General features: G+C 35.6%; 11 protein-coding genes and 1 pseudogene across 21 annotated transcripts; 3 read left to right on the top strand and 9 right to left on the bottom strand.

Moving 5' to 3' along the window:
• Window positions 1–6,121: 6,121 nt before the first annotated feature.
• LOC145632281 (calcium-binding protein CBP-like) lies at window positions 6,122–10,108 on the bottom strand. Its single transcript, XM_081684614.1, has 5 exons — window positions 9,447–10,108; window positions 7,648–7,694; window positions 7,377–7,552; window positions 7,241–7,259; window positions 6,122–6,470 (listed from the first exon to the last, which is right to left on the bottom strand). Exons 1-5 carry the CDS (start codon window positions 10,009–10,011, stop codon window positions 6,366–6,368), a joined length of 912 nt encoding a protein of 303 aa, XP_081540740.1. The 5' UTR covers window positions 10,012–10,108; the 3' UTR covers window positions 6,122–6,365.
• Window positions 10,109–11,983: 1,875 nt separating this feature from the next.
• On the bottom strand, window positions 11,984–20,577 carry LOC145632277 (uncharacterized). Of its 2 annotated transcripts, none has more exons than XM_081684608.1 (5): window positions 20,296–20,577; window positions 18,782–18,897; window positions 13,871–18,678; window positions 13,186–13,302; window positions 11,984–12,182 (listed from the first exon to the last, which is right to left on the bottom strand). In XM_081684608.1, exon 3 carries the CDS (start codon window positions 18,637–18,639, stop codon window positions 13,909–13,911), a length of 4,731 nt encoding a protein of 1,576 aa, XP_081540734.1. In that variant the 5' UTR covers window positions 18,640–18,678; window positions 18,782–18,897; window positions 20,296–20,577; the 3' UTR covers window positions 11,984–12,182; window positions 13,186–13,302; window positions 13,871–13,908. The 2 variants fall into 2 exon arrangements, with proteins under 2 accessions (XP_081540734.1, XP_081540735.1); XM_081684609.1 differs by having other exon boundaries at window positions 13,186–13,279.
• Window positions 20,578–23,439: 2,862 nt separating this feature from the next.
• Window positions 23,440–38,883, top strand: LOC145632278 (chromatin-remodeling ATPase INO80-like). 2 transcript variants are annotated; one of them, XM_081684610.1, is made up of 23 exons: window positions 23,440–23,739; window positions 23,960–24,047; window positions 24,582–24,975; window positions 25,115–25,544; window positions 25,739–25,939; window positions 26,038–26,148; window positions 27,077–27,486; window positions 27,590–27,698; window positions 27,785–27,865; window positions 28,036–28,208; window positions 30,687–30,812; window positions 32,125–32,286; window positions 32,402–32,459; window positions 32,656–32,886; window positions 33,001–33,147; window positions 33,908–34,459; window positions 34,839–35,099; window positions 35,190–35,297; window positions 36,616–36,710; window positions 36,908–37,064; window positions 37,425–37,622; window positions 37,752–37,904; window positions 38,233–38,883. In XM_081684610.1, exons 1-23 carry the CDS (start codon window positions 23,692–23,694, stop codon window positions 38,545–38,547), a joined length of 4,608 nt encoding a protein of 1,535 aa, XP_081540736.1. In that variant the 5' UTR covers window positions 23,440–23,691; the 3' UTR covers window positions 38,548–38,883. The 2 variants fall into 2 exon arrangements, with proteins under 2 accessions (XP_081540736.1, XP_081540737.1); XM_081684611.1 differs by lacking the exons at window positions 23,440–23,739; window positions 23,960–24,047 and having other exon boundaries at window positions 24,758–24,869.
• A 1,154-nt stretch (window positions 38,884–40,037) lies between these two features.
• On the bottom strand, window positions 40,038–44,040 carry LOC145632280 (S-formylglutathione hydrolase-like). The gene is made up of 7 exons (XM_081684613.1): window positions 43,824–44,040; window positions 42,778–42,895; window positions 41,201–41,248; window positions 40,859–41,055; window positions 40,644–40,742; window positions 40,487–40,552; window positions 40,038–40,370 (listed from the first exon to the last, which is right to left on the bottom strand). The coding sequence occupies exons 1-7, from the start codon at window positions 43,968–43,970 to the stop codon at window positions 40,191–40,193; spliced, it is 855 nt and encodes a 284-aa protein (XP_081540739.1). The 5' UTR covers window positions 43,971–44,040; the 3' UTR covers window positions 40,038–40,190.
• Window positions 44,041–47,744: 3,704 nt separating this feature from the next.
• On the top strand, window positions 47,745–52,544 carry LOC145632279 (glycerol-3-phosphate dehydrogenase [NAD(+)] GPDHC1, cytosolic-like). Its single transcript, XM_081684612.1, has 5 exons — window positions 47,745–49,671; window positions 50,429–50,650; window positions 51,001–51,248; window positions 51,912–52,051; window positions 52,146–52,544. Exons 1-5 carry the CDS (start codon window positions 49,017–49,019, stop codon window positions 52,276–52,278), a joined length of 1,398 nt encoding a protein of 465 aa, XP_081540738.1. The 5' UTR covers window positions 47,745–49,016; the 3' UTR covers window positions 52,279–52,544.
• Window positions 52,545–56,709: 4,165 nt separating this feature from the next.
• LOC145631037 (threonine-tRNA ligase 2) lies at window positions 56,710–60,752 on the top strand. Its single transcript, XM_081683143.1, has 5 exons — window positions 56,710–56,929; window positions 57,328–57,376; window positions 57,472–57,572; window positions 57,676–57,783; window positions 60,354–60,752. The coding sequence occupies exons 1-4, from the start codon at window positions 56,852–56,854 to the stop codon at window positions 57,781–57,783; spliced, it is 336 nt and encodes a 111-aa protein (XP_081539269.1). The 5' UTR covers window positions 56,710–56,851; the 3' UTR covers window positions 60,354–60,752.
• Window positions 60,753–61,754: 1,002 nt separating this feature from the next.
• LOC145631036 (uncharacterized) lies at window positions 61,755–67,696 on the bottom strand. Of its 2 annotated transcripts, none has more exons than XM_081683142.1 (8): window positions 67,431–67,696; window positions 66,027–66,080; window positions 65,816–65,915; window positions 65,688–65,729; window positions 64,754–65,100; window positions 64,036–64,170; window positions 63,670–63,843; window positions 61,755–63,056 (listed from the first exon to the last, which is right to left on the bottom strand). In XM_081683142.1, the coding sequence occupies exons 3-8, from the start codon at window positions 65,859–65,861 to the stop codon at window positions 62,106–62,108; spliced, it is 1,695 nt and encodes a 564-aa protein (XP_081539268.1). In that variant the 5' UTR covers window positions 65,862–65,915; window positions 66,027–66,080; window positions 67,431–67,696; the 3' UTR covers window positions 61,755–62,105. The 2 variants fall into 2 exon arrangements, with proteins under 2 accessions (XP_081539268.1, XP_081539267.1); XM_081683141.1 differs by having other exon boundaries at window positions 65,816–65,897.
• A 1,917-nt stretch (window positions 67,697–69,613) lies between these two features.
• LOC145632276 (calcineurin B-like protein 4) lies at window positions 69,614–73,561 on the bottom strand. Of its 7 annotated transcripts, none has more exons than XR_014112544.1 (8): window positions 73,400–73,559; window positions 72,481–72,561; window positions 72,282–72,392; window positions 72,105–72,193; window positions 71,700–71,782; window positions 71,501–71,560; window positions 70,064–71,043; window positions 69,614–69,957 (listed from the first exon to the last, which is right to left on the bottom strand). XR_014112544.1 is itself a non-coding variant. In XM_081684607.1 (8 exons), coding segments are annotated over exons 3-8 (348 nt in total). In that variant the 5' UTR covers window positions 72,287–72,392; window positions 72,481–72,561; window positions 73,400–73,560; the 3' UTR covers window positions 69,614–70,193. The 7 variants fall into 7 exon arrangements, 4 of the variants coding, with proteins under 4 accessions (XP_081540733.1, XP_081540732.1, XP_081540731.1 ...); XR_014112545.1 differs by having other exon boundaries at window positions 70,418–71,043; XM_081684607.1 differs by having other exon boundaries at window positions 69,614–70,195; window positions 70,935–71,043; window positions 73,400–73,560.
• A 6,105-nt stretch (window positions 73,562–79,666) lies between these two features.
• On the bottom strand, window positions 79,667–80,935 carry LOC145633142 (F-box/kelch-repeat protein At3g23880-like). Its single transcript, XM_081685424.1, has one exon. The coding sequence runs from the start codon at window positions 80,933–80,935 to the stop codon at window positions 79,667–79,669; it is 1,269 nt and encodes a 422-aa protein (XP_081541550.1).
• A 16,767-nt stretch (window positions 80,936–97,702) lies between these two features.
• Window positions 97,703–99,142, bottom strand: LOC145633141 (F-box/kelch-repeat protein At3g23880-like). Its single transcript, XM_081685423.1, has one exon. The coding sequence runs from the start codon at window positions 99,140–99,142 to the stop codon at window positions 97,703–97,705; it is 1,440 nt and encodes a 479-aa protein (XP_081541549.1).
• A 1,644-nt stretch (window positions 99,143–100,786) lies between these two features.
• LOC145631035 (disease resistance protein RGA2-like) lies at window positions 100,787–104,350 on the bottom strand. The gene has a single exon (XM_081683140.1). It carries the CDS (start codon window positions 104,348–104,350, stop codon window positions 100,976–100,978), a length of 3,375 nt encoding a protein of 1,124 aa, XP_081539266.1. The 3' UTR covers window positions 100,787–100,975.
• A 2,379-nt stretch (window positions 104,351–106,729) lies between these two features.
• Window positions 106,730–108,863, bottom strand: LOC145631034 (NADPH-dependent aldehyde reductase-like protein, chloroplastic pseudogene; annotated as a pseudogene). Its single transcript, XR_014112324.1, has 2 exons — window positions 107,986–108,863; window positions 106,730–107,118 (listed from the first exon to the last, which is right to left on the bottom strand). The product of XR_014112324.1 is annotated as an NADPH-dependent aldehyde reductase-like protein, chloroplastic pseudogene (transcript).
• Window positions 108,864–116,963: the final 8,100 nt, after the last annotated feature.

Below are 116,963 nucleotides of genomic sequence, written 5' to 3'. Positions count from 1 at the left end.
CCATATCTCTACTCCACCCATTTTCTCTCTCCTCTTTTCTTAGCTTCTTCTTCAAGCCAAACCACACATCACTAACAACCATATCTCTACTATACCCATTTTCTCTCTCCTCTTTGCTAAATTGCTACAATTAAAGCCCGAAATTGTAGAAATTGGTTGTCAAATTGTTCATGAACAATATTTGAAGTAGTGAAATCGATGAGAACCAAAGAAATTTGAGCTCTTTCTTTGTGGAATCTCAAATCGAACATTCCACGTCAAAAATTGTAGGGTGTTACTAGTTTGGTCAGGGGTTACTTATAGGGTGTTACTGGATTGGTTAGGGGTTACATGTAGGGTGTTACTGGTTTGGTTAGGGGTTACTTATAGGGTGTTACTGGTTTTGGTCAGGGGATACTTGTAGCCTTGTAGGGTGTTACTGGTTTTGGTCAGGGGTTAAGTTACTTGTAGGGTGTTACTGGTATGGTCAGGGGTTACTTGTAGGGTGTTACTGTTTTTGGTCAAGGGTTACTGGTTTGGTCAGGGGTTACTTGTAGGGTGTTACTTGTTTTGGTCGGGGGTTACTTGTAGGGTGTTACTGGTTTTGGTCGGGGGTTACTTGTAGGGTGTTACTGGTTTGGTATGGGGCCTACAAACAACCCTTTTTTTTTTTGAAACAAACCTACAATCAACCCTTGAATAAGTAACAAGTAACCATTGAATAGGTAATTCATACAAGTAACCTTTGAAATAACTCATATAAGTAACCCTTGAATAAGTAACTCATACAAGTAACCTTTGAATTAACCCATAAAAGTAACCCCTAAAAAAATTATTAAAAAAAAAGTACCCTTGAAAAAAAAATATAAGTAACTCCTGAAAAAAAAAAAATACAAGTAACCCCTGAAAATACAAGTAACCCTTGAATAACTAATCCATACAATTAACCCCTGAAAAAAAAAATACAAGTAACTCCTGAAAAAAAAAAAATACAAGTAACTCTTGAAAAAAAAAATACAAGTAACTCCTGAAAAAAAAAAATTACAAGTAACTCTTGAAAAAAAAATACAAGTAACCCCTGAAAAATACAAGTAACCCTGACAAAACCAGTAACCCCGTTATACACGTGAATAGTAACCCCGTTATGTGCGCGTCAGAATCCGTTATTTTTACTAACTTGGCAGCAGGCCACACGGTGTGGCCTGCTGCACCAAAAAAGCTCTGAAAAAGAATTAGGAGAAATGAGGGTTGGAACATAGTTAGCCATAAATACAACTGTGTGACCAGGATGACCATTGCTAACATTAGGAGCAACATGAATGAAGTAAGGTTTAGGTTTGAGCTGACTCAAATCAAGTATTTGATAGGGCAATTTTCCATTTTGCATTTGAGAACTCTCCATAACCACGACCTTCCCATTACCCGTAATGCTTTGCAAATTTTGATCAACATTGTCCTTTCCCCATTTTCCTTGGTATCTATACTTCATCTTCCAATCTTGGTCCAACATAACGCGTACCTCTACAACTTCTCGCATTAACCTTGGCTTACGACCAAGGTCTTGATTGTAATACTCATTGTACAACTGATAAACACCAATTTTATTGTCCTCCGTCAAGCCTATTTCTGTTTGCATCAAGTGTAATTCATATGTTTTATTACCAATATTAGTATAATCCATCAATTCTTGGTTAATCATGATTTTCCTCAGATCAGCGGCCTTGTTGAAATACTCACTCACCATATCGAATCTAAGAATGAAGAAAACTGAATCCGCGTTATTATGATGATTACCTATAACCCAATGTAGTGCATCGTCTAATACAACTGGCTCCGAACGTATAGCCCACCAAGTAAAGTTGCCTCCATATTTTTGTGTGTATATATGGGGTATAGCCGAAGAGCAATAAGCATCATCTAATTCCTTCCACTGGCCACGACGCACTGAGTACACTATAATTGATCTATGACGACGTCTTTCGTACATATATTGAACCGCCAACACGATTTTGTAGTCATCAATAGAGGGAGCGTACCCAAATCCGGAAAATAAAATTCGATAATTGTACTTGTTAGGGAATGTGATGTACCGTGCTTCATCAATCGTGGGATTCCATAAACACAAATCATTAGCGTTGTTAAGAAGATGAATGCAAAGTATGCCGTTACATGATCCTACGAAATTGGAATTGTGCAAGTTGAGCTTGAAATATTTTGATGCCATTGGTACCAATTTATAATTATTTGTGTATAATTTATTCGTAAGATCAAGATGAAGGACCATTATGGGTCTATATTGGAACACAACATGCGATGATACAAGATCATATCGCTTTTTTGAAAAGGATGATTGGAGTTTGGTAAACTTAGGGTTTGTGATTATTAATTTCCAGTTTTTGCAGACTGATTTGAATCTTACAAGGGATTTCACGGGTAATCGTAACAGTATTTCAAAGATCAACTCTTCGGGCAACATGGTAGCTTAGCTTAGGATGAAAATAATAATACGGAGGGACTTTTATTTGATAAGAATAATAACTTTCTCTATGATTAGCTTAGGATGAAAATAATAATACAGAGGGACTTTTATTTGATAGAATAATAACTTTCTCTATGGTTAGCTTAAAGATGAAAATAATAATACGGAGGGACTTTTATTTGATAGAATAATAACTTTCTATATGGTTAGCTTAAGATGAAAATAATAATACGGAGGGACTTTTATTTGATAAGATTCATAAGAATAATAACTTTCTCTATGGTTATGGAGGTACAAATAAAATATATCTTATGATTCTAAATTTTATCTTATGGAAATATATGCAAATTAGTAAATTACGGAGTAAATAGATGAATGGGGGCTCCCTCGCCAAAAGGCATAGCAAACCATACAGTATCCCAACTTGTTTTGTAGTGTCAAATTTGTGCCAAACCTTAGCAAGTTCAGTATCACAGAATTTCGATATCAAATTATCCGCAGCAACTTCATGAACATTAAGCTCACAACTCTCATCATCATCCTCCTCTGCCATAATACAAGCTACAATGGATAGGTAGTATCTTTTTTCAATTGAATCCGCAACCAAAATTTCATGAAATAGTTTCTCAACTGAAAAGTGAATATTTAATTCATTGCAATCCCAATCATATATATTAAATTTCAAAATTCATCCAACAGTGTAAATCTCATTAAATTAATATTAACAGTATACAACAAACTCAATTATTCATAGTTTATACGTACTCAAGGACTCTAATAAATTATGACCTAGATTTCACAATTAAGGTACAGTAGAAATTATCATCGATCACAGATAACGAAACAGAGTAATTCATTGCAACCTACATTCTCAAGTAGCTAACATCTATGCAATTCTAGGAGCTATTTATGTAAATAATACAGCAATTATATACTACGTATGAAGTAAATACTACAGCAATTACGTATGAAGTAGTACCTAAAATAAGAAATTGAATCTCATAATCTACAATAAATTAAAGCTAATTCGTTCCTAATTTGATCCGAAATATATTAGGAGGTTTGTTATGACATATCAACTCTGCTACTTCTCCGATAAAAGCGATCGAATAAAAAATGTAGTCAAAATTTTTCAATCAAACAATTATTCAAATGATTCTAAGTGTTGTACATGCAATAACACTAGTAGAGATATGTGGTGAGATAAAATCAATATCAAATGTGATGATAATAGATGATTAATCAAGCTGATTAACTTATATTTTAGGTTAAACTCAATGAATAAGATAATTAAATGCAATGAATAAGCAATATGATCAAATGAATAGATTATAATTGATTCGAACAATTGATTTTACGTACCTCCAATTGTTTGTGGTTCTTCGTTATCTTTCTCTTCCATTTTGATCACTTTCTCTCACTAAAATTTTGTTGTTTTTGAATTTCACTAAGATTCTAGTGTTTTCAATTCCCTCTCTCTGCTTTTATAGGAGTAAAAAATTTGAATTTGAGCTGAATAAGACTTGTATATTTCCCGGTTTATTACGTATGAGGCTTGATTTTTTTTTTTTTTTTGGAATGATTAATATGATTAAATAAAATATATTTCCTCTATTGTTTTTAATAGCATCAATTTTTTTTTAAGGGAGATCAATTTTGGGTGGTTAAGTTCCAAACCCCTTCCAATTGTTGTTGTGGAGGATCGAACATGAGTGCTTCCTACCAAGTGCAGTCTCAATGACCACAACACCAACAACCAATTGGACAATTGGTACTAATTGTACTATTTTTTCATTTGAGTGATTTATTCACTTTTTACTTGTATTCATACATCAAAACTTCTTAACTATCCTTGTGAATACTCTATTTGTATTTTATGACTTGCTCCATTTCTCTAGATACAGAACTAGGAAGAATAATAGAAAATATTTTTTAATGATAGAAGTAGGCTTTGTTGATTTTTTTCAAAAAGAAAAAATCTAAAAAAGCAAAAATGAGTAAAGTGGAAAAGCTATAGAAAATGAAAAATATTAAAATGTAATATGAGAGATATATTGAGAAAACCACTAGTGAAAAAGAAAATAGCAAAATACTACGGAGCATTAAAAGTTTTCAAAAATGGAAATGGAGCAAGTAATGTTGTACAGCTACAAAACAAAAGTGAAACAAGTGAGTATTTAAATACAAAGGGAGTATTTGATCCGTGTTTTTTTTTAAAGTGTTACTCTTACCAAATGCAAATGTGTTTTATGTTTCACCAAAAAAAAAATGCAAATGTGTTTTATTAAGTGGTACACTTTCTCTTTTGGCAAAAACCTACTTCCTCTGTTTTTTTAATACGTGCAACACTTTCCTAAAATAGAATTGTCATATTACTTGAAACACATTATAAATGAAAAGTCAATTTGGGTAATTGGTATCCTTATCAAAACTCATGACCCACTAAATTATACTCTTTTCAATCTCTTACACTATTTAATTAATTTAAATTATATGAATTCTACTTTTCTTACTTTTCTTAAATACTGAGAAAAGTAGGGGTGTCAGTCCAAGGTTGTACCGGTCCAACCTGGACCAGACGGAAGACCGGAAATTAGAATTTCAAAAACCGAAGACCGGACCAATTAAGCTAGGACCGGACTCGAACTGGACCGAAAACTATAATGATAGCACATTTTCATTATAATTTATAAGCTACTCCTAAATCAATATATAAAATGTAGGAGATTACTATACATTTTCTACTGTATATTATTATACTAGTTTAAATCTCGTGCCACGCACGGTATTTACTAAATTATATTAATTCAATGATAACTTTTGTATCTATAAAAAACTTTTGTAAAATAATATTTTGGTGGTTGTTTTATGGTAAGATTATATTAATTTTCCCTATTGAATAAGATTTTATTGGTATGTTTATAGATGTAATCATGTAAAGCCTTAGTAGTTCCTCCCGCGAAAAGGATTTCTTATTGTTCCAATTTTTTCTTTTTCAAATTTTTTTTTTTTTTTTTTTTTTTTTTTTTTTTGTAGGTCTTAGAAAGTGAACCTCTTTGACGACTTGTAGCGAAAATAACACTACATACATCTTAGCAAATTTCATAGCCTAGCATGTTTTTCCAATCAAACAATGATTAAAATACTTGTGTTTAGGCTCCAGCATTGTGGAACTTATCGATGAAAAATCATTTGTTTGCACTGTAACTTATCAATGAAAAATCACTTCTTGTAAACAGCTAAATTTCGTACTTGTCAAAGACTATTTAAAGCGGTCTTAAATTTAATTTTGCACAAGGTAAGCATAAACTGTTACACAGTACAGCGAGTATTGACGTATTGAGCAATTTCAAAAACTTCATGTTGTGAATAAATGGTAAATTTGCCGCCAAAAAAAAAAAGGATCATATGACTTGTATACAGAAAACCGATGTTTTACCAAGTTATGACAAACTTAAATAATTTTTTTTGGTGGAACAAACTAAAATAATTAGTGTTGCAAATTTGCAAAACTTCTTATGGTTCCTGTCAATGGGTTTTAATATATTTTTTTAAAAAAAAATAAATAAAAAATAATAAAAATAAAAATAAAAATAAATCACAACTCATAGTGATTCAAAGCAAGACCAATGTACATCCTCGGCTTCTAGCAAAGCAGATCGATCAAGTAACCCAAATTATATAGATTATCCATCTGAATATCTGATTATAAAAGCACAAACACCAAACGCTCATAAGTGCTAATAGTTAAATCCATATCATACTACACATTTGCTACAAAAGAGAAAGTCAACAGAAAACAGTGAAAACATCAAGGCATTAGCTTAAAGGTTTTACACATGACAGATTACATATATCATGCTAACTATAGCCAGAAACAGAACCAGTTAACTTCTCGCCTTCTATATTAAGCAACAAGAAAGGGAAGAACGGTGAGCATGAAATCCTCATAAGTAAAAGTTGCTGAACCGCTGTAATTCTTGTCTTTCTCCTTGAACTTCTCTGTTAGACCCTGCAGCAAGCACAATATAGATAAACAACTTGATATTATAAAATTAACGTATCTGAAATTATATTTCTAGGGCTGTAAGAGTATTTTAAAACAGCAATAACAGCCCCATTGCCAAATTAGCATTCAGAAAATCTCCTGCAGTAACGTGGCTATTGTCTACATTCTCAAATTTATTGTCGGATTTCGATTTTTAAATATGCATATTTCCTACTTGCATTTACTCAAAAACTAGTTTTTTCAAGAAACAGAAAGAGACTAGTAGCAAGACTTGCAAATGGTACAAAAGGAGGGGATCTAAGGGGCATGGTATAAATTGAAGCCTGTGTGCATGATAACTACAAATCCAGGGACGTTTCCAGAAGAAAATTAGTTTCTTAAAAAACCAATTACCAAGTAGGCTAGTACGCAATCCAGAAAATTAAATAAAATCCATACAAGCCAAATCAATCAGAAAAAAGAAGGATAACTAAAAGGAAAAATAGCATCTCATGCAAATGAATCTAAAACTATATTGAAAACAATCCATCTTCCGTAGTTCAAACATGGAACACTTGAACACAAAAACAAAATCCTGTGCGTAACCACCAAGAATGTGCCAAAATCAAGAATACAGGAGAGTAGAGAGCCTTGAGCAGAAGATTAGCCTCAAATTATTACTTGCATATGGCATGACACAAATGCATGAATTTGGTAAGTTGGGAATAAAAATTTAAGTTTTACAGTCAAAATACAAACTAGAAAAAGATGGAAAAGAAAGAACAAAAGGTTACCTTCACGGTGAGGCAGCATCTGCAGCACAGAAAACAGATAATTAGAATTGCTAACAAATAAAAATATTTAAATACTTTGTATGTAAAATATATATAATCTACAGTAATTCCAGTAAAATCAAAATCAGTAACATACTCGATGAAGTTATCATATTCGATGGCCTTGCTCTTTCCCCCAGTCTTATCAAACTTAGAGACAAGCAAGTCCAAGATTACAGGGGAGACAGAAAATCCAAGACCATATAACGCATCACGCAGCTCTGAAGCATCTACCTTGCCACTTCTGTCTCTATCATATCTCTCAAATATTTCCTGGAGAACAGTCAAACAAAAATTGATGCCACTAGTTAGTATTAATTTTCCATAAATAATCCATGGTACAGTAATATAATTTTTGAATAACATACCCTCCAAGACTGCAGACTGTAGAACAGGGTAATAAACTCCTTAGGACCTGCACAGATATGTGGATGTTAATGGGCAGTAATTAACTTCAATTTATGACAAATATCATTTTATTTTGTACATGTCCTGTACTCTCGTAGGTAGCAAGAATGGAACAATGTTTCGAGCAGTAGTGAAGTATCACTTTAATAAATAAAGCACCACAAATAAAGGAGTTACTATGAGATCAAATATGGGTGTGAACTATGAACACATCATCAACTTTTAAAAGATATTATAACTTCTTCAGCTAAGATAATTGGCTTCAAAGCAACCAAGAATTGATATTGGGCTCTAAGTCATATTTTAATATAACCTTTCTTTGGGATACTTTCATAGCATAACTTTAAACTTGTCCAATAGATATTTTAATATCACCTTTCTTCGGGATACTTTCATAGCATAACTATAAACTTGTCCAATAGAAAACTTAGGGCCCTTTTACAAAAAAGCTAAACTAGAGGTACAAAAAATAAAAATAGACATCTGGGTCCATAAAATCATATCCGTCTTTGCATTTGGAACAAAAAGAAACATTATTTGACATTAACCCCAAACAGTACTAATGCAACTGGCTATAACCCAAAGAGACTGCCAAGTGACACGATGATCAAAACAAAGCATCTTTTTATTAAAACTTAGTGTATTCACAGTTTACTTCAATGTAGCAGAACCCCTTCTCTTTCTATTGAGATAACATTTCCATCTACTGTAACACATTATCGTTCACCACCTAAATTTATAACAACCAACAACAAAAAAGATGCAAGTGCTAGCATTCTAGTTTTCCACAAAGATCAAACCATGAATGTTGTTAAAGAATGTAGACACTCAATTACTCACTTTTTTCAACAGAAAAAAGCAATAACACTAACCACGAATGAGAATTTTGCCACTAATATGGTCTAAATCCCAAAATTCACGAAATAAGCGTAAAGGCCTAAAGGGTGTGCCATCAAGTACTTCATTGACACCCATCCCTTATTTTTTTTCCTTATTACATAAAAAAGGTAGCCAAATGATAATATAGTATACCCATTATGAGCTCAAATTCCTAAGTCATCATTTCTAGAGTTAATTTACAGCAGTATTCAATTCTTACCACCTATATCTTCTACTTTAACTTCGTTAGAGTCCAAATACACTACCAACAAGCTTAATTTATTCAAACCAAATCCAATTACAGACTAATGTGGAGCCCGTTTACAGTCTTAGAATACAAAGACAGAAAGACTACTCTAATAATGGACTAATTCGTCATTTTTACACCTAATACAAGAACCCACCATTAATTTACACCAACCTACAAACGTGTAGCATTGATTAAGATCCAAAAAATCCCAATTTCTGCCACATTCTATTCAAGAATTATCGAATTTCTCACCCAGGATAAATAATTAAATAATTAATTCTATTACATGCAATCCGCTATATACAAACATCATTCTTACTCCGTATGATTTAACTATTATAAAGTCTCATTAGCATATTAAAGAAACATAATCTTGTTGAAAGGTCTCAATATGTATTTTCAAATTATTAACTGTTAATAACTATTTAACAATATACAAATAAAATACTCCTTGCATTCACTGTCAAAACAATTATTTTGAAATGGTGCCACAATTGTTCAAAAAGCCGTAATAAAATCACGAGTCGATTAGTGTAATTAATTTGAACAAGAACAAGGACATAAAACAATTCAATTTGAAATAAAGAAGAATGAACACCAAAATCAAAAAGTAGGAGAAAGAAAACATACCAATTTTGCGAGAATTGGAGCTAGTGAAGAGGTACATAAGAAGATGAACAGTACGAAGACTAAAACTCTGATTATAAGAAGACAAAGCCCTCTGAAGCTCCTTATCATCAATCAACCCACTACCATCTTGATCAGCAACCTGAAAACACGCCACCACATTCGGGTCAGTACCCGGAGGAAAAGTCGACGGTAGCAGCGACGCAAATGGGCTGGACCCATGACCCGGAGGAGGCGGATAAGCCGACCCATGACCCGGCGGCCCATATGAAGGTTGAGGAGGCCCGTAAGATGAAGGAGGAGGGGCCCCATAAGATGAAGGGTGGTTATCTTTAGGGGGCTTATCGGGTTTAGACCCATAAGAAGGTGGGGCCGAAGGGGTGGAGCCGTAGGAGGATGGTGCGGCGTAGGGATGAGCGGTTTGAGGAGGTGGGTGAGAATGGGTTGAGCCGTAGGGTTGGGGTTGGTTGGGTGGTGGTGCGCCGTAAGGTTGAGGTTGGTTAGGTGGTGGTGCACCGTAGGGTTGGCCGTAGCCGTAGTTGGGTGGGTTGTGGGGGTAGCCTGACATTGTTGATCGGTGTGATTGGAGGAGAGAGAAAATTGGGATTATCGGAATTTGAATGAAATGGGAGGTGTTGTACTTGCTATTTATTGGAGTAGTTACGACTTACGCGCTTGCGCCAGGATTTGGGTCAAAACTCAAAATAGGTTGATTATTTTACAAATCATAGTACTCTACTACTCTTAACGTCAAGTAGGGGTGAACATGGTTTGGTTTGGTTTGGTGTGGTTTGACTCCAAACCAAACCAAACCGCAAAATACGGTTTGGTAAATTTTTCAAACCAAACCAAACCATATTAGTATTGAAACCAAACCGTAATAATACGGTTTGGTGCGGTTTGGTTTGCGGTTTATGATGAGATGATTTTTTTTTTTCCAAAAATTGTCAAATAATACTTCATTAATTTATAATAATGTTTAAATAAGTAGCCCAAACGGATTAAATTGTACTACAAAGTTACAATAAAAATATCAAGTGCTAACACATAATAAAAATAATACATAACAATAAAAGATATTCATATGAGTACTACATTATAGTCATTAATTATAGAGTATTGACGGTATAGTTTTTATCTATTTTTCATGGTTTTTTATTTATTCTTTAATTTTTTTTATATAATATAAAAAAAAAATTATTGAAAAATTATATAAATATTAAAATACGGTTTATTGGTTTACGGTTTGGTTTGGTTTATAATTTTTGCAAAACCAAACCAAACCATAAACCATATTTACAAAAAAATCGAGACCAAACCGTACTTTTATAAACCGTAAACCAAACCAAACCGCTAAAATACGGTTTGGTCTGGTTTGGTTACGGTCCAGACCAAACTGTGTACAGCCCTACTTGTAAGTTATAAAAGCGATTTAATCACAAGTTGTTTGCGCGTCAGTATGTTTTGTCCATGGAGAGCCTATCATGTACATCCGGTTATATGGTACACTCTGGATCATATACTCATTCAATCAATAAATGAATAAAAATATTATTTGATTAAATGAACAAATGATCGCGGGTGACGGGTGTACGGTACACTTGAATGTATATAACAATTTCTAGTATTGAGGGACCATGGGTGTGTTTGGTTATTATTTAATCGGGAAAAAGTATGAAATATTTTATACATACTCGGGTATATTGTGCACCCTATTAATTTAAAGTTAGTTTTTGTTGTTCACTTGATGATTAAATAAAATTCAATATCAAAATGAGAACAAAATGTTCATTGATTTACCATACACCCGAATGTATAAAACAACTTTTAGAAAGCATAAAATACAATAAGTGAAATTTGACATGAAGGAGTGTATTGTACTATTGTACTCCCTAAAGTAAATGTTTGGGTTGTCATTTCAAGTTATTATGGGTTGGGTTGAGGCTATAGCCATTTCTTAGCTCACATGCACCACACAGGGCACAACTCAATCAGTCAATGCCATCTTAGTATCTTACCCATTGGTTTCTTTGTTAAGTACTCCGTAATTTATTTTATTTTTTCGCTTGTGTAGGGAAGAGGTATAAAATACCAATTGAGAGTTCCTATTTATTATTTTATATAGTTTATAATTTTATATCTTAAATAATAAATATTGATATTTAAAGAAAACATGGTGCATCGCTCTGACCACACACTAGTCATTAGTCATGATATTAAAAGAACGGAAGAAGTATTATTTCTAACCTTACATAGAGAAAACTTGCTCAGGTGTACATTACAGTGCCTTAGCATGGAGGAGAAGCAATAAATGATGTGTTATCCCGTGTTTTCACTCCCTATTAGTTGGCCACCTAACTAGGCAAATAAACTTTTTTTTTCAAATTAGAAACCATCATAATACAGCTTCTAAATTTCTAGTCAAGATTAGCCCCCATCTGTCATGGAAACCACCCAGATATGTGTAATTGTATTTTGCATTCGTAATATCTTTGTGTCAAAATCAAGATGCTCCTTCACTTCAACCTCAGAAGAGCGAGTAATTTAACTTCAAGACAAATTTAGATTGAACGAGAAAATAAGATCAAGTTACATAAAGTACTACTATACAACAGTTACCATCAGCTCAACCAAATCTATCCTATTATCATGTTCATGACTGGGTGCCTCGCTCATCTGGACATCTTCACGCAGAATTGCTTGTTAGGTTCATAACTCCCAAGTACAGTTTACTCAATTCTGCATAATAAGGGGGAGAAAATTATCTTAAATGATAGAAAATCAAACCATGTGCAATTCCTGAACAATATAAATGAAGGCAAATCAAACCATGTGAAATTACTGAACAAAACCATGATCATTAACTAATTTGTACTGGTTGCATATTTGAAAATTAAAATGTCATAATCAAGAAGAAAATTTGAATGGATTCATTTTATTTCACTTGGGAATTGGGAATTGTTCTGTTTCCTGAACAAGATGGCAAGGATATTCCGTTTATGGTAGCATAGAGCTATACCTTATTCAATTTAAGTGATTTTGATGCAGCATACACAACACATGCAGCTTTATTGATGTATTCACTTAGGATGAGCTATACCTTATTCAATTTAAGTGATTTTTATGCAGCATACACTAACATATACAGCTGAATTGATGTATTCAGCTAAGAGACTGCATGACAAGCCACCTCTACAAAATCACCATAAATGAAGGTAGCAGCCAGCGACTACTTTATTCATGTTTGGAAAGTTCAATGACATTCCTTGGTATAAATTAGCTTCATTGTATGGCTTAACTAAGTGAGATACTCCAGTTTTATACTTTATGATACAGGACAACAGGAGAATCATCCCCAAAAGCTAGCTCAAGGGGAGGAGAGCCCATTGTCCTATATAAACCCCACATCAGCCCTCCATATGACCAATGTGGGACTCAAGTCCCAGACCTTGCAATGGACCGTAAGGTCCGTAACACTTTATCCATGTCGGAAATTTTCATGACATCATCAGACTAGCAGAATATAGCTACACCATCTTAAAACAGAGTCAGTAATTCACATCTTACATGTGAGTAGTATATTGAGTAAGTTACTTCACCATGACAATGAGACAGAATCTATATGTACCAAAAACCAGAAGCAGGTAATATATCCAAGAAAATCATGCAAACTTATTCCGGGAAAAGATGGTAGAGAAATTGAATGAACTTTGAACTTTGTAATATAAGTTTAATAAACTACCTGTTGAACTCCATCCAAGGTCAAATGCGATGCTCCTCCTCAATCAGGAACACCTAAAGCATAGTGCTTATTTTACAATTTGTTTCTCAACTTTCTGGTACAAAGCGATGTTTGGTTCTGTTAGTCAAGGAAAACAATACATTCATATCCTTGGAAAACAAAAATAGAAAACTTGCAAATCATAGATCATTAAACAAAGAATTTTATCTAACGAATCAATTATTCATGTCAAATCAAATAGCCAAAGAACCTAAAAGTGAGAAGCATCAAGAAGAGAGGAAAAAGGGACTTATACAATCAAATGCAAGCATGCATGATAATAATGAGCCGATTTACAGTAATTAACTAAATAAATGGCAATGCATATGAAGAAAAAAAAAAACAAAAAACACTCACACACACACATGCAAGACACTAGATAAAATTATGGTTTGAAAATCTTGATCAAATAATTGATAGGTGATGAGTACCAAGTATTATATAGATATTCTAAAAAAAAAAAAAAAGTATTATATAGATATGAATCCTTCACTCAACGAGTCAACGGTATTAAATGGACAGCGATTGTATTTATTCCTATTTGCTAGAGAATCAGATGACCAGACAAAATTTGGTCACATCAACAGTAATTCATTTTCTTATTGAGTAGTGTGGAAGCCAAAGCCCAGAGGATCAAAGCTCATACCTGAAACTCTTCCTGGTGGAACAAAGTTTTAAATGACATCAAGTTGCATCATTTTTTGCATCAGTCAGTGTAAGGGATGAATTCCTGAAGGAAGCAGGTGTATAGTTAAGCTGATAATTGACTAGTGTTGACCCAAAAATGTTAAACATTGCAGCACTACTATAAGCAACTTCAGCATCTGAACGCTTCTTAAAAACCACTCTAGCACGACTGCTTTGTGGATCTACTTCTGTCTCAGATTCCTTTAGAGGCCCAAAACGCCTGAACATTTTGTTCAAATTCACCTCTGAAAGAGCAGAACTCATCTCACCAAAGTTCAGCATGAGCTCTGTAGGCAGGTCCAGCTTCTTCTCATCCCTAGTTGGCATCTCAGGGGCTGATTCATGATTGTCATGATGATATTGTTTCCTGGAATACTTCCTACGATTTTGTCGAAGAGGCTTCTCAGGATCACCAGAGACAAGCTGTTCATCCTTTTTCTTACGAGCACGTCGCACCGGTTTAGCTTCACCGCTATCTTGTATAACCATGTCGGGCCAATAGGAATCGTTTCTATCATCAAATTCAAAAGTTTCTGGGGACCCAACAACAGGAGCAGAAGACTTTCGTTTTCTGCCAGACCCTTTGCGCATCTTTTGTCGCTGAGTTGTGACGGCTAAATTTCTAAATTCAGAGAAAAAGCTGATTATGTTACCCAAGAAGCTGTATCCTTTCATCGGATCTCGAGCACATAAGTGAAGCTGTGAGAGCATATCATCCAAAGAAGACTCCTTTGATGGTGTTGGTACGCTTTCAGTTAAAGCATCATCAGGAGATTCTGATACTTCATCAGCATCATCTCCTGAATGCTTGTTGCTTCCTTCACTGCAGCCTTTGATGATTGCAGCTGATCCAGTCAGCTGGCTTGCAACTCTACGAATACATTCACCAACTTTAAAGGATTGCTGCGGATTTGGAGATGCTGTATGTGAAACCTTAGCTAGAGAGATAGTTTTTATGCTCTTCTGAGCTTTAGAATCATCTGTGAGAAAACCTGAACCTTTTCGCTTTGCACCAGCAAACACAGCAGTTGGAGAAGTCAAATTTATATCATCTTCCTCATGTGAATCAAATTCACCATCAAGGTAATACTCACCCATTAATTCTGTCATGCTTTTTTCTTTTCTCCTTTGGTACACAATATCTTTCAAATCGTGTTTACGTTTATGAGGGCCTTTCTTGGCATCTGCTTCGGTCACTAAATCTGAATGCTCATTCTCACTTGACATCTTCTGATCCCCAAAAAGTGTATTATCGTACTCCACCAACCCTTCACAATACTGGAACTCGGGTAATGCATCACAACCTTTCTGTCGATTAAAAGCTAATAACTGTGATTTTGCTATCGTAAGCTCAAGCCGGTCAGCTCCACTGGTTGGAAAAAGTGCAAGTCTCCTTACATACTCTGCGAGTTTATCAGGTTGAAAAGAATCCAAGTCGGTAGATCTATCTACTCCCTCCCTTTTCCTTGACCCTTCCCTTATCCCAGTGTTTTCAACTATTTGATATCTGATATTGTCATAGGCTTCTTCAGAAAAACAAGAACAGGCTAGCCCCAATTCCACCCTTCTAGCAACTTCTTCCAAAGCACAACTCACTGCATTTTGGAATGCTTCTGAATTGTTTTGCCTCTCTGCCTGGGGGAAATGATTCCTGAATGGCTTTAACACTGATGCTTCATTCCACGCAAATGTCCGATCTCCAAAATATGCCACCAAATAGCAATCCTTTCGATAATATTTCATAGCCTTCTCAGAGGAATCAGATGGATGAAATATTTGCCCAGGCCACCAAGGATGGCTCTTCACCTTACCCCATACCAAGTCAAAGACTTCAAAATCACCTTCAACTTCTGGGGGTAGCTGATAGCTAACACGGCAATCTTTTGTCAAGCTTCCAGATTTTAAAGATGAACGTTTACCATTCTTTTCTTCTTTGCGCCGAAGCTTTGCTGAATGAGAAATCAGCTCCTGATCTTCTTGTTCCTCAGATGACTCGTCTGCTTCATTACTGGCAGCTTGTTCTTGCACTTCCTGTACATCCTCTACGTTTGTTTCGACCTCAAGAACATCACCTGTTGCCATATGTTCCAGGTGGTCAGTCACTGATGAGTCTGGTTCATATTCCAGTCCTTGATCTACACCTTTAACAAATGACTTGACAGGCAAAGGTGGTTGTTCAGAAGCAGCATCGTCTCCATACTCTGTATCTCCAACTTGTATAGGACTAGAATGTTCACAAGAAACATCATCTTCATATTCTCTATCTCCAATTTGTATAGGACCATAATCCAAATCTACCCCTGGGCTACCTCCAACACAAACGTCAGGAACTTCTGGTTCCTCAAGAGCTACATTAGTTTCCATATTTTCAGAAACCAAATCCTGATCTAATTCTTGTTCTTCAGGCAACTCAATTGCTTCAGCATTGGCAGCTTGCTCTTGCACCTCCTGTACATAATGTGTGTTTGTGTCAACCTCATGAACTTCGCCTAATGGTACATGCTCCATGTTCTCATCCAATAAGGAGTCTGCTTCATATTCCAGTCCGTTATCTCCACCTTCAACAAATGACTTGATAGGCAAAGATTGCTGTTCAACAAAAGCATGGTCTCCAAATTCTCCATCTCTAACTTGTCCGAGACCAGAATTGAAGTTTGTCGCTGGGCTGCCTCCAATGGAAACATTGGGAACTTCTGATTCCTTAATAGAAGCAATTTCTGCATCCATCTTTTTGCAAAGCACCTCACAATCTTCTTCTTGTTTGTCGGGCAATATTGCTTCCACACCAGCAATTTGTTGTCGTATTTCTTTAGCATTCTTCATGTTTATGTCAAGCTCAGGAATGTCACCTGTTGCTCTATGTTCCAGGAGTTCAGCCACTGGAGAGTCTGGAATTTGATTTACACCTTTACAAATTGAATTAACTTGCAAAGCTGGTTGTTCATAAGCAGTATTACCTTCACATTCTCTAACTTGCCTGACACTGGTATCCACGCCTGCCACTGAGCTGCCTCCATTGGATACGTTAGAAATATCTGGTTCCGAAATTGGAACTTTTACTTCCACGTTTTCACAAACCAGATCCTGGTTTACATTTTGTTGTTTAGGAGACTCGACTACTTCCATAACGGCAGCTTGTCCTTGCACATTCTTAATGTTTTCAACATCTGAGTCAACCTCGCCAATGTTACCTGTTGTTATATGTTCTAAGTGCCTGGCAATTGAAGAGCTTGATTCATGTTCCTGTCCATGATCTAAATCTTTATTAATTGAATTGATTGAAAAAGATGGTAGTTCTCCATTACTTCTATCTTCAGCTTGTCTGGGACCAGAATCCAAGTCCAGGTTGCCACTAATAGAAACATCTGGAACTTCTTTTTCCACAGCATGAACTACTTCTGCATCCCTATTACCAGAAACAAGTTCCCTGTCTACATCTTGTTCCTTTGGCAATGTGGTATTGGCAGCTTGTTCTTCCATTTCCTTAACATCCTCGATCACCGCGTCAACCTCACGTAAATCATCAGTCGCCCTATATTCCAGGTTCTCAGCCACTGAAGAGCCTGCTTCATCTTCTAGTCCATAATCTGCACCTTTATCAAATGAATTCACGGGTATAGGTGGTTGTTCAGGTGTAGGAAGGGCTCTGTTTTTTCTATCTCCAGCTTGACCAGGACAAGGATCCAAATACAGGCTGCCATCAAGAGAGACATCAGGAACTACTTCAACATTTTTTGCTTCCACCGTTTCAGATATCAGTATTCGATCTACTTCATGCTCTTTGGGCAACACAAATGCTTCAGTATCAGCAGCTTGTTTTTGCACTTTCTCCAAATCCACCATCTCTGAGTCAACTTCATGAAAATCAACTGTCGTTCTATATTCCTGGTGCTCAGCCACTAAGAGGCTAGATTCACATTCTGGTCCGTGATCTACAGCTTCATCAAATGATTTGACTGATGAATGTGGTTTTTCATCACCTGTATTGTCTCCATATTCTCTAACCCCAACTTGCTTGGCATCAGAATCTAAGTCCATGCTGCCTCCAATAGTATCATCAGGAACGTCTTTTTCCACAATAGGAGCTGCTTTTGCATCCATCATTTCAGAAAGCAGCTCCTTATTTACTTCTTGTTCTTTAGGCAACTCAACTGCTTCAGTATCTACAGCTTGTTCTAGCACTTCCTTTACATCTTCCATCTCTGAGTCAACCTTATGATGATCAACTGTGGCTCTATGTTCCAAGACCTCCATCACGGATGAATTAGGTTCATATTCTTGTCCGTGGACAGATGGCTTGACTATCAAAGACAGTTGTTCATTAACAGCATGGTCTCCAATAGAAACATCAGAAACTTCTGTTTTCGCAACGGAAACTACTTTTAAATCCATCATTTCAGGAATCGACTTATGATCTTTTTCGTGTTGTTCAGAAAACCCAACTACTTCAATTTTAGCAGCTTGTTCTTCTACTTCCTGCAAATCCTCTATATTTGCGTCGACCTCAAGAACATCATCACATGATCTATATTTCAGGAGGTCAGCCACAGGTTCAGATTCCAATCCTTGATCTATGCCTGCACTAAATGACTTGACTAGCAAAGGGGGTTGTTTACAAGCAACATTGTTTTCATATTCTCTCTCTCCAACTTGTTTGAAACTAGAGTTGCCTCCAACAGAAAAATCAGGAACTTCTGTTTCCACACTATGAACTATTTTTGCATCCATCTTTCAAAAGTATTCATCCGACAATGCTAAACTTCACTCCTATAATCACAAAATGTACACACATGTTGCAAACTATAAGCATGCTAGAATAAGATTTGAGATATTAAAGAGATTCAATTTAACAAAGATATCACACACGTACTTTATGTCCTTTGTAAGCTAAAATTTTATCAGCTTTGTCCATGAGGGATAAAAGCTCTAATAAGGAGAGTTGCATGCTCAGATGCTCAAAAGCCTTCTAGAACTGCTTTCAACACTCTGAAACAGTGTACATTGATGATCAAAATTAATTAGAAATTAAATTATAATTATTTGAGAATATATTGTCAAAATAGATAACTAGTCAAAAGAAACACATTTCCCACAGAACATATACTGTTAAGGATAATTACTCCTTCCATTTCAAAATATAAAGCACTCTAAAGCCTTGTAAGCAAACTGAAGTGGTTTAAATTGATGCATGACACATGGTAATGTCAATTGGAATAATTTATGCATTTGTATCAATATTAACCACGAACCATCCACATTGCCTATGTTAGCGGTTCCACCATCATGACTTCATCCCAATTATTATATTTTAAAATACAAAAATAAATTTAAAAATAAAAAAATACTCCCTTCGTTTTTAAATGCTTGCTCCATTTCTATTTTTTGCACTATTCATTTGTTCTACTTTGACTAATGTTTGTGATTTATACATAAGAAAAAATATAGTCGTGTGGCCGTTGTGGGTACTTGTTGGAATCTTCTCAATAAATAGATTATTAATTTTCAATTGTTAGAATTTATACTTATTGATAACTAAAGATATTAGTGATCAAAGATTAGCATCTGCATGCGTGTCCAAGAGAAATGGAGCAAGTATTTTAAAACGGAGGGAGTAATAAAGAGAGAAACAAAACCCACCAATGATAAAATCTAATCGAAATTGCCATCCTCTCCAAAGTTTATTTAGTAACCAAACAATCCATCAAAGAAACAAGTCCAGGGATAAAAATTTCACCAAACAGATTGTTAAAACAAAACATCAGGTCATGTCCTCAAAACACTCATTCAAGCATAAATGGGTTCAGATAAGCTCAAAATAAGTTTGAGAAGTTCCGATAAGGGCTACCCAAGATCAACTCGCAACTACAATAAGCTCAAACAAGTGAATTTAAGTGAAAATAACACAACTTGAGAAAGAGCGCGGGACAAGGCACAACACTGATCCTGCTACTCACTAGGTTTATTTTTAATATTTTAACTAACCAAATTAAAAGGGACAAGATCAGGCCAAAAAAAACAGCTCAAATTAAACAAAATTTTAATCAGCAAAAATAATCCTGCAAATCTGAAAAACAGCTTCAATCTAAACTTGAATTTTCTTTCTTTTCTTGAACCTAAACTTGTAAACAGCTTAAATCCAAACTAATTAGCATATAAAACAACTCTCAAAGAAAAACAACACCATTTTTACCCAATTAAGAACTATCACACAGTCGTATAGTAGCAATTCTATGCTCAATCGTTACACAAAAAGCTAACAGAAAATTAACGAACATTTCTTGAATCATCCCAAAATTTCCCTAAAATTAGCAACCCTTAATCTCAAATTACAGAAAAATCAACTAAATCAGTATAAATTAAACCGAATTGAAGAAGAAATCATACCTAATAAGCAGGCAGCAGTTCAAGATTAATGAATTCAACCAACTTAGGAGAGAGAAATTAGAGTATAAGAAAGAAGTAGAGCTAAATTTAGAGTGTTTCAGTGAGAAAATCTGGGGAAAAGATTGAAGAAAATTGAGAGAATTGATTGAGGAAGAAGTTGACAACAAACGTAACCTAAGCTTCCTGCTCTCGAAATCGAACCCAACCTAAGCTTCGTATTCTAATCAGACACTTTTTCTCTTTTTTTTTCTTTTTTTTTTTTTTTTCCTTTTTTATTATTGTCTTTTTGTAGAAGGGTAAGTCAAATGGTCAAACATTATTACAACTGTAGGAATAACTAAACTTGACTTCTTAAATTTAAAGGGCTTTTTTCATGAAAGTGTAAAAATTGTCTGAACTCTCTTTCGAAAAAGAAAAATGAATTAACTCTGTCATTTAAGGAGAAAATACTAATTAAAATGCTAATTTTTCTTCAAAAATAAAGTAATTTTATAGTGTACTAGTAAATCGTTAAGACCACTAGTAAATTCACCAAAAAAAATCACAATATTATCCAATTTTACTACCAAAAAATTACTAACAAGCAAGCTCACACTTAAGGCTTTTATAATGTAGTGGATCTTCGATAAAAAAAAAAACATATTCCGTATAACTAAAGTGTGACTATGGAGTGCAAAATATTTCAACACGAGAAATACATTATATGTGGAATATATACTACTTAGGTAGTTTTTTTTTTCTTTAATAGCAAAAATATTTCATTAATTAAAAGTCATACGACATCTACAATATAGATTCGACGTTAACAAATACATAAGACATTGAATCAAATAAAATTTTCCTTCATAAAAATTACGATCGTCGAGTAGATCTTGCACTGTGGAACATCTCCCGCTTATATCGCTGGAAAATAAAGCCTTATTGGAGAGACAATCTAACGATCTTTTGTAGCCGTGAGGATATTTTTCTTCTGATTCACATGTCTGAATTCGAAAACTTGATAACTTTTTCACCAACGAAATAATTTCACGACAATCCATTAGATTTAATATCATGGATTCAAAACTACGAAATTTCTCCCCCGAAAAAAAGAGATACATCTTGTCTTTCGAAGGAGGTCGAAAAACTCTTGTCTTTCGAAGGAGATCGGAAACCCTTTCTTTTGAGGGAGAAAAGTTCTTCCCAAAAGGAGGAAGCATTATTATAAAACCTAAAAACTTTAAAAAAAACTAGGATTGGGACTTTCCACCGGTTAAAATCGATGGAAGCCCCTTTAAAATTTAACAATGAAGGCTAGGGTTTTGGTGAGAGGAAGGAAGAGAGACGAGAGGTTTTTTGGATAAATTTAGTTAGAAAGCTTAAATACTGAAATTACTACTTAGATAGTTAGGTACTTAAATAAATAACTCAAAAAGAAAAAGACATCTAAAGATATTTAAAGGTAGATTACATGGCCACAACAGTTGGGCTGAAGTACCTATTTGCAATATAGTAAAAGTATGTGGTGTCACAAGTACCTACTTGCAATATAATAAAAGTATGTAGTGCCACAAGCTAGTAGGTGTGGAAAAATTAATTTATGGTTACCTGAAACTAATTTCAACAAGTCATTTCTCATTGGACAATAAATAAAATTTTGATGTTCACCAAAAAAAAAAAAAAAATCATTCAATAACCATGCTATAATAAGAGTCATGTAGCTTTAAACATATGTGAAAGTTAGGAGAGGAAAAAAAAAAAAAAAAACCATGCATAGGAAATTTAGTCAAGTAAAGCCTTAGTTAAGCCCACTAGTTTGCAAGACACAACACATAATAAATAAAAGGAGTAAAAGAGAAAAAACAACAATAAAATGGGAACAATTGTCTTACATGCACATAAATGATCTAAAGTACACATTTGGTCAATTATTTAACTACCAAGCGCTTTTACAACCCACATACAAAATTGTTTCATATAAAATCAAGGGGGTGCCCATGACCTATCCCAATCCCCTTGAATGGTAACACGATAAGCTTTTAGATTAGTTGTAAAACGCATCACAACTTATACGAGATGTAAAGGTGAATAATATGTGTTTTTTCATAAACATTATGAAGTGTTTTTTTTTTCATGATTACATCAATAATATTTTACATGTGTTAACTTTACCTTTGGTAGAGCAAAATACATTTAGGGTATGTTCACTTCAGCTTAATTTCAGTTTAGTTTAGGTTCAATCAGTTCAGCTCCTAATTTTCTTCACTCATAAAATATTTATTTAAGCTCTATTTAGTTTAGTTCAGCCTAATTTCCTTCTCTCATAAAATATTCATTTCAACTCAGTTCAGTTAATATGAAACAGGCCCTTACTCATAGTAAAAATCAATGTTACATGAAAATGATTAAGGCTTTACTCATTTTTTTTTTCTCTATTTGAAACAATATCATATTTTCATCTCCAAAGCTCCTTACCTATGAACCCATTGTCTCATGAACCCAAAAAATAACAAAACAAAATATCCAAATAAAAAGGAAATTTTTTAAATTACCACAAAAAAATGTAATCATTTTCGAACTAACCACCCGTTTAATTTTTTATTTTAAATTACCACCCCTTACATTAAATAAATGCTCAGATTACCACCAATTTTAAAAATCCGGTGGATTTTCCATCTGTAGGCCCCACCTAACGCTTATTTTGACCTTTTTGACTGGTTTTTTTCCCCGATTTTTCTCTTTAAAAACGCTCTCCTAACTTCAATTCACATTTTTCTCTTTGAAATTTTGTAGAATTTGTTGAAGGAAATGTGAATTAAAGTTTAAAAAGAGCGTTCTTAAAGAGAAAAATCGGGGGAAAAAATCAGTCAAAAGGGTCAAAGAAAGTGTTAGGTGGGGCCTACAAACGGAAAATTTACCGGATTTTTGAAATGGGTGGTAATTTGAGCATTTATTTAATTTAAGGGGTGGTAATTTAAAATAAAAAATTAAACGGATGGTTAGTTCAAAAATGGTTACATTTTTGGGTGGTAATTTAAAAATTAACCAAATAAAAACCCAAAATTCAAATTTGAAAAAAAAAATAAAAAAAAAATTGAATGGCGCACGTTAGCAAGAATGTCACTGGTAAAGCGTAAGTTAGCAAACTGGGGAGGGAAGATGCTTTCCTCATCCACCGTCTTCCTCCAACTCCAATCCTTCAACTTTCTCTCTCCTCTTCCTTATCCTGCGCCTTCACCACACACAACTACAGGAGAACCCAAAGTCTTTTTTCTCTCTCTTCTCCTTCTTCTTCATTTTCTAGGGTTTTCTGCAATTCCATGTTTTCGCCTCTTTCTCCTTAATTCTTCTCCAATGGCGTCTCTTTGATTCTTCTTTGTGTTTCAATTCTTTCACCAGTCGTTTAAATCTTGCAATATGGAGCGTAATTCGCCGTTATCTTTCGCCAGTCTCTTCAACCTTGAGGTTTGTCGTTGTCTTTGTGATTTTCGATGTTTTGGTGATTTTGGTTTAATTTATTGGAAGTTTTGATTTTGTTAATTGGAGAATTTGATTGTTTGAGGGGGGAATTAGGGTTTTTGTCTGTTTCGTTGAATTTGTGCGTGTCATTGAATTGCATTGCTTTGGTTGTTTTGTAATTTTTAATGGTTTTTTTTTGGGTTGATTTTGTGTTTTTTTGGTGTAGTCTCTGGTGAATTTTCGAGTGCCGCATCCGGAAGATGATTCTGATTACTATGGGAGTAGCAGTCAGGATGAAAGCAGAGGTAGCCAAGGTGCATTTCTTGTGCTCTACTCTGTATTATACAATTACAATTCTGTTTAATTATTTTTGAAATGTGTTGTATGTGGTAGTGTCAATGTATACACTTGTTTGTTCGTGTTCTCGATGTCCTCGATGTCCATTAGACGCGGATTACAATGCCAGCGCCGGGCATTGTTGTTTTTCTCTGATTGAAATATATGGAAAATACATCATTGAAACTGAAAAAAGTTACCTTTCACTCCTTAAGTCTTTATTGATGTTTTGTTATGGAAACATTCACTCTCCAATGGAGTGGGATGGGAAGGGATGAATGCTATGTTGTTTTAAGGGGTTTTCTGTTTCAGTTTATTAATTGATCGAGGGTTTTTATGTTATGATGATACTCATTGGGGCTTCATTCACTTTTGCTTAACTCTATTTCTGTTATTTTGGGACATGTTTTTAATGTCTAGAATGGTTAGTTAGGGAACCGATGGGTAGCATTTACATATTCATAGAAATAAAATTGATGATGATCTAAACTTTTTTCTCTTCCTTTATATAGGTAGAGGGATAGGTGGTCATAGTAACGGAATCATGTCCGAGAGAGAAGCTAAAAAAAGGAAGAGGATTAGGAACAGTGATGATGAGTTAGAGAACGGCTACTATAGGACTCCTATTACGGAGGAGCACTATCGATCTATGCTAGGTGAACATCTTCAAAAGCATAAGAGGAGGCTCAAAGATTCTTCGTTGAGTCCAGCACCTGCACGGATCCCTACTCCTATTCCTAAAAGCAGCGCAACTGCACCCGTGGCTCTCAAAAGTCGGAAATATGTAAATGAGCACCGAGGTGGGTTACAAGTTGAGAAAACTCCAGATTATTTGAATCGTTTCGTTCCTCAAAATATGGGAAACCATTATGATGCAGGCTATGCACTTAAATATGCCAATGACAGGTATTGGTTATTAATGATTTTTGTATTTTCATATTGTTGGCATAGAGTATCAATATTTCAATTGTGCAGAAGGTTGTGGGCTAATATATTTGGTATTGCCATTCTGAAATATTATTACTTTGTGAATACTGCTTCACAGAATGACTCAGGAATCTGTATATTTGGACATTGGGGAGGGTATCACTTACCAAATTCCGCCAAGTTATGACAAGATGGCAGCAACTCTGAACTTGCCAAGCTTTTCAGATGTTAGAGTGGAGGAGTACTATTTAAAGAGTACCCTGGATTTGGGTTCCTTAGCTGCAATGATGGCAGCTGATAGGAGGTTTGGAGCCAGAGGTAGAACTTGCATGGGGGATGCACTTTCTCAATATGACTCACTTCAAGCAAAACTGAAATCTTTGGCTTCTAGTGATCAGGTTCAGATGTTCAATTTGAAAGTGACTGAGGAAGGGTTGAACTCAATTCCTGAAGGGGCAGCTGGAAGGATACAAAGGTCAATATTGTCAGAGAGTGGTCAACTGCAAGTTCACTATGTGAAGGTGTTGGAGAAAGGAGACACATATGAGGTAATTTCTTTTTTCAAGTAATGTGAGACTGTGATTATAGTATCTTTTTCTTGTTCCTTTTGTTGTCGTTGAGGTAGTCTGGGAAGTAGGAAGAGGCTGAAAGAACTATCGGGTTTCAAGTAATTTAGTTTCAAATTTTTAAAATAGAAGAGTATTGCGTTTTTATTAATTTAGTTTCATATTTTGAATGGCAGATTATTGAAAGGAGCTTACCGAAAAAGCAAAAGGTAAAGAAAGATCAATCTACTATCGAGAGGGAGGAAAAAGATAAAGTTGGGAAAGTTTGGGTCAATATTGCTCGAAGAGATCTACCAAAGCATCATCGAATTTTTACTAACAACCACCGCAAGCAAATTATGGAAGCAAAGAGGCTTGCAGAAACTTGTCAAAGAGAAGTATGATTTATCTGTTTCCTTTTAATTTCCCTATTTTATGATGCCATTAATGCTTATTGGCACATTTAGGAAGTAGTTGACATTTCGGTTGTTTCCAGGTGAAATTGAAGGTGAGTAGATCACACAGGTTGATGAGGGGTGCTGCAATTAGAACAAGGAAACTGGCTAGAGACATGGTGGTGTACTGGAAAAGATTGGAAAAGGAGATGGTAATTTTTTTCTTTCCTTCTAATTAATAAGGAGTATATGTTTTGGCAGATACTTTTAGCCTGAGTTCTAGGAGTTATCTTTGTCTTTTATTGTTATGCATGAGTTTTCCACCATGCATTCACGTCATCTGACAGGAGCATGAAACAGTAGAGTTTCTGATGAACGTCTTACTCTTGTCTTCCTTCGGTATTACTCCCTCCGTCCCTAAATTACATTTCTCTTTGGAAATTTACACGGGAATTAAGGAGGAAAGAATAAGACAAATAACAATAATTAGATAATGCAATGGGAAGTACAAAGATAGATTAGTTATTACTCATGACATGTCATCAATCCTTTGCAAAAAAAAAAAGGACCAATCACATGCTCCTAATTGAAAATTTTTAACCAATCATATTCATTGTAATTTGGCACAAGGATTATGAGTGAGATTAGGTAAGGATGAGTGAGAAAGCATTAAATATAAAACTGAAAAAGAGAGTTGATTTACTGAAAAAACTTACCAAAAATAGAAAGGAGAAATGTAATTTTGGAATACCAAAAATAGAAAGGAGGAATGTAATTTAGGGATGGAGGGAGTATATTCTAGAGTTTAATCAATAATGGGTTTTCATATTTATATTTTTATTTATGCTCTGCTAAATTTTCCTTGAGGCAGAGGATTTTTATATATCTGCATAGATATTCTTCTGTATATAGGGGATACTCTTGGTCTTTTAAATTTTAATACATGTCCTAGTTACCTTCATGACATGTCATTTTTTTGGGACCCACATCTTGCGAAAAAAGATTCAGCTGATTTATTTGTGTTTTCCACAGTCTGCTGTTTTCGTTCCATGACCTCAGTGATATAATTTATGTCTTTATGGTCAATTATAATAATCTGTTGCGCTTCTCTTGTGTTTATATCACTTTGTCCCATTTCAGGCTGAAGTGAGAAAGAGAGAAGAAAAAGAAGCTGCAGAAGCTTTAAAGCGTGAACGTGAGCAAGAAGAAGCAAGAAGACAGAAGAAGAGGCTTGATTTTCTGTTGTCACAGACAGAACTTTACAGTCATTTTATGCAAAATAAGCCAGTTGTACGTCCCTCCGAGGCGATTCCTGGTGATGAAAATATAAACAGTGAAGAATTTGAAGATGAAAAGGCTGAAGAAGATACGGAAGATGCTGAATTAAAGAAAGAAGCCCTAAGGGCTGCTCAAGATGCTGTCTCGAAGCAGAAAAAATTGACTAGTGCCTTTGATGACGAATGCATGAAGTTGCGGCAGATAGCCGATGATGAAGTTCTGGGTGAAGATGCCTCAGCCACTGGATCTAGCAATATTGATCTACTTCATCCGTGAGTGTTGTTTTATCAAGTCTTCTCTGAACTATAGAATTTGACTTTATTTTTTATTTCATTAATTAGTGTATGAATCCTCTAAATTTGGCTACTTCTTCAGATCAACAATGCCAGTTACTTCGACGGTACAGACACCAGAATTATTCAAAGGTTCTTTGAAAGAATATCAACTGAAAGGCCTTCAATGGCTTGTTAATTGCTATGAACAGGTGTCTTTCTCTGCTTTACATTTACCTCCTCTTCTCGTGTCTGCATACTGTGAATATTTAAATTTTATTCATTATTTGTTTTCCAGGGTTTAAATGGTATTCTTGCTGATGAGATGGGACTGGGAAAGACTATACAGGCCATGGCTTTCTTGGCTCATTTGGCTGAGGTAAATGCTTATACACTTATTTGCCCTACTATATGTGTTCACCTTGAACTTTTGCGTGTCATCTATCTCTAGGTGGGCGATCTTAGTGGGACGAAGGGAGTATCATACTAGTATATCTTGTTTATGGTATACTAAAACTCATGAACAACTCAACTATGTTTCATGTACAGGATAAAAATATATGGGGCCCATTTCTGGTTTGTGCTCCAGCGTCAGTCTTGAATAACTGGGCTGATGAAATTAAAAGATTTTGCCCTGATCTGAAAACTCTACCATACTGGGGTGGACTTTCAGAGCGACAGGTTCTCAGGAAAAATATTAACCCAAAACGACTTTATCGTAGGTAATGAACAAAACTTTGTTGAACTGTTGCATTAAGTTTGGTGTAAACGTGTAATACAGACATTATTGTTAATGTTTTATGTGGTTAGGCAGCATATTTTGGCTGCCACTATCTAGGAATATTGTCATTATCGTTAGCTAAATTTGGTATTATCTGATTTATTAGAGCATTCAAATAGTGAATTTATGTCTTCCTTTTTCCTGGTTAAAATTTTTAAACAACTATTCCTGTACTTTTTTAGCATTTTTTTTGTTTCTTTAGTTATTTTACTTAACAATCAGAATGTAGCCGCATCTAGGTTTCTGCAATTTTTGTTTGCTGTGGCTGATATGCATTTTTTGTTTGACATGACTTCCACTGAAACATGGCAGTTTGATATAACATTAGCTATATATATCATTTTTTTAAAAATTCATTTTCATATCATTGGTCTAGCATAGCATGAGGATGATGATGCCCCCATGCTACATCAATGTATAAAAAAGCTCAAGGCGCACTAAGGCGATAAGGGTTTTGTAGTGCCTAGGTGCGCCTCTTTGAAGTGAGGCGCACTGTATAAACAGTTAAAAAATTGGCAGATAATTGCTTCAAAAGCGCCTCAGGTGCGCCTCGTGCGCTTTTGGTGCGCCTCGGGCACTTCAGGTGCGCCTCGTGCGCTTTTGGTGCGCCTCGGGCAATTCAGGTGCGCCTAATTGAAAACGCCTCGCCCAGACCCAAAAAAGCTCTTACCCCCTATCACCTTGAGCCTCAGCGCCTAGGCGCGTCTTAGGCGCGCTTTTTCAAACACTGTGCTACATAGTGGAGGACTGCATCCTATTTCTGGCAACTAGGGGGATAGAGCACTGTGCTTATTGAAGCTCATAACTCCCTCCGTATTATAATAAAGTGTTGCACTTTGACCAAAAACGCATGTCGAGACACGAATTTGCCATTAATTTATCTAATTATATGTTAGTAAAATCATAGGAAACTTGATATTATGTTAGTATACATTATAACGAATCCAAAAATGTACTCCCTGCGTCCCATAATATAGTTCTTGTTTGTGTTTTTTCATGGTATTTAAGAAATTGGAGGAGAAGTGGATGAAGTACATTAATAAAAGTGAAAATTACAATTATAGACAAAGGTTAGAGAGAGAAAGTGGAGAAAAATACAAGGCATTTGCTTACAATTATAGCCACCAATATTAGAGCCAACAAACATAAAGCAGTGGGGCGAGAGTATGGGGGCGTGGGTGAAATTGTTGATGGTCTTTTCTACAGGTGTTCTTGCCCATTTTAATAAAGAATTGCCTTGTTTAGTCTTTAGCAAAGGATCTCCTTTTATCATTATTATTCCATTTTTTAACTTCTGCATATATATACAATTAAATACCCAAAATAAATAAAAGTAACTTTGAAGAAAATGTGTCTGCTGCTAACTAGTGATATCATTAATGAAGGGTTTTTTTTTTTTGGCTTTGTTCTTCCTAAAGAGATAGAGAGATGGTATGGGTCTTGTTGTAAGCTAGGGGCAGAGATGAGGAGGTTTGTTTGTAGCAGCCTTGCTAGAAAGGGGGAGGAAGGATGGTGACAGCCTGGCAGGAATGGGTGGGGAGCTGATGGTTACGAGGAAGAGTTGATGCCTGCCTGGTGGTTATGTTATGGAAGGTGGAGGTGGATGGTGGTCTTGGTGCAAGACAATTATTAGAGGAGAAAAAGGAGAGAAAAAGACATTAAATTATAAAAGGAACAGGAAAATTAATTTACCTCTCCAGTAGGTTATAAGTTACACGGGACTTATTTTGGTAGATACTCTCATTGTTGGGACCACTCTTAATTAATTGAAACTTGGAATTTTACCTAGGAAAGGCCATTGTTGAGACTTGAGACCAGTAATATCATTTTTTTTTCCACTGTTGAAGCCCAATTTGATGTGTCCAAATGTCATGTCCAATGTCTCTAATGCCTCATTAAACAATCTTTTTTTTTTTTGGTTTTGAGGGGTGGGGTGGGAGGAGAGATGAGATGGGGTGTGACATGAAAATTCCAAGTAACAAAGCCTGTGGCTTGCTTCCTGAGTTTCTTTTCATGTGCAGGCTTTCTATCCCACTTTCTTTCAGGCTCCCCATTGTAAACAGCTTATAAATTTGGAATCAATTCCTAGGAAACTGGTGTGCTTTCATGTGGTTAAATGAAGTATATTTGGTGTAAGAGACATGCCTTATTTTATGTACTCACATATAAATCATGTGTTCTTGGTCTTTATAATCTATATCATGTTCCTGTCATTCTTAAATTGCACTTATTGCAGTTAATTTGTATATTCTGTGCTGAACTACCGTTATTATTATCTAGTGCAGCATAATAATGTAATTCTAGATAAATGCTTTCATTGTCATTATGATAACATATTTCTGCTGCCAATATGCATGCATCTTGGGTTTGTGACACTTATGAGGCATTGTTGACTTTTTTTTGTTTGTTTGTTTGGCAGGGATGCTGGATTTCATATACTTGTCACTAGCTATCAATTATTGGTTACTGATGAGAAGTACTTAAAGCGTGTCAGATGGCAGTACATGGTATTAGATGAGGCTCAGGCAATTAAGAGTGCAAGCAGGTTTTTTTCTCCATTATTTGAATTAAAGAATTGCAACTATATGACAAAAGCACCAATTCCCCTCTAGAAGGAATAATATGTGAACATTACTGTTTATTTTCTTTCCCTTTTCTATTCAAATGATGGTTGTTGTTCCTTTTCAGTTTATACTTCATTTGAAGCACACATGATGAAGTAGTGATCTTGTAGTTTATTACTTCATTTCAAATAGTTGACTCATTTTTCATTTTGGGAAGTATCTTATAGCACACATGATGAAGTATTTTTCATTTTGACATATTTCTATTTTGGGCAGTTTTTATGTGGTAAAATGTCAATCCCTCACTTCCCTTCTCTTTCCTCCCTAACTTACTCTCTCTCACATAGCTGAACAACCCCAATTTCTCTTTCCTCCCTCAAAGCCGCGATCCCATTTTCTCTCTCTTCCCTCGCCGCAGGTATTTTCTCTCCTCTCCTTGCTGCCGCCAATAATTGCTCTTCTTTCCCTGATTTCTATCCTTAATCATCCACCTTGGACCAATATCTCCGAGACGGTTCTGAGACAAAGCAAAAACTATAGAAAGAGCAATTGAATCTTCATTTTGTCCTTTGATCCGGCCTCATCTTAAATCTCCCTCTCCCATATTTAATCTTACATTGGAGAGTTATTCGCAAGCAGTCAACAATGGTGAATAAAATTTCTTGCTCTTTGCTTCCTTCTCTAAACCTTAAATTTTGACTTATATCCCTGATTTTTTAATTCTACTCCAATCTCATTAACCAATTCCACTGATAAAGGGGTTTTTTTTTTCTTCTTAAACTCAAGATTTGAAAGCGATGTGAGTATCGATTATAGAGAAGAGAAGGTGAATTGTGACAAGTATAGTGTTTCGAATAGGGTACAAGGATTTTGATGTTGTAATAAGAATGAATAGAGGATGACGATGGATTTGTTAGTGACACACCGCACACGATGATGTTTGACGGTGGTGATGACTCGCAGGTTGAAGGGAGTTGAAGGTGGTTGGCTGTTAATTTTGAAGGCAAATAGGCAATGGTGGAGATATTTAAGAAGAGGAAGGTGGTGGTGGTGGGATGAAGAGGTTGTTGGTTTTGGAAGTGGTGTTAGGGTTGAGAATTTGGTGGTGGCTGGTTGATATGTCAACTTGTCAAGGAGAAGGGTAGGTGGATAAGTAGGTAGGGGTGAGAAACTATTTGTAATTGTTCAGTCTTTGTCTTGTGTCATTCTTCCTCACCCCTCCTTAATATGCGCACCTAAGCACTTGGATTTACATTTACAATGCTTTCTGACTCCATTTGCTTTTGGCTGCAGCTTAAGATGGAAGACGCTTCTTAGTTTTAATTGTCGAAATCGTTTGCTTTTGACGGGTACGCCTATTCAGAATAACATGGCAGAGTTATGGGCTCTTTTACATTTCATCATGCCTACTTTGTTTGACAGCCATGAGCAATTTAATGAGTGGTTCTCCAAAGGGTACAGATCTTTACTATGTAGTATAATTTTGACTTTTGTAAACAAAGTGAAAAAATTACCGTGATGTGTTCTTTGATGAATTATAAGCACACTTTTCGTTGCTGCACATGTGCAGGATAGAGAGTCATGCAGAGCATGGTGGCACCTTGAATGAACATCAGCTAAATAGATTGGTGAGTCTGCTTGTGTTGTCAGTATGTTCTGATTGTGGGTTATTAGAAATTTTAATTGTGAGATGCAGCTGATATAAAAATTCTAATCACTCAAATTTAAACAGCTTTTTGTCTAAAAATTCTGATCACTCAAATTTAAACAGCTTTTTGTCTTATTCTATTTCCTTGTATAACATTTTTTTCCCCTTAAAAATAGCATGCAGTGCTAAAACCTTTTATGTTGCGCCGGGTCAAAAAAGATGTGGTTACTGAGCTGACAGGAAAGACAGAGATAACTGTGCACTGCAAATTGAGTTCCCGACAGCAAGCCTTTTATCAAGCTATAAAGAATAAGATTTCGCTAACTGAGATAATTGATAACAGTCGTGGGCATCTTAATGAAAAGAAATTGATGAATTTGATGAATATTGTTATACAATTGAGAAAGGTACTTCATGTTTATATTCTTATTTTTCTGTCCAATTATGTTATTATACCTTTTGATTAGTTTCGGTGTTACAGCCTGGGAATCTGATAAATTTGATTTATTGTGAATTGACAGGTCTGCAATCATCCAGAATTGTTTGAAAGGAATGAGGGTAGCTCATACTTCTACTTTGGAGACATCTCAAATTCTCTTCTGCCTCCTCCATTCGGGGAACTGGAGGACATACTATATACTGGTGGTCGAAATCCTATAACATACCAGGTACTTCATGACAAATTTGTTTTGGTGGAGACTTACTTCAATGCTTTATTATATCCTCGGAGCTGAGCAATAGTTTATGCAATGCTTTGAATGTTTAAATGTTTTCGTTGATTCTTGATTGTTCATTCTGTTTGACATAGTATTACCCTTTGTATCTGTCCTATTTGATCGTATTGATATTGGTCTTGTGCTGTTTGTTATTGTAATTGTATAAGTAGCACTTCCTGCTGGTGCGTTTTATTCTTTCTCTGGATCCAACTGTTTTTGCATTTTATTTTTGGCAGTTCAGATTCTATTTGTATTTAGTTTTATCTATCTAGTTAACTGTATGAACTATTGTAATGGACTGATAATCTGACTTGTATTTCTGATTTAATAAGACTAATAAACAAAGATAAAAGCTTGAGACTTTGATTAATAATGGCAGAAATTTGAGTACACAAGTGATAGGAGGATAATTGCTTGAGGCTATTACTCTCTTGATACCTTTAGGTTATTACTCTCCTAGTAACTTTTGGTTACTACTCTCAACATATTTCCTCACAATTCACATCATGCCTACTGCATATACTCTCCCCTATTTATACTAAGGCTGAGGAGTAAGGACTATTAACCTAAAAAATACTAGACTTCCCAAATTACCCTTCCTAATGTTAGTCTATTATAACTATGAAGTAAGAAGACTAGAATTCTTTGTTAGTTTCCACTCCCTGCCATCCTGCTCAAGTTTTTATTGATTGAGGTTTGTTTTTCTTTTTAGATACCTAAATTAATCTATGAAGATATGTTTCGTTGCTCTCGGACACTCTGTTCTGCTGTTGGGCATGGTCTCAGTAGAGGATCTTTTGAGAAATATTTCAACATATTTACTCCAGATGTTATATATCGATCCATAATACCCCGAGAAGATGCCACTGATGTAGCATCTATTCGGAGTGGAGCATTTGGCTTTACCCATCTGATTGACTTATCACCTGCAGAGGTTGCTTTCTTGGCTAATAGCTCCTTTTTGGAGAGACTGATGTTCTCTGTGAAAACACAAGAGAGGCAGTACTTGGATGATATTGTAAACTTAGTGACAGAGGTTGAAGATGGTGACCTTCAAATTGAGATAGGAAAAGTCAGAGCTGTCACTAGAATGTTGTTAACACCAAGTAAATCAGGCAGTGGTATTCTGAGAAGAAAGCTCGCAACTGGTCCTAACCATGCTCCCTTTGAGGAACTGGTGGTTTCTCATGAGGATAGACTCATGTCAAATATTGCACTTCTTCATTCCGCATATACTTTCATCCCTCAAAGTAGAGCACCACCGGTAATTATTTTGTCTTTTCTATTATTATTACTTCCTCCGTCTCATATTAGTTGACACATTTCATTGGTGCGTTTGCCATTGCATAACTTCAAGTAATAATATCTTCAATTGTGTACAACCAAAATTTTTGTTAAAAATTGATTTTTGGGATATAAAAGTTGAGACGAATTAAACATGACCCCAGTCGACTATATTTTTTCATGAGAATAAATCACAAAGTGAAGTCAAAGTTACTTATGTGAATAGTGGTGAAAGTCAAAACTCAAAGTGTGAACAAAATGGAACGGAGGAAGTATTTTTATTATTATTATTTTAGTTTTTGTTTTTATTGTGCCTAATTTAACTCGGCGTTGATACAAGTCTTTTGTTGATTCTTTAGATTTGTGCTCACTGTCCGAATAGAAACTTCTCTTATCAAATGCTTGATGAACTTCATAATCCCTGGGTCAAGAGACTTTTTGTTGGGTTTGCTCGCACATCTGATTTTAGTGCACCTAGAAGGCCTGACGGACCACCTCATCAATTAATTGAAGAGATAGATTCTGAATTACCTGTTGTACAGCCAGCTCTTCAGCTGACATACAAGATATTTGGTTCATGCCCACCCATGCAAAGTTTTGATCCATCGAAGTTGCTCACTGTAAGATATGCTTTTTCCCATTGCTTTGGTCAATTGATTTTATTTTATTGCTGGCATTATAATTATGCTGGCATTACATGTGAATTTCAGGATTCTGGAAAGCTACAGACACTTGATATATTATTGAAGCGCTTAAGAGCAGGGAATCACCGTGTTCTTTTGTTTGCACAAATGACAAAAATGCTAAATATTCTTGAGGTATTTTTACTTAATCCAACAATGTAATACTCATGTCTTACTATAAAGTTCCTTATATTAAGAATTCTATTATACCATAAATCCATTTTGTTTATCTAGTTATTGTTACTATTAGAACAAGCATCTTAGTTTGCTATAGTTTTATTTTCTTATATATATATAATCAGTTACCTTTAATTTGTTGGTTCTACATTTTGTGGAGTAACTTGTTATTCAGTAGGATGCTTTTGAGCAATGTTTTAACATTTTTTTGAGGTGCATGTATGTACTCCGAGTACTACTTTTATCATGATTCATGTATGTGTTGAGTATGGTGTGAGATGTAATATATATATATATATATATATATATATATTTATATTTATATTTATATTTATATTTATATTTATATATCGTAACAGTTCATTTTTAAAAATATATTCTTGTGAAAATTTTGTTCAAATGTACAATCTTTATATATACAGCAAACAAAAATTATAAATTGGTTTGATTAACCAAAAAAAATTGTGTAAAGATTTTTATTTCTCCTGTCATTATTTTGTTACCTTAATAAATAGTTATGTATGAATATGAGTCTTTGGAAAATTTCTAGAAAAAAATGATGCCTGAATACGGAGTATATTTACTTGAAGAGAGGTGAGACCTGAGTTGTGTGATTATAGATTGTTAACTTCATTTTTTGCTGATAAGCTACTTAACAAAGTTGAGTATATATGTTCTGAAATTCATTATTATAGCCATTTCTCCTTTATTGATGATTTTGTTGTCATTAGTTGTGTCATTGTTTGTAGGTAATTTCCACCTTTTTTTTTTTTTATTACAAGGCTGTGGGTTCAAGCACTTCTGCAGTTCTGCCTACATTTGTCCCTTTTTGACAAGGGGACAAAATTAACGAATGTGTATGTATGGTATACAGGCAATAGAGCCGCATTATTACTTGGCAGAGTTTTGTGAAAGACTACTCTTAGAATGGATAGTATAAATTTGAATTGTTGTGCATATATCTTTTATTATTGGAGTTATCATTAGTGTGTGTAGCTTGTAATATGCAATGCTTGTTTAGCTTAGTTAGTGGCTGATACAATTCTCCAGTTGCAACACCTTGCAATTGAGCCTTATTCTAGCTTTTAGCTGCCAGCTTGTAGATTCTCATATCTTGAAATTGTATTGTAGTTATGAGTTGGTTATTGCTGCAGCAAGAAAAATATGTCTTGTAGTGCATTTTGACTGCTGTTTCTTCATTATGCTCTTATATCATTTTCCTTATCACCTCATCGTTGAGGGGTATATAACGGGTCTGAACTATTGTTTTCTTCAGGACTATATGAATTATCGAAAATACAAGTATCTTAGACTTGATGGATCATCAACCATCATGGACCGGCGGGACATGGTTCAAGATTTCCAACTTAGGTAAAGTTTTTATTTTCTTTTCAATCTGCGTGGTTATGGTGTTTCCTCTGTTTTCTCCTAGCAAAACAATCAGCCGGGGGTTGAGGGGGGTGGTTGGGAGTAAATGGACAGAGAACTTTTGTTAAGCTAGTTGATGGAACACTTGATTTAATGATTTGCAGGAGTGATATTTATTTATTTATTTATTTATTTTGCAGGAATGATATATTTGTATTCCTGCTTAGTACAAGGGCAGGTGGTCTGGGTATCAATCTAACAGCTGCAGATACTGTGATATTTTATGAAATCGACTGGAATCCAACCTTGGACTTGCAGGCAATGGACAGAGCTCATCGTTTGGGTCAGACCAAAGATGTGAGTCTTTTTGATCTGTTTGTTTCATAAGAAGACTTTTCGAACATAGATATTTCTTGTTTTGCTTTCTTGGATGAATGGCTATTTTGTTTTGCCTATTTAGTCAATCTTTTGTCAATCATACTACATAACTGTAGAACTGATGTGTAAGGGAATATTAAATGTTTTTGTACGTGGGGCTGTTAGATTTTTCTGTAATGTTTTTCTCTAATCCCCCACCCTATCCTCTAAGCGTAAAGGAAAAAGAAAGGGGGTGGGGTGGGATGCCCTCAAGGAAGGAAGGGATAAGAGTGGTTTTGGTTTGTAGTTCAAAGTAATTGCTGTTAGAAGTTTATAACATATGCATTTTTGACATTATAGGTTACCGTCTACCGTTTGATTTGCAAAGAGACTGTCGAGGAGAAAATTTTACAAAGAGCAGGTCAAAAGAGTACCGTTCAGCAGCTTGTTATGACTGGAGGCCATGTACAAGGTGATTTAATGGCGCCAGAAGATGTTGTCTCTTTACTCATTGATGATGCCCAATTGGAGCAGAAATTGAAAGAAATTCCTATACAGGTTAGTGTAGCAACAAATATACAACATGACTACTCCAGGCATGTATTATTTAAAAACTCTGGTCGTGTCCCTGTCTTCACTAACTCTCAAAAATCATTTTTAAAATGAATTTATCTTCCACTTTCCCAGGTCAAAGATAAACAAAAGAGGAAGCGAGCAAATAAAGGCATAAGGATAGATGCAGAAGGAGAGGCTACTTTGGAAGATCTTGATAAGATTGCAAATGAAGCTTCTGTTATTGAACTCTCTCCAGATTCAGAAAAGCCAAAGTCCAATAAAAAAGTAATGGGACTTAGTGAGAATTTTCTGATTCCTTTTGTTTATGCTTTTGTGATTTATTGTGAGTATGCTTGGAGGTTATTCCCATAAAAAAAATGATCATCGGCTTAGTATGGCTTGATTACTCTGTGTAATGAAGCTTGTGCATTTTTCTGTTTTCCTTTTCCTGTCTAATAACCGAAGTACAAACTTGGTACAATGCTCTTTTTCTGGGCTCTTCTCCAGTAGCTGTTGTAACTTTACTACCTTTTTGGTAGACTTGGTTTGCAGGTGCTTGTGAAATATATCAGCATTTTGTTCTGCAACTGATGTTTATCTTTTATTATTACAGAGAAAAACTGGTGATAAACGTCAGCCGAAGCAGAAAGCTGCAAAAGCCATTGATGCAGAAAAAAATGACGCTGGGCAAGGGAATGAGTTTGATGGCTTCATTAACAACCCTGATCAACAGCAAAGACCAAAGAGGCCAAAGAGGGAAAGGCCGACTAAGAGTGTGAATGAAAACATCGAACCTGCATTTACTGCTGCTCCTTTTGCAGTTCCTCAGCAGCCTCAAGCTCAAAACGTGCCTTCCGTTGATCAGAGTTTAGGAGGTATGGCAACATTGTCAGGAGAAAAACCCCCATCTCATCAAAGTAGCTTATAGCTTTATGGTTCAATATTTCCCAGTATTAGGAATTAGGAATCATCAGTACATGTTAGCTTTGTTTTTACCTAACTGGATTTCTTGCTTCCGTTTTTGCTGATCCCTACATTGGATTGTGGGAAGCAAGATGCCGGGTTGTAAGTGTTGTACAGGTTCTTCAATTAATGGTGCCTTTTTAAACTGGCAATTATAGTTTTAGCAAATAGTTAGCAGTGTATATAAGTAATATCAAATGATTAATCACAGGAAATATAAGCAGAGTACTGTCTTTGCTGTATATAAGTTATTCATTTAGAATGTAAATCAGAAGATACTGAAGAGGTTTCATGATCTTTAGTTTTTGGAGAAAAACATTGCATGATCTTTTGGAATGGTCATTTTAATGTTTATTGTCGATGTTTGTATGACTGATTAGTTCACATGGTTTCCAAACATTAATTTATATACTCTTGTTGTTTAGTAATCTTGGGCTTAATTTTATTTTAATTTTATTTTTTTCATGTAATTGACTAGATGCACAATGCACCCAAGAGTAGTCTTTTTAATCAGCGGATAATGTCATTGTAAAAATTTAAAATTACCTTTGGTGATGCGCTTATATGCATCTTAATGTAGAGGTTCTAGCTCAAATTTACGAGTTAATATTATTTTCCTCCTTTCTAGCCAAGTTTTTTCCATACTAAAGTTGTAAATCATCGCCATATTCGAGTTAATATTATTTTCCTCCTTTCTAGCCATTTTTTTTTCATACCAAAGTTGTAAATCATCGACTTAGAATATGGTCCATATTAGGTAAGATGTCCAAGGAAACTGATTAGCATTTGTCTTCAATCATGTCTTGTATTGCTAGCCAAATTAGTTGACGCTTGCATACTCCAAAAAGTCTAAATAAGCTGGAGTATCTTCTTTATGAATGATTCTAATGGCGGAGTTATTGTAAATCCACTTTGACGACGAACCATTCCAGTAGTTGTCTAATGCTTCTCCATCCTCAAATCAATTCAAGCACATAAATTCTCAAAATTTTACCCTCTGTTTAGTGTTTACATCCAAAAATGCAAAAAAATACAAATTACCGAGTAATAATGTCATATATTAGTCCATGGGGTAGCTTGGTGCAAGGGAACAATGTTACCCAAAGGGTACGAGAGCACTGCCTGAGACCAATTCACTTATAGAGTTGTTCAACAAACATTTGTAAGACAATAAAAATCGAATATAGTTTCATGAGTACAAACCTCATTTTTTTTTTTTCCCTAATAAGTAGAAACTAGGTGAACAAAATATTTCTTCAACAGGAATACTAGCGTGCAAATTTAGTGTGTTTCTAGGTCATCTGTCATCAAAGATACCCAGATACTGTTAGAACTGCAATTAGAAGCATACATCATGCTTTTCAGAAACTTGTAATTTTATAGGTTTTAGGGTTTAAAAGCATAGATTTTGGCACTTTCAAAAGTGGGCATGAATCCATAACAGACACAATCACATATGAAAACATACATGACATTTCTTATTGACATTCTATCCATGACACTTATCCTTCACCTTTCAGCTAAGGCAAAATTGATTCCAACATGATTTTAACAACAATACATAACGTAAGTAGTCACACACTCACACTAGATTCTCGAAATACAGAGTTATAACTTCAAGGCTTGAGCATGGTGGCTGATGTGATCATCAATGAAAGTAGCAATGAAGAAATAGGAATGGTCATATCCAGGCTGGAGTCGCAACAAAAGTGGTGCATTGACCTTCTCACAAGCCTCTTGAAATTTGTTCGGCAACAATTGATCATGCAAGAATTTGTCATCTGTCCCCTGTGGATGCAAATTCGTAAATTCAATTAAAAAACAGGGATGGAAGCCAAATTTTTATCATAATCGAGTTGACTGTGTACCAAATGAGATGATGATTTAACTGAAGCAAATCTTACCTGATCAATTAGTATGGATGCAGAAAGATCATGGAACTTTGAAATCAAGCAAGTAGCATCATATTCCTGCAAGATAGCGAAGATTACACCATGAAAGTGATGTAACAACTATGAATCTTCGTCATTATATCAACACACCAGAACAAAGTGCTAGTACCTCCCAGTCTGCCTTATTTCCTCCCAGATAGTTACTGAAAGCTTTCTGGCCCCAAGGGCAGTTAATTGGATTCACAATTGGTGCAAAGGCAGATGCCGTCTGCAGCGAACATGCTTCTATTAGATTTGATTTATAGAAGGGTGTTCAGTGTCGAAGCTCATAATTACTATGTACGGAATTGTGTGGGCATTTTCTTTTGTGATAAATAGATATACCTTATATTTGTCAAGGTTCTTCAGGTATATAGTCAACGCCCCATGCCCCCCCATTGAATGCCCTGATATTGATGCGCGTGTTGTGTCAAGTTGTGGGAAATTCTCTTTCAGGAGTTCAGGCAACTCCTTAACAACATAATCATACATACGCCAATTCTTCCATTTCTCTTGTGTAGCATTCAAATAGAACCCCGCGCCTATAACAGAGGAGAAAGATGAGGAGTCAGAAACATGGAATGGGGCAATCAGTATATAATTAAACTAATCATGATCTTACAGTGAACAAAAGTATCAAGCGATTACTATCGCATAACAAATAACAACTACAATTATAGTTCATACCTACACCAAAGTCATAGCTATCAGCCTCTCCTTCGACATTTAGCCCTCCTGGAATACAAATAAGAGGGACAGTCAATGTGAAGCTTTTAGAAAGCATGACTAGAAACAAAAACAAACAGAATGACAATAAATTTAGTAAGAGCACAGTAAAACAGGAACCGAAAATTTGGCATAGCTAGCTGGTTGATACTCTTGATAGTCCAAGAATGAAACAGACAACTTGTAGCATAGCCGCTTGTAGAATTTCTCAAATTTGAAGACAGGCAGTCCTTGGCCAGAATTTACAGACTATAACCCTCAATAGATAGAATGAAAGAAAATTTTCAAAAATTCAAATACATATGACAGCTCCTATTATAAGCAGCAGGACCTATCCAATCATTCAACATCATCTAATGACACCCTGAACGTACTAACAAGTGTAACAAACTTCTTCATAAGCTAAGCATGGTAAGGTGGGATGAGCCCTTCCCACCCCCAAACCTTTCCCCCTGCTGCCTCCCTCCCTAAAAGCTGTAGCTTCATAATTTAAGGATTTAAATCCCAGTCCTTTAAACAATAGATTATGTAAGGTTGGCCCCTCCTAAATTTATAAGATGATTAATCCCCAAGAATATTCAGAAGGTACAAAGGAAAACAAATGACTTGCCCCATCCTGATTTATCCATACAAATTTCAAAAAACATTTTTTTTTTTCCATGAATTATCCCTTTTTGATAACTATTACCAACCCCCACTTAATCATAGCCTAAATCTCTGAAACTCAATGCAGATCCAGGGCTGTTCACCACTCCAGAATTGGACTTGACACCGAAATTTTTGTAAAAGACCAAGAGACTGCACAGGCAAAAAGAGATCCTGGATTGGACCAGATCAATTAGGAAGAGTCTGAGAAAAAACCGTATTTTGTGCTCATATATAAGTTTATATTAATACACCTTTTTGTTGCAAAATCATATAAAGATATTGATATACACACAAATTTTGTTGATGTCAGATATTAGTGACACTCTTATCCATCTGGCTACAAATTAAAGATAAAAATACAATGTGGTTAGAGCTAGGAACTGGGTTCATCTTTTAATTTGATATGTTCCACACAACTAATTACTTGTATTTTTTTTATCAAGTAGATTTATTTTATCATCATATAATCCATGGTACAGAAAAACTAAGCCACTGCCATTCGCTCAAAAATTCAATAATTTCCAAAAATAAAATACATTTGATTGAATCACTCAGGTTCCTCCAAGAAACAAAAACATTTGAGGTGTATTGGAGTACTGGCAACTATGAACCAATGTATAAAAAAGCTCAAGGTGTGCTGAAGTGATAAGGGTTATGCAGCGCCTAGGTGCGCCTCTTTGAAGTGGCGCACTGTATAAAACTATAAACAGTAAAAAAAAATTGGCAGAAATTCAGGTGTGCCTAATCAAATACGCTTCGCCCAGGCCAAATGAAGCGCTTACCCCTATTGCCTTATTTCAAACACTGCTATGAACTGGCATCTAAAGCAACTACTAAAAGTTATTCGATTGACAGAGTCAAAAATAAGTTCTAGCAATCATGTGACATACTTGGAGATGTATCAGGGGCAATCAGAGCGATGCCCTCACTAGAAGCAGCACGTTGAGCTCCAGACTTAATGATGAAATTTTCATCTGTACATGTAAGACCAGATAACCAGTAAAGCACCTGTGGATTAATCAAGTTAATATCAATTATTGTTTCTAAGTGACACAAGGATGTCAAAAGTAGCAAAGATCTCTAAAAACAAAGTATAATCACAATGGTGCTAAAATAGCCCCAATAGAATACATTTTCTCCTATTCTTTATTTTTGGGGGCTTCTTATTCACGCCCTTTTCTCCCATATAATTTCTAACGCATTTTAAGGATGCACAAACCTCTTGGATTGCTCATATATCTCAAAATTTCCCATTATTTCAGACTATCAAACAAAATAAACTCAGCTTCTTCCTTTAGTTTTCTGTCTCAAATTCATAATTCACTACAATTGTGAGATATACAAGCATTTCAAGAGGCTTGTGCACCCTTAAAATGCGCTAGAAAGCTCATTTATGAGTTTTTATTCAATCGCTGTAAGAGTTATACCAAGTATTATACTCTTCGCCCGAATAATGTGACTTTTGTGGACTCTCATGATCATGATATTCACAAATGGATTTTTGGCAGCTCGTTTTCCGGATTTATTACCTCTATTTTGGATCATTTTATTCCCAATTCCCACACTAAATTAAATTTTGAGTTTTTTTTTTTTAATAATTTAATTGCTTCCCTGCATTTATTCTCTACTCAATTTCACAATTTTATTACATTTCTGCTATGCTAAATGCCATAAAAAATGTCTTTTACAATAATCTCCAACTATAATTCATAATATAATCATATAGAAATCCTAAAAATACAGATAAAATTAACATGCATCAGTAAAGAAATTCACACTCAAAAACAGTAATCAAGCACAAACCCTAACATTAATCAACAAAACAAATATCAATCGAACAAATTAATCATATTAGATACTTTAATAATGGATAAAAACAAGAACATAAATAAATAAATAAAAATCACAAAAAAAAAAGGGAAAATTGGAAACATACAGGGAATTTCTGGGAAGACGACGCAGAAGGAGGAAAGTAGATGTGAAAAGTCATGGAACAACCAAGAGTAGTGCTGAAATGCTTGAATCGTTTGTTGAAACCTCCATACATCTTAGAGCTGCTGATTTCTGTTGGTTTCGTCTCCATTTTTGTTGATTTTCTCTCTCCTAAAAATCTCACTGTAATTGATCGAACAAAGAACACTAGTACAAGTGTGTGTCACTCACTCTTATATCAGTGATGAAATGATGAATACTGTATTGTCTGGTAATGTGCTTTTGGGCTTTAGTTTAAACAACGGGCCTTTTGAGTTGGAGGTGCATATCCATAGGCCTTGTGTGGGTTAAGAAGCTACAAAAACCGTGGTGTTTAAATATGACAAAATGTATCTAACACTCGAGATCATAATGCGTATTTGTGAAGTTTATAATGAATTCATGATGTTAGAATGACAAATTGATCATAAAATCCTTCAAGATTTGCCTCTTAACAAAAAGAAGACGTTGAAATATATGATGTCTAAGGAAATTACATTTGATGCCCTCTCGTTAATCTAAGGCCCTCAATTGAAGTATATTCTAAGTAAACCCTTGATGAGCTTGAACCTACTAGACACAATACACTATAAGAGTTTGAAATGACAAATCTAAGAGTGTTATTATTGTTATTTACGAATTGTTTGGTGTGTAGGGTTGATGGTGAGATAACAATAGGAATTAGTTATGGGGAATCATAAAAATATACCCAATACCTTATTTAGTGGATGTTGGAAATATGTTACTCCTTAAGAATATAAAACTTGCAAAAATGCCCTTATTGTTGATTCAGTTTAGCTTCGTTCACTTTCATTAAAGATAAAAGTCATTTTAAATTTAATCTTATTCTCAACCCCTAATACCAATTACCAACCCCATCAATTAATATTAAATCCTTTGGCATATAAGGAAAATGTTCCCAAGTTCTTCAATCTCAATCCCCATGAACAATATATGAGATTTGAGCACTTGAGATTAAATTTTTCAATTTCCATTTTCCACCCTCAATCTCCCACAAAGAAGAATCTCATAGGAAATATAATATTAATAGTATAAATTGCTACTCCAAATAACAATTTTAATTTACAAAAAAAGAAAAATAAATTAAAAACATACCAGTCTTATTCGAACGTAAAGTTACAAAGGAGGTTTGATACAATTGTAGAATGAAAAATACTTATTGACTTGTACTAATTTCGTAAGTCGTTTACATTTAACATTTAGCAAAAGTAAAAACTCAAATTGCATTATCTATTAATGTTTTTACTCCATCTCCTTATCCACCTACTTCTTCAATTTAAATGATTTTTTTTTCCCTATCTACCTTTATCCAATTTCATTTATTGCTTTCAACTATTTGCATTCCTTTAATGTATTTCATTTACATGCAATGCTTTCAGTCATGCTTTGTTCTTTGTTTAAGTATGTTGTTAGTTTGATGCTCATCACCTTTTTTGTTCGTAATGTTCCTTATGTTTTTCAAATTGAATGTTTTATTGTCATTATTGATAAGTACTATTTTGTATTTTGTCAATTGAATTGTAGTTAATTGGTTACGTACTTTCTTGCAATATTTGTGAGTAGTTCTTTAAAAACAGGAGTTGATTGACCCCTAGCTTAGTGAGCCATGACTTCTTACTTTCACCTTGTATGCATGATGAATGTTCATGTAATTTGATACTTGAAGTAGTGAATTTTCATTTATCGAGATTGGCTAAAAGCCATAAATTACCCACTTTTAAATTCTCTCTTGAGCTTTGTCCTTCTCAACTTGATTAAAACCGTATATGGAAGTTTGTTGCATGCATTAGAGAAATTACAATAGTTATTCCAAATCAAGCTAAAATAAACATGTTGAATGAAGGAGTAAAGTGGTTAATATGTAAGTACTTAAGGCCGGTAATAAGGGGTCTTAATACCACTTATAATTGACTCAAGTCAGACTAACATTTCGAATTGAATTTGGGTTTGAGTGGAATTCCTTTTAATCAAACTATATCATATACAAGTAGATTGCAATGTTTGCATTCTTACTCGATTTATATCAATTATGTTGTTGTTATTAGGTCAATTGTTATTTGGATTCAATACACAATTGTTGTTATTGAGTCCACATCGGTTGTCTAATTTCTTTCAGTTGGTTGCGACAAATCTTAAATTCACATATTAATTCAAATGTATGATTAACATCACATCATTTTTGAGCTGGTGTTGATATATAGCCTTATTTCTCAGTTAAAATCAAGTATAAATGCTGCTGACTTTGTATCGATTTCTAAGGTCAAATCAATCTTTGAAAACTCTAATATTCCCATTATTATGGAAGCTAGTGGGCATGCCTAGAAACTTCCACATCTTCTAAACAACTGTAGTTGTAATGCCACAATTTGTTTTTTTGTTTAAAGATTTTGGTCCACTAAGAATCTAACATGTGAAATGTATTTGTGAACTACTGAAATTTCCAACCAAAATTACCATTAGATTTTAGTTCAATATGAAGAAGAGAAAGGGAAAAACAAGGAAAAAGTAAAATTAATGAAATACTTTAATCAAGCTTAGCATTGCTTCCGTTAAAAAAAAAAAGGATCTAAGCTATGTCTTTGGGTTATTGAATTTCTAAGCTATACCCATATTTTTTCGAAATTATAAGTTCGTGCCCTCCACAATATTTTATCAACAATACCCTATGACAGCCATATCCGTTAACGAAAGTTAAGTTATTTTATTGACAATGGTGTCGTGGCGTTATTAATTTGACACGTGTCCCATTCTAATTGGTTTAACACGTATAAAAAATTAATAAAACCAGAAAATAAAATAATAAAAAAGGTTATTATTAATGGTAAAGGTTATTGTTAATAAAAATTAGTGAGGTTAAGGACACAATTTAGACGTTGATACAACTTAGAAAACGAAGAAGTTTGGGGCATAACACATAACTTAGAAAAACACACAAAAAAAAAGGGGGGGCTTTGGATTGCTTACATTCTTAAGTTAGACTCCTTTTCTCATAATTTTTATTTTTTTTTATAAACTGAAATTATTTTGGGGGTGTTAAATACCGCCCTCCAAATTTATCAAAATCGCCATCATTTGAAGTAAAATGCCAATCCCGCCCTTACTAAATCCTAACCCACTTTCCTCCTTTTTTTTTCCTCTCTCCACAAACACCCACCACACATCTTTTTCCACACAACCACCACAACAACCTTTTTTTGGTTTATCGGGAAGCTCTTGGCAGCGCAAACTCAGGCAGCAGAGGCGGCAGCGCGACATTGTGACAACCACAGGCAGCGACGGCGGCATGTCCTCAGGCAGCAGCCACGACATAATGGGTGGGAAAAAGGTATGTTTTGCAATTTTTCATTTTTTTTTTAATTTTCAGTGGCTGGTAATCGGAGGTGAAAACCGGTTGCCAGCTAACGGTAATCGGCGACCAAATCTGGTTGACCGCAGCCAGTAACTGGTTTTTACCACTGATTACCAGCCACCATTTTTTTAAAAAAACAAAATTTTATTTTAATGTATGGTAACCAGAGGCCAAAACCGGCTACCGTACAAATAATTTTTTTACTCTGGTTAACCGTCATTGTTCAATATTTCGAATTTCAACCACCAAAAGTTGGTGTCCCCGGTTCATTTTCCGTCGAGCCACCTTTATCACCATCCATTTCTCCTTGACTTTCGCCTTCGTCATGTCTATCCGGTGTCGAAGGTAGTGGTTGTAATGGTTGTGGGTAATGGACTATTGTTAGAGAAAGAAAATAGGAAAAAAATGTTAATAAGGGTAAAATTATCCGTTTGCTTGAAATAATGGCGGTGGCGGAAATTATGAAAGGCGATATTTAGCATTTCACATTATTTTTACTAAACTCGAACATAATTCCTTAAAATCAAGTCAGTCTAATTATCACCATGAATCAAGAGCAAGTTATATGCCCCCAATGTTAGCTGTCATAGACCACAAGCTTGGGCTCAACATCAAAACAGTGCACGTTCAATTGCTCACCAAAGAGGCAATAACAGAAAGTTATCTTGGAAAAAGGCAATGGTATGGGGTTTGCAGAATTACAGACTACAGAGTACAAATTCAACAAAAATGGCAAAAAAAAACTGACAAAAAAAAGGAAAAAAAAAACCCAAAATCAAAGGTTAGCTCCAAAAATTGAATTGGGTAGGCATGGGCAATGTGAAAAAGACTGAAAACTGTGATTTTCTCTCTCCTCCTCATCCTTAACAACAACATTTTCCCATGATATTTAATGACCGTTGGGGGAGTTGGCACACTGTATTTTCTATTAATGCTTCTTCATTCCTACCCAATTAATCCTTAATTAATCTTTCTTCTAATTTTGAATTTCTCTCCTATATAATTCAACTACTATTTTATTATACATGTGCCAAAACCCACATTTTTTTAATGCACTTTTGAGCTGGGTTTAGATTTTGGGCACCTAATTTTCTCAACTATAATTGCATGATTTTTGATTAAATTAGTGGGGTTTTTGAGGGTTTTTCAAAAAAATTAATTTTTTTAATGTATAATTTTGCCGTTTTGACTAGGAAGGAAGAAGATGACAAGAAAAAGGTTTGAACTTTGAAATTTGATTTTGGTTATTGATTATTAAATTAGTTAGAGATTGTTTTTGTTTTAGTGTTTTGGAAGTATAGCTAAGTAGATGAACAAACTTGACGGAAAAACCAAGGGTATTGTTGGCAATATTTGTTGTTTATGTGCTGTTTTTTCAACTCTTTAATTGATTTGTTATTTTTCTTAGTGGTAATAAGATTTGGGGGCAAATTATTTTAGCAAGTATATTTTGATTAGTTATGATTTAGGTGAGAAAATCCACCTATCAAGATTATGTTTAATTAGACATCAAGATTTTGTTTTGAATGATTGGATTTCTAATTTGGGCTACATAGAGTTGAATTTTGGTGTAATAGGATTAGAATAGCAATACTGATTTCAGAATTCGAAGTGGGTATTGATAGAATTTTACAAGTGTTATTTAAGAAGCAAGCATTATTTAGTACAAGTGGGCTAGAAAATTGCAGACTGCCTGTTTTGTATAAATACAAGACTTTGGGGTTATTGTAGTGTTGATTTGAGGTGTGTTGTTGTATTTGGTGTTGATAATTGGTTTATATAGAAGATATGGTTGGAAGTGTTGAAGTCATGAATAATGGTTATAGTAATGGATCAATTCATAATCATAATGGTAATGAGGAAAAGCTCGATGAGCTTCGAAGGCTATTGGGAAAGGCCGATGGTGATCCTTTAAGAATTGCCGGTGTTGGGGCTGGTGCTTGGGGTAGTGTATTTCTAGCTTTGTTGCAAGATAGTTATGGTCGGTATCGTGATAAGATACAAATTAGGATATGGAGGAGGTGTGGAAGAGCAGTTGATAGACCAACTGCTGAGCATCTCTTTGAAGTGATTAATTCAAGAGAGGATGTATTAAGGAGATTGATTCGGCGTTGTGCATATTTGAAGTATGTTGAAGCGAGGTTGGGTGATCGAACACTTTATGCAGATGAGATATTGAGGGATGGATTCTGCCTAAACATGGTTGATACTCCACTTTGTCCCTTGAAGGTTGTGACCAACTTACAGGAAGCGGTTTGGGATGCAGACATTGTTGTGAATGGATTGCCTTCGACCGAGACTCGGGAAGTGTTTGAAGAGATCAGCAAGTATTGGAAGGAAAGGCTCACAGTTCCTATAATCATATCTTTATCTAAGGGAATTGAGGCTGCATTGCAACCTGTTCCCCACATAATCACTCCCACACGGATGATTCATCGAGCAAGTGAGAAAATCTCTTTCTCCCTCTTTGATTAGTATAATAAATCACTTGTTTCAGCCTGTTTCTTATTAATTTTTCCTTGCTAATTTGATACACTCCGTTTAAGTCAATTGTTAAAAAGTTGTGGCATTTCGAGTGAATACATGTTCTTGTTGAATTCTCCCAACAACACTAGTGAGGATTGAGGAAACAAGTTAGTAAAGGTGTGTCCTTGGGTGTATTAAATTATTTTACCATTTTCATAGTCCTTGCCTAAATATAATTCAGTAATTCACTGCAGATTACTTGGAATAACTAGCACTTAAGGTTGTCAGAACTTGTTCTGCTTAGAGTTTAGAAAATGGAAGGTGAGAAGAAATTGAGTGTTCTATGATCACGAATTCATGATTATCATGTTAAGTGGTGACTTACTTTTAAGAAAGGGAGCTTGTTGGCAGATGCTTCTCTTTGTGCCAACTGTTTGATAATTGTTTCCTGTTATCATCTTGCTTCCCTTGTTTATAAGGCAACTACATGTTTAAGGAAAGAAGGCAGAAACCTAAAGAAGTTGAAAGATGTGCTAATTAGAAAAGTTATGACCCTATTAATCAATGAATGTAATGTTCTGGCAAAATTGCTAGCTATACTGTATACCCCAGTAGACTTGTGATCTGTTGAACAATTCGCGTCTCATTTTCATCTAACAAACTCATAGAAATTAGTTTTATGTTTGCACGCCTTGTTCTATTTAATCTTAATCACAATTATTCGTGCATTGCAGCTGGGGTACCGATGGAAAATATCCTTTATCTAGGTGGACCAAACATTGCCTCTGAGATCTACAACAAAGAATACGCTAATGCACGTATATGTGGTGCGGAAAAGTGGAGGAAACATCTAGCAAAGTTTCTAAGGCAACCCCATTTCATCGTGTGGGATAACAGTGACCTTGTCACTCATGAAGTTATGGGTGGTTTGAAGAATGTCTATGCTATTGGAGCTGGTAAGTTTGACAACCTTTTGATTATTGGAGCTAACCCGTAGTTATATGTTCCTGATATTTATAATTACATTTTAGCGAAAACCTGGGACATTATTGACTAGTATTATAAAAATTAAAAAAAAAAAAAAAAGTAATTACATTTCAATGAGCTTAGTTACCTTGTTATTTCTGAGCAGTTGTTACAAGGTATCTTACAGTGAAGTTCATATAAAGAAGGTACCTGAATGTTATATTTTCTGACACTAGTGAAGTGTTCATATGTCAGCTTTAATAGGATGTATACAAAAACTGTCATCTAAAAATAAAAAATTGATGAATCCAAGTTCAACCTCCATTGCTTACATTTTCAGGAATGGTAGCTGCCCTCACTAATGAAAGTGCTACCAGCAAATCAGTTTATTTTGCTCATTGTACATCAGAGATGATATTCATTACTCATTTGCTGGCTGAGGATCCTGAGAAGCTTGCTGGGCCGTTGCTAGCTGACACGTATGTGACGTTATTGAAAGGACGGAATGCATGGTATGGACAAATGCTGGCAAAGGGTGGTTTGAACCTGGATATGGGTGATAGCATCAGTGGCAAGGGGATGATTCAGGTAATTTATTGCAAACCTTTCGATTTCTTTTTACGGTTAGTGACCTCATGAACTGTTAGGCTGTTAGTTTTCTGAAGGCAACTAAGGAGCAGCAAGGAAGCTGCATATTTTGGTCACCATCATTGATAAATACTATATGGGACCAGAGGCTTTCGGAAATCCGGAATCCCAACTATCCTTAAATACTTCTACAATCATAACAGTCTGGCTATCTTGTAAAGTGGTCCCTTTATTTACCTTCTAGAACTAATGTTCTTTAAAATCTTTAAATTCTGAAATAATTTTTTAGTCTAAAGACCTTAACTTTAAATGTCCATCCAATTAAACCTGTAATCAAAGGAGGACCACGAGCTCGGGGCTCAATAAATGAAAATTTTTTCCCAGAAAAAGTGGTGCTTTAGGTGGAGTTAGGACTTAGGACACCTAATTCAGTAATTCTTCAAGGTAGATCTGCCAAGCTGGACTATTTATGGTCATGTCATCAATGGGATTAACACCTGGTTGAAATTTTGTGTCTTGTATTGTTGGTATTGTGATTATGATTTTATAATCACTCTTATAGTTGATAAAGAAAAATAATGCAAACTCGATAACATTAGTTCTTTTCAATGGATAATTTTGTCTTATCAATTTGTATAATGACTTTGAGCTTGAATTTATCAGGGTGTCTCAGCAGTTGGAGCTTTCTATGAGCTCCTGAGTCAATCCTCTCTGAATGTGTCTCGGCATGGAGATCGCAAGCCAGTCGCTCCTGTTGAGTTGTGCCCGATCCTAAAGACACTATACAAGATACTCATAAAAAGGTGATTTATACTCCTGCCAGATTAACTAGCTAATTTTTCAAGATACATTTTACTGATGCTTAGTTTGTTGATTGCCTGCTGTGATAATTTACAGGGAACAATCTTCAGAAGACATTCTCCAAGCACTGAGGGATGAGAACATGAATGATCCCCGGGATCGAATCGAAATTGCTCAATCACATGCTTTCTACATGCCTTCACTCCTGGGGAAGCCCATAGATTCATGATATATCATTTTGAAATTATGCAGTGGATCAAAAGAATGAATAACACTTCCACATCATATATAATGATTTATGAAGTATATTCTTCTCGTCAAAAAAAAAAAAAAAAAAAAAAAGTATATTCTTATAATAAAGCTATTATACCAAAGGTCAAAAGATGCAGTTTACATACAAGTAGTACCATTCTTATTGTTTATTTTATTGAGAAGATGTAATTGGGAAGATACAATGTTAAATTTGTTTGAATCAAAAGTCAAGGTTATATTGTACATCCAATAATCCAAATGTATAGTGAAATTTGCCTCCAAATAAAACATCAATTCTTTGTAATTTTTCCATCAAAAAAAAAAAAAAAAAAAAAAATCTGTAATTTTTTTCTTATTAAAATTTTGTACAAGTGCCTTATCTTATTATATTCTCTTGAAAAAAAAAACACTCTTGAGATAGTAATGCATTGCAATGAGCCAATGATGCGTCACTTTGAGGGTGGCATTTGATTGTGTAAGGTGAAAATTCAAGTATACTACCTCCGTTTTATATTTTTTTTGCAACTTTAGAGTATTATTTGTAAGACATAAAATATTTCAAAATTGCAAAAATATAAAACGGAAGTAGTAAGTCAAATTTACAAAAATGCGTAAATTAGGGGTACTGAGGTCATCTAATACATTGAAGGTAGGGTATTATTATTATTATTATTATTATTTATTTCATATACTTTCTTCCCATTTTATTATTTTTTTTATATAAAAATGAAAAAAAAGAGGTTGATTTACATATTTTGTAAATCAGCATTAATATGGTCTATCACTTGCAAGGAAATCCCACCCACAAAAGGGCCCTAATAGAATGATAAATGATCTTTGGGTTAGTCAAAAGCCCAATAGAATGAATCTTATGAGGTCACCCATAAGGATATTCGGTTAACAATTAGTCTAAGGTGCACCCTTGTGCACCTTAAATAGGTGTAACAACGTAGGCCAAAAGCCTAATTACACACAACCCAATTAAAAAAAGTCCTAAAACTAAAAAACACGGAAAGTGCAATACACCCACCCAAACCCAATACATCCACCCACACCCAATAAATATAACGTCATTTCCAAACTCAAAAATCTTCTTCTTCTATTTGATTTTCTCTCTCCTCCTTTTCACTTTCTCTCTCCTCTATTGTAGGGAATTATAGGTACTACGCAGCGGAAATAAACATGAATCATATTCATACAGTACCTAATCCCAAGATCTAATGCATAACACATAAAGAACATATAATCGTACCTTTGAAGCGTGATTCCACGTGCGATCGAGCAAGAACGTTGGGAGATAAAGAACCTCAAGCGTGATTCTTCTACTTGGTCCACGGGCACAGATTAATACCTCCACTAATGCTAGTTAGTTGCAATTGAACCCTTCAATTGACCTTCTATGGAGAAGTGCGAGCAACGAACCACCATGAACCACCACGAACCACCACACGCGCCACCAAGGTGGCCGGCCGTGCGGACGAGGGGAGGAGAGAGAAAGCCGCGAGTTAGAGAGAGGAATTAGGGTCTTTGGGATTGGTTGCCTTGATGTCAAAATACACTGTGTGTGAATTATGACTACTTAATTGCAATCCTAGGCATGGATCTTATTTATAGATCTCATCTCTAAATAAGAGCCCATGTCAAAAGCCCAAAACTTATTTCCAATCTAACTATGCTAGCCCAATCCATTTCATGATTAGTTAATTGCTCATGAGGCCCATTAATGGGCCTCTAACTTGCTTAACCCAATACCCTTGTGTGTGACCTCATAGGATCCATTCTAGCGGGCTTTGGACCATTTGACTAGCCCAAAGATCATCTCTCATAGTCTAGCAACAGATGATGACGCCCCAAGAGAACGAACTTATTATCTCCATAATAGTGATCCTTAATATATCTAGTAATTGCACTTATCGAAGACACAACTCCTTCATTTATTTCATTCTTTCACTAAAAAATTGCAACAATTTCAATGGGCATTAGGAAAGAGATGCAAAATCAAAAGGATCCTCCCCAAAAAGGCAATTTTATATAAATTTCACTTAATTTTGTTTGAATTTATATGATTATCACTTAATTTTGTTTGAATATTGTTCGAAATTTATTATTGGAATTGTAAAAAAAATTAGTGAAATCAAACGGATATTTTATGTTCACATTTCGAAATGCATATGTTTATATTTTGAATTCTTATGTTCATATTTTGAATCCGTTTGTTAACTTTCTGAAATGCTTATATTCACTTTCTAAATTCATATGATCATATTTTTTATGTATGTGTTCACCTTCTGAAATGCTTAATTATGTACATACGCATTCAAAAATGAACCAATGCATATGCTCATATTTTGAATTCATATGTTCATATTTTTAATACTTATGAATTATGATGCATATGTTTCATAATCATATTATTTTTATTTCTTCAATTTTTTATGTTCATAATAAAATGCCTTAAATTCATAATAATATTTTATATGTTCATAATGTAAATATTCATAGTAAATATTTGTTGTTTTCATTAAGTCTATTTATGCATATCTTCTCTCTCTTAAATGCATATGATCATATTTTTTAAGCATATGTTCACCTTTTAATTTGTTATATTCACTTTAAGGAAACCAATGCTTACGTTCATATTTTGAATTGTTATGTTTACTTTCTGAAATGCATATGTTCATATGTTTTATGCTTATGTTCAGTTTCTGAAAAGATAATGTTCACATTTAAGGGAACCTATGCATATGTTCATATTTTGCATGATTATGTTCATTGATAAAAAAAATGCAGAAAATCAAATGAAATTCATACACAAATGAAATTGATCGAAGCCAAAAAAAAAAAAAATTCAATTCATATGAATTCAAAAAATCAAATAAACAACCAATTCCATATTGTAAGTAACATATTCAATCGTTAAATCGAAAAAACGAGAAAAATAGGAAAAATAATAAAGAGGATAAAGGAATTAAAGAAGGAAGGAGAAAAAATAGAGTATAATTTGTGAATTCAAAGATTCATATATACCTTAATCAATCAAAATTAAAGCACAAAATCGAAATTCAAACAAAAATTCATACTTAATAACTACTTTCATGTTGTAAGAAACAAATTCAATCAAAAAAGTGTAAAAAGGGGGAAAATTAAAAAAACAGAGGAGAGAAAAAATAAAAAATGAAGGAGAAAAATAAAGGAGAAGAAACCTAATGTTCACTTTATGAAAAACTAATGTTCATATTGTGCTGTTGTTACACCTATTTCTAGGTGCATGAGTGTGCACCTAAGAATATGTGTTCGGCTAAACAAGTGTGAGACTAGGAATTTGGGCTTAACATGGACCCAAAAGGTATTGGGCTAGAGTAGTTTAATTAGAGTTAGGAATTTGGACTTGACATGAACTCTTATTTCTAGATATGATCTATATATAAAGTCCATACATAGGGTTGAGTTAAGTCTTAATTCACCTATACAGTGAATTGTTTCAGTGGACCAAGTAGAGTAATCACGCTTAGGGTTCTTGTTCTCCTTATTGTTCTAGCTCGATCACACGTTGAATCATGCTTCAAAGGTACAATTACATGTTCTTTATGTGTTATACTTGTAGATCCTAATTAGGTGCTTATAAATATGATTCATGCAATTCCACTTATAATACCTAAAGTATATAGTTGCTAACGTCGTATTTCAGCTTGCTTTTTTTTTTTTAAAAAAAAAAAAATCATCTTCTCCAATCTTCCACTGGCACCACCACCATAGCCACCATCTAGTCCATCACCATCAAAGGCACCACCATCTAAAAACCATCACAGGCACCACCATCTCTCCTCCTTACACCAATCAAACTCACAAAAGCTTTCCTCACCCTCCTCTTTTTCTCGTCGTCGTCCTCCTCTTCGTCCTCAACAATGCCATTTCGCGGCGAAACAAAAATACATTCTATATGAAAAAAAGTGTAAATTAAGGCCATATCAACTCCTTAGGAAAAGCATTTCATTCGCGACAAACATTTTGAACCACTATAGGCAGTGGTGGCGTGGAGGAAGAAGTGGGTTCCTGCGTACCGGTTTACGGCGTTGAGGATGGTAACGACATTGACTATCCAGCATTATCCCAACGTTTGCCAAGTTATGTATGCGTTGACAAGAGTACCCTTACTATTATGACTGACAAGACAAAATTGACACCTGATTTGCGGTGTAAATCGGCGTGAGCAACATGTTCTACCTCAAATGTAAGTGTGATCGTACAAAAGATTAGTTCCACCCCAAGGCGTATGATTCATTATACGGCCGAGTGTATAATATAAAATATTAAAATCTGCACCCAAAAAAAAAAAAAAAAAAAAAAAAAAAAAAAAAAAAAAACATACCCGACCATTTTGCATTTCCGTCCTTGCGCACCACCACTGTTGACAGTTTGACACCGCTGGCGGCCATCGCAAACACACACAAAAAAAAAAAAACACCTAAATTTTCAATAATAGTACAGATAATTAATCGTTAGATTGAGAAGAAAAATCGAACATTTAGGGTTTTTGAGATATACCAAAAATGGCGAATAGTGCGATTCCAAACGAGGGTCTCAAAGATCTTCTCAAACCCTTCTACCAGAGAGCTTCTGAAGCCGAGGTTTTCTTTCTACTATAATTTTCCCCATTTTTTGCTCCATTTTACTTCTTCATATTCGAATAATTTACCAGTTTAGTGATTTTATGAGTGTATTAGTCTGATTATTGCTATTTTTTGTTTATTGTCTTCATAATTGCTTTTTTTTGAAATGGGTTTTTTCGCTTGTAATATATGGTATCTTATATATGTGAAATTCAATTATTGGGAAAATTCATGAATGATCTTTATGCTTTGCAATCGTCAATTTTTGTACTCTTGAGTTTGTGTTTATAGTGGGTATGCTGTGAATCAATGCACAATAAAGTAACTTCCTTTTTACTTTGGAAGTTTACAGCAGTTTCTATTTCCTCTGATCAAATTAGATGAATTTCTAATGTTATGTTTATTTGCTTTCAAAGGAACGCCTATCGAAACTCGAGCTTGATACCGTGGTTTCGAGTAAGAAGGGTATGGCACAAAGGCTTAACCTTGGTACTTCGCCAAAATTGTGCTTTGGTGTAATATTTCATTTAGTTTCTTAGCAGCATTTTCTTAATGAACAGAATTTCATGAGGCTGGCATTGAGGAAAGTTCGAAGAAGGCGAAAGAGTTGGAGTTGAAGCTGGAAGAAGTGACTGCAGAGTTAGCCGCAGAGAAAGAAAAGGTCCCTTATGCTTAAAAATTGTGTTCGTCTTTTCTTCTATGATTATCCTTAACTTAAAGAGATACGAAAGAAACTTTAAGATAATGTTATTGGTTTTGTGTAGGTTGCTAAGCTCACCGTTGAGAATGCTAAAAAGGACTACCGCATGATCCACCTTGTCCGATCACTGAAAGAGGCTGATCTCAAGTTGGAGCAATTGACTACCAAATAGGTGGGTTGGCTTCTTCAAATTAATTAAAGACTTACAAGTATACTAGATCATAATATTAATGTGAATCTAAAAGGCATAGTCATGCAGAATTGAAATCATTGGAGAGTTCACATGACACATTTTGTATGTTGTTTATTTGAAAGTATATCTATAATTGGAGTGCCTCTGTTTCCATGAGATATGTATCCAGGAAACTGCTTGTATAATCTCTAAAAGGAACCTTATTAATTTTTTTGCTAATTTGTTGCCCAAATTGGATCTTTCATAGGACACCATTGTGGCAATATATCCTTTCTATTTTTATCTGAAAGTGTCCTCAGCTGAAGCCTCTTCAAAATTTATTGATAAAAAAGTGTCTCATTGACATTTATTGAAGAATTGCTTAGAGTTTCTAATTGTGTGGTACTACACTTTACTATTTTGTTTCCTTCTAAGCTCTTACTAGGATAGTTGGATGAGTCTTCTTTTGACTGTCTAATTTTTTTACTTTCCATAGTCTGAATTGCTTACTGGAGCATGTAAGTTATCCCCCTCAGTCCTGTCTGGTATTAGCAGTTTCTGAAATATGACAACTTTTTGCCTGACATTATATATTAGTTTACATGATTCACTTTCGGATGGAGGGAATAACTTTTATATATTTTCCATGCATTACGTATTTACAACCACATTTAGAACTAGCTATTCTACAAGTCTCCATGGTATACATTTTGGCCATCCTAGATACACCGACTATTTGCATCTGCTGGTGATCGGTGTTATCAACTTATTATACTCCCTCTGTTTGTTATTTCTTGCAACAAAGGAAGGGTGCACGGTTCCCAAGTCAAAAGTTTTTAAGCATAATTATTATAAAGTAAGGGCATATAAATAATGTAATTAATGAGAGAGGGTGAATAATTATTTAAACAACTAAAAGTCCAGCACCACCACCGATGAACGGGGACGCCACCCAGAACCATCAGCAACGAAAAGCTACCACCTAGAACCACCAACAAAACCACCCAAAAACCACCCGAAACCACCCAGACTCACCCGAAACCACCAAGAACCACCTGAAATCGCCCAACGAAACCACTTCAACCCGAAACCACCCACAACCACCACCCAAACCCACAACACCAGAACCCCTCTTCCACCCCTGCGAAACCACCGACACCACCAGATCTAGACCCACCGACACCACCAACACTACCGAAAACGACCAGTTGCAAGACCCACGAAACCACCAAAACTACTCTTCCACCCTTGCGAAACCACCGACACCACCAACAATACCAGAGCTAGACCCACGGACACCACCAACACCACCGAAAACGACTAGTTCAAGACCCACGCCACCAACCCCACGACCCTCCTCCACCCCTGCCAAACCACAAACCACAAAAACCACCTTTACCACCGAATAAGCCACCAATTAACCAGATTTGAAACCACAAAAACCTGCCGACAACCCACCAGAACCACCCACGACACCAACAAAAGCATTGACGAACCACCAAACTCACCAATAACCAAATTTGAAACCCACTAAAAGGGTAGTTTGGAATTTGATTATGAGAGATGAAGATGATGAAATGATAGATGAAGGAGGAGAGAGAAAGATAATGGGTTTGATTAATTGGGTGTGATTTCATAGATAATCAATTTACTATAGATTAAGGTTATAATGGGTTGTAATTATGTGTACTATTATGTGTTAAAATATTTTAAGTAAGGGTATATTTGTCATTTTGACAGAAAAAAGTTTCCAAATAAGGAAAAAAAACATTTGTTGCAAGAAATATGAACCACCCCAAAATGGTAAATGTTGCAAGAAATAAGAAACGGAGGGAGTAGTTAGATCTAGGAGCTTCACAGAGTAAAATAGTGGCCTTGTTGATCATTACATTATTATTTAGATGTAGTTTAGCACTGATGCTGCTGGTTTTGAACTTGCATATGACTAGTTGTTGATCTATAATAGTGGAGTTGCTTTGTTGAATCTGTATGCCAACTATGATATTCCACATGGTGACTGAGATAGTGCAAAAGAAGTTCCATGTGTTTGCTGATATGTTATTGTCTTGCTTTTTTAACTCATAACTGAGGTCTTCCTTGCTATTTTTGCTTAATTGTTTCTGTTGGCTATATTGACTATACTGTGGAACAATAGGCTTACTAGGTGTGCTTGGTTTGTTGGATATACGTAGTATATGCTTTTCCTTATTACTATACCTTTGACCTCACCTATACTGAATATGATATTTGTGTATTCTGCAAAAGTTACATAAATAACATGATTACTGCTCTCATATGTCCGTGTGATATTGTTGGAAACATGGCACAAATTTTGAAGATAGACAGAAATAATGGAAAATTTATCATCAATAATTGTTCATAAAACAATAGAGTGTGTTGCAAAGGAAAGATCTATACCTAGTACTGATTACTGAAGACAAAGTTTCATTGAATTAAATTCCTTTAAGTTATGTTGAGATTTGCAAAATGTGCGTCTGTTCATTTCATAGACCAAATTATGTGCATGAAAGAAAGCTTCCTTGATGCTATGCTGGTTGCCTCTTTTGCAGGTTAGACACATTACAATCTCAAGTTACTTTGGTGCAACAAGCTTTCGAAGCGCATTCCATCTTTAGAACTGGATTGACTTCAGCGTGATTTTTCTAGGAGTCTTTAGAAAAAAGGGTAGGTAATTAAACTTGAAGTTAGGCTGCAGTTTGAAAAACTTTGAATTGATGAAATTGTGGATATAGGTGGGTTATTAATCTTCAAACTTAACAAAAAATGTGCAAATTTTCTTATGGTGTTGATGACTATGTATGCTAGCAATGCTGTTGTCCTCTGACTCCTCTCTCTTGGGGGTTTCATTGTAGCATTAAGGTTTTATTTAATGGTGTGATTAGACAACTCATTTTGAGACTGCTGGTAAGTATGCTAAGCAGCTAATATCTGGTGCACTTTTTTTCCCCCTTTTTTTTAGCAATTTTAAAATAAACCTTGCGGCTTTACCTTTCTAATGCGGAACAATGATTTTTACTACAAAGCATGCGTGCTAAAATCTGTTAAATTTTCTTATTACGATTTTGATAGCAATTTGATCGTGAAAAACTAATTCGAAGCTTGAAAATTATTATGTTGAATATGCATTGGGGCCAAAAGAAAATCAGACCCAATACTCATGCCTATACGTGTATAGGCCATACCCATTTTGATATTTTGGAAAGTGCAAGACATTCTCCTTAGGTTTGAGCATAATTTGCTTGAAAATTTACCAATTCATGTGAATTTGTTTGAATTGACTGAAAATTTTAGTGTGTGGCACTAGTTCAATCAACTGTATGGATACTACTTTATAGTTAAGTAAAAGGTGAGGAGGCGCAGGAAGGGTTTGGAAATAGAGCACCTACAGTAACATTGAAAAAGGGTGTTGTAATTGTCCATCCTTTTTAGCAGTTTTGGCGGGATAGACAGTGGTAGCAACCAGTCACTGCCCTATTGTATGTGAGAGCAAGTTAGCTGGATGGAGCAAGAATATTAAACAAACAATAGCAACGCAAGCTGTGGTAGAATGGTAGGTGGTTTCGATAGTGGCTTGGGCAAATGTGGTAGGTGGTTTTGATAATTGCTTGTGCAAATAAATCACGATACTTGTGCAGTGGCTACGCTCATTGTTCGTCTAGAAAAGTAGTTATTGTGTGAGCTCTCGGGTTAGGCTTTGGGTCAAAAATAAACCTCAAAGGACAGTAATCTTTCTTCTAGTATATTCTCGGATACAGAGTACACATTTATCACCCCCCAGAATATGCGAATTTTTGCTGCAAAAACACGGGTACTCAGTTATCTTAGTCAACTCAGTTAGGAGGTCAAGGATTAACCGATTAATTACACATTGTCTGGTTTGAATCTAGAACATTCTTGTTTGATCACGATGCAACTGCGGATGAAAAATGAAACAACCATGTAAAACAAAAAACTATAGAATGATCATTCTTCAATTTGCTGCACATAATTCCAGTTTCACTTATATGCTCTGTACATGAATCATCAGTGCCATTGTAGAACGAGGCGAACATTAAAATGAAACAAAAGAAATGACAGCATCAGAAGACCCTACATATTTTTACCCTAGCAACAATCTGCAATGTAAACTCTGTATTATGTATATTGTCATCAATGTATACCTACAGCCAACTTCTTACCGGGACTTGAAAAATAATCCCACAGCAAAGCCCTGACAAAATGAGCAAAACACTGCAGAGACAAAAAGCAGGTTAGAAGGAAAAAAAATGGATTGTTTTCCTGTACATTTCTTGCTTGTAGTTTTATGTGTTGCTTAGTACTTTGGTCAGTTCCTCAATCATGTTCTCTTTCTTGAGTTTAGAGAAACCGCGGACCTTGAAAAACTTCAAAATTCTTTTTAGTTCTGGTACTCTCATCTTGTTCAAGAAATCAGAATCTTGAGAAAGCTTTAATGTCAAGCTTTCTTTATCATAGGAGGCCAACTCTTTTGTTTCTACATCCTCTGCAATAGCACTCTTACTTTCAACAGTATGCACATGTTCTGGACTAGAATCAAGCAGTAGAGGTATCCCTTCTGCAGCTAGAGGTGATTCCAGGCCAAACACTAATTGCTTCTGCATCTTTGCAGCCAAATCACTCCTTGCACAAAGATCAGCCCCCTTTGAAACTATCACTTCATGGGACTGAATACTAGCATTTTTGCTGCTAACTTCCTGAGGTTCTAAGAGCCTAGGGAGATTTGTGTGAGCTATGTCTCCTGGTTTTCTCTGCTGAATCACTTCAGGAAGAGAGCTAGATCCCTCATTAACCAGAAGGGCAGGTGAATTAGATTGTCCAAAGTCAGCTGCTTTTGAAGGGTTTTCCCTCTTTCCACTCCTTTGTGGCATTAGCATCAGGCTCAGGTTAGATTGTCTGACAGCTTTGACATATTTCCTCTTTACTTTCTGCCCTGATGGTTTTAGAATTGAACTTAAACTGGATTTATTTCGTTGGGATTTATTTTTTTTACCCAATTGATGATGACCTTCATCAGGATCTTCGCTTTTAAGATCTTGCGTATTGCAAAGGAAATCAGCAGCAACAAGTTGAATGCTCATATCTGTATCATCATCTTTTTCAACTTTTACAATCACTTCTGTCTTTGAAGATACAGGAGAAGAGCTACTTCCACTGTTCTTTGATCCAGTCACATATTCCTCAATTTCTCCATGATGCAAAGCTCTTGATTTTGAGTTCACACTATCATTGTAAGCCTATTGAAAGAATGCAAAAATCCAGCGAAACAATTAGAAACTACCTTGTAAAAAAGAAATCAGACTATATCACTAGAATAGCAGGTCATCTGAGCATGTTTCCGACACTTAAACATTCTGAGTCCACAAACTAATAATGCTTATTGATACAGGAAAATTAAGCCCTAAGTTTGGATGGAAGGATAAATGCTAGAGCACAATATTAGGTGTTTGCTATAGGAGAAAACCTTAAGCTGGTTGATGTAGGAAGATTAAGCCCTGAAGTCCACATAGCTTTCTTAAGTTCTGGTCTAATGAGGTCATTTAGTACAGAACATCAAATACTAGATTAGTAAGTGTTTGCTAAAGGAGAAATCCAAAGCAGCATTCCTTCTGTCTCATTTCTCACAAGTATTTATGTTTGGGTTAAGGTTGACAATTCATGCCTAACATCTTGATTTATAGAAGGAAAGTAAATAATCAATGCAGGACTCTCAACTCCCAAATGTGGCAAACAGAAAGTTCAAAAGATGGAGTCACAGCTGAAAAACCTGAGGTTATCATTGCCAAAATTAAAGGACCTAAGACCTAAAAACTGGAGATATGATGCATTTAAAGTGAAGGACAAGTTTACCTGCACACAAGCTATGAATACATTTTCCCCTGCAGGTGTGCACTCGTAAACATCATCTTTCTTTTGCCCAATCACTTCAACATTAGTCTTATTGATATCTCTAGCCTCAATGGAGTCCCTTGTTACATATCGGGTAGCATCTGAACAAGATTCTTCAGAAACAGTGGCTGCAGGCTGTTCATCCAAAGAAAACAATAAATCACTCAGACAGAAGCATGGCCAGCTGATCAAAATATTTTGGTCCATGTTAATCATGCAGTAGAAAGTAGCAATCATTTCAACATACAGTCTAGAACCAGGATCACATTAGATAAGAGTTGAAAGTCTGATAAGGTGATAGACTTTAAATAGAGAAAGTTAAAGCACCTTGCATAGCCTTTCAAATTCTATCGACAGTTCCTTGGACTCTGCACATGACTCAAAAGCTGTTTCTTTTTCCATATCAGTGTCAATTGAGCCAGAATCTATAAGCAAATTCAATTCATTAGACCTGTCTTCCACCTGTCATGGCAAAGAAAAAGCTGGTTGGTGTGTCTTCAAGCTGACTGAGGCATAAAGACAAAATAGCTGTAACATGCGGACTTGATTAGAAATAGACCAACTATTTACTTAAAGTGCAGCAAGTGCACGAAAAAGTGTCACGATCTAGCAACCTAATCCAATACCTCTTCTGTTGGAACACCCAAATGAGATGTCAAAGGTATCTATCTCAGCCCTAAAGGCAAAGTATTGTAGCATAGATGGTAGAAATATATGTTATCAAATGATGGAAATTGGACGTTATAGACCAATTACCCAGGAAAAAAATAGCATCTACATAAGTTGTCATCCACACAACTGGACTTAGTTTGCTTCAATCTGTAGTTATTATGTTGGCTTCATACAAAGTTAATTGCATGGATATTTGCTCAATACTTGTCATTGACTTATTTAAAAAAATAACGAGTATTTAACAATGATTATGTATCTTCAACTAGTGGTAGATAATGTCATACACATAAAAATGCAAGAGTTTTGTGGATACTGAAAAACATACTAATACTAACAAGAATATAATTTGAAAAAAGACAACAATCAATCAGACCTGTTCATCGGGAGAGGACAAATTCTGCTCAATTAAAGCACTAATGATGTCATAGATTCTCTCAGTTGGCACTTGGATTTTTGTTGTGCCCTTGTCATGCTCATTAAGTATTTTTTTATCTCTCGCATCCTTAATTGATTTAGACAGCATATCTATCTTTCGCTTGAAAGTAGCACAGCAGACTTCATAGGGATCCCTCTGCCCATCCGATTTAGCCCACTTCAGTTGACATTGGAGGACAGCCAATTCATCTTCAAGATCATCAATTTCAGCATCTGCTTTAGCAATCAAATATCGCAGCGCTTGCACACAAGATTTTTCATTTGCTACATCTTCTTCAATGATATCTGAAGTAATATCAAAAGAGAATCATTACTCTTAAAGGATGACAAAATCAAAAGATAACAAATACACCCTCAGCTTTTATTGAGTTGCAATAGTTTACTTTAGCACTATTTACACACTTCATTTGACTCTCTTTTATGATTAGTACTTGAGGAAAAATTATAGTCATGTGGGGTCTTGTTAGAATTGTTTCAATTTATACTTTCATAATATCAAAATTTTAGAACTTTTACATATTGATGTTTAGATTTGGCATATGTGAGAAATTATAATTTGGCAAAATTGAAATGAGAAGCATTGCAACTAAAAAGACAGAGGAACTACATAGTGCATAAAAACTAATCTGTGTACAATGTGTATATGCAGCAGTTACACTACAAAATTTGTTCAGATTCAATATATTCATCACATGTATTATCAAATATAAGCTTGAATTTATGATGAAAGACTTCAACAGCATGCGGTAAGTGAAAGAATTAGATCAAAGGCTCAAAGCTGTTATGACTGCTAGATGGGATGATTCAGAGCCAACACATATGACTATATGAGAAAGAAGAGCTAACAAACAAGACTAGAATACATTATTTACCGTATCCGTTGCCAAAGTGAAAATTATAATGCCACCCATGTCCTGCAGGATAATGTATCATAGGTATCAGATGCAATTAGTTCACCAGAGCCACAACAGTACCAGAATAAAGAGATTCAAACTCTCACCGCCAGATAAAATTCTTGGATCGAAATCCATGAAGTCAAGTAACATATGTCACACCATGCAGACAACATTAGCACCATACTTCTGCATCATCTTAACACACTATATCATCAAAGAAATCAAGAAAGAATGTGCTTCCATTAAAAAAAAGTTGATTCATTCTGTACTCAAAAAGGGAAAGTGAATCTCAGAGACTAAAAGTTAAAATCTTACATGACATTTTAACTCAGAAAGCATCTTGTTTTCCTATGATGGAAAGCTGGAGAACTGCCAAAGTATAACCACTTGGTTTGTCACAAATAAATGCAAATGGAAGACAAATTACAAATTAAAATAAACAGATATTCAATCAATGCATCATATAATCTCAAAATTCTGAATAAACATCAATCCTCATTCCTTCCGACCATAGATTAAAAAACGAACAAGGGCAAGCGTTCAAAAGATCATCACCGTACATAAGCTCAATTTAACGTAGAGCAGTAAATCCTTCTAAATTTGGTTGTAAAAGTCATACTAGTAAAAAAGAGCATATGCTTCAGAGGGACTCCTGCAGTAGCACTTAATTAAAACCTGGTCATGAACGAATTCTAGGGTTCCAAGAGAATTGTTTTTATAAATTTTCAAGTTGCAAGCACTAAATAACACCTAAGGTTTTACTAGTCAAATTTAGCTAACCTTAATCATCACAAATTCTCCTTATTTCTCAAATCAAAGATCACATGGTTCACAAGAAGCACAACTACTCGTTTATTCATCCTTTTTCGCATAAGTTCGGCCTACCCTGAACCAGGTGTCTCCTCTGCACCCTAGCATCCCCTCCATTGCCCCTAATTCCCATTCTAGCCCGATTATTATTCCACATTATCCACCCAAATTCCTCATTTAATCCAATAAACATGACTTCTTTGGTTAATTTCTTAGAAGTAATATAACCACATAACTTAACTATATCGTCAATATTAAAGTTATAATTAATAGAATCAAAATTCAACACGTTTACATCTATTCTAGGGTAATTTAGGTTAAGCTTCTTACAATAAAGATTTACTCTTCCTTACGTAAAGCTCAAAAACTTTTTCTTTAATTCATCCCAATTAATGTACATCAATTTTAAACATTAGAACATCTTCAAACTACAACAGTAAATACAAAATTCTAATCCAAAAAAATGCAAAACTATTAGATAATTCATAAAGATTAACAATTTGATCAAAATCTACAAATGCAATTCCAGCAAACATTCAATTTCACTACTTAGAATTTCTGCATGAGTAAAATTAACTGCAAATCCATCACCAAATAACAAAATTAATAAATTAATCAAACTCAAAAAGATCGGAAAATGCAGCACCAAAAATTAAACCCACTGATTTTCAGAAATTCATCAAACTACCAGCATTTTCTTAATTTCACTTCTTATAATCAATTTCTTTACCATAAAAAAAAGAAAAGAAAAATTCAGCAGTTAGTTCAAAGCGTGAAGCAATCAGCAATGGAAATTCAACAACATTAATAAAAATACAAAATGAATTAAATCGGAAAAAAAAATGAAAATTGTAAAGTCAAAATTATCAAAAATTGTAAAGAATTGAAGAAGAAAAATAAAAAGATTACCTAGGGTTTCGTGAATTTGGGGAAGAAGAAAGAAAGAGAGTGAGAAAGAGCAAAGTGAGAGTAGAAGCTGCTTGGAACTACGACTAGTGAGTGAATTTGAGAAGAAGGGTTGGCGACGTCAGATTTATAAACTGTTTTTTTTTTATTATTTAAAAAATATGTTTGAGTTTGGGGTCATTTTCTGAACACGTGGAAATAAAGGTAGTATGATGTTGGACCCACTTTATTAAATTCTTCTTCTTTAATTTATCTCCTCCCACAAGTTATGCCTTTGGATTATTTAATGAGGTAGTTCATACTTTATTAGAGTCAAGTCCTTGGGAATTTCTTGTAAAATTAATAGATAATGATACAAGTTCATTTCCTCCGTAACAATTATAATTGGGCGGGTCGGATGCAGATGATAGTATATTTACTACCACCCATGGTTTAATACTACTAACACCCATGGTTTAATACAAATGGCTTGTTTGAGAAATGAAATTCACCAAAATTGATAAGTTAAATATTACGGAGAAATACTCTATATTAGTTGTTTGATTGACACACAAAAATAAAATTACAGGAAGAAATTTCAACTTCCCACAAAACATGGATTATAGTCATTTCGTTAATTAAAATCCATGAAAATTTAAAATTTTTATATTACCATCCAAACAAACTAATGAAATTCCTAAGCTTATAACCTCTCATGGAATGCAACTTCTAAGGAATTTATTTCCTATGTTAATCAAACAAGGCCAAAGTATGAAATATTGTACCTGAATCGACAAAACATGACCCTATTATCTAAAACGAGCATAAACATAACTAATTTAAAATTGTACTCCCACCATTTCTAAAAGAATGTTAAGTTTGCCATTTTAGATGCTCTCCTTTAATAGTTATTTGGTTATATTCAAATAATTTCTTATATTTAAATAAACTAGTCGTTGGAGCACACGCGTTGCGCGTGCTCCCTCGGCGGCAAGATAAGTATGATTCGTGAAATTGTTCCTTTTTTGAGGTCTTCGTGATTTTGTTTAGGTTAAGATTATAGAGGCGTTTTAATTTATAAGTTGTTAGAAGGGGTAGTGATAAAGCTTGTAAGATAAGTAAAATTCGATTGTAATATTCGTGGTTGTATTCGGGTGTTGTAATAGCAAGGATACAAGAATTTGTAAGTACTAACAAGGAATAATGATAAAGTTTCTATGGAGATATATGTATGGAAAAACATTTGATATAAGTGAAGTTATCTAGTATTTGTTAGAATTTAATGATTTTTAAAAAAGTATACTATTGTTTTAGATATTATTTCAGAACATAATATGGTTTATTGAGTACCTAAATAATTTCGAAGAGCTTTATTTTAAAATGATTGTGATTATAAGGATTAGTAATAAGGAAATGCAATCTTAGAGGTTAAAGTTATGTAAAATGGATTAAATATAAAATATATAAAAGAATTGTATACATATTTGTTAGACTATTTAAAGTAGAAAATTTTCGAGGGGTTCTTCTATTGAAAATTATAATTGTTAGAGTTTGTAACTGATACAGTACATTTAAAGGGCTGTTTAGTGAACTAAGCTGGTTCTTGCAAAAAACTTGTTCTTGATACCCCTCATGTACTGCTTTTCTTGGAGTACCGGAGGACCTTTCAATTGGTGGATAATCTAGGACCTCCAAATAAAAATAAATAAATAAATAAATATAAATACATAAAATATAAAAAAATTAGATGCTATGACTGGGTTGTGCAAAAGTGTGTTTTTTATACTTCTCTTTTTTTGGGTGTGGGAGGGGGGATGGGTCAAAAATCTGAAGGCTACTTTCTTCTTGTTATCTCTGTACACCATGCTCTTTAATGGAAGGAACAAAACAACATATAAGCATAGTTGCCTAAGCTCGTCCTGAAATGATTAAAACAGGACAACAATAAAATATGCAAAAACCCGAGATCAAGTAAAAAATGACTGATAATGAAGTACAAAACCTGAACCAGTAGCAACAAAAAAATTATAAATTTTGTCCTCAATTGTTCAATAAAAAATTACTAAGCTCTTCAGAGACAAAGTACACAATAAAGAAGTTTAGCACTTCATAGTGTTTATACATCTACCAGCAGTCCACCAAGTACTGAAAATCATATTCATGTTCCACGGTCAGGACCTTTGTCCCGGATAAAAATACAGTTCAAAGATTACAAATATATATTTCATATATACTTGTATAGTTGTATAGGAATGGAAAACATATAGACGCATAGTTCAAAGGTCAACAACAAAGTCTTAATCTTAATGTACTTGGTAGTAACTTGCAAGTGCAAATCCACCAACTCTACAAAATTTTAGCTTAGTTTAAGAGCATAACAGCAGTCATAATATAGTATCTAAATAACTGCAAGATATACACTCATAAGCTTTTGGCCAACTATCAGCATCTGCAATATGATGAGATGAAATAATGCAGACTGACATTTAAGATAAGAGTTCCCAATGAATGAACCAACCTCCATGTTCTACCCATGAAAGCAAGACAAAGCCTGTTGTAAACAAAAAAGATATAGTAAGCACGGAAAAAGATCAGGCACTACTTTTCATTTTGATCAGAGAAACTTTGATTTCTAGTGTATGCCAATAGAGTTGTACCAATATTTGAAAAGTCGCTTCAAATGGTTACACTATCAAGACTTATCTTACTGTGGTGGTGGTGGTGGTGGTGGTGGTGGTGGTGGTGGTGGTGGAGGGGTATGTGTAGAAAGGGAGGGATGCCCTAGATTCCTAAACATCATCATCCATGGATTAGAAGCCAATATAAAGACCTTTACTTTAGCAAAAGAAATTTCAGGATCATCAGTTTACATGTTGACATTCACTGGTAATTATTCTTTCTAAAGTGACAAAGCATGCCAATTATGTACCAACAAGTAGCAACTCAAAATTTACCAATGTAGAACACTTAACTTATAATGAGGTAAGCAGAGAAGAGAAAAAGGCTCAAACCTATCACACGCTCCTGGTAGTGAAGGCTCAACATTAGAAGGAAGACCAAAGACAACCCAGAATAGTTGCAAAGCCAAATCAAAAAGATCAAAACTTTATCTCCAAGAAAACAATTATAATCAAAAGTAGTTTATAATCCAAGAAGCATAAAAATCAAAAGTTCAAAACTTTATCACCCAAAAAGCATATAATATAATCAAAAAATCAAAACTTTATCAGCTAATAAACTTATAATCATTCAATTTAACCCAAAATCAAAACTTTATCATATAGAAAACTAATCATTCAATTCAATCCAAAAAATGAAGTGGGATACCTCAGGAGAGAGACGCTTGCAGTGACCACACTAAGGAGCGTGGAAATCAACGTAGACATAATCAAAAGAAGAAATGGTTTAACCAAAGTTTTTTGCAAAAACCAGCTTAGTTCACTAAACAACCCTTTAAATTTACTGCAAAACAAGTTATTGAGCTATCTAGGAACTTCGGGCTTAAATATAAGTTATGGTATCGCTTACACTTCATTTTATCTTTGTCAGGAGTTCTAGGGTGAAAGACACTCAATGATCGAACAAACTCTCCAAACTCAATGCAGCCATTGTGGTTGACATCAAAGAGATCAAACATCTGCAATTATGCAATTAACCGAGTAAGTAAGGCTGTGGCAAAAGGCTGTGATACATTTTAAGTCAGTACAACAGTCTGGGAAGTGCATATAACAAAAACAGTAGTGAATTAGTAATTTGTCAGCATATGCAAGGCCCTAGATAGTAATAAAATCCACCATATAATATCAGTCTGACTGCCAAAACGACACGTGACACCTAGCAATCAGTGAATCAGATCATACAATGATATTTCCACAGTTCAAATTGCTAAAAGGTTGTCCAGTTTTCTGAATTCTGAAGTAATATAACTTCAAGAGTTCATACTTAATAAACACTGCTCAACTTATCTTGTAAGGCAAAAAATACTTCAGTATTATGTAAACTGAAGGAAAAAGAACAAGTGAACAACTATAGATCGGAAATTCTTGCATGAAATATGGGACATCAGCATCTAACAACAAAAAGGAAACACATACTCTGTCAAGAAAAAGGCTTCTCTTCATACTATTCTTAAATAATACAAGTTGAAGTTCTTCCTGATCATCATAATTGATAATTGTATTAGAATAAAGAAACAATAATAACTTGATATAGCAATAATATAATACATAACAACTCTTCATTTGCTACCATATAAAACAGATTATCACTTATACATCAAGGATATTTATATACCTTTTGAATAAAACCATCTTTGACAACAGAGTTGCTGAGTTTATTGAATAAGTCATATAAAAGATCCACTTCATCCTCAGTAACTGCAACACAAAACAATCAATAAATTATCAAATTATAAATATTTATTTTGTCTAAAATATTTAGGTAATTTTGGGCATAGCTTCTTTATTTAATTTATAAAAAAAAAAACCGAAAAAGAAGTATGTAACATTACTTTTGTGAAAGAAAAAGAAAAACCTTTCAAAAAATATGGAATAAAAAGATCATATTTTGTACCAAAAATCAAAATATTGTGCCAAATATTTCAGAAGTACCAACTCCGAGTCCAACATAATTTCTTAGTTATGGCACACATATATAAGAGTACAAGTCTTCTACTTATAAAAGTAATGCAAAATTTACCTTTTTTCATCTTCGATATTCCCATCTTCAGTTTGATTTTCCTCGTCCATTTCCTCATCGTCTTCATTGTCCACTTCCAGAAAATATTACTATTGTCAGGATCTTCTGTTGCTTCACAAGACAACTACAAATGGCACAAGGCTCAAACCAGGCAGGCTAAAATGAATAAAAACTTACATCATCTTCAGTGACTGGTTCTCCAGGAACAGTTAAAGGAATTGGCTCAGGCTCCAGCTCTTTTTAATAAATTTTCTTCATCTCTTCTGCAACAGCTTGTGCCAAGGAGTCCTAAAATGCTCATCGATTAAAATTAAGTAAACGTTTGATGTGGTTAAAATCGCAAGACAATAAGAGATATTGGGTAATAACTAATAACCTTGTGACTCTCATCCTCTGGATTAAAAGAGCATCCTTGAGGCTCAACTTCAACTGTTGGAATTTGTGAAGGTTTACCTTTCTGTAAATCAAACAATTCATAATGGACACCAGTCAGACAAGGGAGCTAGATCATACGCAACCAGATATAAAAAGAATCAAGTAATAGACTCTGTGCATCAAATATATATCTAAAATCAAGGGATCTCATCAGAGACTTTGACCCAAAGATCAACAGAAAAGATATCCAAATTTGACAAGCCAAATACTTTACATAACATGTGTAACAGTGTAAGCACCTTTTAATGGGAAATAAATAATCAAATGTCTACATACTTAAGGATGGGAAGCACAATAAGCGGACTGAATCATTAGATGATTAGGTTAGCACAATTCTATTCAAAATGACAATCAAATAAAGAAGCAGGAACATTAAAGTATTTGAATACCAAGTTTCATACCCTAATTTGCAGCCAATGACCTGTTTTTCTAAGATATCAAATATTTTACTAATTATGATTGACTAAAAAAAGAAGATTGGATGATGCCTAAAATAATCGAAAACCAATTGAACAAATAAAGACAAAAAAATCGAAAACAAATCGATCAAATAAACCCCAAAACAATCGAAAGCCAATCGACCAAATAAAGTCAAAAAATCGAAAACAAATCGATCAAATAAACCCCAAAATAATCGAAAACCAATCGACCAAATAAAGCCAAAAAATCGAAAACAAATCGATCAAATAAACCCCAATAAAAACGAAGCGATTTTGCTGAAATCACCCACAAAGATTCAACCAAAAAAATTCGAATACACATTGAACATATCGAAAACAACAGGAACATATATGCAAAAATCCACGACAATCAAACCCAAAAATTTGAAACTAAATCAAGAGAGAGAAACAAGATCGAACCTGATAAATGTGACGATGGGAAAGTCATCTTCCAAACCTCGGACGCTGAGAAGAATCGAAGCCCCATCGTCAAAAGCGATGATCGGTGGTCTTGAGTTGCTGAATTTTTCTCTCTCTAGGTTTCTCTCTCCTTGCTTAATCAAATGCTCTGACCCTTTCCTTATGAGATGAAAACAGAGAGAGGGAAGTCGGTCTAGAAGCAAGGGGCCCACTCTCAATTACAGCTATCACAAAAGGCAATTGATTAAGCAAGGGCAATTCATTAATTATAAGGGCATCTATGTAATAGCACCAGAAATTACTATTCATAAGCTACAGTATTTAGTTTTGCACTTTTATAATGGTTATGGATAATTATTAATCTACATATTTCACTCAAACATACATACTTTGTATTTTTCATTGCATCTATCCACACTATCAAGATATTTGCATACTCCCAATGTAACTATTCTTATTTACAAAAATATTTACATATTCCCAATGGTCCTATTTTTCAAAGTTAATTTAATACCTTAATAATAGTTACTCCCTCCATCCTCTGATAGTCACTTTTGCCATTTTTGGTGACTCAAAATGTTAGTCACATTTGCTTTTTTCTAGTACCATTAATATTATTTTTTTACCAAAATTCTCTAACATTTGCAAAAATATTTGTGCAAATTTAACTTTCCCATGTAAATTTTACTTTCCCATGTACTTTAATTACTTTTTCTCTCCATTTTTTTGCATACCCAATGTAATTTTACTTTTTCAATGTACTTTCTTTAATTCTCCTTAATTCCCGTGATTTTTCTTCAAAAGTAACTATCAATCGGGGACGAAAGGAGTAATATATATACTCCATATTTGATATATGTGACATTTAATCATTACTTTTGTAGTGCGTTTCTGGTGTGGCCAGCCGCACGGTGTGGCAAGGTGCCACATTAGTAACCCCTAAAGTAACCCCTCGAAGTAACCCCTGAAGTAACCCTTAAATTAACCACTGTTTAGTAACCCCTAGGGTAACCCCTGAAGTAACCCCACTAGTAACCCCTAAAGTAACCCCTGTCTAGTAACCCTCGAAGTAACCCCGAAAAAACCCCCGAAGTAACCCCACTAGTAACCCCCGGAGTAACCTCTGTCTAGTAACCCCCGAAGTAACCCTTGAAGTAACCCCTGTCTAGTAACCCCCGAAGTAACCCCTGAAGTAACCCATCTAGTATCCCTTGAAGTAACCCCTGTCTAATAACCCCTCTAGTAACCCCTAAAGTAACCCCTGGTTGAATCTATTAACCCCTAACCGGATATGATAACCCCTGACCTAACCATCAATTCCATCGATAAAGCCGCCACAAAACCACCAATTCCAACCACCACAACAAACGACCACCACCCATTCCAACCAAAAAGGATCAAAACAAACTATAAATCAATTTGGTGTATGAAGCATATGATGTCTACTAATGTAGAAATTACAGATCTAGGATTTGATGATTGCCTACTTTTTGTGCCTGAACAAATGGCGAGTTCTTCGCTTACTCCTCCGCAAAAACAACAAATTTCAATGAGATAATGATAAAATAAAAATCCTCTACAAAAACATCAAACTAAAATCAATGAGAGATCATGATAAAATCAAAACCGATCATCAATGCAATCAAATTGGCTAATTAGGGAAGACTGAGATGATGATAGGAGAGAGAAAATAATAATTTGGTGATGATGGTGCCAATGACAGCGAAACCGACTAGAAAAGGCCAGATACGATTCCATTTTTCTTGAAGAATTTCGCTGAAAATGATGATTAGGGAAGATGAAGAAGAAGAGTGGAGGTGTTTTGCTGCCATTGCTGTAAGATAGGAGAGAGAAAGTGAGCAAAAGGAAGGGGAAATACAGTAGAAGTGGGAAAATAAAAAAAAAATAAAAAAAATGTGGCTAAAATGTGTATGAAAGTTTGTGTTACTTTTGACTATCTTATTTTCCTTATAATTAACCTTGTAAAATCACCAAATATCACATTCTTTGAAATAGAGAAAGTATCTAACAAAATACGAAGTAGTAATCTAAAAATAAGTTTTGGAAAATTTTAGGTTATTTTTGGGAGCTTTGAGTTTCATAAGTTTAGGTGTCAAATTTGTGTCAAGAACATTACTTAGTTACTTGAACTTGTCTAATTTGTGTCAAGAACATTGCTCAGTTCTCTACTTTTAAGTTTTAACTTGTTGGCTAAGGCTCTTTATAATTCTCTTATATTGTGTTAACTTCATGGTTGTCGTACTTTGTTCATACATTTTAAATGGGCCGGGCTAGGCTTACTGGCCCATGGACAAGCTCGTCCTATTTAGGATTAGGCTTGATACGGCCCGTCCCATTCCATATAAAGCCTTGTTTGGCCCGACCCAGCCCGTTGAACAGGTCTAGTTGTCAAGTAGGATAAAAACTTTTAGTTGAATAAAAACTATATCTTTTCTACAAAAAATCAATAACGACATAATACTAAAACAGACACCAGAAATGACACGTGTCATTTCTTGGTGCTTTTATTTTACCTCTAACACTCATCTTTTTAGTATTTCAGTTCATTCCTTATATAAAAATATTCACTATATTTTGATTGAAATATTTCATCCCTTATTCAAAATAATCTTTATACATGTATATTAAGTTTATAATTTTAATATATTCTGATTGTAATATTTTATTTATTTATTGAGCTATTTCAATTCATTCCTTATATTAAATACTAGTTTTGTGCCCCGTGCGATGCCCGGGTTGTTTATGAAGTCGATTTAAATCTCTATACAACGTGGCGCGACACTCAAATTTTATTTTATTGAAAATAAAACTCTAAATTAATAATTTTATCCTAAAATTCTATCCAAATTTGATTTATAATAGAATTCTAACAAACTTTTTTATCTCAGTGTATTTAAATCTATCCAACGTGGCGCGACACTTGGCGAAAAGTTAGAATGCCAAGTGTCGCTGTCTCGCGACCTGACTAAAAGTTTAGCTTTATATATTAGTTATATGATATAATTCTATTTTGATTGAAATATTCGTCCCTTACTTAAAACCATCTTTTTATATGTATATTAAGTTTACATATGATACATATTAATTTCACAATAGGATGAAATATTAGAATAATGATTCTATATCGTATTATCGTATAGTCATTATAATATTTTTACTATATACGTAGTATATCATATTACCATGCATTATACTAATTATTACTCATTGTGATATTCATTAATATAGAATATCAATGCATAAGATCTAGCGATTTAGCCTACAAAGCTACAATGATTCTATACCGTATTGTCATTGTAATATTTTTACTATGCCATATTACCATGCAATGGATTGTATTATTTATTAGTCATTGTAATATTCTTTGTTATAAAATATCACTGCATAGATCTAGACTAAACCAGCCAGAAACTTTTTTAAGGGCCTGTTTACATTTATTTAATTTCAGTTCAGTTCAGCTCCAATCAGTTCAGTTCAGTTCAGTTCAGCTCAGCTCCAATCAGTTCAGTTCAGTTCAACTCTTAATTTCCCTCTCTCATAAAATATTTATTTCAGCTCAATTCAATTCAGTTCAGTTCAGTTCAGCTCTAATCAGTTCAGTTCAGTTCAGTTCAGCTCCAATCAGTTCAGTTCAGCTCTAATCAGTTCAATTCAATTCAGCTCCAATCAGTTCAGTTCAGTAAATGTGAACAGACCCTTAATTAAATCAAATCAACATTCTTTATATTAAGCAAATTATATATCATGCACAAGATTTATCTTAATAGGCTACTAGAATGTTCTTTAATATTATGTATATACGTTAAGAAAATCAAATCAATAATCTTTACATTAAGGTAATCTAATATCACGCACAAGGATTACCTAAGCAAGCTACTATATATTCTTTACATTGAGTAATTCAAATCAACAATCTTTATTACGTAGTAATAAAATAAATAAATAAATAAAATAAAATAAAATAAAAAAAACAAAGCCATTTTTAATGTTCATATATATGCTATTATACCTTTGTAATTTCTACTCATCTTCAATTCATAATTATATTCTTATGATAAAATTCTCATACTACTAAACAAATGTTGTTTATCTATCTTTATGATATATTAGCAACTGCATGTCAATTCAACAAAAGATGGCAAACCAATTAACATGCATGATCACTTCTTAGTTAGAGGATTTGCAATAATTACTACAATTTTTTTGGACCTTAATATAACATTGCTATCGCATACAATTTTTTAAAAAATATTCTAGGAAAAATATTTTGAAGTATTACTTTATGGAATAGGTATGCAGGTTAAATGGAAAATTATTTGAATGTGCATGCGAGGTGTCAGTTATACTATAGTATAATTCGCAAAAATAAAGAATTGTAAAGGGATTGGTGATCAACTACCTTTATTCACCATTCTACTTTATTTATCTTTTCACTCAATTATTTCACGAGTTTATGTTTACATTTTGTATGATCAATTATCATAAATAAATTAGGTCTTCAATATTTTGTTCAATATCTTTTTGTTTGTTATATATAATAGGATTATTAATGTACAATTTGTTTTAGACTTACCATGTATGTCACGGGTCCTAAACTAGTTATCTAATAATCAAGTACGAGTAATATAAGAAGTTTATTTATACAAGGAGACTAAATATGGGAAAACAGAAACTATAATGTGAGAATTTTTTAAAATTAAAACATCACAATTTAAGAAAACCATCATAGAAACCAGCAATTACTCTGAACCAACAAGTACATATACAAGAATAAACACACGTCCACCCTTATAACACTTCTTTGCATTTTAAGATCAGGGAACTTCACTTTGGATTTAACTATCAAATTTCCACTCTTTAAACCACAAAGGAATACACATTAATCAAGCTAATTGGACGATGGATGCCCAAAGCCACATAAAAGGTACCTCCAAATTTTTCTGAAGAATCAGAAAAATGGCAAATTAGTCCATTTCAGGAACTAATGATGAATGCATCACAATACAAATTTAAACCTGATGTTGTTTCTATATTATAATTTCCAATAGTGACTTTCTAATATGCTTCATAGTTGAACGAACCTGAAAAATACTTTGGAAATCATGATGAAGGCACAGTTTGGGAAAGCTTCCGGGTTTAAATACTTTGGAAAATCCTACATATATGATGCAATATGAAAAATCGAAGCTTAAAATCATGGAAACAAATATACAAATGATCATATCTATTGAAAACATACAAATCAGCAAACTCAAATAGCAGTACACAATATAGGATTTAGTACATAACAAAACACACAGTTATTGTCAATTGGTCACAGGCTGAACTTGCAACTGTGTACAAGACTATTTGCAAGGGAATCCAGACTGAAATAAGCACCTTGACAATATAAACGTCGAAATCAAGATATAATATGTAGACACAAATAATATTAAACCCTATGATCCATGGCAAGATGTGAAATGAAAAATGAAACCAAATTGATAAACCAGAACAAGGTTTCTAACAAATGCTCACATTGCTCTACTTAATGCAGTAAATGACCTATCACTACTTAACCCTGGTTTCACTACTGAAGAAGTGAAGAGTACTGATCATATTCTTAGTCCACAACACAACAGTCTGCAACACTTCATGCAGCCAAATACTGATGTAGGAAACCAGTAATTACATCAAGTGTTACCTTAGTAACATAACAGCTTCGTAGTTGCACTCCAGAAGACCATCTGACCAGAATTTTATGTTTACAAGAATATTGAAATTAAGATAACATTTCAAACAAGATTATCCTTTGATTTTGCTACAAATAACAAATGGTAGTTGAACCACTTTGTGATCAAATCTACAATAAAACAGATGGAAGATTCACAAAATATTTATAAAACCAAGAACAAAATCCATATACATTGCCAGCTCAGGATAGCAAAGTTCAGCTAAACTGTCTTATAATTCGAGAGACAATCAGCTAAGCTTTATTCACTGATTTGCAGTACCACATCCTAAAAGACTTAGAAAGGGATAACAACAGAATGACAAATGTATGTATCAACACCAGCAACTATATATCACGATGTATGTATCTCTACAAGAGCAACTGATTTTCGCAATGTATGTACCTACAGTAGCAACTAATTTCCACAATGTATGTACCTCCGCAATGTATGTATCCAACCCAAGTAACTAAGCTTCTCAGCAAAGACTTCCATCTGCTGTTTTCAAATTTTCACAATGTATGTATCAACACCGTCATCCATCCTCTTCCCTTCCAGTTACAGCAAGAGGTGACACAAGGCTTTGAACATATTCCACTACACTCACTTTGTCCTCAAAATTAGGAACCAAAAGAGTTTCTGGAGGATCGCGACTGAAGTCAGCAAGCATTAGCTCATCCCTAGACTTGAAAACCAAAACCCATTCAGACTTTGTAAATCCAAAAAAATCGCGACAATAATAATCATCCAATCTTTGATGAAACAACTTGGTCCATGATTCCTGCACTCCATATTCTTTCATCATGCACATCTCTACTACATCTCCATCCTCATAAATTCCCCAAGCACACAAGCAATCATTCAAACAGCACAAACTAAAAGAAAAATTTACACCTTCCCCAAAATTGGCATGAGGCAATTCCATCTTTGTAAACCCCCCCTGAGTAGCCAAATCAAAGACAAGAATACACTTATCCTGTCCTATTGCAATACCCCAATGCAAAGTTTCTTTCAGCAGTACTCCAATTCTATTAACCCAGTAATCTTGCAATACCAGCCTATTTTCCTGATCTTTTCGCGGTGTTTCTGTAGTTTTCCATTCTCGGGTTTTAAGCGAGTATACAAAGGCAACTGACTCGGGACGAGTTAAGCACTGAGGAAACTTAATGGCAACAATGTAGTAATCCTTATGAGATGAAACATAACCAAACCCAAAACTAAGGTTTTCATATGTCAATTGTTCATTAGGAACATGAAGTCCTTGAGGATGTTGAATTTCAATAAAAGCATGATGACCAAGAACAGGATTATAAACCACAAAACGAAAATCAGAATTAAAACAATAATCAGGAACCAACAAAGCTAAACCCTTACAAGAATCAACCAAAGAATTGAAAGGTGAATTATTAGGTTTGCTGAAATCAAGATTATCGGAAGCAATTATACGAGTATTACGGCCAAATCTGCTGAAAACAAGATTGAAATCTTCATAATCAAGATTGAAATCTCCATAATCAAGAGCCTCAAAGTTGCTAGAATAGTCAAGGGTAAGAACAGACCTCGAGGAGAGAGAAGATAAGTGGGTAAAATGGGTTTTGGCGAATTGGGGAGTTGAGATGACCGACCTCCATTTTGTAGAGACGGATTTGAATCGGAAAAGAGATTTGACGGGAAGTCTTGGGAGGATTTCACAGAGTATGATGTCCTCCAGAATGTCTGAAAACTGGGTTTTCGCGGCGGGTTTCTGCGGCGGAGAAGACATGGAGGTGGGATTTTGAGGCGGCGATTGCGGCGGTGAAGACATGGAGTTGGGGTTTCCGGCGGCGATTATGGCGGAGAGAGGAAATGGTGGTGGTTTTGGCGGCAACACTTTTGTTTGAAATCACTGAAGAAGTGACTCAAGAGTACGAACTACGAAGGTGTATTAACAAGTGACTTTTTCATTTTTTTTTATACTGTGGAATACTCGATACAGCCTAAGGACTACGGAGTACTCCGTAATTAATTACGGAGTATCCACTTAGAGGAAGATGTTGAGGTGCGAGGTTCGATCCTTATCAATAATTAATCTCACCCTCTAGGACATTACCTGTTACTCTGTTAGGTATCTCAACTTTCTGTGATAGGAGCCTTTGTTTGGGTCTGATTGATTTTGTTATGTCAAAAATAAAAGGAAAAATACATTTTAATAATCCCAACTATTAGCGATTTACTTCCAATAATCCCAACTAAGGTTTATTATCTAATAATCCCAACTATGCTATGAGTTTTCCTCCAGCAGTCCGAGTAACCGGGTACCTGCTGAAGTGGTAAATGTTTTTTTTTTTAATTCCACTTGTCGTCACGTGGTTGGTCTAGAAAAAAAAAATAAAAAAAGAGAAAAAAAAACCCAGACACCCCGGCCACTCCCTTCTCCACCTTCCCCCACCGTAAAACCATTAGTCCAACCCCTGACCCCCCTCGGAAACCGGCCAGCCGCCCCCTAAAACGGCCGGCCGACCCCTCCCAAGTCCCAACCCCCCAAAACCAACACAACCGCAATCAACCACCTGCAAACCAACACCTCAAGCTTAGTGAGAGCCGAGAACTCTGACGGAATTATAGCACCGGAATTTCACCGCCATAAACCACCTGCAAATCAACACCGCCACTCACCGCAATCTCAACCCCCAGAAACTTGCATCAATGGCGGACACAACTCGAATCCCAATCTCAAGCCTCGCAAAACCCCACCCCCGATCTACCACCGTTTCGAATCCCAGGCCAATCTCTCACCATTTCAACTTCTGTCCTCAAATTCTTCATTCCTCGCCGCCGAAACTCCTTCGACGATGTCACTTCCATGGTCGTCACCACTCACCAGCCTCGACTCTTGAATCAACGACTATGCTGATTTGGTCTGCTAATTAAAGTAATCCCGCTGGCCGTTGTGTTGGATTTGGGGGTTGGGATGGGTCTGGCGGCTCTTTAAGGGTGTTAAGGTGGCGGCGGCTGGTTCCAGGTGGGGTAAGGCCGTAAGGGGTTGGGATGAGGGGTTATACGGTGGGGGAAGGGGAGATGGGAGTGGCTGGGGATTTGCGTTTTTTCTTTTCTTTTTTTTTTTTAAATTTTGAACCAATCATGTATCGACACGTGTCATGGTTACCTCTTATAATAGGTCGTTGACTCTTCGTTGACCGGTTGGGACTGCTAGAGGAAAACTCATAGCATAGTTGGGATTATTAGATAATAAAACTTAGTTGGGATTATTGAAAGTAAATCGCTAATAGTTGGGATTATTAAAGTGAATTTTTCCTAAAAAAAAACCTCTTGAGACTAGGAGGGAAGCTCTAATCACTTGAGTTATCCCTCACTCTTTACAGCGTTTGTAACAGACATATAAACTACACATCATAAATTCATAACAAACTCGAAATTAATCTTTCTACTTGGGTACTTAAATAGGGTAAATACTACACATACAATTGTTGTATGTGGGTCCTACATACAACAACAATTATTTTACTAATTAAAAAATTCTACTACGTTACTAAAAAAATATATTAGGTCATCAAGAAATATAAGTTTATTACTAGAGATAATAACGCCTCATTCAACATCACTAATTAATGAAGAGAAATGTTATTTTGTATACAAATTGAATAGTGTATAATTTGCCAATGAAAAGCTTTTATTATACAATATACATTATTATACTATGAGATATTGTCAAATTATATATTATTCAATTTGTATATAAAAAATAGATCTCTTCACTAAATAATGACGTTGACTAGGGCGTTATTATTTCTAGTTATATATATATATATATATATATATATATATATATATATATATATATATATATATATATATATATATATATATATAATGTTGTAGATTTTTTTAGTAACATAATTGTTGTTGTATGTAGTGTTGGAAAAAATACCTGTTGAAATCAAGAACAAAGACAAGCAATATGTTACAATCAATCAATCAAGATCCGACCTCCTTCTGTTGTGCCGTGGTTTGGAACCCACTGCCTTAGAAGCGAAATACGCCACCACCGGTACAGATTTCCTAGTGACGCACGCCCCCCAAGTTTTACACAACGACCTTCGCAATTCGTGTACCCAAATTCGAAGGTTGGAATTGCTCAAGAACTGTTCAAATCTCAAAGGGTAGGTTTGTGTTTTGTGTTTAGGGTTTCAAGGAGTGAATAATCAATAATAATTTCTGGTTAGTATATATATGTATATATACACGTGAGGAGATTAAAAGAAAAAGGAAACAAAGCACTCAAAACCGCCTCTCTTCACTCGACAAAACCCGCTCCCGCAGGAAAAACCCGCGGGTCTATCCTGCGGCCTCTTATGGCAGCTCAAACAAACTGCCCACCCGCGGGAAAACCCGCGCCCAAACCCCGCGGCCACAGCCTGCGCCCAAGCAACCACGAGACAGAGCTCTATAACTCACATATAACCAAGATCGGGTTTTGATGCTTAACGATGAGGTAATGGAGGAAGGCATTAACAAGATTAAACATGGATAAAGCACAAAGGATCACAAACCAAAGTATTCGGATGCATTACTAGATTTCAACAATCCCCCACTAATGCATACGGATTCGACAACATGAGATATGAACAGTAAATAAAAGTCTAAGTACTTAAATGCTAGTATCCGAAGATTTGAACTAACACATTAGTGCACAAGGTTTTCAACACTTCCCTAGTGAGTATCCTAAGATTTGAACTCCTAGGGGCGAGGAAGGGACCTTGTATACACATACCTTGACTTTAGAGCTTAAGCAACTCCGCAAAATTTGGCTACTCTTGGGAACTAATGAGTACTTCAAGAGAACCATACTTGTTCTCCCTAGAAGGGCGCCACGTACTCTTCGTACTCACGCAGGTGTCGCCGTGTGAACCACATCACACACTCCTGCAAATCCGAGAACTATTCATGCAAACATGTGCAACTCACAATACTTTGCAAATTCAAGGACTATTCATGCATCGGAGTTTTGAAATTAAGAACAATTAAGTTCATCCTCTTTCAATATTTCGGTGCACCTATCATGCTCAGCGAGCCATGGACTAGGCGTAGCATTAAGGGCTAAACCCAACCTCATCTCTTCGGTACCTCTCACATTCCCTACTCAAGTAGTCTCAGAGCTGACAATCCAGGCATCTTAAGACCACCATCACTCCTCACTCTTGATTACCGGGATAGAGGTATTAAGAGCTAAACTCACCCTGTTTCTTGTATCTACCTGGTTAACAACCACTCAAAAGAGTCATTAGATTCAATCAAATGCAAGTATAGCAATAAGCAATAAATCCAGCTAACATTTCTCAATAAGATAATAATCAGCAAATCAGGATTTATTCATATCATAAAACTCTAAAGGTTTAATCAATACTTACAAAGCTTACATCTGTTTAACACAAGGTTTCAAACCCATTCCTGTTGATGATTCAATCACCATTCTCTTGCATAGTCCCTTTGTAAAAGGATCAGCTAGGTTTTTCTCTGTCCGGACGTAGTCCAAAGAAACAACCCCATTCACAATAAACTGTCTTACTGACTTCTGCCTAACATGTATGTGCCGCTTATTGCCATTGTAGACACTATTCTTAGCAACACAAATAGCAGCCTGTGAATCACAATGCATAGAGACCGGTGGTGTTGGTTTTCCCCACAAAGGGATGTCAGCCAATAAGTTTCTCAACCAGTCCGCTTCTTGGGTAGCAAGATCCAAAGCTATGAACTCTGCTTCCATTGTAGACCTGACAATACATGACTGCTTCGTAGACTTCCATGATATAGCACTACCACGAAGAGTAAAAACATACCCACTAGTAGAGTTCACTTCATCACTGGAACTAACCCAATTAGCATCACAATACCCTTCTAGAACCAAAGGACGACCAACAAAGTCTAAACCCCAATTCATGGTTCCACGAAGATATCTCAGAACATGTCTCAAAGCTACCCAATGAGCGTCACTTGGGCAATGAGTGTACCTGCTAAGCCTGCTTACAGCAAATGCAATGTCTGGGCGAGTGCAATTCATCAAGAACATCAAGCTCTCTATTACCTTAGCATACTCTTCTTGAGAAACAACTTTTCCCTGATTTTTCTCTAGAGCTATACTACTGTCATAGGGAGTTTTCAGAGACACAACATCAAAGCAATCAAATTTTTTCAACACTTTCTCCACATAATGAGACTGATTAGAAAATAGCCCTTCTTGGTCTTTAAAACCTTAACACCAAGAATCACATCTACTTCTCCCAAATCTTTCATCTCAAACTTAGAGGAAAGCAATTTCTTAGTTTCACTTATAGCACTTAAATCAACACTAAATAACAACATGTCATCCACATACAGGCAAATGATCACACAATGATTATCAAACATTTTAGAGTAAACGCATGCATCACTACCATTGACAACAAAACCGAAACTAAGAATGGTACTATGAAATTTTTCATACCATTGCTTTGGTGCCTGCTTTAGTCCATACAAGGACTTCTTGAGCCTACATACCTTATTCTCCTTTCCAGGAAATACGAACCCAGGAGGTTGCTCCATATAAATTTCCTCTTCCAAATCACCATTCAAGAAAGCTGTCTTGACATCCATCTGATGCACAAACAACTTAAATGATGATGCTAAGGCAAATAAAGTACGAATAGTAGCAATCTTAGTCACCGGAGAATAAGTATAGAAATAATCAATGCCGTATTTTTGAGTGAACCCTCTAATCACCAATCTGGCCTTGAACCTTTCTACAGTGCCATCTGTCCTCATTTTCTTCTTGAAAATCCACTTGCACCCTATAGGTCTGCTTCCCTTTGGTAAGTCAACAAGTTCCCAAGTCCCATTCTGCATGATGGACTCAAGCTCACTATCTACTGCTTCCTTCCAAAGGCTTGCATCAACCGAACTCATAGCTTCTTCGAACGTTTTGGGATCTTCATCTACAACCTGAAGACAAACCATGACCTCATCTAGACCATCCTCACCTTCCATTTCAGTTAGGAACGCCGTAAGGAAATCGGGGCCAAAAGTTGCTTCTGTTCTCTGTCTTTTACTTCTCCTAGGTTGAGTTAATTCTTCAGTCCTGGGACAAGTTTCAACCTGCTCTGTAGACAAAGGAATTGAAGAAACATTGTTAGTAGCATCATTTTTCTTCAAAGGAAACACCTGTTCAAAGAACTCTGCATCTCGAGACTCGCTTATGACATTGTCGCCTAGGCTCATGAACCTGTAAGCAGCACTGTTCTCAGCATATCCAATGAACACCGTATCAAACGTTCTCGAACCTATTGTTGACCGTTTGAAGGAAGGATATCCCACCTTTGCTAGACACCCCCACACTTTCAAGTAACTCAGATTCGGGACGTAACCTTTCCACAACTCGTATGGAGTCTTGTCTAACCTTTTATGGGTAACTCTGCTCAAAACAAAATTTGCTGATAGTACAGCTTCTCCCCACATGTTGTCTGGCAACCCGGAACTCAAGAGCATAGCATTCATCATCTCCTTCAGAGTCCTATTTTTCCTCTCTGCGTTCCCATTTTGCTGTGGTGTGTACGGAGCTGAGACCTCATGAATAATGCCCTCAGTTTCACACACCCTCTTAAGGAAAGTTGAGCCGTACTCTCCTCCTCTGTCAGATCGAACCCTTTTAATTTTTCGATCCAGTTGTTTTTCAACTTCTGCCTTATATACAAGAAACTTGGATTCAGCTTCATCTTTTGACCTCAAAAGATAAACTTTGCAGTATCTAGAGTGATCATCAACAAAAGTAACATAGTATCTTTTGCCACCCCTGCTTTCCAAGTTCTTAAAGTCAGTTAAATCAGAGTGAATTAGCTCTAGCAACGTAGTTTCCCTTTTTGTGACAGACTTGTAAGGTTTCTTCACAAACTTAGACTCTACACATACTTCACATTTTTCTAGTCCATCTAATGACATATTTGGGAGCAAATTTAAACGTTTCATACGTTTCAGTTTGGCAGCACCAATATGACCCAATCTAGCATGCCACAAATTAAAGGACTCAGCAATATAAGCAGAAGTAGAATTTTTATAAATAGAAGATCCGGTTACAATTTCAAGGATAAAGAGACCCCCACTTAGGTACCCTTTGCCAACATATTCCCCATTGCGGGTTAGTACAAGTTTATTAGCATCAAAGACTAACTTAACTCCTACTTTGTTAAGCAAAGCACCAGAAATAAGGTTCCTGCGAAGAGAAGGAACATACAGTACATTGTGCAGGGCCAGAGTTTTGCCTGAAGTCAGCTTAAGTATCACCTTTCCTCTCCCTAACACCTCAGAATTGCTAGAGTTTCCCCATGTAGACTTGTTCACCTTCCTTGGCTTCCTCCATAGTAGCGAACAGATCCTTGTTGGCACAAAAGTGTTTGGAGGCTCCTGTGTCAACAATCCACTCTGAGTTATTTTCTACCAAGTTGACCTCAGATACTACCGCAGCAATAACATCATCATCCTCAGCTAGATGAGCTTGATTCTTAAATTTTCCTTTCTTCCCACCATTATTTTTCTGATCCATCTCGCCTTTAACCTTGCAGTTCACAGCAAAGTGCCCCAATTTGTCACAGTTCCAGCATTTGGTTTTGGACTTGTCAATCTTGCTTCTAGGCTTGAGTTTACCATTGTAGATTCCAGATTTTCCATTGCCGTCACGATTGCCAGGTTTCCTTTCATTGTCAGAATTGAGTTCTACCAGATTTGCTTTCACAGCCAATTCATTTTTTGGGTTGGGGGTTGAATCCTTAAGGCGATTCGCCTCTTCAATTTTCATATGACTCACCAACTCTTCGAGAGTTAGATCTCTTTTCTTATGCTTGAGATGATTTCTATAAACAGACCAAGATTCAGGTAATTTCTCAATTAACACATTAGCCTGCAGGATCTCACACATCTTCATACCTTGAGCAAGAATTTCAGCAACATAATTTTCATACACATGGACTTGCTCCATGATAGATTTCGTATCAACCAACTTAAAATTCAACTAGTTTCCAGTCACATATTTCTTTTTCCCGGCATCATCAGCCCCATATTTCTTTTCCAAAGACACCCAAATCTCCTTGGCAGATTTGACTTTAATATACAGATCAAAGATGTTATTTTTCATGTGGTTCAGAAGATGACCCCTAACAAACTTGTTATCACGTTCAAATTTCTTGATTTCAGATTCATTAGCAATAACAGAGGAAGTAGTCTGAATAGGGACAAATTCTTTATTCCCAGCGACAGGGGTACGTACTAGGAATATCAATCATAGCATTGGTCTGAGTGATAGGTTTTGGGACATCATTAAACAAGACATAATCAACTTCTACTTGTTCAAAAGCAATCAACATTCTTTGAGACCATCTCTTATAATTAGTTCCATCAAGAGACTCAACCTTAGACAGATCTAGGTATAAACGAGATTGAGAATTGCTATTCATGATATCAACAGATCTAATAATAAATATTTCGCTTCTAAATTGTTGGAAAAAATACCTGTTGAAATCAAGAACAAAGACAAGCAATATGTTACAATCAATCAATCAAGATCCGACCTCCTTCTGTTGTGCCGTGGTTTGGAACCCACTGCCTTAGAAGTGAAATACGCCACCACCGGTACAGATTTCCTAGTGACGCACGCCCCCCAAGTTTTACACAACGACCTCCGCAATTCGTGTACCCGGAATTGCTCAAGAACTGTTCAAATCTCAAAGGGTAGGTTTGTGTTTTGTGTTTAGGGTTTCAAGGAGTGAATAATCAATAATAATTTCTGGTTAGTATATATATGTATATATACACGTGAGGAGATTAAAAGAAAAAGGAAACAAAGCACTCAAAACCGCCTCTCTTCACTCGACAAAACCCGCTCCCGCAGGAAAAACCCGCGGGTCTATCCTGCGGCCTCTTATGGCAGCTCAAACAAACTGCCCACCCGCGGGAAAACCCGCGCCCAAACCCCGCGGCCTCAGCCTGCGCCCAAGCAACCACGAGACAAAGCTCTATAACTCACATATAACCAAGATCGGGTTTTGACGCTTAACGATGAGGTAATGGAGGAAGGCATTAACAAGATTAAACATGGATAAAGCACAAAGGATCACAAACCAAAGTATTCGGATGCATTACTAGATTTCAACATGTAGAACCCACATACAACAATTGTATGTGTATCATTTCTCCTTAAATAGGCCCAAATAAGTTCATTTAACATGTTAATTAAGTACATTAAATCCTAACTAAATGTGCTAGATGCTTGCTCTTACTTTGATTTTATTTCTTGGTCTCATGTAAAGCGGGAAGGGAATTTTGTAGCACACCATTTAGCTCGTGTCATCCCTTATGGTGTCGAGCAACAATGGTCGAATTGTTGTCCTAGTGATATATCTCCCTATGTACTAATGGACAACTTGTCCTCAGTTGAAAAATAAAATTCCCCTGCTTTGCCTCAAAAAAAAAAAGCTATAAGGCATACGAACTTCTAGAAAACATCTACAAAATTTATAAGGATAACAACACATTTCCTATTAAAGTTAAGTTCTCATTTATATAATCCAACTCCTCCCTTAATAGCAAGCCATAAAACAACATTGCAAATTATCTGCATCATTACACTACTTTATATTCACATAGCACTGCAGAGGTTGCTATTTTGATGCAGCATTAATTTTCTAGCCTCTACGAATCATATTAGTACCCGAGTCATCAAATTAGTACCCGAGTACTATAAATCATATTAGTACCCGTGTCATCAAATTAATTTTCATGGCCACTCTAAATCATATTAGTACCCGACTCATTCACATACCACTATAATCATACCCAACCTATTCACATACCACTATGAAACATATTAGTACCCGACTCATTCACATACCACTATGAATCATATTAGTACTCGAGTCATCAAATTTTGAAGCAATCAAAAAGAAAAGAAAAATTACAAGATTTAGCCACTCTGAATCATATTAATACTCGATTTTATTTATTTATTTTTTTAAAGGAAAAGAAGAAAACAATTGCTCATATCATTTCTCAATGATGCATGGCAAATGTATTTGAACAGGTAGCTGGTTTACTGCAAATGGTTTGATTTTTTTATTATTTGAAAGGAAAAGTGTCAAATTAATGTGTAATTCTTAGCCTTCTCATTAACATCTCAAGAATATATATAGTTACACAAGATATTCCTAACCCTAACATAATTAGGAATAAGATAAAATATTAACATAACTAGGAAATCTAAAGATATTATACAATATTTCCTAATCTTATCTTAACGTCCCCCCTCAAGGTGGAGCATGTAGATCTCGAATGCCCATCTTGCCAAGTAAAAACTCAAATTGCGTCTTTCCTAAGGCTTTTGTAAAAATATCCGCCAATTGAATCTTCGTGGAAACATACGATGGCTTAATTACTCCTTCTTTAATGGCATCTCTAATAAAATGACAATCTACCTCAATGTGTTTTGTTCTCTCATGGAACACTAGATTGTTAGCAATATGAAGTGTCGATTGACTATCACAATACATGTTCATACCTTGTTTATGTTCTACACCGAAGAAACGAAGTAATTGCTTCAAGTGTTTCAACTCACATGTCAACATAGTCATTGACCTGTACTCGGCGTCTGTGGAACTTGTAGCTACTGTTGGTTGCTTTTTAGTCTTCCAAGATACAGGAGATAATCCAAGTAGTACAAACCAACCAGTCAATGATCTACGAGACAAAGGACAACTTGCCCAATCCGAGTCACACCAACCTTCCAACTGGAGACTGCTATCAGACCTCAACAGAATACCTTGACCCGGACATTTCTTCAAATATCTGACTACTCTCAAAGCTGCCTCCCAATGTTCCTCTTTTGGGCATTGCATAAATTGCGACAAAATATGTACCGAATAAGCTAAATCCGGTCTTGTGACTGCCAAGTAAATTAGATGACCAATCAACCGCGCATATTTTGTTCAGGATTCGCGAACTCCTTCCCTTCTGCTATAGCAAGTCTATGATTTTGCACCATCGGAAAATCTGTCGGCTTTGCTCCTAGCAACCCTGTCTCAGAAATTATATCCAAAGCATACTTACGTTGACACACATAGAAACCATGTTTACTCCGTGCCACTTCTAGCCCCAAAAAATATTTCAAAGCTCCCAAATCTTTCATTTTAAAACATTTACTCAAGTATGCTTTAAAACTTTCCAATGCAAATGTATTATTCCCTGCAATTATCATATCATCCACATAAATCAAGACATTCAACTGCGTTCCACCCTTCGAAAGAGTGAATAAGGAATAGTCTGAGTACGACTGTTTAAATCCATATTTCTTCAAAGCCGTGGTCAATTTTTCAAACCAACATCTAGGAGCCTGCTTCAAACCATACAACGACTTTTTCATTCTGCAAACCTTGTCTGAGTTATTCTTTTCGAACCCCGGTGGAATTTTCATGTAAATTTCTTCGTCCAAGTCTCCATGTAAGAAGACATTATGCACATCCATCTGATGAACCTCCCAATTCTTCACGGCCGCAACTGCCAGAAAGGTACGAACTGTTGTCATTTTAGCCACTGGAGCAAAAGTTTCATTATAATCAATCCCTTCTTCTTGATGATTTCCAAGACATACGAGTCTCGCTTTTAGACGAAGAATTTTGCCATTTTCATCTCGTTTTTCTGCATACACCCACTTACTTCCAAGGGCTTTCTTCCCCACCGGAAGCATCTCAAGGGTCCATGTACCTTGTTCTTCGAGTGCTTTAATTTCGGCTGCCATAGCCTCTTTCCACCCCTCGTGCTTCATCGCTTCTTTGAACGATCTAGGAACTCTAGCTTCTGTCAAAGCTGCAATATAATGTCTATGCTTCGACGAAAAACGGTCATAATTAACAAAATATGTTATAGGGTAGGGAGTACCTGAAGAGAATGATGATGGCGGTGAACATGAATCTTTATTTTTCCGTATTGTGTGGGTCACGCAATCCCGTAACTTCGTTGAGGGAAATTTTTGTCGTTTTTCGCGGCCTAACTTTTCACTTGTAGTCTCATTACCTTGCAACGAATCACCTAAATCAAGTGCTGCATCACTTGAGACAGCCTCCCCTGCTGCCAATTGATGTTGCTGGGCTGTCTTAGTGGTCCGGGGCTGCTGTGCCCTGTCCGCAGCTCTACGCTACTGCTGCTGTCTCCCCTGACCAGCGAGTGCTGGATTTCCAGCGTGCCCAGCTGAATCCACTGCTGGCTGGTGGTCGACCTGCCCAGCAGGCGCTGGAAACCCAGCGGGCCCAGCAAATTGTATGGGTAGCTGGTGCTCTTCTCTGCTAGTGGGCGCTGGTTGGACGATGGGTGTTGATCCCACGCCCATGTCCTCAGTATTCCCACTATATACACCAACAAAATCACCCTTTGTCACATGTCGATTTCCTCATCACATCCACCAATTTCATTATCCTCAACTGCTATTTTTTCCCTCACATCACCAACATACGGGAAAACATGCTCATGGAATTTAACATCACGCGATACAAAAAATTCCCGTGTCTCCAATTCAAATAATCTCCAACCTTTCTTTCCAAAAGGATAACCTACAAACACACATTTTCGACTTCGTGATTCAAATTTATCTCTCTTACTCCGTTGATTATGAGCATATGCCAAGCACCCAAACACTCGAATACACTCATACAATGGCATTTTACCAAACAACATCTCATATGGGGTTTTATTTTGAAGTATCGGACTTGGAGTACGATTTATTAAATAACAAGCAGTTCGAACACACTCCCCCCAAAATTTTATAGGTAATTTTCCTTGGAATCGCAAAGCTCGAGCCACATTCAAAATATGTTGATGTTTCCTTTCTACTCTCTCATTTTGTTGAGGAGTACCAACACAAGAAGACTAAAAAATTATCCCATTCTTCATAAAATAATCTTGTAAATGATTAAAATCGGTTCCATTATCACTACGAACAACTTTTATATCTCTATCAAATTGTCGTTTAATCAAAACAACAAAATTAAGGAACATCAATTCAAATTCTGTTTTATTGCTAACAAAATAAATCCAAACACTACGAGAATAATCATCCACAATTGTCAAAAACATCTTTGATCCACAACTCAAGACCGTTTTATACGGTCCCCATAGATCAATATGAACTAACTCAAACATACTACTTGCTTTGCTATTACTAATGGGAAAACTATCTCTTGTTTGCTTTACACGAGGACATACATCACAAACATTATTACTTTTTCTACTAGAGTTACTCACATGAGGAAGCAACTTTAATATCTTCTCCGACGGATGCCCCATACGTTGATGCCACAAGTCGACCACACAATCCACTGTTAGCACTCTGATTTGCGGAACACCACGGAAAAAATAAAGTCCATCTTGACGTTCACCCACGCCAATCACCGTCCTCTTCAACTGGTCCTGAATAACACAAATTTTGTTAGTAAATTGAATTGAGCAACTCAGTTCATCACTCAATTGTGTTACAGAAATTAAATTACAATTCAATTGGGGAACAAATAACACACTATCAATTTTCAAACCACCCTCCAATGTGACCGAACCAAGTTGATTCGCATTTACAGTTTGACCATCCGGTAACCCAACCGGACAATTTTGAATTGTCTTGATATTTTCCATGATTGACAAATCATTTGTAACGTGATTTGAAGCTCCCGTGTCTACTATCCACGGCATACAAGTTTTACCTTCAAGTTTCGATCTTGATTTTAAAAAATCAAGGATTTGTTGAGCTTGTTCGGAAGAGACCCCTGCTAGACCTTGTGTAGACTGCTGATTCGAATGAGAGGTAGTTGCATTAGCCACCCCACCTTGCACAGCATTGGCACGCACATTACTATTGTTACCTGTGCTGCCTCCACGTCCACCCCGGCCTCCGCGACCTCCACGGCCACCTTTTCCTTGTCCTCTTCCTCCTCATCTCCTATCATCCCACCAATCAGGATAACCAATCAATTCATAACATTGTTCTTTCACATGACCATCCTTACCATAATGATCACAGGTCAATTTCTCACTTTCACCATAAGTTTGCGTCGACCTCGTATCAACTTTAAAGGCCACAACATTCTCCTTCTTTCCATCTTTTACACGCAACCTCTCGGTATTAATTACCGTTTGGTATGCATTATCCACCGTTGGCAAAGGTATTTGAGCCAAGAGTTGTGCTCTAATTGCTTCATAAGGATCATCAAGAAATAGTGAAGATAATCTTCCTCACGAATATCACCAACTTGTTGGGCAATGTGACACGTACATTTCCCGCAAGAACACTTCGACACCCTACAATACTGCACCAATTCCTTCCAAATTTTGGACAATCGACCAAAATAATCTGTCACAGTCTTTTGTGCCTCTTGTTTACTCGCCCCAAGCAATTGCTTAAGGTGACAAATTCTCGTGCCACTCACAACACAATACTAACATCGAGTGCACCGCAACCCAATACTTTTTCTTCTTAGGATCTGTCAAAGGTTCCGTAATCGAACCATCAATAAACCCAAATTTCCACTTTGCAATTAGAGACCTTCGAATTGCCTTTGCCCATTCGTCATAGTTCACTGCCCCCTTTAGCTTGATCGGAGTTATCACGATCCCAGGGTGATCACTTGATCCAAGGTGATACTCAAGGTCAATTTGTGGTGGAGGTGAATCATCACTGTCTTTTGTCATGATTAACACACAAATCTCACGCTGATAATCTCAAGCGTTGAAAAAAATTTTTTGTTTTTTTTTTTGTTTTTTTTTTTTTGTTTTTTTTCTTTTGGAACCCTAAACCTAAGCTCTTGATACCATGTCAAATTAATGTGTAATTCTTAGCCTTCTCATTAACATATCAAGAATATATATAGTTACACAAGATATTCCTACCCTAACATAATTAGGAATAAGATAAAATATTAATATAACTAGGAAATCTAAAGATATTATACAATATTTCCTAATCTTATCTTAACAAAAAGGGATTAAAAGAAGGGAATTGAGAGGATTTTTTTGTTAAAAAAATAAATATATATTGAGTCAAATTTTATAATCAACAAGGAAATTATTGACGTTTCTTAATACTTCGTACAATCTTATTATCTTAACACTACAGAGTAGTGAGAGTAACACTAAAAGAATAGCCGCCTCCCTCTTCTCTCTTTTCTCTCTTCTCTCTCCTCTCTTTAGGGTTTCAATTTTGTTGGCCGTTTAGGCCGGAAATAGTCTAATTTCTTCGAAAATTAGACTATTTCCGACCCTTTTCTTCAATTTAATTTGCTTTTTTGTTATTTGATTTGTTTTGTTCTCTCTGTTTGTAAGAGTCTGTCCCAATTTTTTTGGGTTTTTTCCAATTTTTTGGGATTTTGATTCTCATCTATGGATGAGAATTTTATCTTTAGGGTTTTAATAATAATTGAGAAGGTGATTTGAATTCATATGGGTTTAGGGTTCGTCATCAACTCTACTATCAAAACATCAGCGCATATTGCGAAGGTCTCTATTTGGAAAGATGCAAAGACATCGAAAATCACTACTCGCGTCAAGTTTGAAGCGGTGGAGTGTGAGCTATGCCCGATATGCCAATTAGTTATGATTTTGATTGTAAAAGTTATGTTATTTTCTCTAAATTTGTGGTTTACAAATCTTTATTATTGTTGTAGATGCCGCTATTTATTAATGATAATATTCTTCTTCTTGTAAAAAAAAAAATAAGAATACTTTTTTTTTTTTTTTTTTTTTTTTTTTTTGAGGAAATACACATGAAATATGAATCGTCTTAGCAACTAGCTATTACTCCGAAAATAATCATTAATTCTTCAATTGGGTACTTCTAATGGAGCGGAGCAAGTAGTTATACGTAATGTTAAATTAGCTTGTCATGGAAAATATGATTTCAAACTAACTCTCTCTGTAGCTATTTTGTGCCTTGATGGTTAGCTATTAATAACTTGCTAATTAAATAAGTTTGACTTTCTCAATTAGCCTTATAAATTTAATTATTTTAATATATTAAACTCCAAAAAATTTGAAAACTTTTTTCTCAAGCAAATTAGCCAAGCTAATTGTACTTTTAGCTCAAATAGTCAAGCTACTAGCTAGAGACTTTTGAAAATTACAAGCAAGTTCCTATTGGAGTTGCTCTAAGCGTAACAAATGTACACTATATAAACACACATCCACCATATAACACAAATTCTTGCATTTTAAGATCAGAGAACTTCTCCTCAAACACACACACACGCAAAAAAAAAAAAAAAAAAAAAAAAAAAAAAAAAAAAAAAAAAAAAAAAAAAACCATGTAAACCAACATATATGATGCAATTTGGAAAATCGAAAATTGAAAACATGTAAACCAAAATAGAAATGATCACATCTATGAAAAAGATAATAACATACAAATCAACCAATATCAGTACACAATCTAGGATTTCGTACATAACAAAACACACATAGTTATTGTCACAAGTCGAACTTGCAACTGTGTACAAGATCAGCTGAAATGAAATCAATAATTAAAGGGTGTAAAGAGTTAAACGAGTGCATTTCTAATATTGTCCCCCTTTGTTAGCAAGTGAAGGCACCCCCTGATATTCTTTTATTCAAGCAGTAGATACTTATAAAACGATTCATTCATTCAATCAAAGAAATGTCTTAAGGGAATCCAACCTGATTAAAGCACTTTGACAATATAAACGTCGAAATCAAGATATAATATGTAGACACAAATAATAATAAACCCCATGATCCATGGCAAGATGTGAAATGAAAAATGAAACCAAATTAATACTCCGTAATTCAGAACAAGGTTTCTAACAAATACTCACATTGCTCTACTTAATGCAGTAAATGACCTACCACTACATAACCCTGGTTTCATCACTGTAGAGTACTGATCATATTCTTAGTCCACAACACAACAGTCTGCAACACTTCATGCAGCCAAATACTAATGTAGGAAATCAGTAATTACAGAACAATGCGGCTTTGACATTTGTTAACTTAGTAACATAACAGCTACGTGGTTGCACTCCAGAATTTCATGTTTAAATTCAAGAAAACATTTAAACAAGAGTATTATTCTTTGATTATACTACAATACAAATGGTAGTTGAACCAATTTGTGATCAAATCTACAACAAAAGAGATAGAAGAGACGCAAAATATTTATCAAACCAAGAACAGAACTCATATTCATTACCAGCTCAGGATAGCAATATTCACTGATGTGCAGAATCACAAAGGGATAACAACAGAATGACAAATGTATGTATCAACACAAGCAACTAATTTCCACAATGTATGTATCTAGCTATCTACACGAGCAACTGATTTTCACAATGTATGTACCTACATGAGCAACTAATTTTCACAACGTACGTCTATGAACAACTATTTTTCACAATGTATGTACCAACACAAGCAGCTAAGTTCCGCAATGTATGTATCCAACCCAAGTAACTAAGCATCTCAGCAAAGACTTCCATCTGCCGTTTTCACAATGTATGTATCAACACCGTCATCCATCTTCTTCCCTTCCAGTTACAGCAACAGGTGACACAAGGCTTTGAACATAATCCACTATATACACTTTGTCCACAAAATTAGGAACCAAAAGAGTTTCTGGAGGATCGCGACTGAAGTCAGCAAGCATTAGCTCATGCCCATATCTAGAGTAGAAAACCAAAACCCTTCCAGAATTGGTCAATCCAAAAAAATTGCGACAATAATTACTAACCGATCTATAAGTAAACAACTTGGTCCATGATTCCTGCACTCCATATTCTTTCATCATCCACATCTCTAGTTCTTCTATTTGATCAGTTCTTCCCCAAACACACAAGCAATCATTCAAACAGCACAAACTAAAAGCAAATAATACACCTTTCCCAAAACCATCATAAGGCAGTTCCATCCTTGTGAACTCCCCCTGACTAGCCAAATCAAAGGCAACGATAAATTTGTACTTCGTCTCTACTGCAACACTCCAATGCAAAGTTTCATTCACCAGAATTCCAATTCTTTTAATCAAGTGATCTTGCAATACCAGCCTATTTTTCTGATCTTTTCGCGGTGTTTCCTTTATTGTCCATTCTCGGGTTTTAAACGAGTATACAAAAGCAACTACTTCAGGACGAGTTAAGCACCTAGGTAACTCAATGGCAACAATGTAGTAATCCTTATGAGATGAAACATAACCAAACCCAAAACTATGGTTATCATATGACAATTGATAAGGACGAAGATGAAATCCTTGAGGACGTTGAATCTCAATAAAAGCATTAGGGTCTTGACCAAGAACAGGATTATAAACCACAAAACTAAAATCAGAATTAAAATAAGCATGAGGAACCAACAAAGCTAAACCGTTACAAGAATCAACCAACCAATTGAAAGGTGCATATTTAGATTTATCGGAAGCAATAAAATGAGTATTACTGCCAAATCTGCTGAAAACAAAATTGGAATCTTCATAATCAAGATTGAAATCTCCATAATCAATAGCCTCAAAGTTGCTATAATAGTCAAGGGTAAGAACAGACCTCGAAGATAAGTGCGTAAGATGGGTTTCGGCGAATTGGGTACTTGAGATGATTGCATTCCATTCACGAGAAACGCTTTTGAATCGGACTAGGGTTTTGGCGGGTAATCTTGGGAGGATTTCAGAGAGTATGATGCCTTCTGGAATATCTGAAAACTGGGTTTTTGCGGCGACGATTACATCTTCTTCGTCGGCGGTGTTTTTCAGCTTCTGGGTTTCATTGTTCTGTGTTTCAGAGTTCTGGGTTCCTCTGTTCTGGGTTTCTCTGTTCTGGATTTCAGAGTTCTGGGTTCCTCTGTTCTGGGTTTCAGAGTTCTGGGTTTCGCTCGATATGATGTGCATCGGAGTTTCTTCGTCGATGTCTTCGGTGGTGCTTTTCAGCTTCTTATGCGACGGATATTGCGGCGGAGAAGCCATGGAGTTGGGTTTTGCGGCGGCGATTATGGTGGAGAGAGGAAATGGTGGTGGTTTTGGCGGCAACACTACAGTTGGACTCTAAAGAAATGCTTTGTTTGAAATCATTCAAGACAAAACTACAGCATATTTAATACTGGTACATAGGAGTACCAAGATATTTATAAGTGGACTAAAACTAGGAAATTAGGACTAATAAATTTCCTATATATTAATTAGTCCTAATATTACTTTCCTATATAGGTGTTAAATACCGCCATCCAAAATTATCAAAACCGCCAATATGGTGAATGGACAACCATGTCCTTAGTACTTCACTACTATCTTCCCTCTTGCCATCAATCACTAACATCTTGACACCACCACCCTAATTGATGACTAACACCACCACCACCACACTGACCGGCGACGATCACCACCGCACCGGCGACGATCACCACCGCACCGGCGACCCACCACCTTCCCTCCTTTTTTTAAATTTTTTTTATTTTTAAATTTCAGCCAATTGCGGTAACCAAAGCCCAAAATCAATTACCGTGTATGGTAAACGGAGCCCAAAATCGGTTACCGTACATAGTAACCGAAGCCCAAAACCGGTTACCGTAGAATCGGTTAAGGTGCACGGTAACCGGAGCCTAAAACCGGTTGCCGTGCATGGTAACCGGTTTTGGGCTCCGGTTACCACAGTTGCCTAAAATAATAATAAAAAAAACCCACCACCTTCACGCCGCCCAGGGAAGGTGGTGGGTTGTCATAGAGGGGGGTGTGGTGGGTCGTCGGTCAAAAGAGGTTGTGATCGCCGGTTGGAAGGGGTTGTGGGTTGCCGGGAGAATGAATGGATGGTGAAGTAGTAAAGGTACGATTGTCCATTCACACCAAATGTTGGCGGTGTTTAGCAATCCACTTTCGATATGTATAGATACTATACACCTTTTCTTCTTAGTTCTTCACTTCTTCCTCCCCAAAACAAAATTACAAGGATAACAACACATTTCCTATTAAAAATTTAAGTTCTCACCTCCCTTGTAAAAGCAAGCCAAAAAAATAACATTGCAAACTATCTACATTATTGCACTTTACATTCACACAGCACTACAGAGGTTGCTATTTTGATGCAACATTAATTTTCTAGCCACTATGAATCATATTAGTACCTGAAGCATCAAATTTTGAAGCAAATAGAAAGAAAAGAAAAACTACAAGATGCCCCCTACAATAGAAGTCATAGCTAAAATAATCGCCTTCTGCAATTTTATATCCAGGTTTCCTCCAAACCCCTGTGCCTAGAATCAACAACAAAAAAGCCAATGTATCAGTATCACATAAGCGGATATGCCTTCACACGATCACACTGCTAGTTCAACAATACTAACCCCATGATTCTTGACCAATGTTGTAGGCTCAACCACAATAGCCGAAAGAATTAAAGATAACCTTTTACTTCAGAAACCTCATCTGCAAACCATGTTTGTTATGATGGAATTTCAATTGTAGGATTTCAACCTTGATTTTTACTCAAAATATGTAACAAAAATAGTTAGCACACCATTTAAAGCAGAATTACTGTGAGCATAAGAGAGAAATCAATTTGGGCAAACTACAAGAGCAATTCTAATTGAAATGATCATATAACTCAAAACTGCGAAAACTTATTAAAAACAGCACAAGACCCATCTAGAAAGAGCAACAATGCTATGAGTTACATAATATGAGAATGCTTGAAAATACTGAATATGATGTCAATTTTTTTACAGGGAATAGTATAGTCTTTGCTTGTTCGCGACCCTGGTTATGAAATAACAATGATTACAGAGAAGCTGCATAAGTCATGATTCATTAATGATCCTCTTGGAATTTGATGTCGGGGATGTGTTTTATGTAAGGCCAATCCTCCCCGGGGGGATCTTTTTGACATCTACTCTCCAGGATTTCTGAACATTCCAAGAGCATAAGTTGTTTCAGTGAGGTGAGTTTGGACATCCATTTCGGAATTGATTCGAGTCTTTTGCAATCTTCAATAAAAAGGTATTCGAGGGCAGCCAAGGATTGCATCCAATCAGGCAGACTCACTAGCTGTGGAAGACTAATAAATGACAAAGTGAGGAGAGAGTGATGAAGGTATTGCCATGGCCTGCTGTCCTCTGATAGCCTCACATTAGGACAATTCCATATCAGTAATGCCTTTAAGGCATTGAGATGCTTTAATCCTCCAGAAATACTCCTTAGTTTGTCACAATTATAAAATCCTAAGTATTCCAGAGAAAACGAGCAGTTGCGAAACACCTCCTCTACTTCTTCCAAGCTTTCCACCTCCTCTACTTCTTCCAAGCTCTCCAGCTCCCCCTCAATTGTTAAGCTTTCAAGACTCTCAAAAGCCACCATGGACAGAGAATTTAACCATACCACATTGTCTATATTCACGTTCCTTAATGTACTACTTTTACTCGAATTTTCAGGATCAAATATTTTCAGTCTTTTATTGAAGTTATCTAACCGTAGTTCCTCCACCTTGAGACACAACGGAATACATGTCAACTCTGGGCAATTCACTATCCTCAGTCCAGAGAGACATAATCGCATGTTTTTGTTATCTTCAAGGAGAAAAAGATCATCTCTCCATCCTTTCAACTTCGGCAAATGAAACAACTCAAGGGATTCCAAGGAAGGGAAGATTAACACTCCTTCAGCACATTCTGATTCAGGCGTGGAACTGAAAACTGATGAACTTAGTTTTATGTACTCCAACTTAAGCAAACTGTTAAGACTAAGGAATTTGAGATGTCGCAAGTTTCCTAGACATGGCAGGTACTCCAGCTCCTCGCAATTCCAAAGAAGAATATGCACAAGATTCGGGAGAAGTGTTACCCAACCTGGCATTCTCACACCACGGTACCCCCATACTTCTAACCGCCTGAGATTCGAATGTGGTTGCAGCTCTTCCATTAATCTTCTTGCTTCCTCAGTATCCACATCTCCATCAACCACCCTGTGATGGAAATGAAATGTAAGGCCCTTGAGATGTTCCTTACTCATTAGATAATGTCCTTCAGCTCTGTTTTCGTCTATCTTAATGACATTTTTAGGCCACTTAAACCAGATATTAAGACAGCCTTTGATGTTGTTCATCATCTTTAGATCTTCCAGTCCGTCAAACCATTGTTTTGTAGTTGAATGACTCCCTTCACCACCGACTATAAAATCAGTAAGCCTGTGAAGGCCAGTCAACTTACCCATCCTCTTGGGAAAACAAGTCATCTTGTGGCAACTAGACAACGTTAATAAGGTCCTAAGCTTCACCAGCCTGCTCAAATCTTTTGGCAACTCTTTCAATTGACGGCAATAATTTAACTTTATGGTTTGTAGATTACATAGCTTTGTAATTGACTTTGGAAGCACTTCAAGTCTGTAGTTCCATGAGAGATCTAAATACCTCAAATGCAACAGTTTACCTATTGATTCTGGCAACGTTTTGATACTTGAATGAGACAAATCCAATGCCCTGAGGTGAAAGCAAGTGGCTAATAATGCCTCCGTGAAGAACTGCTCTATATTCACAACTTGATGCCACTCGCCAACGCAAAGATATGTTCGAATATGGGACTTGTATAATGTACATCTTGCAACTTTGCTTCTGGTAACTGACAGATGACGAAATGTATCATCCAAGATGTCGCCTAAGGTATCCGTTGCACAAATCTCCAATTTGGTTACTGTTTGAGCAACATCGTGCATAAGATCATGTATCTTAAAATTCACAATATCACCATATACATCTTTTTCTACGTCTTGAAAAAAACATCTTCGCAATAAAATTGAAATATATTCCTCAGCAGCATCTTCAATGCTTTGACCTTCATCCAAAGGGACAATATAGCCTTGTGCCATCCAAAGGCTTATTAGCTTCTCCTTTCTTATCTTATGATCCTTAGGAAACAATGCACAATAGCCGAAACAACTTTTCAATGGAGACTCGAGATTATGATAACTCAGCTTCAATATAGGCATGATATCATTCTGACTCTCTCTGAGGTTGGCTAATCGTATTTGCGCAAGTGATAGCCACTTACTCTTGTCTTGACCATATAAGAGACTTCCTACCACTCTGATAGCAAGAGGAACTCGAGCACATCCTTTAACAATCTCTAGCCCAATCTTGACCAAGTCATCAGGAGGCATAGACGATTGCAATCCAAAAGCCATCCTTTCAAATAAGCACCAAGAATTCTCCTCTGACAAGCCTTGGAGCTCGTATGTTAGACCATCTCCTATAAATTTTGCTGTCAATTGTGAACGTGTTGTTACCATAATCCAGCTTCCTCTTTGACCTCCGATTAAGAATCCTGCCAGGGCACGCCATTGATCACACTTCTCAGACCATACATCATCTAAAACAAGCAAGTATTTTTTGCCTGCTAGTTTATCGCGTAGATGTTTTTGTACCTGATCCATGGTGGAGTGCTCGTGAGGCTGACCAGTAGTTGAAGTAATCTTACAAAGAATTTCTTTTATATCCAGTTGCTTCTGATCTTGATCAGAGATACAAGTCCACAACCTCAAAGGAAATGTACTTGTAACCCTTGGATCGTTATACACAAGTTGAGCAAGAGCTGTTTTGCCCAACCCCCCAATTCCCACAATCGTGAGAAAAGATACGTCGCGTTGCACATTAGAATCGAGCATCATACCAATAATCTTCTCCAAGTCATCCTTTCTTCCAATGATATCATCTGCATCCACATAAGAACAGGTCTCGGGCCTTCTCCTCCGGATAGGCTCGGGATCAAGCTTAAAGCTAAACTGAGTACTGTAAGCAATAGCATCCAGTTTCTTCCTGATTTTCTTAACCCCTTGAGACATCTTATAAGCAACACCTAGTGGGTTATCAGAAAAGAAACGACACACTTTTTTAGAGAGACTACCACCAGCCTCCAAGAGTTTCTTCTGTTCAACAAGAGTAACAAACTCGTCCAGCAGATCATCTGCTTCAAAGACCGCACCCTTGAGCTCATTAAGCATATGCTTTGCTTCATGGGAGAGATCCTGCTTGGCCTCTGCATCAAGAAGCACAGCATTGACAGCAGAGACGGTGCGTCGGAGATCATCAAGCTGGGATTTGTAGCCAAAGACTGTAAGGATCTCTTGAAGCTCTGAGCACTGCAACGCCGTAAGCAGAGTTTGAGCAACTGATAACACTGTGCCAACAATATCCATTTTTTTTCTCTTGAAAATAGATGTGAATGAATATGGTAATGATAGATTTGTAAGCTCTGATATACACCAACCAAGCAAGAAGTAATGCAATTAAATCATATGGTTGAAATCCTGTAGCAAAAAGGAGATAAGGTAGTGCTATATTGTCATCATTTCAATATTAATAAAGCTAATTGGAATAATATAAGATCAATTTGTGACACCGGACCAATTATATATCTTGTATTAGGTAGTGCTAGTGTGCTACATTGTCAAATTTGTCATCATCAGTCATTAGCACAGTTAAATACTTAGCATTATGTAAAGCATAAAATTTCAGTGGTCCACGAATTGTATTTTTCTTTCCTGATTTCACTGATCTAGAGGGGTTATCAACTAAATACTACTGTAAAGGGAAACGGGACAAGGAGTAACCATATACTCCCTCCGTCCCTTAAAGATTATCCCGTATAATAATGGCCCAAATAGAATATGCACATAGCCGTAACTGATTTAATACATTAAAAATCTCCAAATAGAAGACCTCAAATCATAGGGATAAACTGATATTGGTGTTTCCGGTTAAAAAAATACACAACACCGAGAGCAATCAAAAAACTGATAAAAGCAGTGCAACCTTGAATCCCCACCCTTATAGCTAGCATTTGAAGTGGAACTAGGGAAGAGGTGAATCAGATTGTAGCCAACATTGGTGTTTCAGATTGGTATTCTTATCAATGTGTCTACTATTTGAAATTACTTTTACAATCTGATGTAATAACATAATTTTCTTGTACTCGTTAGAAATATATATTCTGATACAGAACAAACAAAATTTCAATAAGACTTTTCCAGCTTCTAAACTATAGGATTGTCTTGGTGGAAGAGCCTTTCTCTTCCAGAGTTCCATGGACTCGTGAAGAAAATCTAAGTTACTGAGAGACAGATATAAGATCACAGGGAAAAGTATACAGAAAAGACAGCTGAATCTTATGAAGAAATCAGAATCATTGTCTTTATAAGCCCAGTTCAAATTATCAAATAAAACCTTTTCCATTAACCCTTTTAATATAGGTCCTTTTCCATACAAGTAATTATTTATTCTCTGTGTCCTAAAAAAACTATCTCTGGATTTCTATAGATTTTTTATTTTTTTATTTTATATATATATATATAATTTGAAAGGCTAATTACAACAATGATCCCTTAACTGAAACAATGATCTAAACTATACCCAAACCTAAGATCATATCCTGTTCACGCTGTTTCCTGGATAGTTGGCTCTATATGCCCCCCCCCCCCCCCCAAAAAAAAAAAAAAAGAAAAAAAAAAAGCCTGATTAACAGCTTAACCAAAATTAATGGATGTTCATTGTGCAAAATTATTTATGGATATGAGTCAATATCACAGCTTTGGGGCATTCATATAGTGAGGAAATTTCATTTACTGGGGAAAAATGAACTGCCAGACATGACTGAAGAATCTCACCAAAAGCTTAACCAAATCATAAACAGCTCTGCATTTAAAACCAGACTCATCAAAAGGATTGGTTAGGTCAATAATTTCATGTTCAGGCAAGTCAGTCTTTGCTTAATTTTGAGGTCAAATCAAATTTTCAGTTGTTCTACTTCTACAGCAGTTACCAGGATTTCATATCAAAAGTGTTCAAATCAAGAAAAAAATGGGTGGACTCAGGTTGGGTCAGCTTTGTGGCTTTGCCAAGCATTAGCAAAGATAATGGTAGTACATCTGTACATTGAGTGACGGCCACAACTCTCTTGTCCAAACTTACTCAAATCAAACTGGCCAAACAAAAAAAAAAAGTAAGCAAATAAGAACACACGAAACTAAGGAAAAACTTTCAACAAACAAAACAAGCAAAATTGATGGTGAATTAACTAAGTCTCTCAATATATTGAAGGACCCCCGGGTTTTACCCCTTTGCACAGGAACGCTCAGCAGAATTCACAAGGTGAGCAAAAGCATAGTGTCATTCTGATTACTGGAACAGGTTATTGCGAGACAGTCAGCCTGGAAGTGCACAAAAGAGGTCGGAAAGGGAAGCAAAAGGACTGGTACTGGATCTTGAAGTCGGATAGCAGATGCCAGGATAGTGACTCTTCTCAGGATTACGGCTTTAGCAGTCTGCTTGCAGCCATACACAGTGGTCTTTTGACCGCTCTGAAGAACAAGCTATGGCACCTTCATATTTATTGCCAGGAGAAGAAGGTTACTAAATGGATGCAAGGCCAATTCTCAGGTTGCCTAGAAGACAGAGTGACCCTTCACAAAATCATTTCTCTGTTACCTAACTTTCATTGTTTATCTGTAGGTACTTTTGCTTCTGGGGTATAGTGTTACCCTTTGTATCAGTTGTCAAAAAAAAAAAAAAAAAAAAAAAACTAAGTTTATGAAATAATATTCAAAGATGTCCTAATTTAATTAGTTAGTCTCCAACAAAAAGGCTAATACACAAAACTTTCGAAAGTGAGGCTGGCCTGTTCTTGAGCACCAAAATAATTTACCACACCACTGTGAAAATTTATGCTTTAAAAAACCTGCTAATTAATATCCCCACAATACTAGCTAATACACTTTAAAAACATGATTAGACATTTCGGCCAAATATTAAGAAAGTATTAAAACAATGCAATTCAATAATAAGCTAAAAGTGCCACCTGATTGCGTAATACCAAAGGCTTACTCTCCAGCATTGACTTTCTGTCATCCTTCAGGTTTCTGATATTGGCCATTGGGGTTGTACTCATCCAGATTAGCCCCTTTCTTACCTGCATTAATAGGAAATAATTACCATTTTCTGGCATGTCCATTTAATGCAACCTAAATTCAACTCAACACATACTCTAATTAAACTCAGAAATAACCAACTGCTAAATCAGGTTTGTGAGTCGAGTTTTATAAAAAAAAAATAGAAGTTCTAAAAGAGTTCTTGTTTTGCACATTTAGAATCTGCTTATCAACCTCTAGCGAACACAACAAAAGCTGTCAAGTAATGACCATGTCGCAAAACCAGGTTTCATTACTGAAGAATACAGATCATACTCTTTGTCCAAGACATACATACTGTCTGCTGCACCTCATGCAGCCATATATCGAAATATTGATGTAGGATATCAGTAATTACAGCAATTACAAAACAATGCAGCTTTTTTTAAAATCCCCTGGTTGTATTTGCACCTCATGTCCTGTAACATAACAGAAACAAAAAACAACGAAACATTCCCATCAACCCTGCCCCATTAAAACCAACTCATTTAAACACATGAATACCAAACAAGAAATTTGCTAGAACAAATCCATTTCATTTCCAACCAGTTATTCTTTGGTTTGCTATAATAGCAGATACTAGTTAAACCATTTTGTGATTGAATCTACAATAATTGAGATAGAAGTCATATACATTATACATGATACTTTATCAAACGCAAACGCAAACGCAGAAAGCAACTAGAATTCATTCACTAAGTAGACAAGTAGCTAAAGTTTATTCACTAGTTTGCAATATCATTTTATTCATTTATAGAGGGATTACAAACAACTAATTTTCACAATGTATGTAGTTTATTGACTCGCGTGGACATAATAATTTAACATAAGTCAACTCTAAAAATTGACCAAACCCGACCTCACCGAACCTGATCAAGACGTCCGAATTGACACCCCTAAACATAACCACCATTAACCCGAATAACTTGACCATTAACCCATTCACCAGCATCACTAGCCAAAAACCCAACAACAGGAGCAACATCTTCAACCTTCCCCAACCTTCCTAAAGGACACTCATCAACCACCTTCTTAATCATCTCCTCTGATTTACCCTCAAAGAACATCTCCGTCGCAACCGGGCCCGGCGCCACCGCATTGACCGTAATCCCAGTCCCCTTCAACTCCTTCGCCAATATCTTCATCATCGTCTCAACCGCCGCCTTCGACGCTGCATAAGCCCCGTATTTCTCCTTCAAAGACCCCACTAACGACGACGACACCGTCACGATTCTCCCACCACCACCGCGGGTAACTCTGTTGGCTGCCTCCTTGATGCTGAGGAAGGTGCCCCGGGTGTTGACGGCGAAGATGCGGTCGAAATCAGCAGCTTCAATGTCGAAGATTGAGGAGTATTTGGAGTCGATGACGCCGGCGGAGGTGACGACGATGTGGGGTTGACTGTTGAAGGTTTGTTCGGCGGTGTTGAAGAGGGTTTTGACTTGGGTTTCGTCGGAGACGTCGGCTTGGACGGCGATTGCGCGGGGGGTTGCGGTGGTTGTGGTGGTGGTGGAGTTGATTTGCGAGACGAGTTGATCGGCGAGGGTTTTGGAGGATGGAGAGGTGTAATTGATGACGAGCTTTGCGCCGAGTGAGGCTAAGTGGAGCGCGATTGCTCTGCCTATTCCTCGGGATGCGCCGGTTACGATGGCGACTCTGTCTTGGAGTGTGTTGCCGGTGGTTGATGAGGATGCCATTGTTGGCGATTAATGTTGTTGTGTGGTGAGAAATGAGTTAGTTGGGAATTTGAAAAGGAAGAAGGGGGTATAAATAGCGATGAGCATGAGACGGGTATCCGTATTGTTGATACTAACCGAATTGATCCATAAACCGAATTAATAAATTTGGATACCCAATAAAATATCTATTAATCATATCATATCATCTTCATTATATCATCATAATATAAAACTAAGCTTTTAGCCAGGTCACGAGACAGCGACACTTGACGTTCCAACTTTTCGTCAAGTGTCGTGTCACGTTAGACTGGGTAACCATTAATTTTAAGACAAATTTAATGATATATTATATAATAATAATTATTTATTTTATAAAGGTTAAACCAATTAAGTAAACCATGGTATGCGAATAGTGCAAAAAGCAAAGTAATGCATTTAAAAAAAACGGAGGGAGTAGCCAATAACCATACCCGATAACAAATTATATATCGTAACGAGTACCCGAACTATATGGTTATTGGATCGGATACCCTAAATTTTTGGAACGGTTACGGATCGAATTTTTGGGTTTTTGGATAGTTTTGCTCGGCCGTAGTTTAAATAAGAGATTTTGAAATGTTTTTTGAGGTTGGTTTGAGGTCCGTGCTTACGTTATTTGTTTAGGTACGCATTTTGAAATTCTAGGAGTTTTTCTTTTTATAATCATATATGTCAACTTATACGAAGAATTGTGTTTTGTTGTTATATCAATTTTAATTGATTTGAATAAAAGTCAAATATTAATGAATAATTGTCAACTTATATGACAAATTTGTGTTTTGTTGTTATATGAATTTAAATTGATTTGAATAAAAGTCAAATATTAATGTATAATCTTAGGTATTGTTTGATTGCACAAAAAGAAGAGGGGGATGAGAATTCATGTGAATTGAAAATAGGGGGTTTATTTGATTGAACATAAAAAGTTAAAACATGGGAGATGTAAATTTACATGAGAATTAAATTACCAAACAAGGTAACTCAAAATTCCCATGATTTATAACAACTACCTTCATAATAACCAAACAAGATTTAGTTATTTTTTTAGGAAATTTAATTCCAATGAAATACAAATGCCTATGGAATCCTTGCCAATCAAATTATTCCTTAGAGTAATCAAATTAGAACACTTAAGACCATGTGGAACCAGATATAATTTATTTGGACAATCTTGAGATCGGAATAAATATTATCGATCTATCGGGTCCAATTCAAATCCCTTAAAAATAATTTTGGAGTTGATTTTTTTGTTTTATTTATTTAGATCAATTACAAAATATTCCTTATTACACTGGTTTTGTAGTAAGAGACATCTAAGGTCTCGAATAATTATTGAATATCCCAAAAAGTATTAATTACTATGAAATGATGCTGGCTTCTAAGTTTTTATGTAGCAAAATTTCAACTTCTCACATTATAAATTGCAAACAACCATGTCTATTGAGAAGATAATAACATACAAATCTACCAATAACAGTATGCACTGTAGGAGTTAATACATAGCAAAACACACATAATTAAGGTCACAACCCGAGCTTGAAATCAATAGCTAAAGGGCGGGAGAGTTAGCTTAGTGCATTTCTAAAATTGCCCCCCATGATACTCTTTTAAACCATTCATTCTTTCAAAAAATATCGAAGGGAATCCTAACAAAGACACTTTATAAACTGATCATATTCAAATGAATCCATGCATTCATTCAGAACCAGCAGGTTTCTAACAAATACTCACAGCGCTCAACTTAATGCAGTATATGATCTATCACTACTTACCTGTATAAACCTGGTTTCTTACATGATGAATACTGATCATATTCTTCATCCATTACACAATGACACGTACATACAGTCTACTACGCTTTAGGCAGCCAATAACTGATGTAGGAACTAAGGAACATACCTGCTTCAAGATAACATTTAAACGAGAAAATTGCTAGCTAAAAGAAATCCAACCCGCTAGTATTCTCTAATTTTTCTGTAATAGCAAATTAGCAAATGCTAGTTGAATCATTTTGTGATCATGTGACGTAGAGAGGTTAGCTTCTCGGTTCGACGAAGAAGTGCAACGTCATAAGGCTTGATTTTCAGTTTTTAAGGGTAATGATTTCTACTAGTCGGGCTCCCGGAGTCAGATTGCTTAATAAAATACGTTTTGGAAATGGAAACGGGCCAATGAGTTCAACTCACAGCTTTGCTATGATTGACATGCTTTTTAAGCCATCCGGGTTCGTTTAAGGCCCGAAAATAGCGTTTAAACATTTTTCGGATTTTATTTTTATTTTATTTTCGCATTAGGGTTTTGTTTAGACTACTTAAACGTTTTAGCCGTCTTTAATATTCAGTTTTTGACATTTTTATAATAATCTCAAGAGTTAAACTCTTTTCTGGTGGATTCCGGAGTCTTTTAACAGATTTATCGCTTGTAAATCTGTCTGTTTCGCGAAAGATTAGCGCTTGCTTTTCTTGCAACCTTTCCGACTGCGTCATCATGTCTACAGTAAAATAGATATAAATCAAACCAAAAAAACAACTCATGATGTAAACTGTCTTATAATTCGAGACAGGTAGCTAAGTCTTATTTGCAGATACGCATTATCATTTCTGATAAGGTTTATTACAAAGAGATAACAACACAAATGTAACTAATTCTGACAGTAACAAATGTATGTATCAACACAAGCAACTAATTCTAACAATATAAGTATGATCAACACAAACAGCTTATTTTTGACAATGTTTGTCTCAATGACTCAATGTAAGCAACTAATTTTCACAATGTATGTACCAACACGAGCAGCTAATTTTCACAATGAAAGGGAAAAAAAAAAGGGAAAATGGAGGGAAAATTTTTAACCAGTAAATGACATGTGTCATTTCTGATTTTGCTTTTAATATAAAGTTATTGATTGATAAAGCGGTTCGTGAGTATCAATTTTTAATTATTTAAAATAATATATAACAACACAACTTTCTTCAATTTTTTTTACTTTTTTTAATGCATTAGATCACTTTCACCGCCACATATGTCGATACACAATTCTGCCATCAATATCTTTACATTCATACGAAAATAGCATAAAAAATATTATTATGAAAATGTACAATGTCTAAGCCATTAATATGTAAATAATAATAATCACATTTATATAATTTGAATATATATTAGAAACAAAATTTGGCAACTCAAAATCACAATTGAAGTAACACTTGCTCAATCAAAAATGATATTGCTAATATTCTCTCTCTCTCTCTCTCTCTCTCTCTCTATATATATATATATATATATATATATATATATATATATTAGCAATATCATTTTTTATTAAGATAAATATTTTTTTTTTTACTCCTTTGTTAATTGTTATGACTTATGACGTAAGATTAGGTACAATGTATTCAGACCCAGACCCTATCCGTGGATCCATCAAATCTAGACTCTATCTAGACCCGTCCAATTTATCGAATTATATTAAAAAAAAAAAATCAAAGTCAAATAATACTTGTAAAACCCTAAGTATGAAAGGAGCAAAAAAGTTTCACAATGTATATACAAACAATCATCTATTCTTCTTGGTCCGCCTTGTGGCTCTTTAAACACCAAAAAAAAATCGACCCAAATAAATTTGTTCAACATGTAAGTACATAAGATCCTAACTACATGTCCAAAAGGCTCCTATGAACCCCTGCATGACCCATAAGAAAAGGGAAGCAAGCAAAGCATACAATCTTTCACAGGGAACAAAAAACAAGACATGAGCTCAAAAGAAAAACTATTGATTTCACATAAGGAGGTATAATCCAACTCCCCCCTTTTCCCTTTAGCAAGCCATAAAAAGAAAAGAAAAACTATACTATAAGAAGACTTCTACAATAAAGGAAAAGAAAAGTTCTCAAACTATCTGCATCATTGCACTTTGCAGAGGTTGCTATATGTACTTGGCTCTTCTTGTGAATAATACAACACTCTTCATTCTCACAATGGATTTCTAAGTATGGCTCACTCCACACCTTAAACCAAAGACTGAATCAAATTCCCTTTAAAAGTGTTCCCGGGTCCTTGAATTGTAAATTTTGAAGGATCCGACTCATGGAATATACCCAAGTCAGAGCAGTAACCAAGCTAATTAGCTCAAGTACTTGGTTGAGGTCATAAATGGAGCACAAGAGCTGTGTTTTATTCTTGAGAAAACTATAGCTGGCTCATATTTGCACCTATAGCTTCAGCTTATATCAATTAAGCTCTATAGCTGGCTCATAGTTGCTCCTGAAAATTTTTCTACTCATCCAATTCCCAGTATAAGTTGAGCAATAAGATTATCCGAATCCTAACTCCAACCAGAAGTCACTCTTAAACTTGTTTCAAATTTACCAATATAAGTGCCCATATCTCATAATAGTATCAATACCATCATAAATCAAGCAGTCTCTACACCTAGTAATTACATCAATTGTAAAACAATGCACATTTGACATTTGTTACCTTATTAGTAACATACCTGCTTCAAGATAACATTTTAACACAAGAAATTTTGCTAAACCAAATCCAACCATTTTGTGATCATATCTCCAGTAAAATAGATAGGAGAAACCATGATATAAATCAAATCAAGAAAACAACTCATGATGTAAACTGTCTTATAATTCGAGACAGGTAGCTAAGTCTTATTTGCTGATACGCATTATCATTTCTGATAAGGTTTATTACAAAGAGATAACAACACAAATGTAACTAATTCTGACAGTAACAAATGTATGTATCAACACAAGCAACTAATTCTAACAATGTAAGTATGATCAACACAAACAGCTTATTTTTGACAATGTTTGTCTCAATGACTCAATGTAAGCAACTAATTTTCATAATGTATGAAGACTATGAACCAACACGAGCAACTAATTTTCACAATGTATCAACACGAACAACTAATTTTCACAATGAATGTACCAACACGAGCAGCTAATTTTCACAATGTATGAACCAACACGAGCAACTAATTTTCGCATTGTATGAACCAACACAAGCAGCGAATTTTCACAGTGTATACACGAGCAACTTATTCTCCTAATGTATGTCATCCATTCTGTTCACCGTCAAGAAAAACTGTATGAGGTGATACAAGGCTTTGAACATAGTTCACCGCTTTTATTTGATATCCAAAACCAAGAGGCCTCGCTTCAACTGGAGCTCCGCTGAAGTCAACAACTAGTAGCCAATGAAAATGGAACAACATAACCTCTCTAGCCTTGGTAAGTCCAAAAAAATACCAATATTCAAGTCTCATATCACCATAAAACAACCTTGTCCATGATTCCCTCACATTATATTCATTCATCATCCACATATCAACTTCATATCCACCTTTATAATAAGCCCAAGCACACAAGCGATCATTGATACAACCCAAACTAAAAGCAGAACGAACGATATCAGGTTCCCCAAAATTGGGATACGGCAATTTCATAAATTTGATGTTATTCCGATTAACCAAATCCAAGACAACAATGCGTTTGTGAATAATTGCTATTGAAACACCCCAATGTAAAGCTTGATTTACTAGTGTTCCACTATGTATATACCAAGCATCTTGAAATAAAATATGCAGATTCTCTCGCAATGTTTGCATTGTATCCCATTTTCTCGTCGAAGATTCAAACACAAGTACATATCCCATTTGAAAACTAATGGCAACAACGAAGAATTCTAGACTGTCATCGGTTGAAACACAACCAAACCCAAAACTATAATCCTTTGCAGCAAAATGTTTACTCTCAAGAAGAAACCCTGGAGGTTGGCGAATCACAACATCATGATTAAGAACAGGATTACAAACCCGGTATTCAAATCCAAATTTTAGAAGATGACTTGGAGATGGCAATTCACCATTAAGAGCATGAGAACGAATCAACAAAACTAAACCGTTACAAGAACCGATCAAGAAAATGGGATTTGTAGTGGAATATCGACCAAAATTGATCATTTGAACATTCTGAGAATCTCCATAATCGACAGCAGTTAATGAAGTATTATGAGAAATTGAAAGAACAGACCTCGAGGAGATATAATTTGGGTGCCGAATATGCTTAATGATGAACTCGGAACTCGAGATTAACAACTTCCATTCTTTACAGACCCTTTTGAATCGGAGAAGTGAAATGGCGGGAAGACTTGGAAGGATTTTAGTCCATATGATGTCCGCCGGAATTTCTCTGTTCTGGGTTTCTCTGTTTTGGATTTCTCTGTTCTGGGTTTCATTGTTCTGGGTTTCTCTGTTCTGGGTTTCTCTGTTCTGGGTTTCATTGTTCTGGGTTTCATTGTTCTGGATTTCACTGTTCTGGGTTTCATTGTTCTGGGTTTCATTGTTCTGGGTTTCACTGTTCTGGGTTTCATTGTTCTGGGTTTCATTGTTCTGGATTTCACTGTTCTGGGTTTCTCTGTTCTGGGTTTCATTGTTCTGGGTTTCATTGTTCTGGGTTTCTCTGTTCTGGGTTTCATTGTTCTGGGTTTCACTGTTCAAGGTGTCTCTGTTTTGGGTTTCAGTGTTCGGAATTTCTTTGATCTGGGTTTTTTCGTCGGCGTTTTCCGGCGGAGAAGACATGGAGTTGGGTGTTGGGGGTTTGATTTGCGGCGGCGATTAAGGCGGAGAGAGAAAATGGTGGTGGTTTTGGCGGCAACACTACATACAGTAAGAGATGCTCTGTTTGATTTAAATGTGAAAAATTACAGAAAACTGAGAAAATAAGACAACACTATTTATATATAGACAAGTTTGGGCCAAAACGAGGGAGCCCAGAAAAATTACAGAAAACACCTCTTGTAATTTACTCGTACTTTGTTTTAAATACACCTGTACCATGTTTAATTTTTTTTTTGTTTTTTGTTTTTTGTTTTTTTTTTAAGTTTTGTAATTTGAATATGGTATGGAATTATAGATTATACTTGTAACTTTTGACATTTAATTGAAGGAAAAATTAATGGGATTAATTCAAATTTTACTTCGTCGGTCCAAATTACACTGAATTTTATTTATTTATTTTTTTATTAACTTTATATTCAATCCACTTTAATTACCAGTGATCCAATTTGATATAGCAAGTTATCATACATATGTCAGCACGTGATTGATCTAAAAAAAGTAAAATACATAAATAAAACCCAAATGGTAGCAACCCCCATTACTGACAGGCGGGCATCTAAAAAAATACAATTACAAATTGGGGGGGGGGGGGGAGGTAAAGGATCCTGATTGAACCTTAGCTAGACCCTGATATACCCATAGAATACGGGTAAGGGTCTAAAAATTTTATACCCTAAGAGTCTGGGTAGAGTATATGTATTGGAAAAAAATATCGGGTACGAGTCCGGTTATTACTAGACCCTACCCATTGTCATACATACCTGCATACTTGACATGATGACTTGATAGAGATGTAACCAATGAGCTTTGATTGCGGGTATATTGCACTCAAACAATCATCCTATTTGGATGCAGCACGGAATAAGAGGGGTGGCACGCTCGTCTTTTAGGGATTCTCGAGGACTTGAGTAATTGAGAACCATTCAGACTCCAATAATAAATGGAAACTGAGTCACTTGTGACTCCTCAAATGAGATTTCTGACAAAATTTCAACGAGGATATGTTGAATCTTCTAGCAAAACTTGCCTTTCCTAGTTTCCCAACCCCTTTGGTTGAAGAGGCTCTTATAAGAGGTAAGATTTTAAATTTGGGGACTAATAGTACACCAAGTACTCTCTTTGTATTTTAATACTTCCTCTAATTTTCTTTTGCAGACATATTTTACTACTTAATCTATATCCTTTCGGAAAAATTAACAAAAATAATTCAAACTATTGGCTCTCTTCTCATTTTACTCTCAAGTATCACCCATCATTCACCTAAAACCTTAGCCACTTTCATAGCCAACACCACCACTACCCCTATCTCCCTCTTCCATCAAACCACCATTTACCACCATGACACCGCCTCCGTCCTCATTGCCACACCACCACCACCTCATCAGCTCCCCTCCTCTCCCCTCCCAATTGCGGCACCCCACCACCCGCCTACCTCCACCCCTTGACCCCACATACATCCCCATTTGCATCTCCTCCTCCTCCTTCGACGCCTTTC

Source organism: Chenopodium album, chromosome 5 (assembly GCF_948465745.1).
Source record: "Chenopodium album chromosome 5, dcCheAlbu1.1, whole genome shotgun sequence".
NCBI lineage: Eukaryota > Viridiplantae > Streptophyta > Magnoliopsida > Caryophyllales > Amaranthaceae > Chenopodium > Chenopodium album.
This window is presented reverse-complemented; position numbering and strand designations above follow the sequence as displayed.

What these genes read in the sequence shown, in the direction of transcription:
- LOC145632281 (XM_081684614.1), bottom strand. Translation starts at nt 10,011, where the DNA reads ATGTCAGGCTACCCCCACAACCCACCCAACTACGGCTACGGCCAACCC. An exon ending in CTCCAATTCTCGCAAAATTG is followed by an intron (nt 7,695 to 9,446) that starts GTATGTTTTCTT and finishes ATATCTGTGCAG; the next exon opens with GTCCTAAGGAGTTTATTACC. An exon ending in ACAGTCTGCAGTCTTGGAGG is followed by an intron (nt 7,553 to 7,647) that starts GTATGTTATTCA and finishes ACTGTTCTCCAG; the next exon opens with GAAATATTTGAGAGATATGA.
- LOC145632277 (XM_081684608.1), bottom strand. Translation starts at nt 18,639, where the DNA reads ATGGATGCAAAAATAGTTCATAGTGTGGAAACAGAAGTTCCTGATTTT.
- LOC145632278 (XM_081684610.1), top strand. Translation starts at nt 23,692, where the DNA reads ATGGAGCGTAATTCGCCGTTATCTTTCGCCAGTCTCTTCAACCTTGAG. An exon ending in CTTAAATATGCCAATGACAG is followed by an intron (nt 24,976 to 25,114) that starts GTATTGGTTATT and finishes ACTGCTTCACAG; the next exon opens with AATGACTCAGGAATCTGTAT. An exon ending in ATCCATCGAAGTTGCTCACT is followed by an intron (nt 35,100 to 35,189) that starts GTAAGATATGCT and finishes TGTGAATTTCAG; the next exon opens with GATTCTGGAAAGCTACAGAC.
- LOC145632280 (XM_081684613.1), bottom strand. Translation starts at nt 43,970, where the DNA reads ATGGAGACGAAACCAACAGAAATCAGCAGCTCTAAGATGTATGGAGGT. An exon ending in TAGCTATGACTTTGGTGTAG is followed by an intron (nt 41,056 to 41,200) that starts GTATGAACTATA and finishes CCTCTGTTATAG; the next exon opens with GCGCGGGGTTCTATTTGAAT. An exon ending in CATCCATACTAATTGATCAG is followed by an intron (nt 40,371 to 40,486) that starts GTAAGATTTGCT and finishes TTGCATCCACAG; the next exon opens with GGGACAGATGACAAATTCTT.
- LOC145632279 (XM_081684612.1), top strand. Translation starts at nt 49,017, where the DNA reads ATGGTTGGAAGTGTTGAAGTCATGAATAATGGTTATAGTAATGGATCA. An exon ending in GTGGCAAGGGGATGATTCAG is followed by an intron (nt 51,249 to 51,911) that starts GTAATTTATTGC and finishes TGAATTTATCAG; the next exon opens with GGTGTCTCAGCAGTTGGAGC. An exon ending in TACAAGATACTCATAAAAAG is followed by an intron (nt 52,052 to 52,145) that starts GTGATTTATACT and finishes GATAATTTACAG; the next exon opens with GGAACAATCTTCAGAAGACA.
- LOC145631037 (XM_081683143.1), top strand. Translation starts at nt 56,852, where the DNA reads ATGGCGAATAGTGCGATTCCAAACGAGGGTCTCAAAGATCTTCTCAAA. An exon ending in AGAGAGCTTCTGAAGCCGAG is followed by an intron (nt 56,930 to 57,327) that starts GTTTTCTTTCTA and finishes TTGCTTTCAAAG; the next exon opens with GAACGCCTATCGAAACTCGA. An exon ending in CGTGGTTTCGAGTAAGAAGG is followed by an intron (nt 57,377 to 57,471) that starts GTATGGCACAAA and finishes CTTAATGAACAG; the next exon opens with AATTTCATGAGGCTGGCATT.
- LOC145631036 (XM_081683142.1), bottom strand. Translation starts at nt 65,861, where the DNA reads ATGTTACTTGACTTCATGGATTTCGATCCAAGAATTTTATCTGGCG. An exon ending in TCACTTTGGCAACGGATACG is followed by an intron (nt 65,101 to 65,687) that starts GTAAATAATGTA and finishes ATATTACTTCAG; the next exon opens with ATATCATTGAAGAAGATGTA. An exon ending in AATTTGAAAGGCTATGCAAG is followed by an intron (nt 63,844 to 64,035) that starts GTGCTTTAACTT and finishes TTGGATGAACAG; the next exon opens with CCTGCAGCCACTGTTTCTGA.
- LOC145632276 (XM_081684604.1), bottom strand. An exon ending in AATATCGAAGATGAAAAAAG is followed by an intron (nt 71,783 to 72,104) that starts GTAAATTTTGCA and finishes TTTGTGTTGCAG; the next exon opens with TTACTGAGGATGAAGTGGAT. An exon ending in AAGATGGTTTTATTCAAAAG is followed by an intron (nt 71,561 to 71,699) that starts GTATATAAATAT and finishes TATGATGATCAG; the next exon opens with GAAGAACTTCAACTTGTATT.
- LOC145633142 (XM_081685424.1), bottom strand. Translation starts at nt 80,935, where the DNA reads ATGTCTTCACCGCCGCAATCGCCGCCTCAAAATCCCACCTCCATGTCT.
- LOC145633141 (XM_081685423.1), bottom strand. Translation starts at nt 99,142, where the DNA reads ATGGCTTCTCCGCCGCAATATCCGTCGCATAAGAAGCTGAAAAGCACC.
- LOC145631035 (XM_081683140.1), bottom strand. Translation starts at nt 104,350, where the DNA reads ATGGATATTGTTGGCACAGTGTTATCAGTTGCTCAAACTCTGCTTACG.